This window comes from Sus scrofa, chromosome 1 (genome assembly GCF_054392235.1).
Source record: "Sus scrofa isolate SSC_HxYL_T2T_F1_AM1 chromosome 1, Sscrofa_HxYL_maternal_Yorkshire_Landrace_v2.0, whole genome shotgun sequence".
NCBI classification, from domain to species: Eukaryota; Metazoa; Chordata; class Mammalia; order Artiodactyla; family Suidae; genus Sus; species Sus scrofa.
The window spans coordinates 263320362-263464540 of record NC_139383.1 but is presented as its reverse complement, the minus strand read 5'-3'; the positions used below and the strand labels follow the sequence as shown (position 1 = coordinate 263464540).

Below are 144179 nucleotides of genomic sequence, written 5' to 3'. Positions count from 1 at the left end.
AAAACCATGTTTCACATATGGTCAGACAACACATAGTACACCAGTAAGACAATTCCTCCTTTTGATCTGGACCCTAAATTCAGTTCACGGTTTAATAATATGTTAGCCCTTTCAACAGCCGCTTCATGCTTTGGGATTATATTAAGCTAATATTCAGTTAAAATCCTTCCATCTAGTCCACATGAGCTAACCTAAGTCAGGACCTTAGTTTCTGAAAGTTTCCTTTAAATTAACCCATCAGACTTTAATCTGCCTGATTTAAATTTCAGCTTGTTGGTTTCACACAGCATTCCAGCCAATTGAGATCACTTTGGAAATTGTTTCTGTCATCTATGGTCTTAGCTACCCTTCCTGGCTTTGATCCACCTGCCGATTTGCTAATTCTGTCTATGTCTTCATACACATCCCTGTTGAAATTGCCAGACAGGGCAGGGCCAAGGACAAACAGGATCCTCCACACAAGAGACTTGTTCCTGAGTGACACAGACACCAGAGACAGTAATACCATTCCTCTAGGTATTGTTCTGTCAAGTATAGGAGTTTGTCAAAATAAGAGGAACTTTATTTGACATTCCTTGAGAAGCGAGCAGCCTGAAGAGTGATTTGAAGTATTTTTTAAGGGAAAGTGTAAGAAACCCAAGTAGTATCACTAGCAGAAAAATTTAGATGCATATAGAAATACTGATAGGCATAAGATGTAAACTGAGAAGGCAAAAAAGTAGGCAGACAAAAGAAAAAGAGAATGAGCAAAAAGGAAGGATGAGGATCAGAAGGAAGGATGGAGAGAGACAAAGAGGGAGCGGTGGTGAGAGACCCCAGTGATAGCAGTTCTAAAAGTCATGTGACCTTGTTTTAAGATTTATCACTTCCTGCCTCTGCAGGCAAAAATGAGGCTAATAGCCAGTCCTTAAATAACCTCTCTGGTGAGTATAATAATTGGACTTAGGAGACACATCAGATAAAAATCAGGATTTCCTGTGGCTTGAAAGTCTTTGAGGTTTGGATGCTATTTGATGCAACTGGTCATATTCCCCTATTATGAAAAATAGAATTAACATCCTTATGATTTGAATGAAATACTGCCAGGAAAATTAGTTGAGAAATTATTCCCCTGACTATTCCTATTAATAAACATTGCCTTCAGCAAACAGTAAGAGTACCTCTTTTATTATGGCCGCACCTGCAGCATATGGAAGTTTCCAGGCCAGGAATTTAACCCACTGCGGTACAGCGAGAACGCCAAGAGTAACTCTTTTTTTCTTTTTTTTTTTTTTTGTCTTTTGTCTTTTTTGTTGTTGTTGTTGTTGCTATTTCTTGGGCCGCTCCCGCGGCATATGGAGGTTCCCAGGCTAGGGGTTGAATCAGAGCTGTAGCCACCAGCCTACGCCAGAGCCACAGCAATGCGGGATCCGAGCCGCATCTGCAACCTACACCACAGCTCACGGCAACGCCGGATCGTTAATCCACTGAGCAAGGGCAGGGACCGAACCCGCAACCTCATGGTTCCTAGTCGGATTCGTTAACCACTGCGCCACGACGGGAACTCCAAACTCTTTATTTATTTTTAGGGCCACATCTGTGGCATATGGAAGTTCTTGGGCAAGGAGTGGAATCGGAGCTAAAGCTGCTGGCCTACACCACAGCCCCAGCAACACTGGATCCAAGCCATATCTGTGACCTATGCTACAGCTTGTGGCAATGTTGTGTTCTTTACCCAGAGTGACTCCAGGGATCAAACCTGCATCCCCATGGACACTATGTCAGGTTCTTAACCCACTGAGGCACAACGGGAACTCCACCAAGAGTAAATCTTAAAAGAATAGATGAAAACCTTCTCTTGAGTTTCCTCTCCCTGTATTTGGTAGTAAGGCACTTCCAATTAAATGATATGGAATCAAATTTTACTCTTTGTTTTGTTTTGTTTTTTGTCTTTTCTTGGGCCGCTCCCACAGCATATGGGGGTTCCCAGGCTAGGGGTCTAATCAGAGCTGTAGCCACCAGCCTACGCCAGAGCCACAGCAACACGGGATCCGAGCCATGTCTGCCACCCACACCACAGCTCACGGCAACGCCGGATCCTTAACCCACTGAGCAAGGGCAGGGACCGAACCTGCAACCTCTTGGTTCCTAGTCGGATTCGTCAACCACTGCGCCACGACAGGAACTCCTGTGATTTTTTTTTAAGGATTCTGCTAAAGAAGAGGATTAACATGAAGGGCTAATTTTATTTTTACTGGAATACCATCGTCAGAATAGGTGAGCAGGACTCTCCTTTATGCACATTCACGCATGCGCTCAGCCACACCACCCATTTACAACTTCATCATGGGCTCGCACACGTCCATGATGTGGATTTTGATAACTTTTCTGTTTGGAGCGGCTTTTCTCCCTTGCCTGCTTGGCTCATGGCTATTCATCCTTTGAATTCAAGTATCACCTCCCTAGGAATATTCCCCACTCAACTGAGTTAAAGAATATAGATGCCTTGTCTGTGCTCCTGGATATAGTACACAGTCTCTCTTTCCTCTACTAGACAGACTATTAAAGGCAGGAATTGATTATTGTTTAATCGCTAAATCCTCAGTAATGAATATAGGACCTGGAACATTGTGGGTGCTCAGTAAATGTCTGCACAAAGAGGAGGACAAGGAAAAAAAGGGGAGAGGAAGTAAATAAGGGGAGGAGATAGAAATAGATTATAAAATCTCATCCCGAAGTCCCCGTCATGGCTTAGTGGAAATGAATCTGACTAGGAACCATGAGGTTGTGGGTTCGATCCCTGGCCTCTCTCAGTGGGTTAAGGATCTGGCAATGCCCTGAGCTGTGGTGTAGATCACAGACATGGCTCGGATCTGGTGTGGCTGTGGCTGGTGTGGGATAAGCCAGCAGCTGTAGCTCCGATTCAACCCCTAGCCTGGGAACCTCCATATGCCTCGGATGCAGCCCTAAAAAGCAAAAAAAAAAAAAAAAAACCCCCAAAAAACCCACCTCATCCAGTGGAATGGCTTTTATAGTTTAGTACCTAGTACCTGAAAAGAGTAGGTGACCTTTAAAAGATCCTTCGAGTCTGCTTTTGTTGTTGTTTCACCTGTGGGCCAGGGTTAAAATCCAAGCCACAGCTGCAACTTATGGCACAGCCGTGGCAACGCCAGATCCTTAATCCACTGCACTGGGCCAGGTATTGAACCTGAACCTCAACAGTGACCCAAGCTGTTGCAGAGACAAGGTGGATCCTTAAACCACTGCACCACATTGGGAGCTCCTAGTCTGTCTTTTTATTTACAGGTTTTCATCTATCTGAATTCTGTGTAATGACCTATGATTCCAAGAGAAGACAGATGGCCATTTGGCAGAGCTGCACTGTTCAGGTACAGTGGCGGATGTGATCCCATTATTTCAAGGAAAGCTTCAAGTTTCTGATGAATGTTCACGTGTGCTTTGTGATATTTATAGCCAGTATATTATAATGACAGAAGAATGTGTGGATTATGGTAGTTCAAAACAATACGAGATAATTTAAAAATATGTAATGGGATAATTGAAATGGGCAGAACAACTATCCATCACAGAAATAAAGTTCAACGTATTAGAAGGAATTTGGAATATGATAAATTTTGGGGTAGTTTTTTTTTTTGTTTTTTTTTTTTGTTTTTTTTTTTGTCTTTTTGCCATTTCTTGGGCCGCTCCCGTGGCATATGGAGGTTCCCAGGCTAGGAGTCAAATCAGAGCTGTAGCCGCCAGCCTATGCCAGAGCCACAGCAACACGGGATCTGAGCCGCATCTGCAACCTACACCACAGCTCACGGCAACACCAGATCCTTAATCCACTGAGCAAGGCCAGGGATCGAACCCGAAACCTCATGGTTCCTAGTCGGATTTGTTAACCACTAGCCACGACAGGAACTCCTGGAGGAGTAGTTTTAACCAAAGGCCAGAGCATGCTACCCAAGAAGTTCATGAGCATTTCTCAGTCTCTGCCTCTTTCTACTCTAAATGTAGCATATACTCTGTTAGGAAGTGGTACTCAAAAGGGAAGGTTGGCACATCTGCAGACTAATGCACTTTGACTCCCGGAGAAACAGTAAAGTCATTTTCTAACAAGAGTTTTAGGAGCCTTTCTCCTAATAAATTTAGCTACACATTGTCTCTAAGTGATTCCTTAATTATACAAAAATACAAACATTTCTAATAAGGACTCAGAGTGACTGTCATTTCCTGCTCAGTCATAAAACTAGGTAATTTTTTCTGGATTCCACATCTGGAGATTTAGACGAAATTTGGAGTTGTAACATCTGGCTTTTCAACACCACTGAATATCTTTAAAATAAATGTATCAATGTGCCAAAAATTCAAAGGCTCTTTGGAGAAAAAAACACCAAGAAAAGAAATATTTAGGGACAACCCCCTCCATCCAAGTCCAGGCATAGTTCTATGCCTTTGATGTGTCAAAGTAAGGATGTATAGAATTGACCTCTGTCTTAAAGATACATGTTTGCCTCTCCAAATTGCCTACTTTACATTTATTTATTTTTTAGTCTTTTTAGGGCCGCACCCGAGGCACACGGAGGTTCCCAGGCTAGGGGTTGAATTGGAGCTACAGCTGCCGGCCTATGCCACAGCCAGAGCAACGCCGGATCCTTAACTCACTGAGCGAGGCCAGGGATGGAACCCGCGACCTCATGGTTCCTAGTTGGATTTGTTTCCACTGCGCCATGACAGGAACTCCTACTTCACATTTATACTGGAACGGTCCACCAACCTGTATTTTAAAAAAGGTAAAGTCTCAATTCCTAATTCCTGTTCCTAAAAATATTTCTGCTTTTCTGACTTACTACTGTCAATGGTGCCCCTGAAGAAATGCTCAAAGAGGATATTTCCCAAGTGAAGCGAAGGCCTAGTGAACAGGGTCCTCCCGGGTGTAGAAACTTCTAAGATGTGAGTCAAGAGAGAGACAATAATGATACCAGGGTTAACTGATGGAGTGAGGCTCACGAGGAGGTAGAGAGGGAGAGCATTCAGAGCACAGGTAGCTTTGGCTCCAGATTAGCTTTAGGTCAGGGAATTAGTTGAAGATTACGAGGAAGGAGGAAAGGGTATGAACAGATAAAGGCAATTTCGCGTACTGAAGGTGAGGAACAGAGACAACGTAATTACTCTTTAAATACTTGTAATTTTCCCTGTAAAGGATTAAATGAGAGCATCTTGTAAGAGTGACGAGGTAGGCGGGAACACAGAAGAGGTTGAAAGGAATAGAGAAGTTTGAAATAACTGCCACGGGGAAATAGAAGAGAGAGCTGACCAGTGATGTGTCACAGAAGGCCCGGCTGTTTTTCCAGGTAGGTTAGATAAGAGGTTAAGGCGATAAAAGAACAGATACTTTTGTCAATATATTAATGGATCTAAAGGGCTAAGAGTTTAGCCACTAAGAGTTTAGATTGAATAGGAAAGAGACAAATAGACTGGAAGAAAATGGAAGAACCAAGTACTGGAGATCTTCTGGGGATCAAAGAGCAGGTCTAGAAGGAGCAAGGAGTGAGAGAAATCCCAGATTGGAGCTAGAGGGTAAGGTACTAGAGTTTAAGATTCTAGAGGTGGAATAGTTTGGGATAATTGACAAGATCCAAGATTTGTCTCTGAATGGGGGGGGTGTGACTAAAGTTACATGAAGGTCATTGGGTTGAGACTGTCAACAAGTTGTTGGATGGGTCATCCATACGGACATCATGTTCACTGTGGTGACTGTGGGACCAGAGGTGGATCAGGGCCCCGAGATTAATGTGGGGAAGGGACCAGGAAGATCGCAGTTGGAGTCATCAAAGGGAGCTGTGGTATAGGGAGCCTGGAATTCAACAGAGGAAAAATTTCTACTCGAGGGTATAGGAGTAATGGTCTGTAAATGACATTGGGATGTAAGAATGCTGCTCTTTCTTCTAGATTTTGTGGTAAATGGAGTAGAGTGTCCTGTATGGGCAGGAGGAGAACCAGTCATTTATGATAGGAGGAAAAGGTCAAAGATGTAGAGGACTTTAGTTACTAGGGTCCAGGGGAGGGAGTCAAGGGCAAGTGGGAAGCGGGTCTTGAAAATGGGAGTAGAGTATGTGGACCGTATCTTCCAGGGAACTTTCCCCCACAATCCAGTTTGTATTTACCCCTCATTCTCTGAACTTCTAAAAATTAGTGTCTTCAAGTACAGAAACTGAAGGGCATCCCTCAGCATTCTGTCTGAGTCATTGTAGAAGGCTGCCTTCCAAGCATCCTCCTAGATTCTGAGGATGTTACACACCACCCTGGGTTCAGCCTTTGTGAAATCCCAGCTCTCCTCAGCTGGTCCAGCAAGTTGGGAACGATCAGCAGTGGGAGTTACTGCATGCTCTGACTGCCAAGAAGCCTTAGTAATCCCAACACATCTTGATTCTTGCCTTTTTTTTTCACGGCAGGGTAAATTGAAAGGCAGAGGAACCCTTACCAACAGATCCTCTGCTGTGCCCTTTTTTTTTTTTTTTTTCTTTTTACAGCCACACCAGCAGCATGTGGAAGTTGAATAGGAGCCACAGCTGAGGCCACAGACACGGCAACACTGGATCCAAACTGCATCAGTGACCTACACTGCAGTTGACAGTGTCTGGATCCTTAACTCACTGAGTGTGAGGCCAGGCATCAAACCATATCCTGAACACTATGTCGGTTTGGGTTTTTTTGTTTTGTTTTGTTTTGTTTTTTTTGTCTTTTGTCTTTTTGGGGCCGCACCCATGGCATATGGAGGTTCCCAGGGGTCGAACTGGAGCTGTAGCTGCTAGCCTATGCTACAGCCACAGCAATGCAGGATCCAAGCAGTGTCTGTGACCTACACCACAGCTCACGGCAACGCCAGATCCCCAACCCACTGAGCGAGGCCAGGGATCAAACCGATGTCTTCATGGATGCTAGTCAGGTTGGCTAACCACTGAGCCATGATGGGAACTCCTATGTTGGGTTCTTAACCTACTGAGCCACAATGGGAATGCCAGCTGTGTCCTTTTTAAGGACTCAGGTCTTCAGCACCAGAAATAAGCATATTTTTAGGATTTAGGCATGAGATCATCGCCAGGGGTAGCTCTTTTGCCTTTTTCTCCACCAAATCCTCTCCATCTGGTACTTAGTCCCGATGAAGCCATTTGGTCACTGGCACAAGTTGCATATACTGTTCACGGCAACAGACTGAGGTAAAGGCCATGGTCTAGAAGTTCCAGGGAATGGTTGGGCCATGACTATCAAACTAATAACGCCAAGATAGCTGGTGATTAGGAATTCACAGACATTCTGACCTTACTGTGCTGAGAGGCCCCACCTGGCAGACGGGGAGACTGGAGCTCTCTTTGATCCGCCAGGAGATCTACAGGCAGAAAACTGCCCTTCGCATTGAGTATCTTCCACCTGCTGTTTATGGTCTTTCCTCCCAGTTACAATGGTCTGTCTCAAAATAAGGTTTCTAGGACCCGAGGCTGGGTATATCCCAAACTAGATGGTTCAAGTTCTAGGTACCAGCTTCTCCCTACCTACCCAGTTAACTGGGCCCTTCTCAGCCTTGTTCTAGGATATGGAAACTTATCATGTGGAGAAGAGATTATTATCATTATTAATAATAATAGATATGTATGAGAACTTACTATGTACCAGATACTTTGTATGTGTGTGTGTGTGTGTGTATATATATATTAAATGAGTGTATGTATATATATATATACATACACATACACACATTCGTTTAATCACCTCAATCGCCTTATCAGGTTGGCCTCAGCTCCATTTTTTAAAGGAAACTGAGAAGTTGACTATACTCAAGATCACAAAGCTAGTAAGTAGTGGAGTCATTCTTCAAAATCAAACAGTCTAAATGTGTAGGCCTTTCTCTTTAACTAGGACATTATATTAGATTGCTTATTTTATAAAGACAGAGGCAACATACAGATGGCCAACAGGCTCAAGAAAAGATGCTCAATGTCAGAGAAATGCAAATCAAAACTACAGTAAGCTCTCACCTCCCATCTGTCAGAATGGCTATCATCAAAAACATCACAAATAACAAAGAGAGGATTTGGAGAAAAGGGAACCCGGCTGGTAGAAATGTAAATTGCTACATCCACTGTGGAGGCTCCACAAAAAAAACTAAAAATAGAACTATCATATGATCCAACAGTTCTACTGTTGGGTATATATTTGAATATGAAAACACTGATTCAAAAAGATACATGAACCCAATGTTCATAGCAACATTATTTACGATAGCCAAGAGAGGGAAGCAACCTAAATGTCCATTAACGGATGATGTGATTTTCTATTTATCTATCTGCCTAATCTATCTATGTACACAGTGGAATATTACTTAGCCATAAAAAGTGAAATTTTGCCATTTGCATCCACATGGATGGACTTAGAGGGTATTATAATTAGTGAAATAAGCCAGAGAAAGACAAATACTGAATGTTATCACTTACATGCAGACTCTAAAAAATAAAACAAACTAGTGAATATAACAAAAAAAGAAACAGACTCACAGATATAGAGAACAAATTAGTGATTACTAGTGGGGAGAGGGAAGGGTGGAGGGGCAAGATTGGGGTAGGGTATTAAGAGGTACAAACTACTATATATATTCTTATTTTTTTACTTAAAAAATGTTATTAATGTATAGTTGATTTACAATGCTGTGTCAGTTTCTGGGGTACAGCAAAGTGACCCAATCAAATACTCTTTTTCTCATATCATCTTTCATCAAATTACTATGAATAAGACTAAGGGTATACTGTACAGTACAGAGAATATAGCTAATATTTTACAGTAACTCAAAATGAGTATAATCTCTAAAAATTGTGAGTCATTATGTTTTACGCTTGAAACCTATGTAGTATTGTAAATCAACCATACCTGAAAAAAAGATAGGAACAGCATATGGGTGTTGCAGATTGCATGTTTCACTAAAAGAGAACTCTCTGCGAACAGAATGATGGGCTTCCTAAGTGAGGGGGTAACAGTCTTCAAGCCGTGGCTCTGCATCAGGGACAACACAATGGGGCGTCAGATCACAAATGGATGGTAGGAGACAGTCAATTTGCCAGAGAGCACTGAGGCTGAAGCTTTGGTGAACTTTCCAGTGCCATTTGAGTGGCCCAGTGGTGTGCTAAACTCTCTCTCACACACACACACACACACACACACACACACACACACACACACAGCGCATGTGTAGAGATGTCTCATTAGAATGCTAAAAGCATTAACTGGGGGTGGGGACACTCATCACTCCGGATGAAACTCATACTGAAAAAAATGGCAGAGGTGAGATTTCAAGTCACAGATAGTCAAGTGCATACTGTTTCATGCCTGAGCTTGTGTCACCAGCCAGTCAATACACTTCTGCGAGGTGCAACATTGTAATAATCTTCACTGACAAGTGCATACTGGTGGTGGGTGGGGAGGGTGGAGGGGCAGGAGAGGAAAGAAAGTTATCCTGTATGAGCCAGGTCCTGTGCCAGCTGCTTTTTGAACATTTCATCTTCACATTAACTCCATTACAGAAACAATGTTACCTCTACAGATTAAGAAACTGGGCATCAGTCACATAACGCATCAGGGGTGGAACCGGGGACTTCAAAGTTGCCGTAGCATCCTGCATACTCATGTACAGGTGGGAGGGATGGCAACTTCCGCAAGGGCTTAACGAAAAGAAGGAGAAGCTTAAGATGAAGTAAGTGCAGTAATGCTTGGTATGCCCAGGGCAATTACATCTTTGATTCACTTGGCACGAACTGACTACTGCGAGGAGCCCAGAGCTCTGTGCCTTCCGAACGTATCTTCCCTCTCATCCTAGGTGCAGGCTCCACAGGGCTTGCTGCCAAGTCACTTTTCTGCTTCCAACCTCTGGAAGCCAAACTGGCTATAAATCACAGCCTGATAGAACTAAATCAAGGCCAATCCTCTTATTGTATGGACCAAGAGACTAAATAAAGCCCAGAGAGAAATAAGGACTCAGGAGCAGGCAAGAGTTAGGATCAAAGCCCTCGCTGGAACCTGGACCTTTTTTTCAGACAGATTTTTTTTTTCTTAAGGTAACAACAAAGCTGCCTGAAAAATCAGCAGTTCTACGCCACATTTCCTCAAATCCTGTGTGCAAGTCTCATCGTTTCTTTCTGGGACTTTCCCATATGCAAATGTCAGTGATGATGAAGAGGATGTATTTCTGTTCAAGAGACATATTTATTTGGGAGATAAACTTCAGTAGGACTAACATGAGGAGCGAGTGGGTAGAAACCAAGGGACTCATGGGGAACTCCAAACTCCAAGTTAGAAATGTATCAGGATCTTTGGAAAAACGCTGCCCCTAGGCTGTTTGGATGAAGATATCCTTTGTACCTTGCTCTGCAAAGCCTGTGCTCCCACTTTGGTTTATAACTCCCTTTCCATCAGAGGATGACAATCAGAGCATATGGATCCGCTTCCTACTATATGGTACCTTTGTGAGAATGAGAATAAGGTGACCATCTTCTGGGCCCCTAGTCTTCTGGCTTAGATTTCTGTCCCGCCTAGATGTCTGACCTGACTCACCTCCTCCAGGCACTCCTCTACAGCCCAATTTACACAACCATTATGAATTGGCTCTTTCTGTTCCTCCTTCAAAGAGCCCAGATAAGTCAGGGGAGTCCTTCCAGCCCTGTACTTTTAATTGCCCACAGAACCTTACCAACCAAACGTGGGTGTAAGGGTGTCATTCAACTCTGATGGGAAGTACTAAGTTTTAATTGGAGTCTGTTCCATTTATTCCTGAGTTAGCGTCTGCCAAAATCCCACTTCAGCTCCTGATGTTGGGGTCTTTCAGACTTTCCTAAATTGGAAGTTGGCATATGATTCCCAGCTCCTTCTTACTGACGTAGCATCTGCCAAACCTAACTCAAACGATGTCTGGTGAGTGAAGGACAGAAAAAGGAGAGAAGGAAAAGGGGGGAGGGGAGAGAAGCGATGGAGAAGCCTCTGTGACCAAGACCGTGTCTATGTGATGAAAAACAGAGAAGTCCCGGATCAGTCTTTTCGTGCTGTATTCAGACAGCTGATGCATGACTAATTGGGCTAACTGGTATGGCTATGTGGCAATGACCTCCGTATATTTCTCCCCCACCACAACATCTGAGGGTCTGCAATTGCCAGACAAAGCTTGAGTGGATGAGTCTGGCACTTGAGAGACAACACATCACTTAATAATATGCTTTCTGTGCATGACGCTTTGCTCGACTAGTGAGCACTCATGGCTTTCTGAAAGGTAGGTTCCTCCCAGACACATGGGTCATACCCCCAAGCACAGCATCAACCATTGCACAGAGAGAATTTCTAGGGTCAGGGCTTCCAGATCTGATGATGAGATATCTGGAAAACCCACTTTGGGGACAAAAGGACATGCTGAGCGAGTACAGGGGAGATTCTCTTTATGGCAGGCAGAAGCCATGCCAAGGGCAGTACTCAGCCCTGAGGGGCACAAGCAGCAGCATTGTTGACATGCCATTCTGGGGAAATCAGGGTGTTGACTCTTCACAGAGCTCCAGTGCTTCATCTTGTGCGGTGACAAAATGAGTTCTTGCTCATCTCATTGGCCCTATCATGATCATTATCAACAATAACAACGCCCACATCAGCAAATTGTTATTAGGTGCCTTCTCTGTCAAACTGTTGGCAGGATCTCTGGGCTTGGCTCTGAAAGGCCTGCTCTTCTTAAAAACGCTTACAGAGAGCCTTAAAAATTGGTAATGCTGGAGTTCCCATTGTGGCTCAGCAGATGAAGTACTGGACTAGTATCCCTGGGGACTCACGTCTGATCCCTGGCCCCCCTCAGTAGGTTAAGGATCCGGCATCGCCATGAGCTGTGGTATAGGTTGCACACGTGGCCCGGATCCCACGCTGCTGTGGCATAGACCAGCAGCTGCAGCTCTAATTCGACCCCTGGCCTGGGAACATCCATATGCCCCTGGCGCAGCCCTAAAAAGAAAAGAAAAAAAAGTGATACTATCAAATTAAGATTTAGAGATTAAAGCAAGTGTGTTTCCAGGGACTCTTTGAACAAAAAAAGAAGAGTCATGTCCCAGGTTTGAAAGATACCAAAGTATAGACTGAGAAAAGTAAGTCTCCCTCCCACCTCTGTTAGCTAGCCTCCCTATCTCCTCGAGGTATTTACTCTGTGGGAAATTTTATCTGAGGAGAGAAGGGTTCTAGCTGGACAATGAAAACCTGGCCAAAATCTCTGCTATGCTACTCACGTGTTTTCTGGCCAGGAAAAATATCCTGATCACTGCTGACTGCTGCCCCCTGACAGAGTAGCAGTGATGCCAGGGAAGACAAGAAGGATACTGTTGACCTCAATGCTGGATGATGTGAGAACACGTGGTTATTACTGGCTGTGATAGAACCCAAATCCCAAGCATCCAAGCTAACACCAACAAAGCCTCAGAAATCCTATGGAGAACGAGCTCCTCTCAGGCCACGTACCCAGTGGCTCTAGTTTACACTCCCAGTAATTTGATTAAGTTGCACAGATTCTTCCCAATGGGAAAATACAGCTTGGCCCAGGCCCAAAGATTAAGAAGAGTTCTTTTGTAATACAGCTCCTGTATTTAAATTTTGGTTTAATTTTTACTTTTATTGAAGCCATTTATGGATACGGTAACATAGCAAATAGTTCTGCTTATGATGAAAAACAAACCCCCACTCTACCCCCAGTTCTGTTACCAGGAGGCTGCCTCTTATGAGAGTTTAGAACATTTATTGCTTACCTCCATCATGTTATATATATTCTTACGCCTCTATTTCTCTTGATTTATCTATTTTATTTTATTTATTTTTGTTATTTTATTTTTTTTATTTTTGTCTTTTTAGGGCCACTCCTGCAGCATATGGAGGTTCCCAGGCTAGGGGTCTAATCAGAGTTGTAGCTGTCGGCCTATGCCAGAGCCACAGCAACACCAGATCCAAGCTGCCTCTTCGACCTACACCACTGCTCATGGCAACACTGGATCCTTAGCCCACTGAGCAAGGCCAGGGATTGAACCCACAACCTCAAGTCAGATTTGTTTCTGCTGTGCTATGATGGGAACTCCAATTTATCCATTCTAAGCATTATCTATTGACTCCCATTTCTGGAAGTTGAAGATTTGGCCCACTATTCCTTTGGATAATTTTATATTATTATTTGTGGTTCTTTTATTGATTATATGTTTAAACAATGTGCTTAAACTTCCTTTCTCATTCCATCAACTTTTGACAGGTTCTCTTGACTCCTTACCTTATATGAGAATGTTAATTCTCGCACACCTTTTTCCTTTCCATGTACCACCACTGTCAGCGCATTTTCAATTTTACTTCATTAAGTTGTTAACATATGCCTTCTGCCTGCAATGACAACCAAGACTGCCTTAGTTTTTCCAAGATGAATCTAAAAGTAGCAAACAGTATGACAATGTAAATATTGTCCAATGCTGGGCCAGGTAGCATATTAGGATTACATTTTCTCCTCCAATGTCAGGATGCCTCAGCTATATAAAATAAATTATTCTGAACATCAAGGTCAATCCAAAGCATCTATTTTCTTATACTATCTATCAGTTAAAATTATGCCACATCTTAGTTTCCTATTTGCCTTAAATTGCATTTGTCTTAAATTAATATTGCTACTCCAACATGATGGAGGATAATGTGAGAAAAAGAAAAAAAAATATATATATATATATATGACTGGGTCACTCTGATGTACAATAGAGATTGACAGAACACTGCAAATCAACTACAATGGAAAAAATAATCATCATATAAACTTAAAAAAATATATTGCTACTCCAGTTTCTACAGGGTTAGTATTTAAATAACCTATTTCTATTTCCTTGTTTTCATCTTTTTGGGGGGAAGTTTAGTTTTATATGTGTAGAGCTAGATTTAGTTTTAGACATGTAGAGCTAGATTTTTTTTTAAACTCAATTTTTGTCTTATTTGGTTTTTAATTCATTGATATGTTTTGTGATTGGTGACATATTTTAATTTTACCATCTTGATCTGTATTTTCTATTTATGATTATTTTTCCTTTTTTTTCCTTTTCTCTATTTCCATGTCTTCACACAATTTCTGGTAGTCACTTATTTTGTTCCCTGTCTACTAACTTCTCCTCAATTAATTAAATATTATTATAGATAATATTTCTATCCTTAAATTTGAAATTTATTTGCATAATGAATTACAAATTTTTCTAAAAAAGTTTATAATAATTAAGTATTTCTTTGCTTTGCTTTGATTTTTTTAATGGCTTCACCTGCAGCATATGGAAGTTTCTGCACCAGGGACTGAATCTGAGCCACAGCTGTGACCTACGCCATAGCAGGGGGAAAGCTGGATCCTTTTAATATACCGCACCCAGCTGGGGATCAAACCAACACCTCTGCAGTGACCCAAGCCACAGAAGTCGGATACTTAACCCACCATGCCAAGGCAGGAACTCCCATAATTTAGTATTTCTATTATCCTCCTAACCAAAACACAGGAATTAGGATGCTAATCCATTGAATACCAGCCCCATCACCTCATCATTAGAGTTATAGTTTTAACTCTATTTAAAAACACACAGAAATTAGGAGTTCCCTATCAGCGGAAGCGAATCTGACTAGGAACCGTGAGAATGCAGGTTGGATCCCTGGCCTCACTCAGTGGGTTAAGGATCCACCGTTGCCATGAGCTGTGGTGTAGGCCAGCAGCTACAGCTCCAATTTGATTCCTAGCCTGGGAACCTCCATATACTGTGGGTACCGCCCTAAAAAAGGCAAAACAAAAACAAAAACAAAACCCAGAAATTAGAGTTGTGGGTTTTAAAAAAAACAAAACAAAACAGGAAATAGTTAAATTTACTGACGTATTTTATATTTTACTCATAATTTATCATACCCTATATGGTCTCTCTGTCCATATTGCTCCTTGCTAAATTACATCTTTAATAGTTCTTTCAATGGCGTACTATGGGTGATAAATTCTTTTGGTTTTATATAATTGAACATATCTTTCCCCTTTCATTAATGAATCATAGTTTGTCTGGATAAAAAATTCTGTGCGGCTGCATATTTTTTATAAGCAACATCGTTACTCTTTTCTGATCTACATTGTTGCTGATATTAAATCTGCTGTTGATCTGACTACTCTGTAGATAATAATTCATTTTACTCTGGAAGATTTTTAAGATCATGTCTTTATCCTTGATGTTCTCCAGTTTTATTATGATGTCGTTTGGTCTTTTTATTTATCTTGCTTGGTACTGAAAATACACATTGAATCTGAGTGAGGGCAGAGATTTTATCTTGTTCATTGCCGTATTCCTAGTGCCTGGCACAAAACAGGCAACTGATGAGTATTTCTTAAATGAATCAACGTCTTTTTTCAGTTTTTAGAAATTCTTAGCAACTCCTGCTTCAAGTATTTCTTCTTTAATCTACTTCCATCCCCCTTCTGGAACTTTTATTAGGCAATTGTTGGAGCCTCAAAATCTATCCTTTATGTCTTTTAATGCTCTTTCATATTTAATTTGTCTCTGCCTGGCATACTGAGTTCCCTGGTAATGACTTCATTCTTATATTTTCATTGTGTCCAGTTTGTGTGTGTGTGTGTGTGTGTGTGTGTCCAGTTTTGAAAGTATGCTTAATGGTAACACTTTTTTATTCCAATGATTACATTTTCAACAACTTCATTGAGGTATAATTTATATACAACAAACTTCACCCATTTTAAGTGTACAATTTGAAGATTTTTGGTAAATTTAGAGAGTTGTAGATCCAGCTCCACCATCCAGTTTTAGGACATTTCTATCATCCCAGAAAAATCCCTTCTATTCATTTACAGTCAATCCTCACGTCCACCCCCAGTGCCAGGTCATCACTAATCTACTTAGTATCTCTATAGATTTGGTTTTTGGTTGTTTGACATTTCATATAAATGGAGTCATACAGAGTGTGGTCTTTTGCATTTTACTGTATGAGCTTTCATTTAACATAATGTTTTTGAGGCTCATCCCTTTTGTCGTACATATCACGTCATTCCTTTCTCAAACGATTATAGTTTTTCTCTCCAAGATTTTGAACTGCTTCTTTCAGGTATCTAATGTTCTAGCTTCATTTCTATATGTTTTGTTTTTCATCTTATGATATTTTAAAGGGAAATTATGTCCTAATTTATATTTTTTAACATCCTCAACGTATTTATGATGAAGGCCTTATCATACTATTCTGCAAAACACTCATCTGGATTGAATTCTTGTTTCAATTGTAGAATTTATTGGCTTGTTTTTATTAGCAATAAATTCATGTCTTAAGATTTTTACTTCAATTTAAGTGAGAATTTGTTTTTTTATCTTATAGCTCCCCCCTCCCCCAACTTTCTCTGCGCTTTCTTTGCCTTTCAGGTTTTGAATTACCTCCCTAATTCAGAACATTTGGTCTTATGATTATGGATCAGAGGCAATATTGAGGATAGAGCACATCTAGTCATGTACCACTGGGTGTCTTGGCATATCTCCTGGTCGCAAGACCTTGACCCTGGCCTCCTTAGACATGAGGTTCACTAGAAGTTATGGTCTCAGGCAGCAATTAGCAGTAGTGTATTTTTCATTCCCTTTTGGCGGTGCCCCATGACCACTAAGGCTTTGAGCTATGTGTCTGGTTCTAGTCTCCTGTCTGCTTGAGCATTTAAAATCCTGTTCACTTTACAAAGGCCAAACTTCCAGCTGCCCCAGCTTTAGTCCTTTCTAGTGTTCTAAGTTTCTAGTCCTTTTGGGATTTTGAATATATCTGATACTTGAGCCTAGTTATACTTTTCGGTTTTCTTTGTTTATATTTTATTTTTGTTATTGCTGTGTATGGAGCAGAGTGAGTTTTCATGGTATAAATCCATTGCCCCATCTTGAAAATGTTTGCTTCATATTTAGGTCATGAATCTCTTCTGTATTTCTTAATTCTTTTCCTAGAATTTCTAGTGCCTTTTCGTTCTTCTTGATTTACTCCTATTTCTATTTTCCTCAAAATTTCCAAGTTGTCAAAAATACTTCCTTTAATATTAGGTTCCCTTTTTTTCTGTAAACTTCCCTCCAAGAGCACTTAATCTTCCAGCCTCAATCTGAAGAGTTTCTCCATAGACTTGTGAATTAGCTTCATCCTGGAATTTCCTTCCACTGCTTTTTTGAGTTAGGGTGGTATACTATTTTCCGGATCCCATGTCTCATCTTTGCGGTCTATTGTGTAATTTTGCTGGAGTACATCCACTCAAGTAAGTTCTAAGAACAAGTATTTGGAAGGTACATTTTTATTTTTATGCATGTCTGGAAAGATTTGTTTTCTTCCCATATTCTTTTTTTTTTTTTTTTTTTTAATAGCTACACCCGCAGCATATGAAGGTTCGCGGGCTAGGGGTGGAACTGTAGCTGCAGCTGCTGGCCTATGCCACAGCCACAGCAATGCCAGATCCAAACTGCATCAGCCACCTACGCAGTAGCTCACAGCAACGCCAGATCCTTAACCCACTGAGTGAGGCCAGGGATTGAATCCATGTCCTCATGGATACTAGTTGGGTGTGTTACCGCTGAGCCACAATGGGAATTCCTCTTCCCTTATTCTTGATTAACAGTTTGCTTTGTATTGGCTTATAGTTTGAAAATCATCTTTTTTCAGAACTTTAAAATTCTGTAAAGACTTTCATGTGGAGGAACATATTCTGGAAGATGTCGCAGGGATATTCAGGATCAGAAATTAGTGAGCTGTTCCTTAGGCCTTTGGAATTTTGTCTTTACATCTGGTTCTGGTGTCATGTCAGGCTAACAAATGTCTCTGTGAGGAGCTTTCGGGGTTTTGAATAGTCTGGTGAGGTTGGCTGGGTTTATTTTAGGACACAGACCAAACACCTGGAGATGGGCATCTCTAACCTGGATTTAATGTCTGTTCCTGGTTAGAAGAGTCCTCTCTGAATTCTTCATTTCTCAGGCCAGCTCTGGATGACTGGGGGTGGGGTGGGGTCATAACCAAGCTCAAGTGCAGAGCATCTGCATGCTTCCTGTACCAAACGGTGCCCAGTCATCCCTGGATCTAGACTGCTCAGATATCACAAGGCAGGGGAATGAGGAACGTGAAACTGTGTGTATTTTTATTTCCTTTGTTTATGAGAGAAGGCATTATCTACTTGTCTGTCCAGTGCCTACAGGACAGAAATAAAAAGCTGGACCATCTTATAAGAAATGAGGTAAGTTTCTTGGGCTATCTCACTTGTTCTAATTCACTTCCTGAGGTTTTGCCTTCATGCTTCTGAGGTATTCTTTAAAGCCACTAACTCTCACTCCCACGTAGGGTATTTGTGGAAGTCATAGTTAGCTTGCTCCTCTGTGAATAAGATAATCCTCTACAGAGGGATGGAAGTAAAGCTTCTGACAGCATAGACGTGGGAAAGGCTTGGGACAGTGAGAGTTTTTCATGGCTTAAAGACGCAGCCTGGTATCACACAATTTGTTCTCTTTTAGGAAATCATTTGGATAGAATTAGGGAGATGAACTGCCCATAAGACTACTAAAAGACATGCTGAATATTTTCCATAATTTTGAGAAAGTCCCATTTCAAAACCATTGTTAACCTACGAGGCATCACGTGGAAGCCTTGTTTGTGTATGTGGACCAGTAATCAACCTGGGAAGCCTCAAACACAGATTAACAGTTAGGCCAGTTCTTACTATATTGCATCCAGGAATACCCATGTCAGCGACCTCCGCAAAGCTAGTTTTTGGTGTAGATCAGGAGTTATCCCAATAACAGTAAGTGATGTAGTGTCATAATTAGCACTTGAGCTGTGAAGTCTGGTTTCCAGGGTCTTCCTGGCTCTGTGACCTGGAGCAAGTTACCTGCCTTTACTAACCTTCAGTTTCCTTTTCTGCAAAATGTGGTTAATTGCTCTTACCTCATGTTTTGCTGTGGGGCCTAAAATTAGACATCCTTTAAAGTACTCAATAGGGTGCCAGCATAGAATACGTATGTAACAGATTAGGTATTATTAAAGCTATTAGTTCAGGAGGCCCTTAGGGATCCTTTCCATTAGCCACTAGGAAGATGATGGTGGGAGTGTTATCCAATAGTCTAAATAGTATAAAGATGCTCTCAAAGGCCAAGGTGTAACATAGGACCTGGAGAGTCATGCTTGTTCATTGCTTTAATTGTAGGTGCCACAAAGATCCAGGTGAGTCTTAAGGTTGGCCATCAGTGAAACTGTGTGGCCAACTCAGATGGTGAACCCAGAGAAACTGCAATAATCCTGAGCCAGGCAGAACCCTCTGTTCCTCACAGAAGAGCTCCAGGGTGCCGAAGATTTGAGGAGTGTTCAGTTCAGGTTTGGAAAAGGTATTTCACAGTCATACACATTCACGTGTACACAATGGAAATGACTTCCTTATAACTCAACTTACTTTAGCTCTGGAGTCCTTATTTCACTAATGATGGACAACCTCACCCTGTAAACCAATGTCATCTCCATCTTTTTTGCATAAGGGTCAAGTTAGAATTTTCTCCTCTTTCTGTCTCTTCTTAGCAGTGATCTAAGTTCTGAATGATCCAAATCCTGGGTGGTCTATCAGGAGAAGAATATTGGTTGCCTTTTCCCACTATATCCATGCTGAAATACCTGTGTCCCCTTGGCTCATCAGTTCCCAGAATGTCACAAGTCACTCCATATCCACCTTGTCCTGAGTTCTCCAGGCCCACTGGCCTCACTTCCATTTTTGTCTTACTTCAGCCAGGGATTGAACCCACATTCTCATGGATACTAGTTGGGTTTGTTATTGCTGGACCACAATGGTAACTCCCTAGGCACGAGAACTTTTTCACTTTGATTTTTTTAAATTGTGGTAAAATACACATAACATAAAAATTTCCATTTCAACCATTTTTAAGGGTACCATTCAGTGACATTATTGTTCATATTCATTTTGCTGTGCAACTGTCACTGCTGTCCTTCTCCACAAAGTTTCGTCATCCCAAGCTGAAACCCATTCAACAATTACTCTCCATTCTCTCCTTCCCCAAGCCCCTGATAACCACTCTTCTACTTTCTATGAATTTGACTGTTGTAAATATTTCACGTAAGTAGCATCATACAGCCTATGTCCTTTTGCATCTGGCTTATTTCACTTAGCATCATGTTTTACAGGTTCATTCATTGCTATTGTAGCAAGCAAAGTATCAGAGTTTCCTCCCCCCACCCCCACCCCTTTATTTTTTCTTTTGCTTTGTAGGGCTGCATCTGCGGCATATGGAAGTTCCCAGGCCAAGGGTCTAATGGAGCTACAGCTCCACAGCCACAGCAAAGCCAGATCCAAGCCTCATCTGCAACCTACCCCACAACTGATGGCAATGCCAGATCCTTAACCCACTGACCGAGGCCAGGGATCAAACCTGCAACCTCATGGTTCCTAGTCAGATTCATTTCCACTGTGCCACAACAGGAACTCCGAAGTTTCCTCCTTTTTAAGGCTGAATAACTTTCCATTGTATGCATATACCACATTTTATTTATCTATTCATTTGTCAATGGATATTTGGGTTGTTTCTACCTTTTGACTATCATGAATGATGCTGTTAGAACATTGATATAAAAACATACGTTTGAGCTCCTGTTTTCATTTCTTTCTTCCTTCCTTTCTTTCTTTCTTTCTTTTTTTTTTTTTTTGTATGAATGGCCTTTATTGATTACAATGGGAGGTGGAAGATGAAGCACAGCTTTGGCTCCTTGGGCAGCTCCACAGACTCGGTCGCAGCCCTTCAAGAGCCTGTTTCAATTCTTTGGGGTATATAGCTAGAAGTGAAATTGCTGGATCATAAGGTAATTCTATGTTTAATTTCTTAAGGAACTGTTAAACTGTAGCATAGGAGGAGTTCCTGTTGTGGCTCAGTGGTTAACGAATCCGACTAGGAACCATGAGGTTGAGGGTTCGATCCCTGGCCCTGCTCAGTGGGTTAAGGATCCAGCGTTGCCACGAGCTGTGGTATAGGTTGAAGATGAGGCTTGGATCCTGCGTTGCTGTGGCTCTGGTGTAGGCAGGTGGCTACAGCTCCGATTCGACCCATATCCTGGGAACCTCCATATGCTGTGGGATGGGCCCTAGAAAAGGCAAAAAGACAAAAAAAAAATAAAAAATAAAAATAACCCAAAAAACTGCAGCATAGGAAATAAGCAGGTCTTCCCACACCACAGAGAGGTGTGCAGGACTCTGAGACGCTGCCTCAGGCCCATTTCCCTGGTGACTTCATTTAGCCATTGCTTCTCCTCAGCTCATATGATTTCCCCTTTACCAGAAGGTGTGCCATCTCATGAGGCAACACTCTGGGGAGTCTGATGATGGTTCTCCTGCTCTGAGATCCCCTAAACCTCAGCGGAAGGGCTGGTGTGTTTGTTTCATCAATATTGCTCTTGGGACGCCACCTGAAGAGTGTGAAGGATGGAAATCCCACCCAGGAAGCCAAGCTTCTTTCATAGCCTCTCCAGTTCTCTTTCTCCTGCCAAGTCCTGGAAATTTTACTTCCTTTTGGCTAGGAAAACCATTCTTACATCATCCTATATTGTTCCAAAGTTGAGAATTATGGTACAAACTTCATGTTGGGGTTTTGGCTTTTGATTTTCAAAGCCAAACTTCTGAACTTACAAATGCTTTCACTTTTAAACAGCCTAACTACTACAATTTAAAAGTCTCTGCTATGGAGTTCCCGTCGTGGCGCAGTGGTTAGCAGCCCTAAAGAAGGCAAAAAAAAAAAAAAAAGACAAAAAATTAAAAATAAAAAAAAATAAAAGTCTCTGCTTGCACTTGTTGTTTCTGCTATCCATTTCAAGAGCTTTCTTTAGAATTCTAAGTCAAGAATTTGACTTTTTTTTTTCCCATGGCTATATAGGCCCTCTCCTCCAGGGCCATATGTTTAGGGCAGTACTATTGCTGCCGCCCAACTAATGGGAAGAGGGCAGCTGTTCAAAAAAACACAAAGGTCAAAAAGAAAACATTTAATATCTTAAAATATGTTATACCTGTTTGCATGACTATACTACAAATCATGAACACAAAGTCTGTAACCTAAGAGTTTCTGGGGGTAGGAAACAAGTCAGCCAGAGAAAGGCCTAAGATAGTTTCTCAAAACCAGAGTATAATCTCAAAACCAGAGTATAACAGAACATCAGAGAGCTCAGGGAACTGACAATTCAGAGTAACAGGATTCTCATATACCCTGGGATGAGGATTCTAGGCAAATACCAGTGTTGAGGGCTGATACTGGTGGCTGACTTTCACATACTCTCTGAGGGCTGGTTAAATTGAAAGGGCCAGGAATACGGTAAACTTATGACGTGGAAGCGATCCACCTTACATCCTAAAGTGTTTCTGGTACCCACATGTATAGCATCTTAGTCTAAGTTCCCCCAAAGAGCAGGATTATGTACTTTTTTTTTTTTTTTTTGTCTTTTTGACTTTTCTAAGGCCCCACCCATGGCATATGGAGGTTCCCAGGCTAGGGGTCGAATCCGAGCTGTAGCTGCCAAGCCTACGCCAGATCCACAGCAACGCAGGATCCGAGCCGAGTCTGCAACCTACACCACAGCTCACAGCAACACCGAGTCCTTAACCCACTGAGCAAGGCCAGGGATCGAACCCTCAACCTCATGGTTCTTAGTCAGATTTGCTAACCACTGAGCCATGATGGGAACTCCAGGATCATTTACTTTTGATGCACATATCCTTTGATTATCTAAAAGTACTTATTAGTAGGTCATTATTTATTTTATTGTATTATTATTATAGTTGATTTACAATATTCTGTCAATTTCTGCTGTACAGTATATATATATATATATACACTCTTTTTCTCATATTATCTTCCATTGATAGGTCATTTTTTGGAAAAGAATTTTCTCAGTAGGTGTATGTGTGGCAGGACCAGTTAAATAGAATTTGTTTGACTTCTTAATTATATATATCAAGAAACAAGAACAACAAAGTCCACTTCTGAATCCCATAAACACAACCACAGAAAAGAACCATAAACATGTTAAGGGTTAACAAAGGCTGATTGAATAAGGCTTTGTGATTTGAGATTCAGGTTCACTGAATTCTGGGCTTTATCCTTGGCCTCGACTAGCTGTGGCTTTGGCTACGTTGTGTTGTTTCTTTCTGGGCCCACATTTCTCCCTTCACTTGCAAAATGAAATTAATTGTAGGGATCAGCCTCACTCCCAAAGTGGTTTGTGGTTGTTGACTATTTGTGTGTGTGTGTGTGTGTGTGTGTGTCTTTTTAGGGCTGCACATGCAGCATATGGCAGTTCCCAGGCTAGAGGTCGAATCGCAGCTGCAGCTGCCATCCTATGCCAGAGCCACAGCAATGTGGAATCTGAATGAGTCTGTGACCTACACCATAGCTCACAGCAATGCCAGACCCTTAACCCACTGAGCAAGGCTAGGGATTGAACCTGCATCCTTAGGGATACTAGTCAGGTTTGTTACTGCTGAGCCATGACAGGAACTCCTAGGTTGTTGACTATTTTAATTAGCAAGTCTTTTAGTATCGAGAATTATCAGCACTAAAAAAAAAAGAATTATCAGCATAAACCATCTACACTCTTTACTGATAATTGTATGGAAAGAGATACAAATATCATAATTGACAAAAGGAAACCACTGTAAGGGTCACCCTTTCAATATGTATCAATTCATAAGAAATAAATGTTTCTGATGTTGTGCATTTTGCTACCTCTCTGTGAATGACCTTCTGGGAAAATAAAATCTTAAATCTCAGGATGCTGAAAGGAAATGCAAATTAACTTCATCACCGGAGTTCCTGCCGTGGCTCAGCAGTAACAAACCAGAATAGTATCCATGAGGAGGCGGGTTCAATCTCTGTCCTCCCTCAGTGGGTTAAAAGATCCAGAGTTGCTGTGAGCTGTGGTGTAGGTCGCAGACATGGCTTGGATCCCACATTGCTATGGCTGTGGCACAGGCCAGCAGCTGCAGCTCGGATTCGCCCCTAGCCTGGAAACTTCCATATGCCTCAGATGCAGGCCTAAAAAACATACCAACAAACAAAAAAAACCTTCATCATCATCATAATCAATATTAAGTCTTTGCCATTCTTGTACTGTCTCCTTGGGCTTTGATGAATCCTACCAGGCTCTTTGCTTCCAAACTTCTCCATGTTTGCAGAACACAGATCATGGATGTGCGTGTGCGTGTGTGTTTCCCAAGTAGAAAGAGGCACACTTCTTAAAGTTACTGGGCAGTCACGTGACTGTCCCATAGCATGTGATAGCAGAACAGCTAATTACTCACTGGCCTTCAGACAGTGTTCTCCTAGCACTAATTTGGGTCGTCTGAAGGCTCACGGGGTAACCGACACAGGAGGAGCATTACGTGCCAGCACCCTGCTGGTGCTTGTCCATACCTGAGGTCATCTATTTCTATAACCCTAAGAGTATTTTACATTTGAAAAAACTTCATACCGGGGTCCAAGAACCTTCTTCCTATGAACCATATGGCTCTAGAGTGACAGAACCAGGACTCAGATTCAGACCAGTACAACACCACCAGGCCCAGGTTTTTCCTGAGACAACGTGTGAAAAGTATTCAGAACAGTCCCTGACTCATGGTAAGTTCTGCTTACTCTTGGCTATTCTTGAAGTCAGGATTGAGACATTAGAGTGTTTCTCAAAAGAGCACTCCCTCTTTCATCTGAAAATGATTCCCATGTGCCCGGACAAATGCAGATACTCTGCTTGAAGATGATTTCCTTCCCAGACCCCATTCATACCAGGAACTTGAGAACAAGTATTTGTCCAATTTATAAGGAAGGACATCCTGTTTCCCACGTTACAAGTCAGTTTTAAGAAGTTGTTTGAGATTCTGTCTTCCTTCCATATCTTGCCCTCCTTCTGACCTTTCTTTTAGATGTGAAGTTGCTGACATTTTCTTGAGGTCCCCAGAGGGCACTGGGCTGGCCATCATAGGTTTACCTCTGCCTGTAACCTTATGAAGACATGCTCATGTCTTGTGACTTGTGGGGTGTGTGCCTTTTAAAGCATTTAGCACAGATACACAGATTTATGAATAAGGCAGCCTTGTTCTCTCTTTGCTTGCGGGAGATTATGAAAAGCCATGTGAGTGCCATTTGGACAGAATCAAGAGTACTTTCACCACAAAAAAAGACATGATAATTATGGGACACGATAGCCGTGTTTGCTACCAACCCAGTGATATCACACTGCAGTCTATAAATGCATCAAATCAACATGTTGTGCACCTTAAACATACACAATGTTAGCGATTCGACCCCTAGCCTGGGAACCTCCATATGCTGCGGGAGCAGCCCAAAGAAATAGCAAAAAAAAGACAAAAAAAAAAAAAATACACAATGTTAGGTATCATTTATAGCTCAGTTTTAAAAAATGGAATTCCCTTGTGGCATGGCAGGTTAAGGATCTGGTGTTGTCACTGCAGCGGCCTGGGTCACTGTTGTGGTACGGGTTCAATCCCTGGCCCGGGAACTTCCATATGCAGCTGCAGCCAAAAAAGAAAAAAAAAAAAAATCAAGAGGATTTTAGTGATCTATGATCAACTCTGCATAAAACTTTTTTTTTGGCCATAACAATGTAGTGGCTTGATGTGGGATCTCAGTTCCCAGATCAGGGATGGAACTCAGGCCACAGCAGCAAAAGCACCAAATCTTAATCACTAGGCCGCCAGGGAACTCTCAAACTTCAATTTCTAATTAACATTCTAACATTGTTGATTTTTTTACACACCAGAAAGGGGGGCATACTGTTCCTTCTCTAAAGGAAAAGATGAAATACAGACTTAGCTTTTACATAAGTGGAGTATCTCTACAGCAGCCATACTGATAGCCATTCTGGAGCTCCCCCAAAACCACACCTGTTTGCTGCTAAGCATAGCTAGCCTCTGAAGTTGATGTATGTGTGAAATTAGTTGTTTTTTTTATGTCGAATTCAGCTCACGTTCTAGTGGAAAAGAATGAAAGAAAGTAGCTGGGGATATTGAAGGGGATGTTAGGAAACTGGGGAAATGAGGAAGGAAAATGGAGAAAGTAGATGCAGAGAGAAACTCTCCAGAACTCCTTTTTCCTCTACTTGCGAAATACTGAGTATGTTCACACAATATGCAGTTTATAATTAGGGTGACAATACTCGCTTGTTTGCCTAGGACAGCCTCTGTTTGTTCCTGTTGCCCTGGCATGATTATTTTTTTCTTTCATTCTTAAAAGTGTCAGGTTTAGCGAATAAATTATATGGCCACTTTATAATCTAATCTCAAAAATTCTGGTTTCTTGCCAACAGAGTATTTTTCGACTATCAAGGATTAGGTTTCAGCAAGTCAAACACTGTATGTATGTCTGACTTTCCTCACACACAGGTGAGTATTGAAATGTTGGCACCACTCTAAGAAGGTTTGACAGTCATTCTGGAATTAGTTGAACTAACGGAAGTTCAACAGCTTCAGCAGAACTTTTGCGATCATGTGCTGTCCTTTCATACAAAATGCTCTGTTTTCTTAGATTGCCATATGAAACCCAAAGTTGGATTCTGTAGAGGGTTATTTAGAACTGTCTTCTTTTCTTTTTTGATCATGCCTTCTGCCTTCATATCTGATTGGTTGAGGTAGGATGGTATGAGTTGGGAATAGTCTTTTTCTGTAAGATAGATATGCCTGCTGGGATAGAGTGGTATTGAATCGAAGCCCAGCTCGGTGACATAGCTTAGCAACAAAAAAAGGCAAGTAGTAGTAGACAGACTTCTTCAACATCCTTAACTGGGCAAGGCCTACCTGCCTGGAGTCAGCGCCTTATTGTTGGTAGACCTCACAAGGCAGTTAGTTAAGCTGCCACACTTCAACTTAAGGAACTTTTACCAAGATCGAATTACTTTGTGCTAAGAGGAACCTTGGCACATGTCAATACTCATGGGGTGATTAAATTACGATATTTTTTCAACTCTCTCAATTTTGGATGTAATGGAAGTTTCTACAAGCATAGGAAATCAGAAACAGGCCACCTAAAGCTTGTAGTAGTATGTTTTCATAGCTTTTCCAAAGCAGGGTTTTTGACTATTTACTTAGAACTTTCTCAAAGGCTGAGCGTGCCTGTAAGATTCTACACCTAATTCTGATGTGGGGTTTTTTTTTCCCACACCAAGAAATTTTCTGATACCAGATGAGTGTCCTACAATTCAATTCAATTTTGACACTATCTATCCAGAAAGAGCATCAGATCTCATGGGTTAAGGACTCAGTCCTACAAGATTGCTTTCCACTACCACCACTTTAAGATGCCAATTGCAAACCAAGGCTGTCACCATTGCTTCCGATCAATTGGCTATGGATTGGAGAAAGGGTCTAATGATCTCCTTGGGTTTGATCGGCTTGCTAGATAGACTCATAGAATTCACAGAAAAATATTACTTACTGGCTTACCAGTTTATTACAAAAGGATATAACTTAGGAACAGCCAGATGGAAGAGATGCATAGGGCAAAATACAGGGAAAGGGATGCTAAGCTTTCAAGCCTGCTCCCACACCACCACTCTTCGGGAATCTCCATATGTTCGCCAAGGTGGAAGTACTCCAAATTTTATACCTTTGGGTTTTTATGGAGGCCTCACTACAAAGGAATGATTGATTAAGTAATTGGCTACTGCACCCAACTGGTGATTGAACCCAATCTCCAGCCCCTCCCTTCTCCCAGGAGGCTTGGGGAGGGTAGGTTGCTGAGACTGAAAGTTTCAACCCGAAGATCACGTGGTTGGCTCTAGGTAGTGCTTTCCAAGTTAACTCATTAACATAATAAAAGACCTCTATCTCTCTCATTAGAGGAAATTCCAAGGATTTGGGGAGTCTTGTGCCAGGACCAAGATGAAAATTAAATGCCTATTTCTTATAATCAATCAAAATGTCACAGCCACATTCCTTTTGGGATATTTCCCAGGGATATTTGGTATACCTTTCCTTTGGGAAAAGCTATATATACTCTTCCCAACTTCCTTTCATCTCAAGCATCATTACATGCATTGTCGATCTAATTAAATTTTTTTTTTGTCTTTTGTCCTTTTTTAGGGCCACACCCGCGGCATATGGAGGTTCCCTGGCTAGGGGTCTAATTGGAGCTGGACCTGCTGGCCTACACCAGAGCCACAGCAACACCAGATTGAGCCACGTCTGCAACCTACACCATAGCTCACGGCAACACCAGATCCTTAGCCCACTGAGCGAGGCCAGAGATTGAACCCACAACCTCATGGTTCCTAGTCAGATTCATTTCTGCTGTGCCATGACGGGAACTCCCCAATTAATTTTTTCATTGCATATTTTTCAATACTCTCCCTAGACAGCTGTACCCTGGTACCGTAGATAGTTTACCTAAGGCTGTATTTGTCTATATTTTCTCTTTGCTGCTTTTATTAGAAACAGTCTATCATTTGTGTTACATAAATATAAGAAAAGAAGGGATGACATGATTATGAGGGGAGAAAGTCAAAAGAAGGAAGATGGGAAACAGAAGTAAAAAAGAAAAAAAATTAAGAAAAAGGGAAATAAGAAACAAAGCACGGGTATAGAAGGGATATGCAAGAAAAGAAGATGGGAAATAAGAGTCCCAATAAGATTTGAGAGCTTAAGAAAGTTGCTCTCCAAAGCAGAAGTCAAAGCAATCTTGAGTTAGAATAAAGGTGAAGGCATCACACTTTCTGATTTATTACAAAGCTACAATACTCAAGACAGTATGGTACTGACATAAAAACAACATACAGATCAACAGAACAGAATAGAGAGCCCAGAAGTGAACCCACACTTATAGGGGTAATTAATCTATAATAAAGGAGATGAGAATATGCAATGGAGAAAAGACAGCTTCTTCAATAAGTGGTGTTGCGAAAACTGGACAGCTACATGCAAAAGAATCAAACTGGACTACTCCCTCACGCCATGCACAAAAATAAATTTAAACTGGATTAAAGACCTAAACAAAGACCTGAAATCATAACACTTCTAGAAGAAAACACAGGCGTGATTAGTAATATTTTTTGGATATGTCTCCTCGGGTATGAGAAACAAAAGCAAAAATAAACAAATGGGACTATATCAAACTAAAAAGCTTTTGCATGGTGAAGGAAACTATCAATAAAGTGAAAAGGCCACCTAATGAATGGGAGAAGATGTTTGCAAATGATATATCCAATAAGGGGTTAATATTCAAAATATTCAAAGAATTCACACTGCTCAACAGCAAAACAAATCAACAAATGGATTTAAAAATAGGCAGAGGATTTAAACAGACCTTTTTCCAAAGAAGACATACAGAAGATCAACATCACTAAAGATGCCCAGCATGACTAATCGTCAGGGAAATGCAAATCAAAATCATAATGAGATATCACCTCACACCTATCAGAATGACTATTATCAAAAAGACAAGAAATAACATCTGTTGGTATGTGGAGAAAAGGAATCCTTGTGCACTGTGTGGGAGTATAAATTGGTACAGCCACTATGGAAAATAGTATGGTGGTTCCTCAAAAAAAATTAAAAATAGAACTAAAAAATAGAACTATATCACTTCTAGGTATTTATCCAAAGGAAAAAAACACTAATTCAAAAAGATATATGCACCCCCATCCTCAAATATTTCCACATTATTTATGATAACCAGGGCACGGAAACAACTTAAGTGTCTATAGATGGATGAATGGATAAAGAAATAAAGAAATACACACACACAAATGGAATACTATTCAGCTATAATAAAAGGTAATCTTGCCATTTGCAACAACATGATGGACCTAGAGGGCACGAAGCTAAGTGAAATAAATTAGAGAAAGACATGTGATTGCACTTTTGTGTGAAATCTAAAAAACAAAATAAAGAAAAAAACTGAATTCATAAATGCAGAGGAACAGATTGGTGGTTGCCAGAGGCAGAGGCCTGGGGGTTGGGGATGGGCAAAAATGGACAGAAGTAGTCAAAAGGTACAAACTTCCAGTTATAAAATAAGTAAGTCCTGGGGATGTAAAGTACAGCATGGTGCTATAGGTATCATACTGTACTGAATCTTTGAACATTGCTAAAAGAATAGCTCTTAAAAGTTCTATCACAAGGAAAAATAATTTGTAACTCTGTGGCAGTGGATGTTAACTAGACTTATGGATCTGATTATTTCACAATATATATAAATATTAAAATATTATGTTACATATTTGAAACTAATATAAGGTTATTTGTCAACTATATCTCAATAAAAAATGATGTACACACAAACCAAAGACCCAGTCATTCACTCCTAGGTATACGCCCAAGAGAACTGAAAACACATCCATACAAAGACTTGTACATAACCACGCATAGCCGCTTTATTTGGAATTGCCAAAAACTAGAAATAATTTAAATGTCTACCAATGGGTACAAGCAAATAATGATATATCTTTTTATTTTATTTTTTTACTAAGATAAAATTAACATACAACATTGTCTAAGTTTAAGGTGTACAGTATGTTGATTTGATACATTTCTATATTGCAACATGATTCACGTAATTGTCACTTCATTTTTTCTAGTGAGAACATTTGAGATCTAGTCTCTTAGCACATCTGAAGTATGTAATACAGCATTGCTGACAATAATCACTATGCTGTGCACTAGATCTCCAGAATTTATTTACCTCCCGGTTGTGTTAGTAGCAGAGAAAAAAGCAAATGCTAAGTGAATGGACACATATTCCAATAACGTCCTCATGCTCTGGCTTTTGCCAGCCCTCCCTCTCTCTGCCAGCTTCAGCAGAGCATGTCAGAATGACGACTGTCAAAAAGATAGGACATGTTATTAGGAAGAATAGATCCAGCTTACATGGAGATGACAATTCCTTCTTTTTCAGTCTCATGAGGCTACACAACAGTTCACTTGGTTAAGAGCACTTTGAAAGCAATCTTTGGTACATTAACTAGAAAAAAGTACACAGAACATCACAGGATGCAAATACAGTTGTGAGAAATGTCCAAAGAAGACATACAGAAGGCCAATAGGCACATGAAAAGATACTTGATGTTATTAATCAAAATGCAAAATGCAAATTATAACCTACAATAAGATATCATCTCACACTTCTCAGAACAGCTATTACCAAAAAGACTACAAATAATAAGTGTTGGCAAGGATGTGGAGAAAAGAGAACCCTCATGTACTGTTGGTGGGAATGTAAATTAGTGCATACTTTCTGGAAGATTGTATGGAGATTCTTCAAAAAATTAAAAATAGAACTACCATATGATCCATCAATTCCTCTCCTGTGTATTCATCTGAAGAAAATAAAAACACGAATTCGAAAAGATATGTTCACAGCAGCATTTACAATACCAAGATATGGAAGCAACCTAAGAGAGTGTGTGCATGTGTATACACATGCGTGCGTGCGTGTGCATGCGCGCGCGCGCACACACACACACACAACACACAGGAATATTATTCAGCCATAAAAAGAATGAAATCTTGCTGTTTGCAACACCTTGGATGGACCTAGAGGGCATTATGCTAAATGAAATGTCATACAGAAAAAGACAAATACTGTATGATTTCACTTATACGTTGAATCTAAAAAATAAAATGAACAAAAATAACAAAAGAGAAACAGAGCTACAAATACAGAGAATGAACAGGAGGTTGTCCGAGGGGAGGGGTGTGGGGCAGAAGGAAGGAAGTGAGGGAGATTAAGAGGTACCTACTTCTAGCTGCAAAGTAAATGAGTCACAGTTACAGAATGTACAGTGTGGGGAATATGGTCAGTAAGTACGTAGTATATTTTATGGTGACATACAGTAAGAAGTCTTATTGCAGTCATCATTTTGAAATGTATAAACACATTGAATCACTATATTGTGTAACAGAAACTAACACAGTGTTGTGGGTTAATTATACTTCAAAAACAAACAAACAAACAAACAAACTCAGAAAAAGAGATCAGATCTGGTTACCAGAGGAAGGGGGCAGGTGGAGTGGGAAATGGATGAAGGCAGTCGAAAGGTACAACCTTCCAGTTAGAAGATAAATAAGAACTAGGGATGTAATGTACAACATGATACATATATTAACACTGCTGTAGGTTACCTGTGAAAGTTGTTAGGAGAGAAAATCCTAAGAGTTCTCATCACAAGGAAAAATGCTTTTTTTCTATTTAATGTCTACATGAGATGGTGGGTATTCACTAAAGTTATTGTGAAAGTCATTTCTCGATGTATGTAAGTCAAAGCATTGCTCTGTACACCTTAAACTTTTTTTTTTTTTTTTTTTTTTTTGTCTTTTAGGGCTGCACCAGCAGGACATGGAGGTTCCCAGGCTAGGGGTCGAATCAGAACTGCAGCCGCACGCCTACGCCACAGCCACAGCAACACTGGATCCAAGCCGCATCTGGAACCTACACCACAGCTCACGGCAATGCCAGATCCTTAACCCAGTGAGCGAGGCCAGGGATCAAACCTACATCCTCATGGATGCTAGTCAGGTTCGCCAATCACTGAGCTGTGACGGGAACTGCTGTACACCTTAAACTTAAAACAGAAACAAAGGAAGGAAGGGAGGGAGGGAAATGACAGTAATTTACAGAAAAGGGGAGCCCTCTGGAGGCTGAAATTTCAGTTTAGTGTTTTATTGAGATTATATTCTACAATTAATTAATAAAATAAAAACCAATAGGAAGATAATAGGAAGAAAGATCCCATTTGTAATATCAGTATATAAAACCTTGCAATTTGGAGTTCCCGTTGTGGCGCAGTGGTTAACGAATCCGACTAGGAACCATGAGGTTGCGGGTTCGATTCCTGGCCTTTCTCAGTGGGTTAAGGATCCAGCTTTGCCATGAGCTGTGGTGTAGGTCGCAGACGCGGCTCGGATCCTGCGTTGCTGAGACTCTGGTGTAGGCCGGCAGCTACAGGTCCGATTCGACCCCTAGCCTGGGAACCTCCATATGCCACCAGTGCGGCCCTAGAAAAAGGCAAAAAGACAAAAAACAACAAAAAAAAAACCTTACAATTAAATTTAATATGTAGCATAAATGCATATAGATATATAATAGTAAGTAGTACTTATGGTACTTAGTCTGAGCCATATGTTATTTTAAGCACTTTATAAATATTAACCCGTTTAATCTTCCCAAAAACTCTGAGAGGCGCTATTATTATTGCACCCATATTACAAGAGGGGAAAATAAACACACAGGTGAACGAGCAGGTTACATGGTTAGTAAATGGCACAGCTAAGTTCGGAACCTAGGCAATCTGATTCTTGCACATGTGTGAACTCTACAGCACTATGCTTTGTTAAAGTGTGCAAGCATATACACACAAACACATGGGAATTGCAAAATTACAAAAGTACTAGGAGAAATGAAAGAAGACTTGAGTAGACTTCAGTTCTCCGATTCTGAACTCTCTGTATTAAAACATGTTATTTCTCCAAATTAATCTGTAACTTTTATTCCATCTCAGTCAGAATCCCAGATTAAAAAAAATATATATGCGATCTTGCCAAAATATTTCTTATGCCAATTTTTTAGGAATAAGCCTTAGAGGGTAGCCAGGAATATTTTTTTGTAAAAGTAAAGTAGTGAATGAGAATGTCAGCCAGAAATTAGAAACCTTAATAATTAAAACAATATAAATAAGCAAAAACAGCCCAGAGGTAAATTATCAATAGAACATATGACAAATCTAGAGAATTTATAGATTTATACATATGTGAGAATTTAGCATATGCGAGTATGTAATTTAAAATCACGAGGGAAAAATCAGTTTAAAAAACTCACAAAACTGGAGTTCCCGTCGTGGTGCAGTGGTTAACGAATCCGACTAGGAACCATGAGGTTGTGGGTTCGGTCCCTGCCCTTGCTCAGTGGGTTAACGATCCGGCGTTGCCTTGAGCTGTGGTGTAGGTCGCAGACGCGGCTCGGATCCCGCGTTGCTGTGGCTCTGGCGTAGGCTGGAGGCTACAGCTCCGATTCGACCCCTAGCCTGGGAACCTCCATAGGCCGAGGGAGCGGCTCTAGAAATGGCAAAAAGACAAAAAAAAAAAAAAACCCACAAAACTATATAAGAAAAAATTAAATTATAAAGCTATTTCATACCTTACACACGCACACACACACACACACACAATCCCAGAGATCCTAAATGTAAAGAATGACATGATAAAAACAGTAGAAGAAAATACACTCAAATCTTTGGAATGGAGGTGGCCTTTCTAAACAGTACCCTAAAAGCAGAAAGAGTAAAAAGAGAATGATAAATTCTGCTGCATAAAAATGAAAAACAAAAATTGAAAAATTATTCCCTCAATTTTCTTCCTACCTACTGATTTTAAATAACAACAACAAAAAAACCCTTATTTGTTAAAGGTGTGTGGCACTGGTGTTTTGAGGAGGATAATACAGACTTCAACCTATGTTGCCTAACATATTTTATCAGAATGGGAAGGTTTGTTTTCCTTCTGCCTAAACAAACAATAAATACCACATATGAGGATGAGTCACATCCTAAAGTGCTCTTACTCCTGGTAGCCAATAAATCTCTCATGACTCTCAAACTGAAAGAATATGTTCTTAACAGACATTTCCTCATTAATGTAGCACATATTCAATAATACTAAGACCAAGGTATAGTGCTAGAATATAGGAGGGACCAAACTCTGAAGCCATAGGTAATGGAATAGAAAGAACCCTTAACTGGAGACACCTGGGCTAGAGCATGGACCACTTTGGCCCTTTGGCAGGTTTCTTGATTTCTCTGAGCCCCGGTTCCCTTGTCTTTTGTAAAGTATAATCACATCTGGGAGAAGAGCTATGCAGATTAGAATCAAACAAACATTTTTTGAGGTCCTACTTTTTGCCAGGTTCTTAGCACATAATATGTTGCTATCACATAACAAGTTCCCTGCTTTAATGGACATAAGCACAGAGGAGGACAAAAAGCATATGTGTGTGTGTGTGTGTGTGCATTTATATGTGTGTGTGTGTGTTTATACTTGATAATAACAAAGTTTGAAAGTGAGGAAAGCTCCACCAGGGGAAAGAAGATGAGGGAATTCATTTGGGAAGCTTGAGTTGGGCTTGAAAGGTGGGTGGTTATTTGGAGTTAGATAGATAGACAGACAGAAGGACAGATAGATAAGGATAGAAAATGAAGGGAAATAATGAGAAAGATAACAAACAGGGTATGATATGAATGGGAACCAACAGAAGACAGCAAAGAGAATATGAAGAAACAAACCGTACTTTAACAAGAGTGTGGGGTAGATGAAGATCAGCAGTCACTGGAAAAAATGTGGAGCCAGATCACAAAGAATCCTAAAGGCCCAGCTAAGGAATTTGGATTTGGTTCCTTAGGGAATGAAGAGTTCAGTAAAATGTAGACTTTGGGATAATACTGCCATAGATTTGAATCCTGGCTCCTCACTTCCTACCTGTGTATTTTGACAAGGTAGTTAACCTCTCTAAGCTTCAGTTTCTCCTCTATATGATGGAAATACTAATGCTAAGTCAAGTTCCAAGCATAGCACCTTGTAAATAAAAGATGCTTGATATGGTATAGTTATTATGTTTATGCATGGGTTGACTACTGAAGGACTGTGATGACAATAGCGGATATAATCTAAATTCTACAGCGCTACGCAGACTAAATTAGAGGTTAGGAGAACTGTTAGGAGAAAATCACAGCAGTCTAGGAGTCCCAGGGGATACAGAAAAGTTAAAAAGCAAAAGGATCAAAATAAGTATTAAAGAATATTTTAGGACAGAATATAACTCAGCAGACTTTGGATACATAGAGAAAATCCAATATAGCAGAGAGAATGAAGATGTACATGAGAAGAAATAATTGATGAACTAAATTCTGGAGGAGGTGAGTGGAGACGAGAAATAACTGATGAACTCAATTCTGGAGGAGGTGAGGTAGTACTTTGCCTGATTTCTTATCTGTTTTTGTTTTTTGTTTTTTGTTTTTGTTTTTGTTTTTTGTCCTTTTGCCATTTCTTGGGCCGTTCCCGAGGCATATGGAGGTTCCAAGGCTAGGGGTCAAATCAGAGCTGTAGCCACCTGCCTATGCCAGAGCCACAGCAACGTGGGATCCGAGCCGCGTCTGCGACCTACACCACAGCTCACGGCAACGCCGGATCGTTAACCCACTGAGCAAGGGCAGGGATCGAACCTGCAACCTCATGGTTCCCAGTCAGATTCATTAACCACTGCGCCATAACGGGAACTCCTCTTATCTGTTTTTATTCTGTGATACAGAATACACTTTTGTATATAGGATAATTTGGGAAATAAGGTAGGGCATAAATACTGGATGAAAATAGCCTTGAAAAGAAAGAGAAATACTTATCCACAGAAAGAAGTGAGAAAGAAAATGTCAAATGAAGCTCCACAGACATTTTCAGACAAAAAGAGTGAAGAAACACTTCTCATTCAAGAAGAATGTGAAGTCTTCTGCAAGGAATGTGGTGGGTTATATACATACGACTAGAAGGTTATGGAAATTGGTCTTTAGTTAGTTTAGATCAGGATTTGTCAGCCTTGGCCCTATTGATGTTTTGGACTGGAAATTCATTCTTTTTTGGTGGTGGTGGGGGGGGGGGTTGCATCTTTCCTCTCCTTTCTAGAATGCTTAGCAGCATCCTGGCCTCTACTATTAGATGGCAGTGACACCCTTTCCCCCAGCGATGACAACCAAAAATGTCTCCAGACATGCCTATATGCCCCCTGGGAGACAAAAACACAGGTCTAGGTGGTTTGGGAATATGATAGGGGGCCTAAAGATAGGGACATTGTCTTGTATGAGACTATTTCTCACATCTAGAACATTGCTGGTACATAGTGACTCATAGACAGATGATAGATAGATAGATAGATAGATAGATAGATAGATAGATAATAGATCAGATAGAAAATGAAGGGAAATAATGATTGATGATTGGCATTGAAGAACTAGATGAAGTTTCACAGCATATATTATAGTGAAACCAAGTAGGCTGATTTTATGGTTTTAATATTTTCTCCCCAAATTATGGAGAGTCCAAGTGCAAAACAGGTGAGAGAAACCAAGAAGCTAGAAGCCAAAAGAGGAACATATCTAAAAGAAGGCAGTCAATATTATTTGTGGTTATTTCTTCTAGCTATTTTTCTTTTAGTTTTTGTTTTCCTGTAAGAGACAATACAAATTGTTTAACTTGGTACATACTGAGCACATAGTAGGTGACTGAAAAAAAAAACTGTTAATTTGTAGTCTAAGGTAAAAGACTGGGTCTCAAATTTTTTGGGGGGGAGCTTTTGTTTTGTTTTTTTAGGGCCACACCCATGGCATATGGAGCTTCCCTGGCTAGGGGTCCAGTCAGAGCTACAGCTCCATATGCCAGTGAAAAACATGTGCCCTAACACCTTTCATATCATTACTGAACCAACTTGGGTCCATTTCCCAGTAGGCAGCCAATCTACAACATCAGGTTGTGGAGAAGGAAAGTGCAATGTTTATTGCAGGGTGCCAAGAAAGGGGTTCAGGACAACTAGTGCTCAAAAAAGCCTGAACTCCTCGATGGTTTCAGCAAGGCTTTATTTATCTATTTATTTATTTAGGCCACACCTGTGGCATGTGGAAATTCCCAGGCCAGGGATTGAACCTGTACCACAGCAGTGACCCAAGCTGCTGCAGTGACAATGCTGGATCCTTAACCCACTACAGCACCAGAGAAATCCTAAGCTACTTCATATTTTAAATTTAGACCCACTCAGAGTTCCCCGTCATGGCGCAGCAGAAACAAATCTGACTAGGAATCATGAGGTTGCAGGTTTGATCCCTGGCCTCAATCAGTGGGTTAAGGATCCGGCGTTGCCATGAACTGTGGTGTAGGTTGCAGACGTGGCTCAGATGTGGTGTTGCTGTGGCTGTGGTGTAGGCCAGCAGCTACAGCTCTGATTAGACCCCTAGCCTGGGAACCTCCGTATGCTGTGGGTGCAGCCTTTAAAAGACAAAAAACTAAACTAAACTAAGCTAAACTAAATATACCAATCCACATCGCAAACGTTATGCTTCATCTCTTTCAGGGACTGTCCATTAAGGATGGCTCTGATGAGAGAGGAGCGGTCGTTGGTCTTTTGGTGTGGCCCTTAAAAAAAAAAAAAAAGGTGTTAGGGCAAATGTTACCCCGGGAAACATTAAAATTTAGGGTTAGCGTTTTCATTTTTCCCAAGGAAATGGGCACTCAACCATAACTGTTTATTCCAGCCTATGTCTTCCTTGGAGGGTAGAGAGACAAGTATAAGCATGGATATTTTTCATTCTGACCAGAAACTTAGCTTAAGTGAATTTTCAACGCAAGAGATCCAATAAACATGTAAGCATATAAGGTGTGAGATGACTCGTAATCAGAAAAAGGTTGAGCGGTTGAACATGTGGAACAGAGAAAAAGTGATGGTATTTATAGAGACAAATGTTGCAAAAATAGGCTATAATAATATTTGGCTTCTTAATGTGGGGGAAAAAAAGGAAACTACATGAATATAGAACGCTGGGTTTCTCTTGAGTCTTGTGAAAATTTCTTTACATGCTGATGCCAGGGCAGCTCTTTTCTGGCACCATTGTATCTAGTTTAATTAGATTAAATATGTTGTGCTAAAATGTTTGCTCTCAGTCTACTTATGCAAAACAGTCCCCTACTGATCAAAAGATTAGTATGTGGGGCTACACCCATAAATTAGCAACCATAAGACAATTTACTTATGCAACACATTTATGCAATATTATTTCATTTCATATATCCAGATTTTCTGCACGATCAGGTTCAGACTAATCTGCAGTTCTGTTTTGAGCTGATTATCTGCCATATTCATGCCATGTTCATTTTGACTGATGTGTGTCTCTGTGTGTGTAATTTTTCATATACATTAGTGCTCCCACAAAAACAATGAAAACCTAAAAATGCAAAAAAAAAAAAAAAACCAAATTTGTGATAGCTATTATTTCAAAATGATCTAGTGCCAGATTTTAAGTGAATTAAATATTCATTTTAGAGCTTACTCTAGATAAAGCACTATTATGGTAAAAAAGGATATAATTAGGACATGGTCTATGGTCTACCATCTCGAGAAAAATGCAGGGAGTTCCCATTGTGGCAACTCGAATAGTATTCCATGAGGATGCAGGTTTGATCCCTGGCCTTGCTCACTGGGTTATGGATCCAGCGCTGCTGAAGCTGTGGTGTAGGTCACAGATGTATATCTGGCATTGCTGTGGCCGTGGTGTAGGCCTACAGCTGCAGCTCTGATTCAACCCCTAGACTGGGAACTTCCATGAGGTAGTTCCCTTAAAAAAAAAGAAGACTGGAAAAGATAGCAGGCTGGTGGGGGAAGCAGACACAAATAAAACAATTACAATGCAAAGCATAAAAACTTCCCAAAGATGGATAATGAGAAAAACTATAACACTGCCAAAAAGGCAACAACTAATTCTAAGAGTATCAGTGGGAGTAAGAAACATTTGAACTGAACCTTACAGAATAAATAGGATTTTAACATCTGATCAGAAAAAATAAAACACCAGGAAGACTTGAAAATGGGAGAATCAGAGATTTTCAGAGAATGGCCAATGGTTCAGGGTTCCAAAGTAAATGAGGTTGAGTGAGTAGTTGTTCCATGCTGAGGATTTCAGATTTTATCCTGTATGTGATATAAAGATAAAAGAATTTGCAGTTGAATGATATTCTCAGATTTTTTTAGAAATAGCACCCTGGCAGCAGTGTATAGAATTGTCTGAAAAGATGAAAATTAACTTCAGACAAGGATGTGTGAGCTTCCTAAGAGCAAAGATTTCTTTACCTCATTTTGGCATCTTCAGTGCCTCATATTATTCCTGGCACAAAGCATGTTCTCTGAAACGTTAAACATTATTGCTATGGCCTCAACAGCACAGCGTGGGAGTACAACAATGAAGCTTGGTAGCATTACAAGAGATTTCCACGAATGTGTAGAATTAATCTGGATAGAGAAAGTTTTCCCCCTTCCTTTATGGCTTCTCGACATAGTGTATAGTCAAGTATTTTATTTCAACCTAGATTCAAAATAATAATGGTGCAAAAAATGGTGAATTAAAACTTATAGGGGAGGATGTCCCATTGTGGCTCAGTGGTAACGAACATGACTAGTATTCATGAAGAAGCAGGTTTGATCCTTGGCCTCACTCAGTGGGTTAAGGATCCGGCGTTGCTGTGAGCTGTGGTGTAGATTGCAGATGCAGCTTGGATTTGGCGTTGCTGTGGCTGTGGTGTAGGCCGGCGGCTACAGCTCCAATTAGACCCCTAGCCTGAGAACTTCCATATGCCATAGGTACAGCCCTAAAAAATGAAACAAAACAAAACAAAACAACACTTTATAGGGGAAAGTAATTATTCTAAGATTCTCTATAAGCATAATTTTGGTTTTTTTTTTTAGCTGTGTCCAAGGCATACAGAGGTTCCCAGGCCAGGGATTGAACCCTAGCCACAACAGTGACCCAAGCTACAGCAGTGACAACAAAAGGATCCTTAGCCTACTGTGCCACAACTGCATTTTACTTTATTTTGCTTTTTTTTTTTTTTTTTAGGGCCACACCTGTGGCATATGGAAGTTCTCAGGCTAGGGGTCGAATCAGAGCTGCAGCTGATGGCCTACACCGCAGCCACAGCAATGCAGGATCTGAGCCACATCTTTAACTGATACCACAGCTCACGGCTGAGCAAGGCCAGGGATCAAAGCCACATCCCTATTGATACTAGACAGGTTCATAGCCTGCTGAGCTACAATGGGAACTCCCTACATGCATAATTTTAGAAATGATGCTGAGACAGTAACTACTGACAAAAACTATAGATGATGTAGATATGGTCGAATTCACTATAGGTATATAATGAAAAGTTTTAGAAATTTTCAAAGATAAGCAGGGTGAAATATTTGTAAAACATGGGCAGACCAAGAACAAATGTTCCTTATAAAGAGAGTTTGGCCAGAGTTCCCATTGTGGCTCAATGGTTAACGAATCTGACTAGCAATCCATGAGGATGCAGGTTCGATCCCCGGCCTTGCTCAGTGGGTTAAGGATCTAGTGTTGCCATGAGCTCTGGTGTAGGTCGCAGACATGGCTCAGATCTGGCATTGCTCTGGCTGTGGCATAGGCTGGCAGCTACAGCTCAGATTTGACCCCTAGGCTAGAAACCTCCACATGCTGTGGGTGTGGCCCTAAAAAAAAAAAAAAAAAAAAAGTGTATGGCCTCACTAAAAGCATGGATTCTGAACCAGACTGCTTAGGTTTGCAATTCTATCTCATACTTTTAGCTGTTTAATCTTAGGTACTTAAGCTCTCAATGTCCCAGTTTTCTTATTTGTAACCTGGGGTTTGCAATATAGTATCTAGTTTATAAGTAGTGGTAGAGCATTTATTTATAATAGTGTTTGGGACACAGTAAGTGCTCAATAAAAGCTGGCTATTTAAAAATCAATATTCTTAATGCGGCAGAGACTACTATATATGTCCCTAAATCTGTTCTCTCCTTATTTCAATAACAAACTCTCCAAGCTGTAACTATGCACAGGACTGTCCAGAATAAACCCTGAATCTTCTAGCCCTTATTCCATAGAGGACTGACCATGTGATTGGGGCCTGGCCAATGAGATGTAAGCAGAAGTGTACCATGGCAGCTTTTGAACCTTCTTTAAGAGACAGCTAGATATATCTGGGAAACTCAAAATTAAATAGTATGAAATTAATAAGGGTCAATGAGGATATAGAGCAATAGGAACTCTCAAACCTTGCTAGTAGGAACATAACTTGGTACGATCATTTTGGAAAATAGTTTGACATTATTATTATTATTATTATTATTATTATTATTATTGTCTTCTCTCTTTTTAGGGCTGCACCCATGGCATATGGAGGTTCCCAGGCTAAGGGTCCAATCAGAGCTGTAGCCACCAGCCTGCGCCACAGCCTACGCCACAGCAATGCAGGATCCAAGCCATGTCTGCAACCTACACCACAGCTCACAGCAATGCCAGATCCTTAACCCACTGAGTGAGGCCAGGGATAGAACCTGCATCCTCATGGGTGCCAGTCAGGTTTGTTAACCGCTGAGCCACAACGAGAACTCCTAGTTTGACATTATTGAATAAATGGAAAGATACACACAATCCATAATCAAGAAATTCATTCCTAAATTTATGTTCTAGAGAAAGGCGTATGTGTACTAAGATACATTTACAAGGATGTTGACTGCAACATTATTTGTTAATTGCCCAAAATTAATAATCCAAAGGTCGATCAATAGTAAAATGGAAAAAAACTTGAGTTATATTTATATGATGGTATACTATTCAGCAATGAAATTGAATTAACATATATATATATATATATATATATATATATATACCACAACATCCACTGAAGAGAACAAGAACCAAACTAACAAACAGTAAAATTCAAAAATAGGCAAAACTCTATCATTTAGAAATGCATACTTTGGTGAAACTCTAAAGAGAAGCAAGGCAATGATTACCATAAAGTCAGGATTATAGTAATCTCTAGGTCTAGGAGGAGACTTCCTCTAGGGAGAGTTGTGATTAGAAAAGCAAAGAGAGAGCTTCTGAAATTCTTGTAATGCTCTGTTTCTTAACTTGAGCAGAGTTTGCACGGATGTTTCTTTAAAATACTTTTTAAGCTACACATTGTCTCATGCACTTTTCTATATGAACATCATATTTCACAATTTTAATTACAGAGATAAAAAGAAACTCTGTACCCTTGGCCTCTCTTCTTTTTCATTCCTTCCTGCATCCTGCTGTCTGAAACATAGATACTGTCACCTGAGACCATGAGAACAAAGATCACAGCCTAGGAATATCAGAGTAAGGAGCTGGAAGGTAGGTCCCTGAGGACTTCGCAGGGACAGCTACAATATAAGTTCTGAACCTTTCACCTCTATACTTCATTTACATGAAAGAGAAATAAATTTTATATTATTTTGGAATTTTCTGTTATTTACATAGCTAAACTTGACATTAGCTACAAAAACTATACAGGAGATCTTCAAAAAGACCACCTACTCAGTAGAAAAATTGCCTGATCTCTCTCACACACATATATACAATTCTTAGGTAATTCGTCCTTGGAAGAAGAAATCTAAAGGACTCATAAACTTCTAAAAAGTGTTTAATCTCAGCAGCAATCAGTGAAATGCAAATTAAAACAACATAGTCTTTTTCATATGTCAGATCAGCAAATATTTTTAAAAAGTAATATATTCATTTCTGTTTAGTATTCAGGAAAATGATTTTTCTCAGGCATTGTTAAAATGCCATAAATTTTTGGAAGGTAAATTGGCAATACCTATTAAATCTGAAATGTGCTTACTATATGAGCCAGTGAAACAACACAAATCCATACCATAGAAATGACGGCAATAATATTCAAGACCATATGTCCAAGAATTCTTACTGTGGCATTATTTTCAAAGTAAAAAACTGGAAATAATCTGTTAAAATCCATCGGTAACATCTTTACTAAGAAATATGTAGCTGTTTAAAAATGAGTTTATACGTTTTCATCTGGAAGATTGTTCATGATGTATTGTTTAGTGAGGAAAATAAGTTACACATTTTTATATAATTGGTCAACCTATTTTATGTATTTATGTCTGTATAAATTTTTATAAACATGCTAGAAAGTGTGAAAAGATACAATTCCTAGATTGTTAACATCAGCTACCTGGGAGTTGAGGTTTTAACAAGAGATTACTTTTTCTGTATCTATCTTCAGATGGTTTTACTGGTTACAGTTAGTCTATGTTTAACTTTTGTTAATTTTTTAAAAATTGCTTAATTTAAGTAGGTTTTAATAAAAGGCATACATCCAAGAACGTAGAATGATTAATGTACCTCAATGCCGGATGAACATCTTTACAACTGATTCTTACCAAACATTAAATCCATATCGCTTGTAGCGAACCGCACAAACCTGTACAAAATAGAATGAAGTAGGTAATTTAGGAAAATAATGTGGCTTATCCACTGACATTTCATAATTAGTAGTGCGTTAATAATTAACTTGAAAGAAACCCATGTGTTAGTAAAATAAATAAATGTATGTTACTTGTCTCAATTTTCTGGGAAGGAATCTAATGCCAAGTTAAGCCATGAAAGGAAGATGGCAGCTAAGAAATAGGGATAATTCTCCTTCCTTATTGGATAGATTTAGTGACTTCCTTAAAGAGTGTTCATGAAGGGGTGGCGGCCAATTACGGTTTAAAATTTGCAAGCCCCAGAGTTCCCCTCCTGGCACAGTGGCAAGGAATCCAACTAGGAACCATGAGGTTGCGGGTTCCATCCCTGGCCTCGCTCAGTGGCTCAGATCCCACCTTGCCGTGGTGCAGTTGCTGTGGTGCAAGCCGGCAGCTGTAACTCAGATTTGACTCCTAGCCTGGGAATCTCCATATGCCACTAATGCAGCCCTAAAAAGCAAAATAAAACACAATAAAATTTGCAAGTCCCAGTTCTAATCATCTTCCTTCTCCTCCTCACATGTTCTTCGCCATCAAAGCATGGCCAACACCTAGCCGGACCCGAGTCAAGTTTGCTTCCTCCTTTTTGCTTTCTTTTTTCCCTGAATCTGTTTGGTTGTTAAATCCTCTCAATTTTCTTTCTGGAATGTTTCAGGCCTTGCGCTCCTTCTGTCCCCACCGCTCTTGAGTCAGGATTAGCTAACAATCTTGGAGATGCCATCACCAAAGAACTCCAGGCTCTTCTGACTGGTCGTCGCCACCTTTCACACCAGCTCTTTTGGTCTTGTGGGAAGAGCCTGTCACCCTCCACCCTGCTGGGCAAATGTTTTGCTCACCCGTGAGGACCTTGGCACTAACCACGCCGGACGCTCGGGTCCTTGCGCGTGGGAGATCACAGCCTGAAGCGCAGCGACCACGAGGGGCGGGATGAGAGGGGTAGGGGCGTGGCCTGGCCTGACCGGCCAATGGAAGTGCTGAACCCGGGGTCAGAGGTCACGTGTACAGGAGGCCGGAATTTTCTCTTGCTGAGAAGGGCGATTTCACCTCTGGTAAAGAACCGAGAGGTTGGAGAGCTGTGGGAGGCAAGGTGTTTTGAGCTGAGGGGCGGGGGTAAGATTGGACTAGGGACAGGGTGTGGCAGCTCCGAAATCTCTGGAAAACAGATATGTGAGACCTGGCTGAAGTGGCCCTGTGGGGACAAGACTTGAGAACCAGCCGTCACCTAACCTAATTGGGCGAGAATAGAGGGTGTGAAGGGCACAGATAGGCCATTGGGGTTTCTAGCCACTAATAAGAGGTTCCATATATTAAACAATTTGAAAACATATATGAACCTTACTTCCTCTAATTTGACGTGGTGACAGGGTGGTTTTTATGCAGGGGAGTCAGGAGGGGGAGAAATCTCGCCATGCCTGAGGCTGTGGGAGGAGATGGGAAGCCAGCCTCAAATTCACACTCACCTGTGTGTGATCTTAAATAATCTTGGGAATAATATTCTATTGTATATTTGTACACCGTAAATATATCCATTTTTACTTGTCAACTCTACTTCAGTAAAGCTGGTTGGGAAAATTCTTGGGAAACCTAATTTCTCTAGCATAGGAGCCTGAACTAATGATTTGTATGCATTTCCATTTTAGGCCAATAGATTCCTGTCAGGAGGTAGTACAGGAGAAATAAAATTTTAGGAACAGGTAAGAAAAGCTATCTCAAAAATTGCTGCAATTCAGAAGTTGATTATTTTCTCTCTAGCCATGATTTTGCTTGTTTTCCCCCTTGTCTTGGATTTTAGAAGGCCAGTTTCTCTCTCTTACTAACCGTCCACGACTGTAAGGTAGATTCAGATATCTGCAATGTGATGAACTACATCTGACAGATAAAAGAAATTTTATGCATGTGTATGATGTATGGTATCTAAATACTATATATTTAGCATGAATTTAAATGATTAACTTCAGTATAACAGTAATTATTGTTTAAGGTAGCTGAAGAAAGAAACATTTAAGATAAATGCTGACAATAAACTGAATGGGTAGAATGGGTAAAACTGGTTGATGGTTATCTTTTTAAAATGACTTCTGATATCAGGCACAATCAGATAATTTTTTTCTGAAAGTGCAATATCAAGAAGTAGAAATTCTAGAATCAATATTTGTTTCAAAGTTCAGTGATGCACTGTATAGAAAAGTTATGGAAGTATACTGATTGGAAATATTTCCAGAGAAGTAATCACCATAGAAAGTGCTATGTTGGCATTGTTTAAGTAAGCGTGAAAGAGGGCAGCAACATTATGTATTCCCCACATTTGTTGATATCACAGAATCTAATAGTATTAAAAATAATTCAGAAAAGTTATTGGGTTTGTATTCATTGGAACCCTAATTATAATATTCAGAATGTCTTCTGAAAGAAAATGGCTGCACCTGCAGCATGCAGAAGATCCCTGGTCAGGGATCACACCTGAGCCACCACAGTGACAACACCAGATCCTTAACCCACTAGGCCACCAAGGAATTCCCTGCTCTTAGGTTTTTGATCCAGCTGTTAACTAGCTAAGAATGTTCACTTGATGATAACTAAAAATAGGAATATATTTATAACTAATTAGTGGAGATGAGATCTTCAGTTCTTATGGTAAGCACCTTTACCACTTGGAAATAGGTAAACCTCAAACAAATTTAAAATGATAGTGTAACTAAGGCAAGACCACTTGGATTAAAATGTATATTTTATTCACTGAAAGCATATTGGCAAGCTAATACTGTATGAAAACTAGTTTATATCTAAATTCACCACAACATTTTAAGTGATCAAAATGCTAGGAACTTTCCAATAAACTAGACTTTGTCTTAGAGTAAATTTTCTAAGCTGGAATTCCTCTGATTCTCATAAATAAGAACTATCTCAGACTCATTCAGTGTTCTAGATTTTACTTATTGCTTCATTAGATGAATTTGTTGATTTACAGTAATGACCCAATGACCTAAAAATAATATTCAACAGTTGCTTTATTCCAAATGAGCTAGCTATTAAGGGAATTCTAACTTCAGGTTTTTTATTTTTTAAGCGAGTGGAATTTTCCAAATGCTACTGCACTGCTTCAGCGCAGTTTTTCCCAATGTTATTTGATTTTGAGACCACTTTTGAAATATGGTTATACTGAGAAAACCGCTCTTTTTTTTTTTTTTTTTTTTTTTGTCTTTTTGCCTTTTCTTGGGCCGCTCCCGCAGCATATGAAGGTTCCCAGGCTAGGGGTCGAATCAGACCTGTAGCCACTGGCCTACGGCAGAGCCATAGCAACACAGGATCCGAGCGGTGTCTGCGACCCACACCATAGCTCACGGCAATGCCGGATCCTTAACCCACTGAGCAAGGGCAGGAATCGAACCTGCAACCTCATGGTTCCCAGTTGGATTCATTAACCACTGCACCACGACGGGAACTCCTCTACCTATCTTGTGAATTCTAGTCTCTTTTGCAACAAAATGATCACATTAGATATATTGCAGTCCACCAACTAGGAGTTGTATTGGTAAAATAGTATGAAAAATATTTGGCCAATTTTATACCAATGTATATTATTTTCATATTAGACTTAGGTCATAGTAATAAATATTACTGTCATAGTTACATTTTTATCATTCAGAGCTTCTTTTAAAATGAATGAGTCAGGAGTTCCCTGGTGGCAGCAGGTTAAGGACCCAATGTCACTGCTGTGGCTTGGGTTGCAGCTGTGGTGCAGGTTTGATCCCTGGCCCTGGAACTTCTGCATGCCATGGCTGTGGCCAAAATAAAATAAAATAAAATCAATGAACCCATATTTTGTGGTTAAGAATGGTTTCCTACTCCTGGCTTTGCTATTTTACCAACATTGACTTTTAGTATTTATATTTCCAGATGTTGAAATTTGTACTGCTTTCAAAGAAAGAAGATATGTTTCCAACATTCAAATATTGTGCAATTGACTATTTATATGAGGTACAGTGTTACTGGATCACTACCTGTTTACTAAGAATCATAATATAAAAAGTGTTATCTGTGTTCACTATGATTATAATTTTTTAGTAGTCCTTAGAGTAGTCCTTAAGTCTAATTATGTTGAAATTCCTTGAAAATTACTTCATCCCACTTTTAATATACTTTAAAAATGCTACTTTGGGGAATTTCCCATCGTGGCGTGGGAATCCGACTAGGAACCATGAGGTTGTGGGCTCGATCCCTGGCTAGGGAATTTCCCATCGTGGCGTGGGAATCCAACTAGGAACCATGAGGTTGTGGGCTCGATCCCTGGCGTGGCTCAGTGGGTTAAGGATCCGGCATTGCCGTGAGCTGTGGTATAGGTCGCAGACATGGCTTGGATCTAATTTTGCTCTGGCTGTGGATTAGACCCCTAGCCTGGGAACCTCCATATGCTGTGGGTGTGGCCCTAGAAAAGACAAAAAAAAAAAAAAATTGCTACTTTGGAAATTTTTGACAATTTAACATGAATTTGAAGGTGTCAGCAGAAAAAAAACAGCCACGATTGGCAAATTTGGGCTGCTATTGTGAATAATCTTGAGTGTTTTTCTTGAAAGGAGTGAAAAAGAAGCAATCCCAGTTTTCTTTATGATAAAATGAGAGTAATAGCATGTATTGCCCACTTACTATGGGCAAGATATTTTGCTCTTTTGATGGATTATATCATTTGATCAATTGCTCCTTTGAGGGATTATGTCATTTTGATGATCATAACTTCCCCATGAGGATGATACTATTATTACACGGGTTTTACAGTTTTACAGGTTAGAAAAATGATTTCTAGAGAAGTTCAATAACTTGTACAAAGCTGAAATTCAAGCCAGGCACATTGTTTGTTTTTTTTTTTTTTTTTTTTTTTTTTTTTTGGTCTTTTTGTTGTTGCTATTTCTTGGGCCGCTCCCGCGGCATATGGAGGTTCCCAGGCTAGGGGTTGAATCGGAGCTGTAGCCACCGGCCTACGCCAGAGCCACAGCAACGCGGGATCCGAGCCGTGCCTGCAACCTACACCACAGCTCACGGCAACGCCGGATCCTTAACCCACTGAGCAAGGGCAGGGACCAAACCCGCAACCTCATGGTTCCTAGTCGGATTCGTTAACCACTGCGCCACGACGGGAACTCCGCCAGGCACATTGTTAAGAAACTAATTAGAGGGAGTTCCCGTTGTGGCTCAGCAGGCAACAAACCCAGCCTTACTCAGTGGGTTAAGGATCTGGTGTTGCTGTGAGCTGTGGTGTACGTCGCAGATGTGGTTTGGATCCAGCACTACTGTGGCTGTGGCTGCGGCTGGCATCTGCAGCTCCAATATCACCTCTAGCCTGGGAACTTCCATATGTGACAGGTGTGGCCCTAAAAAGCAAAAAAAAAAAAAAAAAAAAGAAAGAAAGAAAAAAAAGAAAAGAAAGAAGGAATCTAATTAGCATAGTTGTTATACAACAATTCATAGTTCTTATTATCTTAATTAACAAATTAAATTTTGGTTTTCTTTATAAGCTTGGGTGTCTTCTACCAGGAAAAAAATTACTCCACTATAGCTACAGCTGTGTTAGTTATAGTCTAAACTCACATATTCTCAAACTTTTATCCTGGCCCATGATATCTTAGTTTCTTTGTGTCATTCCACACCCCATGATACAGTGCAAACACACTAATCAATGACAAATCTTGCAAAAGATTTGTAAAGGTTTTGTAAATTTCATGAAAACTGTGTTGAAGAACCATTCAAATAACAGGTAAACCTATTTGCAGATGAAGATCTTACAAAACAGATCAGTTAAAAGATAAGAGGAAGAGAATGTTTTGAATATCAAAGGAGTTACGGATGCTTTGAGAAATTTTGATTAAATCTTCAAATATTTTCTCGAAATATATTTATGATCAAAGGTGAAGTAATAACTAATATGCATATAATACAGTTTTAGGAGAAATTATGACAAAAGAGCAGTTATAATTATAAGCTAATTATAAAGAAAACTTTATTAACAATGAAATTAATATTTGTAATTTTATTTCTTAGATAAAGTTCTAGTCAAGCTTTCTTCCCCCCTTTTTATTATGAACCTTTGGTCCTCATTTTTTTTTTTTTTTTAATTTTCCCACTGTACAGCAAGGGGATCAAGTTATCCTTACATGTATACATTACAATTACATTTTTTTCCCCCACCCTTTGTTCTGTTGCAACATGAGTATCTAGACAAAGTTCTCAATGCTACTCAGCAGGATCTCCTTGTAAATCTATTCTAAGTTGTGTCTGATAAGCCCAAGCTCCCGATCCCTCCCACTCCCTCCCCCTGGTCCTCATTTTATATAAATTACTTCAACTGATCTTTGTACCATTTATTCTTGGATAATGAGGACCTCTTATTTAATATGTTATTAGCACCTTCAGCAAATGAAACTCTTGGGAAATAATATGAGAAACAATCATTTGTCCAATGAATTCTGTGGGAAGTGGAGAGTCCCTGAGGGGGAGGATTCATAGAAGAAATTTTTCTTAAGATGGTCTTTGAAAAATGAATAGAATTTTGATAGCTAGAAAAGAGTTGCGGGGCATTTTTCAGAGGCACAGAGTAGACCATGGTGTTGAGGAAGTGACCACTATTTAAGGGATAGCAACTATTCTGTTTAAAGAAAACAGGTAGTATTAAAGAGTAATGGGAGATAAAGCTGGAAAGTAATATCAGAACCAATATACAGAGAATTTTGATTTACAACTTACTTAATTGATTCAACATCCTTTTAAAGTTTAATTAGATTTTTTAAAAAAATAATGACGTGATTGCTAGTTGTCACAAGTGAAACAGTGCAAAGACATAGGAAACAAAGTTAAGACAGATATTATACTGTTAAGTGAAAAAAAGCACATTACTAAATGGTATGTAAGTGGTATGATATCACACACACACACACACACACACACACACAGAGTTTAGCCTACCCTAGAAAGTATGTAGAAAATATACCAAAATATTGCTATGACTAGGGACCTTGACTTTCTCAGTTATGTGGTTCTGTGTTAGATATTTTATAATAAATATGTATTTACCTTTAAGTTAAAATAATATAAATTTGAAAGAATAGAGAATTTTAATATTCTGAATATTGACAGATATTTCAAATCTAATATATGTATTAAAAGATTTTACAATCTTTCTTACATAGGAAGTAGTTAGAAAGAAGTTTTGCAGAGATGCTTTATTGCTTCGAATCCCTTCATGTTTATATCAAGATGAAAATTATCATGCAAGAAATATTAATAATAAATTTAGGAGGCCATGGACAAGAGGTATGTTTTATTTTTTTGTAAAATCTATTTTGAAAAGTATTTAGAATTTAGCACAATAAATTATGGAGAAAATGCAGTGTTTTTCTCATTATGTAAAAATTCATTCATGTCAGAATGCCAAGAAATTTACAAATTAATACTTTTATAACCAAATTTAGGTGACAAAGTAAGGAATTAGAAAGCTTATGCTCGATGTCAATAGGGTAAAATAAAAGATATGTAGATGATGAAGACTTAAAATGAGATTATTTTAGAGGTCCAGCCAATAGTAAGGGGTTTTAAAAATAGAAGAATGAAAAATTTCTTCTAGGAGTTCCATTGTGGCTCAGTGGATTAAGGACCATACATAGTGTCCGTGAGTATACAGGTTCAATCCCTGGCCTCGCTCAGTGGGTTAAAGATCTGGCTTAAGCTACTGCATAGGTTGTAGGTGTGGCTCAGATCCAGCATTGCTGTGGCTGTGGTGCAGCCCTGCAAGTCTGATTTGACCCCTTAGCCTGGGAACTTCCATATGGCATAAGTACAGCCCTAAAAAGAAAAAGAAAAAAAAAAAAAAAAAGAGTTTCTTCAAGGTTTTTGATCTGAGCAACTGGGTGGATGGCAGTGCTATTTCCTGATAGGGAAAGGCTGGTGGAGAAGCCAGTTTGTAGCTGGAGTCAATAGCTCTGCTTTGGCCAAGTTAAAATGCCTCTTAGGCATCTAAGGAGAAACATTAAGAGGGCAATTGATTATATTAATCTTGAGCACAGCTAGAATTTCAAATTGGGGTCATTTGAAGTTAGGAGATTGCATGCTAATGGAACTGGATAAAGTCACTGAGTACATGAGTATGGATAGAACAGAGCTCCCAGGACAGAGCCCTACAACACCCCAGCCATTAAAAGGCTGATATAGAAGGAGAAACCAGCTAAGAAGGCAAGTGAGATAGGATACCAGATGAGTGTGGTTTTAGAGATTCTAAAGAAGTAATTGTTTCAAGAAGGAAGACGTAGTCAAAAGTATTGGTCCCTGTTAAAATGTCAGGTAAGATGAGAAGGTGAAATGACCATTAGCTTAATTAAACATGGATCATCACTGGAACCCACACCACTGCAGAGATAATGCTGGATCCTTAACCTGCTGTGCCAGAGTGAACTCCAGAAAGTCAATTTTATTAAGAAGGATATTAAGATGAATTACTGTTGTCATCTGTCAATGTTGGATGCCCATTTAAAATTTACAGTCAATGGAGTTCCCGTCATGGTGCAGTGGAAATGAATCTGACTAAGAACCATGAGGTTGCGGGTTCAATCCCTGGCCTCACTCAGTGGGTTAAGGATCTGGCATTGCCCTGAGCTGTGGTGTAGGTGACAGGCAGCTTGGTATAGGCCAGCAGCTACAGCTCTGATTGGACCCCCAGCCTGGGGCCTCCGTATGCCATGGGTGCAGCCCTAGAAAAGACAAAAACAAAAAACAAAACAAAAACAAAATTTGAAGTGAGTTCATTCAGCAAGGCTGGGTGTTCCCCCCGCCAAATAATTTTCAACTCTTCTAGTATACATACGCAAAGGAAGAGTAGGGGTTTTCCTAAGTCAATATAAGGGAAAGAGACAAGGGAATTAAGAGTTGTTTCTTCAGACACAAGCATATGGCCTTGTTCCTCTTCTTAAGGAACCAAAGTCGAATTTGGGAGGCAAGCTATAGATATACATACAGTTTTGAAGTATAAGAGCTCCCTGGTGTCCTAGCAGTTAAGAACTTAGCGTTGTCAATGCTGTGGCTTAGGTCACTGCTACAGCACGTGTTCATTCCCTGGCCTGGGAACATCCACATGCCGTGGGCACAGCCAAAAGATAAATAAATATTATTGTATGTGATTAAGTACTGGAGCGAGTGCTACTGGCAATATTATGGCCCTTCAAGGGGAGTGTATCGGAGTGAGTTGGCATGGTAAATAAAGGCTTTATGAGCAGTCACATGAACTGTTGAACAGGATTATCTGGGATGGTAGTGCTGTATAAGCAAAAGAGAAGCTGTACCAGTGAGGACAGTATGTTCAGGTGATACTGTTCTGATTGTAGTTGAGGATTCAGGGTTTTTTTGGGGGGGGTATAATAATGAAATGTATTTGAGTATTTGGAATCTGGTATAACTTAGGGAAAAATCATATTTGTGAACAAGTAACACCGTAATGTAAAAGGTGACTGTTTGATTTCTGTATATTAAGTGTAAAAGAAAATTCCAGAAGCTAATGTTTACCATTTTCCCTTTTAGTCTCAGCCGTTTCAGTCTGGGGAACAACAGATACAGCTATCTCAGTCTTGGATCAATGGAAAGCCAGTCTCTTTGTGGAGGAGTTCCTTGAGAAGTATGTGTCCTTAACCTCAAATCTCCCCTTTATTTAGAAGATAAACAGTAAGTTTTCCAGAACCTAAGGAGAGAGGATTCTTGCCTTTATATCCTCACAGGTTTTTTTCTTTTATGTGAAGAAATAGCCTTAATATGCACTATAAAGGCGAGGTTAATCGAAGTGATTTACATCCTTTTTTTTTTTTATCTTTCCCTTGTATATCACACATTAACAGTTCTGTATGTATGCATTTGTATTACAAAAGACAGAAATAAAGCAAAGATGCTGTTATGCTTTTAACAATAATTAAACTTTTGGTAGAAAGTGTCTACAGGGAGTTCCTGTCGTTGTCGTGACACAGTGGAAATGAATCCCACCAGGAACCATGAGGCTGTGGGTTTGATCCCTGTCCTTGCTCAGTGGATTAAGGATCTGGTGTTGCCGTGAGCTGTGGTATAGGTTGCAGATGCAGCTTGGATCCACATAGGCTGGTGGCTACAGCTCTGATTCACCCTAGCCTGGGAACCTCTATATGCCTCGGGTGTGGCCCTAAAAAGACAAAAAAAAAAAAAAAAGGAAGTGTCTACAGAAAATTCTTTTTATTAAAATCATCTCTTCCCCTGTAATATAAATGCAGATTTAAGGCTATTATCTAACATACTTTGTCAAGCTTTATTTATCATTAGTTCAGTCATTCATCATGTATTTATTGGGTACTATTCTGTGTGTTGGATACAGGATAAAAAAATGAGTAAAATAATCTCTGTTCTCAAAGAACACAAGAAAATAGGCAATAGAGATTTATAAATAAATAATTACAATAGAATGTGGGCATTCTGTGTCATCTCCAATGACAGAGATAGGAACACAGAGCATAATATGAGGAAGAACCCTTAACCCGTTCTGTGTTGTTCAGGTCGGCATAAAGTAGAGATTTCAGTGCAAACGTAAATAATTTACTCTGCTGCTTCACTTCATGCGGAGAGTGCTGATCAGACCCAGGAGGGATTTAGTAACTGTTCACATTTTGAAGTTTTAGTAATTTAAGTTTTCCTTAGTTGCACTTGAAAGAAACAAACGACCAACTTAAATGTGTCCAAACTCCAAATACAGAGAAGCCCAATATACTATTTCTGTCATCTAGAAGTTTAAAAGGAAGATAATATATAAAAAGAAAAAATTAACCATGTTAAGAATTAAATGATAATATAAAATGACTATCATAAGGTCTATCACAAGGGATAAAGCCAATGCAAAGTACCTATCACATGACTAAACTCTAGAGAAGTATGGAAATAGGTGTAGTGAAAAGAACTCTGCACTGTGAATTAAACAATTTAGGTTTTGTCTTGATTTGAAAAGTCAAGTCCTAACTACTCGATAAGTGATTTCATCTGATCCTTGCTTTCTTTATCAGTATGATGATGGGTCAGTGCTTCTCAAACTTCATTGTACATGTGAACCACCTGAGGATCTTAGTAAAAATGGAGATTCTGATTCATTCAGTGTTGGGGCCTGAGAGTTTGCACTTCTAATACACTTCTAAGCCTGCTGATGCTGCAGGTTCAAGAGCCTCCTTTGAGTAACAAGATATGAGATGCTTTCTAAAATCTCTTTGCACCCTATGAATTAGATTGGTGGAGCTTAGTGTGACAAGAAGTAGGAATTGAGCTTGAGCTAGACAAAGAAGGAGAAACTAACGAGAGAAAAGATTTTAGGCAAAGAAAACAGCAGTTTGAAAGCATAGCACCAAGTCCATGCAGTAAATACTCAACAAAGGCAATGAGCAGGCCACTCTGGCTCAAGCAGAAGATTCCTGAATGAGAGAAATGTGAGGCCCTGAAGAAATGGGCCCCAGCATACTTGACCTTCCATTCATTTTGCAGTAACAAGATAGAGTCCATGGCAAAGAAAGTGGAATCCGTGGTACCACCTAGAATAAAATTTATATTTCTCAGCCTCCCTGTAGCCAAATGTAGCCATGTGACTAAGCTCTTCCCAAGGCATATGAGCAAAAGAGGCTTTTGCAATTTCTGGGGAATGTCCTTAAAAGGAAGCTGCATGTTTTTCTCCTTCACTTTTCTCCTTCCTGATGTTAGACACAGATTTAGTGATTGGCTCCAGCAACCACCTTGGAGTGTATTGACAAGAACTAATCTAGGAATTGCAGAGTAAAACAAAAGAAGCCTCAGGCCCTGATGGACTGTGAAATTGCCTTATTAGCCATGACCTTCTAACCTCCAGACTTTTTGTGTGTTTTAGCCATCATTCATTTTAAGTTTGTCTCATGACAATAGATTTTATTTTTTAGAGCAGTTTTTTAGTTCACAGCAAAGCTGAGCAGAAGATTTAGAGATTTCCGATATTAAATTTTAATTTTAGGAGTTCCCGTCATGGCTCAATGGCAACAAACCTGACTAGGTATCCATGAGGATGCAGGTTCGATTCCTGGCCTTGCTCAGTGGGTTAAGGATCCAGAGTTGCCATGAGCTATGGTGTAGGTCACAGACAAGGCTCAGATCCCTCTTTGCTGTAGCTGTGGCATAGGCCAGCAGCTGTAGCTCTGATTCCACCCGTAGCCTGGGAACTTCTGTATGCTGCAAATGTGGCCCTAAAAAAGAAAAAAAAAAATTAATTTTAAATTCAGGACCCACTACAGTTTTGTTACCTATGGAACTTTATTGTTATTATTATGATGATGTCTTTTTTTCTAGGGCCACACCCACGGCATATGGAGGTTCCCAGGCTAGGGGTCCAATCAAAGCTGTAGCTGCTGGCCTACGCCAGAACCACAGCGACACGGGATCCGAGCTGCGTCTGTGACCTATGCCACAGCTCACAGAAATGCCGGATCCTTAACCGACTGAGTGAGGCCAGGGATCGAACCTGCAACCTCATAGTTTGTAGTCGGATTTGTTAACCACTGAGCCACGACAGGAACTCCCCTATGGAACTTTAGAGTAAACATTCTGATCGTTAGCACTACCCAGATTTCCTAAATTTTGCCTTTCCTTTCTCTCTTCTCACCTCTGTTTGTTGTTCCTATTGATTCTAAGGTCTCAGTTGTTTGTTTTTTTACTTTTGCTAATTTTTTGGTGTCTGGTGCTTTTAAAAAAGCAATGCTCTAACACCAGCTAACAATTCAACTCAGTTCTGACACTGTCTGCCTGGGGATGGCATCAGATCCCACAGGTTAAAAGTTTAGTCCTGTAAGACTGCCCCCATACCCCTCACGTCAGATGCCATTTGCAAATCCAGGTTGTCACCTGTGCTTCTGACTAACCAGCTATATTTTGGAGATTTCAATGTCACCCTCTTTGGGTTCAATCAATTTGCTAGATAGACACAGAATTCACAGAAATATTTTTCTCATGGATTACTGGCTTATTATAAAAGAATATAACTCAGGAATAGTCAGATGGAACAGAAACATCAGGCAAGGCATGGGAAAAGATCATGCATCTCCATGCTTTCTCCCATCACCCCACTCTCCCAGCACCTCCACGTGTTCACCAACCTGGAAGTCCTCTTAACCCCATGCTTTTGGGTTTTTATGAAGGCTTCATTACATAGGTATGTTTGATTACATATTGGTCATTGGTAGTTGCTTCAATTGATAGCCCCTCTCCCCTTCCTGGAGGTCAGAGGGATAGACTGAAACTTCCAATCTTCTAATCACGGGGTTGGTTCTCCTTGCAACCAGTCCCCATCCTTAGGAGCTTTCCAAAAGTCACTTCACTAACATAACCAAAGACAACTTTATCACTGTCATCATTTAGGACATTCCAATAGCTTTAGGAACTCTGTGCCAGAAATAGATATGAAGACTGAATATATATTTCTTATTATAAATCACACTGTGTGATCTTTTATAATGGGCTTCTTCCACTTAGCATAATGTTTTCAAGGTTCATCTAGTTTGTGGCATGTATCAGCACTTCATTTTTTATGATCAAATAATATTCCATTATATGGATATACCACATCTTATTTATCCATTCATCAGCTGATGAACATTTGTTTCTGCTTTTTGGCTATTATGAGTAACGCCGCTATAAACATTTGTGGACAAATTTTTGTGATATGATTTTATTTTTCCCTGGTAGTGGATCATACAGTAACCATGTGTTTGAGGAATTGCCAGAGTATTTTTCAAGGAGCTGTAACATTTTATATTCCTACCAGCAGAGTACAAAGGTTACAATATATTTATATCTTGTCAACATTTGTTATCATCTGCTTTTTGATTATAGTCATTCCAGTAGGTGACTCACTGTGTGTCATTATAGTTTTGTGTGCATTTCCTTGATGGCTAATTATGTTGAACATCTTTTCTTGTAATTATTGGCCTTTAGTATATCTTTCTTAGAGAAATGTCTATTCAAGTCCTTTGCCATTTTAAAAATTGTGTTAGGTATCTTTTTATCATGGAGTTTTAATGATATTCTAGATACAGATTTTATGTATTGTAGATATAGTTCCCTTATTAGATATGTGATTTGCAAGTATTTTCTCCTGTGGATTGTCTTTTCACTTCTTTGATGGTATCTTTTAAAGCATACAATTTTTGAATTTCAATGAAGTTCAATTTATCTACCTTTTCTTTGTTACTTGTGCTTTTGGTGTCATATATAAGAAGGCTTTATCTAAACCAAAATCACAGGTATTTATTCCTGTATTTTCTTCAGAGAGTTTGCCTGTGATTTTTTTTTTTTAAGACATAAATCAGATGGTATAATGGCTCTGTCACTGGTGGGTTATCCATTTCATCGGGGGTATCGTATTTCATACAGCATAAAATCCAAAGTTCTTAGCAAATGCTGTAAGATCCAGCACGGTCTGGTCCTTGCTCACCTATCTAACCTTACTCAGTTCCAGTCATCCTGACCTTTCTGCTTTTCTTAGACTATGCCAACCTTGCTCCTCTATTTTAAGTCTTTGTATAGCTTACTCTCTACCATTATTCTCTACCTTAGATGGCCGTTCACTAAGTATGCCCTCTAAAATTGCCTTTTAGTCAACCTTCTGACTGTTACTTGATGTCCTAATATCTCATTTTATTCCATCATGACAGTTTTTCACTACTTGATGTTATATTGTTTGTCTTTCTGTCATCCCATTAACAGGTAAACTTCATGAGAGCAAAAACTTTGTTTTGTTTACTACTCCACCCCCAGTGCCTAAAATGATGTTAGCACTTTATAGACACTCAATAAGTATTTAAGGAATTAGTGAATAGGAATGGATGAATTTACCCAAAAAGAGTGGTATAGAAAGAAAGCCAAGACTATATAGATTGGAAGCTCGGGAAACAACAGTATCTACAGGTTGGACAGAGGAGGAGGCACTACTGAACAAAGAATAGATAATATTGGACAAGGAGGAGTTCCAGGAAATACTGGTCTTTTTTTGCTTTTTAGGGCCGTACCTGCGGCATATGGGGGTTCCCAGGCTAGGGGTCGAATCGGAGTCACAGCTGCTGGCCTACACCACAGCCACAGCAACGCCAGATCCAAGCTGTGTCTGCAACCTACACCACAGTTCACAGCAATGCCGGATCCTTAACCCACTGAGTGAGGCCAAGGATCAAACCTGCAACTTCATGGTTCCTAGTTGGATTCATTTCTGCTGCTCTACGATGGAAACTCTTTTTTTTTTTTTTTTTTTTTTTTTTTTTTGCTAATTCTGGTCTTTATATATCACTTATATCTAGGGAAAGAGAATTGATGGGGAAACTATAGCACCAAGAATTATTATAAAGTATTGACTCTGTCAGTAATATTTATTTCTTTAAAAAAAAGTAGCTGTCTAAGCACTAAATTTAGAAACCTATAAAGATCCACATAGGAATCAGTGTTCTTAAGAGTAATATGGATGTGGGTGAATTGAAATGTTTTTTCTTGTAGCTTTTATTTTCTTAAAGAGTAAATCAAGAACTCTAGAGACTTCTCTACATATGATTTTAAGATACGGCATATTCATTATTTTCTCCAATTATTCTGGGAGATTATATTTATTTTTGTTCTTTAAGTCTGTCTAGGGAATTATTAAGGCTAAAAAAGTATTTTAGGATATCAGGGGGAAAAAGTATATTAGAATGTGTAGCTGAATTTCCATTAATATCTTTATTTGTTGAACAATTCAGTAGAAAGTTCTCTTGTAAGTCTAAATATCCCAATGGTATAGACAATGGCAGATTACCTGGATCAATCAGGAAACAGACAAGGGAAGGCAAGATCAAGGGAGCCAAAAAAGTCCCCAGGAATAGCAACAGCTGGAAATTGTTACCACCCTAAGCTTGAAAGAGCAAAGGGACTGAGTAGTAACCAACATAGTAAGAACTGCAGCTATAGGAGAGAGGCTTTCTGATAAAAGATGTGTAATTGCTGGTAGAAGGATTCAGTAGTAAGCCACTTCTCCAGACTGTGGCCTAGGAGGGGAAGATTTGTAAAGAATAGTATTTCAACCTATTTTCTCACCCTTGATTTCCTGCCAGTGCTTCCCAATGTCTTCTGGTTGGGTTCAGCCAATGTGTTCGGCCAGAAGACAGGGCAAGGGAGCTTAGTTGGTTTGTAGAGATCAGATTCCAGGTTGCAGAACAGAATATAAAGGGTTGGATAATGACATGAAAAAGCAGATATTAAATATTCAGCACAAGGTCAAATTGGCAATGCATGGCAAAGTCTAAAATTCTATATATCGTTAACCTCATCATTTCTACTTTTAGGAAACATTTTGAAAAAATGATTAGACAGGTATGCAAAGATATTCCTTGTTCATAATAACAAACAATTACAGCAAATTTAAATTTCCAAACAATAGGAAACTGTTTGAATAAATTATTATTTACAAATACAATCCTGTTTGTCCACTCAGAAATGAAATGAATGTACATTGATTAATGTATAAAACTGCTCATGTTTCATTGTTTAGTGGAAAACAGGTTACAGAATACTATGTACATGAATCCACTTTTGTTTTAAAGTATTCAGAAATAATTGAGAGCATAAATAATTTTTAACTATCTCTTGAATGATGGGGCTATAGGTAATTTTCCTCTGTATCTGTTGGAATCTGATAATTTTTCTACAATGAGTATATGCTATTTGTTAATAAAAATGTTTCAAAACAGGACATACATAAAAATCAGTAATTTTATAATGTCATAGAAGAACAGCTACAGGAATGTTGACCCAGATTAACTGTGAATTTGAGGAAGTTGTTCCAAGTTCAAACCCAAATTCCCAAACTGAAGTAGAGGAATCCAGCTTATATACTCATAAAGACAGCGATGAAGTCTTTACACCTGTCAACTGTTTAGGAAAACATCCAGCACTTCAAGCGCAGAACCAAGGTAAAACATTTCTTACTAATATACAGATATTCATCTCAGTGAGTTTTTTTATTTTAAAATTTTTCATTTTGCTAAGGATATCCACTTACATAATTATAATTCTGAGCCTTGCCACATTAGTGAAATATTTTCTTTTATACTAATCCTGTTTTTGTAAATTTGATTGTTTCTGAATTTTAAGTGTGCGGGGCCTCAAAATAGCCTCAAAGTTTTGATCAGAGTGCTTATAACATATCCTAAAATGATATTAGCATCTGTGTACAGATCTGATAACAGAGCAGTCTGGTGTAACATTATATTAGTAGATTATTAAGTGGTGATTTTGTTTTCCAAAATATGCTAAAGGTTTTCAGTCATCTAATTTACGTGAAACCATAATTCAAAGTAGAGATGGAATAATTGCATTTGGTATTAGGTCAGGAAATTCAGTCAGTTTTTACAAATATACAGTAAGTAATAGTTGAAGATGCATTTTATCCAAACTATATTCCAAACATCTCGTCTTACTAGAGGGTACTAAATTTTTCCAACTGTATAAAAATTTGCTAGAACTACCTTTCTTGTATGTATAATTACCTAATTTCTTTTTATTTTATTTTATTTTTTGTTTGGTCTTTCTGTCTTTTTAGGGCCATACCCGCGGCATATGGAGGGTCCTAGGCAAAGGGTGAATCGGAGCTGTAGCCACTGGCCTACACCACAGCCGCAGCAGCACAGGATCCGAGCAACATCTGCAACCTACACCACAGCTCATGGCAGTGCCTCACAGCAGTGTCAGATCCTTAACCCACTGAGCGAGGCCAGGGATCAAACCCGTGTCCTCTTGAATACTAGTTGAGTTTGCTAACTGCTGAGCCACGACAGGAACTCCTCCCTAATTTCTTTTTAAATCAAGAAATTTAAGGCTCTATTATATAATCGCTATAATCATTTAAGATAGGCTATAGCTCGAGCATGTATTTATATAGATAAATATAGCTGTTTTTATGCAGATACATAAATTGGGTATAAAATTTTTATAGTTGGCAAATATGTATGTGATGATATATAAAGTCCCTCATATAGTTTGAAAAGATAGAGATTGCATTAAAGACTAAACTTGGGAGTTCCTGTCGTGGCACAGCAGAAAAGAATCCGACTAGGAACCATGAGGTTGCGGGTTCGATCCCTGCCCTTGCCCAGTGAGTGGGTTAAGGATCCAGCGTTGCCAGGACCTGTGGTGTAGGTAGCAGACACAACTTGGATCTAGTGTTGCTGTACCCCTGGGGTAGGCTGGTGGCTACAGCTCCGATTCAATCCCTAGCCTGGAAACCTCCATATGCCACAGGTACAGCCCTAAAAAGACAAAAAAATAAATAAATAAAATAATAAAAAATAAAAAAGACTAAATTTGAAGGCATCTTTTAGTAGGAAGAACCTGAGTTTGGAATCAGAAAATTTGATCATAGTCCAAATCTACTCATAAAAAGTGGTACAGGAGTTTCTGTTGTGGCTCAGCAGTAAGGAATCCAACTACGGTCCGTAATGACTCAGGTTTGATCCCTGGCCCTGCTCAGTGTGTTAAGGATCCTACATTGCTGTGAGCTGTGGTGTAGGTCACAGACACAGCTCAGATCCCACGTTGCTGTGGCTCTGGCCTAGGCTGGCCGCTGAAGCTCCAATTTAACCCCTAGCCTGGGAACTTCCATATGCCGTGGGTGCGGCCCTAAAAAAAGAAGTGGTACAATTTGGGGGCAGTGGTGCAATTTGAAAATTTTATGGTTTTTAGTTTTCTTCTATATTTCTTTTAATGCTAATTTCTTATTAACAATTTTATAAGGATCAAAAAAATGTATATGTACATATAAAGAGATAGTTTGTAAAAAGAAAAACAGGAGTTCCCGTCGTGGCTCAGTGGTTAATGAATCCGACTAGGAACCATGAGGTTGCAGGTTTGATCCCTGGCCTTGCTCAGTGGGTTAACGATCCGGCATTGCCATGAGCTGTGGTGTAGGTCCCAGATGCGGCTCGGATCCTGCGTTGCTGTGGCTCTGGTGTAGGCCGGCAGCTACAGCTCCAATTAGACCCCTAGCCTGGGAACCTCCATATGCCGCGAGAGAAGCCCAAGAAATGGCAAAAAGACAAAAAAAAAAAAAAGGAAAACAAGTTACTCAAACATAACTATCATTATATTTATGTGGCAAGCTAAAATCATCTATTGGCAAATTTCATAATATCTATTGTTAGCTAGAATCAGAAGTTTCTTTAACTACTATTTACTGAATGAAAACATGCTTGAATTTCCCAATACATTTCACAATACAATATTATGCTTGAATATTGGGAAATTCAAGCATATTTTCATTCAGTAAATAGTAGTTAAAGAAACTTCTGATTCTAGCTAACAATAGATATTATGAAATTTGCATATCTTATATTTTCCATATCTTATATTTCCTGCAATTTCATTTATTTTCTTTGTGGCAGTAATTATTGTTGACAGATGTATAGATACTTTGGTCTCACTGCCAAAATCAAAAGGAATGTATTATACTTTGAGATTCAATTGTACTGTAAATTTGCTGTGTCTAAGAAATATAATTAATTACTAAATTATAATTTAATTCCAAGCATATATTTCTTTACGATGTAAAAACAGTGGGTAATTTTCTTTTATTGTTTGTTGGTTTGTTGATATGTACTAATTTTTCTGCAATATTCACATATTATTTGTCAATAAATGTAACCGTTTTTATGAATATCCTTTTAGACATCCCAGGAATATATAAGCAAATGCAAATGTAGCTTTATTTTTTAATTTTAAAAAGTTGTACACGTACATAGTTTAGAGAGTCCAGTAGTTAGTTGATCAAGGTTTATAATAAAAAGCAGAAGCCCCTGGCTTCATCATCCACCTACGTATTTTTTAGCTTTATAGAGTTATAGATGATAAATAAAATTACAATGTACTTAAAGTATACAATGTAATGATTTGATACACATATGCAGCATGAGAGGATTCTCACCATCAAGTTAATTAGCAAATCTATCACCTACATGTTTACTTTTTCTTTTTTTTTTTGGTCTTTTGTCTTTTTAGGGCTACACTTGTGGCACATGGAGGTTCCCAAACTAGGGGTCACATCAGAGCTGCAGCTGCTGGCTTATGCCACAATCACAGAAACGCAGGATCCGAGGCTTGTCTGTGACCTATACCACAGCTCATGGCAATGCCAGATCCTTAGCCACTAAGCAAGGTCGAGGGTCAAACCCACAATCTCATGGTTACTAGTCCGATTGGTTTCCACCATGCCACAACAGGAACTCCCATGGTTAGATTTATTTGATGAGAACACTTAAGTTCTACTCTTTTAGCAAATTTAAACACTACAGTATTATTAGCTATAATCACTCCTTTGTATGTTAGATCCTCAGACCTTACTAATCTTACAAATGGAAGCTTATACCCTTTTAACTTCTCCCTATTTCTCCTCTACCTCAAAGTCAGCCCTTGGCAACAACCATTCCACTCTCTATTTCCATAAGTTTGACTTTTTTTTTTTAAGAGTCTGTATATAAGTCCATGCAATTTCGGTTGTTCTTTATCTGGCTTATTTCCTTTAGAATAATACCCTCCAGTTTCTTCCATGTTGCAAATGGCAGGATTTCCTTTTTCAAGGCTGAATAATATTCCACGAGTGTGTGTATGTATATCACATTTTCTTTATCCATTCATCCAGATACAGACATTTAGATTGTTACTATACCTTGACTATTGTGAATAACACTGCAGTGAACATGGGAATACAGGTATTTCTTTGAGATAGTGATTTTATTGGACATCTGTTTCTTCCTTGACCATATTTATATCTCTTTGTCTTACTGTTCTGACTAGGATCTCCAGTACATTGATAATTGAAGCAGTAATAGTTGCCATCCTTGTCTTGTTTTGACAGCAAAGAAAATATGTTGTTGTTTCATCACTAATAGTGATATAAATACTGTTTCAGTGTTTACATTATTTTTAATGTTCACATAATTTTCAAGGATGAGATGTTAGAAAAATTTACATACTTCACTGGGCTGTGGAAACTTTTGTTCTGAGTTCACTAAGAACTTTTGATCATGAACAAGGAATGGATTTTATAAGTTAGCAAAAATTTTTATTAACTTTGTTTTCCCACGTCTTAAATATATAGACTGTCACTTTATGAAAAACATATAATCCTATAATCTATATATAAATCCTTTTATTATTGTGATCACACCAGGTATGCCTTACAGTATTTTTATTTTTTTTTTCTTAACAGTATTTTTAAATGTTAACAGTATTCGGGTAACATTTCACCGTATCCTTATTTTCTTCCAATGCATGGCGCAGCTTTTAATCTTATTTATGTATCATAAATTTCCCAGTTAATACTGTTTTTTATTTAAAGCACACTCATAAATGTGTTGTTGATCTGAAATACACTGCTAGGTATTTCTCCAGCAAAGATGAGTTTATTTGGGATCAACAGAGAATTGCAGTTCTGGGTTAGCAGCCATGGTGAGTCGTGTGCAAGTCCTCCCCTGGCAAGGGAAGGATAACTCTTTTATAGAGGGGGAAGGAAACTAGGAAGGTAAAGTACACAGAGGCCCTGGCTTTTTATTGGTTGAGTTCTTACCTAGAAAGAAGAGGTGTCTTTCTTCTTCTGATGGGCTCTGCTGTCATAGCAGAGCATGAGAGCTTCTCCTGCTGGTCTCCCAACCCTTATGATAAGGTTTTTATATATATTTCAAAACTATTGATTTTCCAATTTTTACCAGACACCTTAGTGAACTCCTTAATTGTTTTCATTTATTTATGTTGGGTTTTCTAAGACAAAAGTATCTTGTGCAAAGAACACATCTATCTACTTTCTTGTCAGTAGACCTTTTTTCTTCTTCTTTTCATAGTTAACTAGCCAGAATTTTGTTTCTTCATGACAATTTAACACTCCTTTACAATAGAGGAAAACAGTCTCCTTATATCTGTGTTGGCACATACACTAGTGGTAAGAGTGTAAAAATCCAGGACAAGTTGTATAGCTATAAGAAGGTAAGTAGGTAGCATCCTTGGTAAAACAACCTTTGTGTAGTTATAAAGAACATTGGTTATGGTGTGATGCTGCCCTCAAGTGGCTCCATCAAAAAAGGGTAGTTGGAAAACAAGACCTCATAAGTGATAAATGCCCTCCTGGATTCCCAGAAGTACTAGGATGAGCCTGTAGAAAGGAAAGATGACTAGGTCTGTTTTGGAAGTGGGAGGTGAAGATGGAAATATAAATGAATGCCCTTTGGGTTTTTACTGTTAATATGACTTTATTAATACCTACAGATTGGATATATGAATGAACCATCTTTAAATTGTCTCAAGTAAACCCTGCTTAGTTATGGAACAGATTGGCTAGCTTTCTTTGGTGTATCATGGGAAGTTCTTGGCCCGTGATGGTTGGGAATTTAACAGATTCCCATAAATAGTCTCTCAGGAGGTTAGTTTTTATAACAAGTTCTTTTTTGGCATTTTAAGTTATCCCCAGGCAAAGGGATGGCCCTGCCTGCCTGCTCTACACCACAGATTTATTAAGCACACACATATACCAATGACGTATTTGGTCATTAGAGACATCACTTCATGTTATTCCTCCCTCATGGCATTCTAAAGTTGCTTAACTGAGAGGCCATTGCCCAGAACAAGAGACTATTACTTCCCCTTCAAGGTGACTTTTGCTTTGGGGAACTTGGCTTTCTGAGCAGTTTGTCATTTTCCTTTTTCTCTTTCCACTCAGAGACTATTGAGGAATGGAGGTAGGTTTTACCTTCCCTCCCTGAGCCCAGAAACTGTTAAAGCACTGACACTATTAGCTGAGCTTCTAAAGTAACTCAAACATGGTAGGGTGGGGGTAGAGAGGAAAAACCTTTTCCAGCAACTTACTGTTAGGAGTATGTTTCCTAATAGGTCCGATATATCACATTTCTGTGGTAGCTATTTTGCTATATTAGTTGTCATTGTAATTAGTTTTTTGGTTTTGGTTTGTTTTGTTTGTTTGTTTGTTTGTTTTTTGCTTTTTAGGGCCATGCTTGCAGCATATGGAAGCTCCCAGGCTACAGGTTGAATCAGAGCTACAACTGCCAGCTTACACTACAGCCACAGCAACCTAGGATCCAGGCCACCTCTGTGACCTATACCACAACTCATGGCAATGCTGGATCCCCACTGGCCTACAGAGCAAGGCCAGGGATTGAACCCTCATCCTCATGGATACTAGTTGGATTCATTTCCTCTGCCTCACAAAGGGAACTCCCTGTAATTAGTTTTAAATCAAACATGTTTGAACAAACTTTAGAGTGCTAGAATCAGAATTGGTCTCACTTGTAAGCTTTGTAGACCACCTCCATTCCCTACATGTCTGTCTCAGGATGAACTGGAGAATTTAAAAGGTAAAATCGGAGTTCCTGTGGTGGTGCAGTGGTTAACGAATCCGACTAGGAACCATGAGGTTGCGGGTTCAATCCCTGCCCTTGCTCAGTGGGTTAACAACCCGGCGTTGCCGTGAGCTGTGGTGTAGGTTGCAGACGCGGCTCGGATCCCGTGTTGTTGTGGCTCTGGCGTAGGCTGGTGGCTACGGCTCCGATTAGACCCCTAGCCTGGGAACCTCCATATGCCGCGAGAGAAGCCCAAGAAATGGCAAAAAGACAAAAAACAACAACAACAACAACAACAAAAGGTAAAATCATGCAGAGGAGAAAGGACTAGGTGGGCAAAAGTCGAATGCTTTTTTTTTCTTTACAATTTTGCTGAGGCTCTCCAGCTATTTGAGGCATGAGGCCATAAGAGATTTTTCCTCCATTGATTACATTAATTTTGTTGGAAAAAAATACGAGCCATTACAACTATTTCAGGATATTTGGTTACTACTCAGTATACTAAATAATACTAAGTTTTATTGAGCTTCTTTCCACCTATGTACCCAAGTACTATGCTACATACTTTATTTGCACAATAAAATGACGAACTAAAAAATGTAAAATATGTTTGAAAACCCAACTGTATCTGATGGCTGACTATAGTAACTACCTGGATCCTTTTGTATAACTTTTAGATTTTTTTTTTGATGCCTTTATATTTCTTATTTATTTCAGATTTGTCTATTGATGAAGAAATAATTTTTGTAAATAATTTGATGGCCTATAAAAGTCAGCTACCAACTTTGCAGACTCTGTTGAGTAGGCTAAAACTATTTTTAGTAAAGGACCCTCTCTTAGATTTCAAAGGACAGATCTTCACTGCAACTAATTTTTTCAGGTACCTAATTGCCCAGTGTTGTAAATATTTTTAAGAGGAGAAAATATTTTTTGTATGCTCATGAGTCTAGATGTTATTAATCATAATATTTTATGATTGCTTTACTGCAGCCCTAGTTTTTGTCACTATGAATTTTGATTGACTGCATTTAATATGTACCTTGTTTTTAGTAAACCCTAATTTAATGTTTTATTTTTTGTTAGGGAGTGTTTCTCTTTTCAAGGAGATTTGAAAGATTTTTTGAAAGAAGATTTTTACATGGATAAAGAGAACTTCTCTCAGAAGAAGTTAGAAGATTCAGTAGGTTTAAAAAAGGCTGTAATATTCGTTTTCCGTAATTTTTAAATGAAAGTCCGTAAATCACACTTATATAAATTGTAGTAATATATACTTATCATCTATTATTGTCAAGTTTAAAAGACTTGATAATGGATTTTACATGTATCAATTAAGGAGTAAATTTTCTTCAAAGATAGAAGGATACACATCGGAATTACTTGGGGAATTTTAATAAAATTCTGCATCCTGGATCCTACTCCAATATATTCTGATTTAATTGGGCTGGTGTGCAGCCCAGGTATAGGGAATTTAAAAACCACTCCCAATTATTTTAATCGATATACCTGGTATAGGACATTAAATCATTTTATATATATATATATATATATATATATATATATATACACACACACACATATATATACATATATATGTATATACACACACACACACATATATATACACACACATATATATATATATAAATGGCCTTAAGGCATTTAAATGTTTTTTTTAACAATCAAAAAACTTACCACCCATGGTAAAATATTAATTCACCAATTAGCACCTTTCTGCAGTCCCCCTGCTTCCTCCCCTGTTAATTCCAAGAGTTATCACACAGTCTCACTCGTTGAAGAATCCAATTCTGTAGGAATGAAAAAGAAATATATCCCCTGGGATGCAGTAAAGATCCACTGCATTCCATCTACTCTTTTTTACTTATCCCCATTCACCAGTTCTTATTTGATGCAGTGATTGTTTTTAATTTAGAATTTTTAAAATTTGTTATTAGCCCAAAAGAAGCTATTTCTGTGTTTAGGGATATTGTACATCACCAATGTAATCAGTGGCCATAAGGACATTACTCACAACACTGCTTGAAATATATTTTTGGCTACTACACTTATATTCTAAATAAAATGTCTGCAGAGAGTTAAAATTTTTGCGTTGGAGTTCCTGTTGTGGTACAGTGGGTTAGGAATCTGACTGCAGCAGCTTGGGTGACTGTGGAGATGTGAGTTCGATCCCCAGCCCCTCACAGTGAGTTAAAGGAACCGGCATTGCCACAGCTGAGGCTCAGATTCAATCCCAGGCCCAGAAACTTCCATGTGCTGCAGGCATGGCCATAAAAAAATAAAGTATACAATTTTTTTAAAATAAAAAAATAAAATTTTTAAATGTAGGTTTAGTTTAAAATTTGGTACACCAATTAGGCAAATATAGCTATGAATTCAGAAATATTTATTTGGAAAACATCACTAAAAACTTGTTTTACTTATATATTGTTTTAGCCATCAATTTTGCCTGAATGTGAATTCTTAATATCTACAAGTCTCAAACAAGAAGTTGATATTCCATCCCTCTCAGAACTGAAGGAGTCATTAAACTTAATGCCAGAAATAATAAATTATGTAGATGACAATGAAAAGCTTTTCAAAAGAGGTGAGAGTTAATTTAAAAGTCTGTTGTTAAAACTACTTAATAATGTTTGTTATAAAAATTCTTGTTCTCAGAGTTCCTGATGTGGCTCAGAGGATTAAGAATTTGACTAGTATTCATGAGAATATGGGTTCGATCCCTGGCCTTGCTCAAGGAGTTAAAGGATCTGGCATTGCCATGAGCTGCGGTGTAGGTCGGAGATACAGCTTGGATCTGGTGTTACTGTGGCTGTGGTGTAGGCCGGCAGCCATAGCTCTGATTAGACCCCTAGTCTGGGAACTTCCATGTGCCATGGGTGCGGCCCTAAAAAAAAAAAAAAAAAAAAAAAAAAAATTATTATTCAGGAGTTCCTGTTGTGGCTCAGCAGGATAAGAACCTGACTAGTGTCCATGAGGATATAAGTTTGATTCCTGGCCTCACTTGGTGAGTTAAAAGTCTAGCCATGAGCTTCGGTGTAGGTTGTAGATGAGGCTCAGATCTGACATTGAAAAGCCAACCTGAGTAAGTGGATCAAATTTATACCAGAACTTGAAAATCAGGCAGAGCTCAGAATTGCAGGTGGCCTATGGACTTGGTAGCAGGACACAAATCTATGAATGCTGATGGAAAGAGCAGGTGACTACTTTTCTGAATGACTGTGGTATTACACTCCCAGCCTTCTCTTGGCTCTGATGGTTACTAAATGAAACAGAGACATTGCCACAGAAGAATGAACAAGATTACAGAAAAACTAATATCACAGTACTTTTGCTGATAGTAGACTTCTTCCTTTTCTTTTCAGATCTTACTACCATGTATGGAATTGACATTGAGGATATAAAATGTAGCTCCACAGAAATTTTGGCCATTCAAAGTCAGTGTGAACCAGAGTATGGGGAACCAGGTAGAAATTTTGAATGAATCATTAAGCTTAAAGGAACCTATATATGATGTAAAAGTACAATACAAATATAAAGTCTACTATGAAACTTTATGTTTAAAATTTGATTATTGCAGTTCAAGTTTTTTTGTTTTTTTTTTAACTCTATCTCTTTTCATTTGTTACTGTCATTAAATCCTTCCAGCATCAAAACTGAATAATGCCAGAGTTCCCACTGTAGAGCTCAATGTGTTAAAGATCCAGTGTTATTTCTTCAGTGGCTCTGGTCACTGCTGAGACGTGAGTTTAATCCCTAGCTGGGTGCAGTGGGTTAAGTTGCTGCAGCCATGGTGTAGGTTGCAACTGCAGTTCAGATTCAACCCCTGGCCAGGAAACTTCCATGTGCCATGGGTGCATCCGAAAGAGAAAAAAAGACAAAACTGAATAACATATAGAGGAGAGTTACAAAGATTGAAGAAGAATGAAAGAAATAGCATTAATGTTAAAAATAGAAATCTTGTCATTTTATAGCTCAGTAAATAAAATTTTGTATTTTACCTCAGTATTAGCAATCTTACTGACCATTGTTACACTTTTGTACATTTAATGTTTTAATCGCCAAGGCAATTTATCATTGTTAATATCACTATCCTACCAAATTTGGAACCTCAGAATTATCTTTTGTTCCGTATTAATACCAGATTGTATTGCTCCCTGACTATGTTGATGATGCTATTATTTAGTTACAGTTATAATTGGATCATGTTAATCATCTATTTGGAAGTATACTGCTTTACTGAGGAAAGTGATAGAAACACAGACTGCTTATGATAAATAAGAATTAGTTTTTTTAACCCCATCCTATAAAAACATAATTCTGTGCTAGGCCACCTAGACTGCAGACTTATAAAGGCAAATAATTACCCTCTATTAATATTATTTGCTTAATATCACCAGTATTTAGCATGGATTTCAAAATATTACTATTTCCTAAGTACTGACAACATAAATTGTCAGAATTAAAAACATTATTACACATAGTCTTAGAATTTATCTTATATGGTAAACTTAGTAAAGCTTAGTTGTCAATGTATTTTTTTAAAACACCAATATAATAGGTAAGATACCATGTGATAAACATGTAATCCTTTTTTTATAATCCTTTATATAGATGGAAATTAAACTATAATTCTATATTTCCAATAATCCAGATTTCTTTTGATTGAAAATTTTTGTTGTAACAGAATGATCAAACATAATAGTTGCTTACAGAAAGTTATGAATTTCTTGGTTTTATTCAATGTTTATGAAAAATGATTTTTAAATTTTTAGGTATCCTAGTAGAGTTAGAAATGCCACTAACTCATCTACACCTAACAGATCGACATTCTTTAGCGAACTCATTATGTACAGGACTTCAGACATTTCCATCTTCTCCTGTTTGTAAAATGTAAGTAAAGATTATATTTAGAATTCAAATTGCAATTCAGAACAAGCAATCTTTAATTAAATCTCTCCATATAAAGTCAATTTCTAAGATTCTCTGTGGGAAAAAAGTAAGATAAAACTGTCTATAGTAAGCAACTGAAGGAAATATGTGAGTATGTATGTACATAATTGTTTTATATGCATAAAATATCTTTAGAAAGGCACCCAAAAATCAGTAACATTTGTTGAGTCCAGAAGGGAACTGGGTAAACTGTGGGAACTAGTAAGTGATGTAGCCAGGCTCTTTTATACTTTTAGTATCTTGAATGAGACTATAATACCATTAAGCTTGAGTTCCTTCTGTGGCTGTATTTTCCTCTACAAAATTGATAGGTAACCAAATAAGACAGTATTCATTAATTATGATGGTGTACTATAGGGAGAGGCATAGAAATTGACATAAACTCTATGGAAAACTATCCCTATGTAATATAATTCTAGGTTTGAATCAGAAAGGAATAGTGCCAGATATATAACATTATTTTAGCTAATTAGGATATATACATCTTTGCCGAAGTTATGAAATCAATAACTTACTTGGAGTCTAGCAACTGAAGTATTTCTGGAGTATTAAGAAGTCCTTCCAATGTAAAAAAAAAAAAAAAAAAAAAAAAAAAAAAAAAAAAAAAAAACACATATGGAATCTGAATTCCCAAAGTAAAACCACCAAAACTATCCAGCAAGATGCTTCCTAAATATGAAAAAAAATTATAAATATTTCTCTTTTTTCTCATCCCTTAGTTCTTTTTTTAAAAAAACTAAACATAATAACAGATGTGGGAGTTCCCATTGTGGCTCAGTGGGTTAAGAACTCAACTAGTATCTGGGGACACAGGTTCTATCCCTGGCCCTGCTCAGTGGTTTAATGATCCAGCATTGCTGTGAATTGTGGTGTAGGTCTCAGACACAGCTTGGATCTGGTGTTGCTGTGGCTGTGGTGTAGGCCCTCAGCTGCAGCTCTGATTCAGCCCCTACCTTGGAATCTTCCATATGCCATAGGGGTGGCCCTAAAAAGCAAAAAAAAGAATAGCTCATATGTTCAAGGAGTACTATAAAAGTAAAACATATTCATTGTAGAAATATTAACTCAGAATAAAGAAAGGTCTGAAGAATAAAGAACAGATGCTATCCTACTAATGAAAAATAAAACAGTTAATAGAATTTATTTAAACTACTGTAGACTTAAAAAAGGAGTTTCCTGGTGGCCTGGTGAGGTAAGGATCCAACATTACCTCTGCAGCAGCTTGGGTTGCTACTGAGTCTCAGGTCAATCCCCAGGCTAGGAACTTCCATATGCCTCAGGTAGGGCCAAAAAATAAATAAGCAACTTGAAAATTTTAATTTAAAATTCAAACTGCCTGCTTAGGACATTGCCAGTGGATGCTTGCCAATGGCACTGCTTCTATTGGCACTCTGCTATGAAATACATGTATTTCGTGTATTGGTTTTCTAGGGCTGCCATAACAAATATTGTAGACTGGGTGACTTAAGCAATAGAAATTTATTTCTTCATAGTCTGGAGACTAGAAGTCCAAGATCAAGCTCTCAGCACAGCTGGAATCTTTCTGAGGCCTCTCTCCTTGACCTGTAGCTAGCTGTCTTCTCCCTTGTCTTCAGATGGTCTTTCCACCATGCAGGTCTATGTCCTAATGGCCTCTTTTTAAAAAGATATCAGTTATATTGGATTAGATTCCACCCTAATCACCCCCATTTTCACTCAATTACCTCTTTAAAAGCGCTAGCTCCAAATACAATCATTCTAAGGTACTGAGAGTAAGGGCTTCAACATATGAATCTTGGGGAGGATACAGTTGAGCCCATACTTAACCATCAGTAGTTAAGAGCCCTGAAGAAGAGCCATATCGCCGAACTCTGTCATTTATTAGCTCTGTAACCTTAATTGCCCTGTGCCTCAGTTTCCTTACCTATAATATTAGGATAATAATAGTACACACCACACAGGGTTGTTTTGAGGTCTTCTAAAAGATTTGTCATAGCTCTCTGATCAGGAATAGCCAAGGACCACAGAGCAGTGTGTGAGATGGTTGATCAAGAGATTTGGTTATCAACTTACTCCCCTAGGAGTACCAGGGGTAACATCCCATCTTTTAACGGAGGATATCCACTGACCTTGTTTACCTCTGTCACTGTGGTATTGGTGTTGGGAAAACCAGACATGTAGAACCCAACATCGATCCACAAATCTGTTCAGTACCCTATTGTTACTGCACAGAATGGTCATTAATCCCCTCAAAATTGATATTACAAGGTTGGATCATCATATTCTAGTTTGAGCCAAATTGCATAGCTTAGTAGCCCAGCATCTTTGTCCTGGATAGTTTTGATTGCTGTCTTATATAACATGGCATACCTGTAACTTAATTTTTTTTTTTTTTTTTTGTCTTTTTGCTTTCTTGGGCCGCTCCCACGGCATATGGAGGTTCCCAGGCTAGGGGTCCAATCGGAGCTGTAGCCACCAGCCTACGCCAGAGCCACAGCAACGCGGGATCCGAGCCGTGCCTGCAACCTACACCACAGCTCACGGCAACGCCGGGTTGTTAACCCACTGAGCAAGGGCAGGGACCGAACCCGCAACCTCATGGTTCCTAGTCGGATTCGTTAACCACTGCGCCACGACAGGAACTCCTTAATGTTTTTTAATGTTAGGTTAGTCTGCCGTCCTGGAATAAAGTAACCACATTCCTCTACTTCGTATGCTATTTACACAACTAAGAACATAACCAGTAAAGCCCCCTTCTTCCTCACTGTAATCCTGGAAATTAATGTGTCCTAAAATAACACATTTTAAGGAAAATTACAGGAAAGTCTACAAGTCCCTAATAAATTATTCTCAGAGTGGACCCTGGGAGTTCTCTGTGCTGGGTTTCGAGTTCTTAGCTATAATTGGCTGATCTGCCAAGAGGAGAGTGCTGTTAGATTATTGGAAGCACTTGGAGCATCTCATCGCCAGATGCTCTGACTTCCATTAGTGGTCTCAAGAAGGTGTGACAGCATAAGATGGAGGAGCTTGGCATTGAGGGCCCCAGTTATCTTCATTTTCTAGCCAAGGCGTATTTCCTTTGGGGGGTAACTTTGTGCTGTACGGAACTCTACCGTGAACTAGAACTGCCTATACCAGATATGAGCTCTTAAAAAAATAGCATGAGATGAGTACGGAAACTACCTACAATTTGTTTAAATATTTTTAGTCCCTTTGCTAAGTTGCGATATGTTTATTTGCAGGCCCTATAGTTCTTTGTGTGCGTGCTCTTTTACTCTTTTACCAACTCCATATACTCTAATCCATCTGATGAGGCAGATTGCAATTAGAAACAAAAACTAGCTGAAATTAGTATAATCTCGAATTTCAATCTGATATTGAAAGTATTTACTTAAACCATAGTAAACTCCTTTTAATCACACAAGTTATATATCTGCTTATTATTATAATTCAAATATCTAATGAGAATTTGTGAAACTTAAGTCTTACCTGTTTTTTTCTGATTTGCCAAAGTTTGAACAAAAAGGCTTTTAAATTAGCCAAAGATCCCACGGCCATTTGAAATACTTTAAAGGAATTGTCTCAGCACTAGCAAAATATAAATCATTTCCATTGGTTCATGAATATAAAAACTTAAAAATTCCTATTTAAAAAAGAGATTTACACTTCAACTGCGAAACTAAAAACAAAGAGGTAAAGTGTTTAAAAAAAAACAGAAAAGTAATATGTAATGTTTCTGTACCTTTAACTTGCTTTTACTGCTTTTTTTTTTTTTTCTGGTCATTTTTTAATTGGTCTCTTTTTTTTTTTTTTTTTTTTCCCCACTGTACAGCAAGGGGGTCAGGTTATCCTTAGATGTATACATTGCTGCTTTTTATTTTTATTTCAGAACACAGCATTTTAGCTTGAGATATATACCCAGTTAACAAATACTTTTAGTGCCTACCACATATAAAACTCTACGCTAGATTTTATGGTGCTAAAAAGAAAAGTCTGTATAGCATAAGCCTTTAGTTGCATACTAACTGATTACTGAATTGTGAATATACTTTTATATATGACCAAAGAATATATCAAATTCAGACATGTCCTCAGAAATTAAGCATGAGAATTTTGTCTATATAATGGTTTCCTAGTGGACCTGGCTTGCCTGAATAGTTCCCCTTCCTTTCAGGTTAAAATAATTGCCTCTAATTTGAGGTGTTTAATTATCAAAGAGACTTTGGTAAGGTTCAAGAATTTTCTAAATTCACAAATATTGCTACCTCATGCCAGATTTTTGGATTTTGTGGGTAACTTGGATGGTTTAGACATAAGACCTAGCTATCTGTTACTGACCAGAACTATCAATTTAGCAGTACCTGTAATTAGCATGCTCATGTATGTTTCATATAAACAGAGAAGCAGAACACTATCAGTTCTCACTGAGGAGGGGAGCGGAAGGTTTGGGGCATAGATTAAAGGGTTTGTGAATTAATGGTCTCTAGTAACTTCATGGCTACTAATGAGCTGTATTTACTGATACACTCTGCTTGTCGTACATATTTTCTCTCCTCTCTCCTTACGTCCCCAAATACACAAACAGACACACATCACTCACTCACACACCCACCAAGATCGAAAGACTTGAACTAAACTTTAGGACCTGTCACTTCCTGAGAAGGTAGAGCAAGCAGAACTTTTTCCTACTTCTGATTCTCAGCCAGTAGAAGTAATTCTCTTAAGAATGGACTTGGGGACAGCAATTTTGTAAAAATTTGTGTTGAAGCTGCCATTTTGTATGGTAAGCACAGTAAATTTATGTAAATTGCAGTTTTATTTTGGGTGGTTTACACAGTTGGTGCTGGCACAGTTTATGGAAGGAAGTGCTAAAACCCTCCCAAGTCAGCCCCCTCTGCCTCCAGATTCCATCGAAGGAAATAGAGGTAAGAGAAGGTTTAGTGGCAAGCAGGAGTGATTCAGGAGCTGACAAACTGCCAAACTTTCTCAGGGGAGGAGGAAAGAAGCACTTAAGTAATTCAGTCTATGAAACGATCTATTTCAGTTTACGTTTTTATAAAAGAGATTTAATTTTTGACATGCTTTTGAATATTAAAAGTACTTAGAAAAATATTTTAACATTTTATTGCACAAAAAGACAACATATTAATGTATTAAACTTTAACTCTTCGTTTTCAGGAGTTTGCTTACTGCTGAAGAATCAGCCCACAAATACTATATGGTTTGGCAATCAGAAAGCTGTAGAAGCTCTTTGAACTCATTTTTGCTTAGAGGTAAAAACTAATTGATTTTGATGCTAAATAGCGCAGATGAAAAGAAAATCGGTAGAAATGTATTCATCAGTATTATTGTCATTACCGAAAGCACTGTCATAAAAAGCACAGTTCCAAAAAGGATTTCAAAATTTATACTCCTCATTTTGGGTAGATACTTTTAATGCAAATAATAACATTGATTAGCTGTGCTACTTTAGTTCCTCTATTCAATATTCTCTGACCCTACTTAGACTAAAAAGTAATGAAATGGAAAGCTCTGTGCCACAATATCTGAAATGATCATCATAAACCTGATCAAATATATCTTCTTATTTAGGCTCACTATAATGAATTAGAATTTCTGATTTGATACATCTTACATTAATTCTTCAAAATATTATCAAATATATTAATTTAGTAATTATTAAAATGGTCAAACAAAATAATAGTTTTATCTCCTAATTAGTAGAAAAGTTTTAACATCATGATGTTTCCATTGATTGAAATAAACCTTAATGTGACTTTTCTTGCTATAATATTTTGGACTTTTACAAATATTAGTATCTTGAAGATGAAATACTAGATACATCTTTTACTTTTTTTTCTAATTTGTAAAACAAAGTTATATCCATTTTATAAGAAATTTCCAGTGTGGTTCTGTTTATTGTGATTTTTCATCTTTTTTACCGAGCGGTCTGTTTCTCACTGTTTGTTTTTTGGTTTGTTATGGTTTTTTAAGTGCCAAGAACTGAAGAGCCCAACAGTCAATGTGCAGTTACAGATTTGAAGAAGATACTTTCTATTAAAGAAGAAAGCCTTGAAGTTAATCCTGTGAACACAGAGGAGTGGAAACAAGCAGGACTAAACCTGATAGTGACAGAAACTTTGGAACATCTAAGTACATATTTGTATCATAGTAATCTATATTCTGATGATACTAAACTGGAGATATTTTTGCCTGCAAATGTGCTTCAGTTAGAATGTAAGTACATATAGTTCTATGCAAGACTTCACAAAAAAAATAATGTGTCATTGTGTAGCATATATGATGTGGTAACATCACCCATGTACCTTTCTCTAAATTTGGGAGAAGTAAGCTATGGAAATGTATTTGTGTCATTTGTAAACAATGAAATTATATTTTAAAAAAATACATTGCTATTTTCTATCCAAAAAAAAAAAGAATGTAAGTACATAATAGTAAATATCACTTGTGTAAACATTTTCAGAATGAGAAATGTTTGATACTTGCTTTCCACTAGGTGACTGGGAAAATGTAATTAAATTCCAATATTCAGTACAACTTTGGCGCTGCCAGAATTTACAGCTTTGACCATCACTAAGCCCCATTTTCTTCCTTGAAAAAAATATGAGGAAATTTGACTAGCTAATCCTTAAATCTTTTTTTTTTTTTTTTTTTTTTTTTTTTTTTTTTTTTTTTTTAAGGGCCATACCCATGGCATATGGAAGTTCCCAGAATCAGAGCTGCAGCTGCCTGCCTTTGCCGCAGCCACAGCAACGCGGGATACCTGACTGAGTGAGGCCAGGGAGCCAACCTGCATCCTCATGAATATTAGTCAGATTCGTTTCCACTGCGCCACAGTGGGAACTCACTTAAATCTTTTTCTGTCCTAAAAATTCTGCAGTGTCAGCTTTAAATTTCTAGCCATTTTCAATTAAAATTATTTTGTTTCCTTTTGTAAATGATTAACGTCTAGCCCATTTTCTATTTATATCAGCCTAGATACAAACCAGCATGGTTATTGTTCGACCTGCCAGTTGAGTTTTAAGTGTTCAATATTATCTAGTAATCTCTCCCAAGGTTTACACCTCCCCCCAAAATGAAAAAAAAAATTCCAATAATAATAAAGTTTATACCTGTCTGTGAATATACTAAAAACCACTGAATCCGTGGTTTTTACTATATTCGCAGAGAGGTATAATCACCACAATCAATTTTAGAACATTTGAATCATCCCCCCAAAGACATCTTGTACGCACTAGCAGCCACTCCTATTCTCTCTCTTTATAGATTTGTCTATTCTGGATGTTCCGTAGAAATGGAATCATACAATATGTGGTCTTTTGTGACTGGCTTCTTTCATTTAGTTCATTTTCACGAATCATCCATATTGCAGCATGTGCATATATGAAGTATTGATCAAACATTTTGTCAAGTTTTTAATTGGCTTTCCTCTAACCTTATATTATAAGAGTTCCTCATACATTTTGGATACTGTCTCTTTTCGAGTATATTTTCTTCTGGTTTGTGGCTTTTGTGTTATGTAAGTTTTGACCCTTTGAATAACTGTCACCTCCAAGGCTGTGACTTGTTGTAAGCCTGTTGGCAATAGGCTGGAATTATTTCTTTGCCCAGTAACTTAGCTTCAGTAGTCGAAAAAAAAGAGGTGCTGAATTTTTGTCCTTTAAAAAATTATTTTATTCAGGCCAAAAATTGATTTTAAAAGCAGTTAAAATACTCCTAATCAAATTAGATTAATAAGAACCCATAACTAAAAGCTACTTTAATAGCCTAATGGAACACTCATTTAGTCATGAAAGTCATTGGATATTTTTATTTCCTGTTTTCAGCTTGGTTAGAACATAAAAGTTGTTCCTCACCTGTTACACTTATTAATGAGAAATCTACAAGTGATCATTTATCACCTTCACAAAAGACTCTATCTCTGGCAAATGAAGTGCCAGATCTGTGTTTTTCTGATGAGCGTGTCTCTGCTAAAAGACCAAGAAAAGAAGAAAAACCAAAGAAAGACTTAGAAGTAGCTTATGGAATAATCCAAAATAAAGAAAATGAAGATAATTTGGAACTTGACTGCACAGTGCCAGAATCATCTTCCTCTTTAAAAATTGAAAAAGCATCTTTTTTTAAACATGTTAAAAAGCGGGAGAATAACTTGGACCTTTTGAATGACTTTATTATGCTGCGGAATAAGACTCCAAAGACTGAGGTCACAGACAGTGATGGAAAAGATGGTGGGTAATTTAGTAATATTTTGGTGTAGATATGATAGTTTCAAGGACTAAATGTACAATTTATTATAGAAGGTAAAGAAATAAAGCTCTTTCAGAGAGATTATGTCAAAGAAGATGTTATTGATTCATGATACTGTGTAGGGAAATAGATATGAAATATAGATAGATGTAGATAAGTATTTTCTAAAAATTTAAAAGTGCATTTGAACTTACAAGAAAAGCCACTATTTGTAAAAACTCACTTTCTACAACTTGGCCATATAGATTTATAGTATTTCAACTTTTGCTGATCATTCTGCCATTCTTTTTTCTCTTTTAGCTCACTTTTCTATCTCAGTATTTAATATATATGTTTTAACCTGTATTTAAGAACATTTTGCCCATCTGATTGCTTATTTTTCTTTTGAACTTTACCAAAGAGATTCTGTTTGAGTTATAACTATTTTACATTCATTGCTTATAAACCTATCAAAGATAGTATAATATATCATATCATTTCACTTCTGATATAAAAGAAATTCTAGAATTCTAATATTCTAGAATGTTTGATATAGGTTACCCAGATGAAATAAGTACAAAAATACTCATTTGCGAGAGTTAGCATATACTTAGGTCTTACTGTCCTATATCCTATTAAGGTACACAAGATCTTGCCCCTGAATCAACTACGAAATAAGAAGTAAAATACATACCAAAAATTACTTTGAGCGTCCAATGAACTTGCTAACTAAACTCCAGAATTGGGCAGAGTTATCCATCCATCCCAGACTACACTGTACTAGGTCAGGGTTCCCCATGGTGGGGCAGCTGATTGGGACAGATTTATGACAGAAAAGCAGAAAAGAATGCTTATTCTTTGTGGGTGGAATGATATGACAGCCTTTTATAGCTCTATTTAAAGTTATATTTTATTGGTCAGTGCATTTTCACAATGAAAAATTTGACAAAAATGCAGAAAGGAGTTTAAAGTTCTCAGAATTTTGTGACCTTTTATGTTTATATATTTGCCATAAATTTCTTTTTATGTAATAGTTTTATATACATTGTAACTTACCTTACAGGTGACAATTCTGTATGTAACTGAGCTTTTTCTAACAATTTGTACCATAATTCAGAGCATAATTTCTACATGAAAGAATGAGCAAATATATGGAATCATCTTATGAATGTGATATATAACTAGGAATTTTTTTTAAAGATTTGTTGTTTTTAGGTTTGTGAATATTTTTAGATTCTAATCATATTTGGACCAAAAAAAATAAAAAAAGGAAACCACTCCAAAATTAGAAATAACATCCTTTTCTGATTGTTACACTTTTGATATAATAAGGTATATTAGCAACAGAAAATGAGAGAAAGCAAGAGAAAGGAGAAAAAGATAAAAAGAATGATTTCTTATTTAAAAAAAAAACAGCCATTAATTAAACAAAGGAATATTAATGTTAGGTGGGACTGCTTCTCTTTTTCCTCAATTAGAATTATGTTTCTGTAAAAAAATAAAAGAATTACGCTTCTGGCCTCTTTGCCCCTTAATGCATTCTTCCCAGGGGAGTTAAAATGAATTATCTGTATTGTAAATTTGAAAAAGAATAAATTGGGCATAAGCTTGCAGGAATGAGCTACCCATAAGTAAATGGCCTTCTCCTCGGCTTCTCTATATCACGGATCTTTCCCAAACAGCTCCGCAACTATGCAGAATCCTAGCCCAGTACAGTATAGTCTGGAGCTGAGTAAGTTACCCTGCCTAATTCTGGTATTTAATTAATAAGCTTATTTGACTCTCAAACTAAGCTCCTTTCTCCACCTTAGCTTTTATTAATAACAAAGGTAATATTTTGGTACATAGTTTACTTCTTATTTTATAGTTGATTCAGAGCAGGAAAGAATGGTACAACTTATTAGGCCCCCTCAAAAACTTCAATAATTAGTATTATTTAATCATAGTTATTTTAATTATTTATAGTTAATTAAAAATGTACTCAAAAATAATAACAATCTGGTTTAGGGTATTTATTTTTTTTACTGTGTTTATAAAACTTACGTTAAAATGTTTTAAGATGGTAATGTGTTTCTAAAATCATCTTGTAATCATTATTAATGGCAGTATTGCTATCTAGTTTATATAACTCTAATTTTAAATAAATTACATATACATTTTAATCCTCTATAATGCTTACAAAAGAAGGAAGAAAATTACATTTGTTGAAACTCTGTGCCAGGCACTAAATCACGTATTGGAGGTAAATATGATACTGTCGCTGACCTTGAGAAGCTTACAGTGTAATAGAGTAGGCCGGGCATGCAGATAATTTCAATACAATGTGGTCAGTGCCAGGAAAGTATTCACATTGTGCTGAGGAAACAAAAATGAGAAGCATTTTACTGGCCTGAAAGTAGACTGGGCAGTTATAAGGGTTCTTACAGAAAATGCCTGAGAGCTAAAGGGTAAATAGGAAGAAATACCTTTATTAACACAGGATGGAGGGAGTTCCCATTTGTGTGGCTCAGTGGAAATGAATCTAACTAGTATCCATGAGGATGCGGGTTTGATCCCTGACCTTGCTCAGTGGGTTGGGGATCCGGCATTGCTGTGAGTTGTGGTGTAGGTCACAAGACGTGGCTCAGATCACACGTTGCTGTGGCTGTGGCGTAGGCCAGCAGCTGCAGCTCCGATTAGACCCCTAGCCTGGGAATTTCCACGTGCCATGGGTGCAACCCTAAAAAGCAAAAGGAAAAAAAAAAAAGAAAGAAAACAAAGGATGGAGACAGATAGGGCCTGGGGCATAGGAAAGAATTTGTAGCAGAAGGAAGGGTATATGCAGTCACAGAGAAATGAAGTAGAGCAGCGTCAGGAATCATCCTTGGTGTTTAGAACATGCTGTAACAATATTCAAAGTAGATATATTAATCCACATTTTACATATGAGGAAACTGAGGCTAGTGTCAGAAGTGGGACTGAAACACTGATCTGATGTCAAAGTTCCTTTTTTTCTTTTTTGTCTTTTTGCCATTTCTTGGGCCGCTATCGCAGCATATGGAGGTTCCCAGGCTAGGGGTCTAATTAGGCCGGCCTAAGCCACAGCAACACAGGATCCGAGCCTCATCTGCAACCTACACCACAGCTCACGGCAACGCTGGATCCTCAACCCACTGAGCAAGGCCAGGGATTGAACCCGCAACCTCATGGTTCCTAGTCGGATTCGTTAACCACTGTGCCACAACGGGAACTCCCTCAAAGTTCTTTATTACTAGTCTGCTTCCTACCCAGCAACATGTTAAGTTCATTGACCTAAATAGCTGTTCAATTTAATACTGATGCACTTCAAAAAACTTTTAACAATTATAATCGTACTTGTAAGAAAGCATTTTAATCAACACCAAGTTTTCCTGAACAATGCAAAATTAATGTTCCTAATAGAACTTCAAGATAAAGAGGAACATCCTTTGACTCTCCAAGAAGACAGTCCTATTGTTTGTACTAACAAAATTCTGGAGAAAACAGATCAGGAGTGGAAAGCAGATGATGTCATTGAAATTCAAGCATCAGGTATGCAATATGCTTTTTAAATGAATTCAAATTAGGTAAATTTGAAAGCCCTTTCCTAGGTATCTAGGATATACCTCATTTTTCATATAATTTTCTTCACTTGTTTTAGATATTTCTTCATTCCATTCCTACTTTCAAGTTATTTCCAAACCTGGAATGCCTCATTCACTGCCTCTGCCCCTCCCCACTGCCCTATTCCAGTCCATTAGGTGTTATTTGCTCCTTCATTTAAACTGCTGCTTCCTTACATTCATCAGACAAGAGCAAACTGCAACTCCTCAGACTCAGACTCTTCTGCCCAGTCTGGAAAAATGAACTGCTAGTGGCCGTGCTCTCTGCTCTCTTACCCACTACCGGTGTGATGTAAACAAGTTACTATTGATTCCTATATTGCTTAAAATTATTTTATTTGTTCTGCTATAAAGAAAAAATATTCTTTGACTCTCTAAAGAACAACCTGCTTGACATCATCATGCTCATTGTTAAAATCCATAAGGAAATGTGACATTAGTCCTTGAATATCATTTCATTCTTTTGGTTAAATTTTATTTATGACCTTTAGATGATAATGCAAATCTTTAAATATCGATATTCTAGTGGAAACTAGAAACAAGTTGTCATTGTTATAAATGTGTTCAGCTTAAGTTTGTAAGCTAATAGTGGAGGGAAAAGAAAAAAGTTGATTCTCTTTATATGGCTCCTCATACTTACCCTGATGAATTACTAACTAAATAAATCCTTTCTAATAAATAGGATGGCCATAAAATTATACTAATTCTACGGAGGGATAATTTGGGTTTTTTACTAACTTGTTTAGAATAACTGTCCTAAAATAAGCCGCTATACAATCTCATGAATAGAGTTCAGGTTTGCATGAAGAAAACGAAGAAATATGTATAATTGGCTTGTCAAAAAGAGGATACCAGCCTTATAAAAACACTGCCTTTAGTTCTTTTGTTTTTGCAGATAGCCAATGCCAAGCATACTGCCTCCTAGAAGCAGCAGCTTCTCCTATCTTAAAAAAACTTGTATGCTTCTGTACTCTCCCTGATGCTAATTGGAAATTTGCCACTGTCATTTTTGACCAAACAAGGTTCCTCTTAAAAGAACAAGAAAAAATAATAAGTGATGCTATTTACCAAGGTGAGTGCAAATAAAAGTCACATTATTTAGAAGTTCCCGTTGTGGCTCAGTGGGTTAAGAACCCAATATAGTATCCGTGAAGATTCTGGTTCTATTCCCATCATTGCTGCAAACTGAGACATAGGTCACAGATGTGGCTCAGATCCTGTGTTGCCATGGCTGTGGCATAGGCCTGCACCTGCAGCTCCAGTTCTACCTCTGGCCTGGGTGCTTCCATATGCTGCAGGCTATAAAAAGCTATAAAAAGAAAACAAGAAAAAAATAGTCACATTATTTAAGAGGATATTAATTTATGGATTATTGTATTAAATTACTGAAAATAAACATAGAAAATGCAGAAGTTGGGGTTCCCATTGTGGTTCAGCAATTTGTGAACCCAACTAGCATCCATGAGGATGTGGGTTCAATCCCTGGCCTTGCTCATTGGGTTAAGGATCCGGCATTGCTGTGAGCTGTGGTGTAGGTCGCAGACATAGTTCTAATCCTGCGTTGCTGTGGCTGTGGTATAGGCTGGTGGCTTCAGCTTTGATTGAACCCCTAGCCTGGGAACCTCCATTTGCTAGTCATGGATGGAGGCATAACTGTAATTCAGCATATGGCACCCACAAACCAATGCTGGAGGATCAGCTAAGCAAGGAAAAAAGACAAGAAATACAGGCAGCTCTTGCTTTTTATGTTTGCTTTATGTCACTTTGATTTTTATGAAAGGCCTACATTAGTATCTGTTTTCACTAACTGAGAGAAATCAAAACAGATTTTCATTTTTATGAAAAAAGTAGTTGGTTCTTCATTTTACTCTGTTTCAGCTCACAAAAAGTTTCACAGGTACACTTTGTTTTCAGATAGTAGGGGAAACCTGTATGATCTGGCATTGCTTCTCAGTCAAGCTATATATATATATATTATTTGGCGGACTCCTATTGCAGAAACCAGATTAAGTCTATTATTTTCAGCATCTGAACCACTTTGTTCCCTTCCAAGAGGAGGTAGGGTGTATCGAAAAGTAAATATTAAAGTCAGTCCTGGACTTTTTCTTCTGGCTAAGATGGAGTAACAGGGATTGGATTTACCCTCCTTCCAGAAATAGCAACAAACAAACAAAAGGACAAAAAATAAATGAAACCAGTTTTGAAAACCCCAGAATCAGTCAGTGAAGCAAGGTGATTCCTGAGAGACAGGAAACAAGTGAAGTGAGCCCCTACCATTGCTCTAGCTGATTGCCTTGAAAGAATTGCCAGAGGCAGAGCCCAGTGGACAATCTGAGCTGAAGAAACAGAGCTAAGAATCCAGGGAAACTAAGACAGCTAGGGTTCAAAGGACTAGACTATTAGCAGAGAGCTTCACACGCATTATTCCGGAAATCTGTAGTGATTTTCCCTCAAGTATTCAGCAGAGTACTGATCAGAGTAGATGTGAGGAAACTACCTGAGGTTGGGGAAACAAACCATCTGAAAGGATTAGAGGGAATAGTATTCTACATTCACACAGGGGCAGGAAATAATGCCTGTCTCCACCAGCCAGACTAGAAAAAGTCATAATTTGGGGCATATTGATTACAGTACTTAGAGAAGTCTTGCCTCAGTAGTGAGGAATAATTATACCTAGATTTAGCACTGTTCTGGATCTGCCTTAAAAAATTATAAAAGCAAGACCCAAAGGATCAAATTATTTCCAAGGAACGTAACTGCATCCCAGAACAAAGCTTATGAGGATTTATATGCATACAAAAATATCTAGCACGAACAAGGTGAAATTCACAATGTTTGACATCTGATCAAAGATTATCAAGCATAACAAGAGGCAGAAAGACAAAACCCATTAGGAGAATAATCGATCAAAACAAACTCAGAACTGAAAAAACTGTCAGCATTATCAGAGAGGGACACTGAAACTTATTATGACTGTATTCCATACGTTCAGTAAACTAGAGACATAAAAAAAGATGCAATTGTACTTCTGGAGATTAAACTACAATGCATGAGATGAAAAATGCACTGGATGGAGTTATTGGCAGATTAAATATTGCAGAAGAAAAGTTTGGCTAACTTGAAAGCATAGCAATAGAAACTATCTAAAATAAAGCCCAGGTAGGTAAAAGAATAAAAAAGAAAGAAAAGAGCATCAGTGTGCTGTGAAACAGCTTCCAATAGCATACATACTAGCATTAGAATTCTCAAAGGAGAGGCAAAAATGGGGTAAACAAAAAATATTTGAAGAAATAATGACTGAAAGTTTTCCAAATTTGGTGAAAAGTATAAACTGACAAATCTAAGAAACTCAATGAACCCTGAGCACGAGAAGCATCATAAAGCTACACCTAGGCATGTTATAATCAAATTGCTCAAAGCCAGTAATAAAGAGAAAATTGTAGGAGCAATCAGAGGAAAAAAATACATGCTGCAGAAAAAGCAATGACAAGGATGACATCAGATTTCTTGTCAAGAATAGTGCAAGTGAAAAACAGTGGAGCAACATCTTTAAGACTCTGAAAGAAAAAATCGTCAACCTATTTTTCTAGACTAGGCAAAAATATATTACAAAAACAAAAGTGAAATAGGGATGTTTTAAGACATACAAAAGCTGAAGGAATTCATCAGTTGTAGACCTGCACTATAGGAAATATTGAAGGAATATTCGCCGAAAAATGAGAAAAATGGTACCAAATCTGTTTCCCTGCTCTCTTTCCTTCCTGGTCATGATTGACTTGTTTCTATGAGTCTTTCCAGGAGCTGGATGTATTACCTATAACTGGTTCTCCTGTTGCTTCTTGATTCTCAGTGACCACTGATTATTCGCTTTTGATATTCATTGATTTTATATCAATAGTTTCAAATTTCTTAGCAGAACTTTTTTTGGCCACCCGTGGCATATGGAAGTTCCTGGGCCAAGGAAAGAATCCCAGCCACAGCTGCAACCTATGCCGGATCCTTTTAACTCACTGTGCCAGGCCAGGGATCAAACCCATGCTGCCACAGAGACACTGCTGGGTCCTTAACCTGATGCGCCGTGATGGGAACTCCTGAAATTCTTTATTCAAATAAATATTTAATGGCATCCCAACATATAAAACAAAAAAGTAGGGCTTCTCTGGTTAAATTGGGCCTAGAAGCCCGTCTTTTTGGCCCTACTCTTGCACGCAGTAAAATCTAACCCATCATCTTCAATAAACTCTGAAACTCCACGGAACATATCAGTTAGATAATCAGCCTGTCCCTATGAGTACCTCTCTTGTTTGAGTCATATCTTTGGGCAAATATTCCCAGATGTCCACCTCCAGTTCAAGTATTGCTTTATGATATGATCCTCCACCTTTATCTAAATCAGTTGGCAAGTTATGCGTTTAATGTTCTTTTGGTTCATAACTGGGAATCATTGACCTTTTCCCCACAAAGAGTAGAAATAATTGAACAGTCTTTGGAAGCAGCAAGAGTACAAGCTCTAAGGTTAGCTGTCTGGGTTGGAATGCCAGCTTCACCATTTATTCACAAATTGACCTTGGGCAGTTACTTAATCTCGTTAAGACCATTTTCTCATTCATGAGATGAAGATAATAATAAATTTGTCTGATAGGATTATTGTTATAGATTCCAGCTTATATACAGCCTGGCACATAGTAAGCACTCAGTAATAAATGTGAGCTATTATTATTAAGCGTTCTGATATATATTCTAAAATTCTAATATATATCCTGTTTTTACATATATTTTTGTTTACCTAGGTAAAAATGATGAAAGAGAAATGATATTCAAGGATGCTGCCCTCTTACATCTTTTGGTAACAGTTAGAGATGTTCTTTTAACATGTAGCTTGGACACAGCATTGGGTTGGTGTGAAAAATTTTTATTTCCCCTTTTCTTCCTATTGAAATATTTCATTTGAAATAATGTTTACTTTTCTAATTTCCTTTTTACTTTTTCTAATTACTAATGGACTGATTCCTAATGGCCTTATATTTGATTGTATGATTGTTATCACGCATTGCTTTTTAATGTAAGATGACTCATTTTAGGTCCTCATTGAATATTTGCAGCTTTGCTAGATGAAATATAGCTAAATTTTTAGTAGTAGAATCTTTTGCAATTTCTTTTCGTTTTTTTGGTTTTTTTTTTCCTTTTTAAGGCCACACCCGTAGCATATGGAGGTTCCCAGGCTAGGGGTCCAATCAAAGCTGTAGCCACCGGCCTACACCAGAGCCACAGCAACGTGGGGTCCAAGCCATGTCTGCAACCTACACTACAGCTCATGGCAATGCTGGACCCTTAACCCACTGAGTGAGGCCAGGGATTGAACCCTCATCTTCATGGATGCTAGTTGGGTTCACTAACCACTGAGCCATGATGGGAACTCCTGCAATTTCTTTTTTAGTTGTGCATGTAAATTAGGGTATGAATTAAAAATCAAAACAATTTTGAATGTATTGAAAATTTTTTTAATTTTGGGAAAAATTTTAAATTATTAAAGTATCTGTCTTACTACATTACTGCTTTAGGCCCCTTATTGCAGAATTATTTAGACTTCTATAGTAATGGTACATTGATAGGATTATGCTTTATAATTTAAAGTTTCTAGAACCCATTTAAAATATAAAGTGAAAATAATTTTTCTCTGACCTATGACCCAGATGTTTTCTCTTATCTCTGACCACCAGACAAATGTTATTTCTCTAATCCAAGGTTTTGATAAAGATTGGCAGCAGTGAGTTACAATTATACTCCCTCTGCATCACTGGGAGTTATAATCCTTGGCCATTTATTATATTAGTATTATCTGGCCAGGTGTTGTAACTAAGTTATAGCTGCTTTTAGAAAGCCCAACATGATGCTTTCCCTTTCTTTTCTAATTAAAGTGTTCGAGTGTTGATGCTGGATCAAATTGTCTTATCTCCAGTTCCAGACCAGTAAGGATTGGAGGCTATAGTCCTAGTGTACAGTACTCAGAACTAGTTTAATGTTGTGTTGTCGCATGGCCTTCTGTTTGTCACCTGTCTTCATTATACTTTTTGGCTTCCATAGAAGATTGTCAATCCTACCAACCAGACTATTAAAGCATAGTAGTGAGGCTGAATATCAGAATCTAGAATATCTGGGCTCCTGGGGAAAGTACAGTATGCTTCACTCTTGCACAGTACTTATCAATACCTTGAATTAGAGGGATAATAATATTTATGGAGGATTGCTTGTAGTGTATTCAACTTTAAGTACTCTTCATTTTACAGTAGTGTTAAGTGAGACCATTGGGAGCTATATACTTAAACTGAATTGTTTTCGTTCCTCAAAGAAATGCATTTGCTAAATCATACTTTGGCATTACTATTTGGCTACCTTGAAGAATACTTATAAAAGTAAAATCCTTGCTGGAAAACGTAACTTCTTAAGCCCTAGGTCTCAGGGCATAGTGAATAACCTCGCTTGGACATTTTTTTGTGGAAGGGTTTTTCACTCCTCTAAACCCCTGGAAATCAAAGAGCAAATTAGGTTGTCTTCCTTTCTTTCTTTGTGAATAGTGGCAGAGGAAGAAAGGTCCATAGGGGTCTGGCTGCCTTCCCTGGACCCAGAATTCTGTATTTTCTCCCAGCATCCAGTTTGCTTCCTCTCCCAAGTTAGCAAGGTAACAAGTTTTAAGGTTAAAGGCATAGAGTTTCACTTCTGGGCTTTAACCCAGAAATAAATTCAGTATTGTGTCATGGGAACTGTAGTGGATGGAGATACATAGTAATGGGATAAAGGATGGTGACTGTTACCCTTTCAAGCTGAATTATTTTTAAATAAGTAAGCATTTGCCAAGTAAATGAAGTATGAAAGGGTATTGTAGGCAGAATTAAAAGCCCAGAAGAATGACTCAGTGGGTGTGTTGCAAACAGTTCCATGTGGCTAAATTGAAGAGTACAAGGAGGAAAACAATGAGAGCTAAGCCTGAAGACGTAAGAAAGAGCCAAATCATGAAAAGCCTTTTAAGCTACACAAAAGAAGTCCGTCCCTGTTCTGTAAATGATAGGGAACCATGAAACAGGCAAGCTATTGGATCAGGTTTGTCTTTCAGAAAGTTACATCTAATGGCAGTATGAAGAAGCAGTGGGAAGTTTGGAGATAAGGAAGCAGAAAGAACATAAGTCAGTCTCTAAATTGCCCATCATTCTAGTTGTATTAATATAATATAGAATCAAGGTGCACACAAGATAAAAATATGTACATGAGCATAAAAAAGGTTGATTACTGATTTCAGGATACATACACATGTGCCCCTCAATAAATTACAAAGAAGAGGAATAATAAAGATTTATGATAATATCTAAGACAAGTAGAAACTATACAGAAAAGTTATAAAGTTTTCTCTGCCAAGAAATTTTTTTAAACAGTTACCAAAAATACCTTGGGGAAAGTAAAGCAAAATTATAAAATTATTTGAAAAAAAATATTTATTTGGTAGATTTTAAATGCCGTATTTTCAGTCTTACTATTGTCCATTTCATGTGTCTTGGATTGAGCCAAGTCTGTTAGATACTGCTAGGAGTTTCTATTCTTTCTTGCATCTCCTATCATTTCTATGTTTTGTTTTTGCTGTTGTTTTGGATGCAGGAATATAAATAATGACTATCTTCATTGTGTTTTATAGAACTTAACATTATAAATATCTTTCTTTGTCTCCTTTAAATATCGTTGGTCTAAATTGAGACTCTACACTTATAGAACTAGCATGTAAGTGTTTAGGAAGAAGACAAAAACATTTAACAAACCAGAAGGCAGGAAAGGATGGGAAATATTCAGAGACTATGTAGAATAGGTCCGGTTATATTAGCATTATGTGGCTTAAGAGACATTTGGTATATATTTCTCAGCTTCACTTAATTTTAAGGTTTTTGTTAGTTGATATCTTTAATCAAAATCAGAAAAGTAGTTCTCGTTGCGGCTCAGTGGTAATGAACCCAACTAGTAACCTTTAGGATGTGGGTTTGATCCCTGGCCCTGCTCAGTGAATGCGGCCTTGCCATAAGCTGTGGTGTAGGCTGCAGACGCCGCTTGGATCTGGTGTTGCTATGGCTGCTGTGTTGGCCAGCAGCTGCAGCTGCAGCTGCAGCTCCGATTTGACCCCTAGCCTAGAAACTTCCATACACTGTAGGTGCGGCCGTAAAAAGACCAAAAATAAAAAATAAAAATAAAAAGATCAGAAAAGTAGTGAAGGAAAACTTAACTGCCTCTGCTTTGACTTTTATTTCCTTTTAGGTTTTACCATGGCGTTTCTAAAAGAATAAAAAGACACGCTTTTCTCTTTTTTCCTACTTTTTTTTTTTAAACAGGATATTTGTCAAATGCAAAAGATATCTACAAAAGCATTTTAGGCTCCTATTTGGATGACATTTGGCGACAACTGGAGATTGTACGGTTTATTAGGGAAAAAAAGCCTGATACCAACTACAGGTTACAAGAATTGCAAAGTCAGATACTAAATTGGATGCAAAGTGAACAGCAAATTAAGGTTAGTACTGAAATAAAGCAGATAACAACAATCAGCTTAAATAAGAATTGGATAGAAGATAAAATTTTGTATTTAACTTGAAATTATGAAATAGTTTTTATTTCAGTATACTATTTGGTCCTTTGAGAAGTTTTCACCTTAAGTAAGTTAACAGGACAGAATCAGACCCAGAGAAAGTATCATTTGTATCATTATTCATATGTCTTGAGTTTTAAAAATACTTTAATTTTATTATACACAGTGTTCTATGGATTAGTCCTTCAAATCTCAAAAATTTTGTATTCTACTTAAAAGTTCATGAACATATACCCACAATAAAACTATAATAATTAATTTTTAGATATTGAGCCAGAATCTGATACAATTCTTTTTTTAAAAAAGCAGTTCATTCATTCCTTGGATTATATTGGAAATTTTTGCCCACTCTCCCTCAAGCATTGAAAGAAGTTTGCATGGGAGTTCTCTTGTAGTATAGTGGGTTAAGGATCCAGTGTTGTCACTGCAGTGGCTTGGGTTTGATCCCTGGCCCAGGAACTTCCATGTGCTGCAGGCATGGCAAAAAAAAAAAAAAAAAAAAAAAAAAAAAAAAAAAAAAAAAAAATTTCATAAATAAAGATTTAAGAGAAAATACTTTTTAAAATCTTTTAAAGCAGAAAAGCATCTGAAATGCTTTACACTAAATATGCAAATAAATTTGGCCTTTTTCTTCGTTTTTCTCTCTCTCCCTCCTACTCTATGGTTACTTGGGTAACTTGCTTAAGTCTTTAAAGTGTATTAAACCAATTAGTAAGAAATTTAGAAGTGGGGAGTTATGTCGGCATCATGACAGGATGAGATGCTCTCTTTGTCTCTCCCCTTCAATCTACAACCAGTAAAACATCCACAACTCAACAAAAGTGCCTCTGCCCAACACACCAGAACACTGGAGCATTCTACACATCTATACATCTCAAGGTGGGTGGAATGGAATACATAGAAGAGGTAGAACTTGGGGATCAGCATAGTCAGTCACTGCAGTTCTAGCCCCTGGGCTGTGGCAGCTGAGCCCACAGACCCAGAGAACCCAATAGCAGCAAGGGTGGTAGCACACATGACCCCAGCCTCCCACTTGCAATGGAGCCAGCAGCCACAAATAACTGGGCAGTAGTGGCAACAAAAGCCTGTTACACACTCCAGCTGCAGAGGGGCCCGCAACTCTGGCTACCCACCCTCCAGCTGCAGTAGGCGAGCCCAGAAACCTGACAAGACCAGACCAGGCAGAGGTGCACGTGATCCTACGTCCTACCCCCTGCTGTCCTCCCCACCACAGTGACAGAGCCTGTGACTAAGGGGATCCCAGATGAGGCCACCAACTTGGTACCTCAGGCAGTGACACCAGTGATTCCAGCAACAGCAAGGCACCAACAACCCTGGAGGCACAAGCAGTGATAACTTATGCCCTGGGTGACAGTTCTGACAGAGACTTTGCGGGGCAGAAAGTGCCAATACAACCAGAGGCAGCCCAGGTAACAGGAACCAAAAACTTGTTCTATGGTGCCACCTACTGGAAAATAAAAGAAAGGCCTCTAATTTGTGAATTGTTCATTAGAATCAAGTAAAAACAATTATTTTTACCTAAAGAAGAAAGTTGTTCACTACTTCAAATGTGCCAGCTGAGGAACAACTTATCAAGCATCATGAAGAACTACAGTAACACTGAATCACAAAAACGAAATGACAGTTCACCAGAAACCAAACTTAAAGTCATGGAATATTGCAGTCTGACTGATAGAGAATTCAACATAGCTGTCATGAAGAAATTCAACAAGGCACAAGAAAACTCAAAGAGGAAGTTATATGAGCTCAGGAATAAAATTAATGAACAGAAGAACAAAGAGCCTGAAACTAAAAAAGAACCAAATTCTGGAGCTGAGGAACTCAATAAATGAGATGAAGATAGCATTAGAAAGCATTGAAAATAGAGCATATCATATAGAAGAGAGAATTAGTGAGCTCAAAGATAAAAATCTAGAAATGATACAGGTAGAAAAGAGAAAAGAATTAAGACCTTAAAAAAAGGGAGTTCCTGGAGTTCCCATCGTGGTGCAGCGGAAACAAATCCAACTAGGGACCATGAGGTTACAGGTTCAATCCCTGGCCTCACTCAGTGGGTTAAAGATCCGGCTTTGCCTTGAGCTGTGGTGCAGGTTGCAGACATGGCTCGGATCTGATGCGGCTGTGGCTGTAGCTGTGGTGTAGGCCAGCAGCTATAGCTTCAATTTGACTGCTAGCCTGGGAACCTCCACATGCCGCAAGTGCAGTCCTAAAAAAGCAAAAAAAAAAAAAAAAAAAAAAAAAAGATCTTAAAAAAGAGAAAATTCTATGAAAGCTATCTGACTCTTTTAGGAAGAGCAACATTAGAGTAAAGGTTATCCCAGAAGGAGATGAAACAGAGAAGGTATCATAGAGTTTATTTAAAGAAATCATAGTTGAAAACTTCCCAAATCTGGAAAGGGAACAGGATATACAAGTCTTTGAAGCTAAGGAGAACACCAAATTACCTCAATGCAAAAAGATCTTCTCCATGACACTGTCAAAAGTCAATAAAAAAAGAATTTTAAATGCAGCCAGTGAAAAAAGGTTGGCAACCTACAAAGGAATATCTTTTAAGCTCTCAGCAGATTTCTCAGCAGAAATCTCATAGGCCAGGAGGAAGTAGAATGACATTCTCAAAATACTGAAAGACAAAAATGGTCATGCAAGAACACTAACAAAATGATAATTCAGACATGAAGGAAAAATATGGGTTTTCCTAGACAAACAAAAGCTGAGGAATTTTATCAGTGCTAGCCCTGCTTTATAAGAAATGTTGAAAAGGAGCTCTTCTACCAGAAACAAAAAGGCAAAAGTACATACAACTTCAAGTAAGGTAATAAATAGACAAGGAGAAGCAGAAAATTGCAACTCTATCAAAAAAGGTTTTTAAGCACTTTATTGTATCAGGAAAGAAACTATGGCAACTTCAACTTGGTAATGAACACAATATAAAAAGGGATAATTCGGAGTTCCCGTCGTGGCGCAGTGGTTAACGAATCCGACTAGGAACCATGAGGTTGCGGGTTCGGTCCCTGCCCTTGCTCAGTGGGTTAAGGATCCGGCGTTGTTGTGAGCTGTGGTGTAAGTTGCAGACACGGCTCGGATCCCGCGTTGCTGTGGCTCTGGCGTAGGCCAGGGGCTGCAGCTCCGATTCGACCCCTAGCCTGGGAACCTCCATATGCCACGGGGAGCGGCCCAAAGAAATAGCAAGAAAGACCAAAAAAAAAAAAAAAAAAAAAAAGGGACAATTTGAGACAACAAAAACCTAAAAAGGGAAGAGGAAAAGAGAACCTGTGTAGAAAATGAAGATAAAATTGTATCAGCAGAAAAGGACTATTTAACCTATGAAACATTTTACACAAATTTCATGGTAACTACCACGCATAAATCTAGCACAGAGACATAAAGCATAAAAAAAAAAAAAAAAGAACTGAGAAAAATGTCATAGAAAGCTACCAAACCAAAATGCCAAACAGAAACAAGGAAAAAGAAACAATGGAGATATGGAGCAACCAGAAAACAAAAGATAGAATGGCAATACCAAGTTCTCATCTATCAATAACCCCCCCAAATGTAAATGGGTTGAATTCACCAATCAAAAGAAACAAAGTGGCAGGATGGATCGAAAACCAAGAGCTAGAGAGGATCAAGTGGCAGCAGAGTAAGATGTAAAACAATTCACATAGAACATCGACTGAATGCTGGCGGAAGAACATAAACCTCCAAAAAGGGCAAGAAACTCTTGACTTGATTGGGCAAAACAAAAGAAAAAGAGAGAAAAAAAGAATCAAGACAGGACTAGCATTCCTGAGTGGGAGCTGTGAAGGAGAAAAGGAACCCATACCCTGGGAAGCTGCCTAACCAGCGGGGAGATCAGCCAAGACAGAGGGACCTCAAAGTCGCAGAGAAAAGCGCAGTAGCTAGACTGAGGAAGGCAAAGTAGAGTGGGGGCCGCAAGATCATCTGTACCACCTCCTTGGACACCACAGCCTGAGACACTTGGGCGGGGGCTGCGTGCTGAGACAGGTTCCTGAGGTCAGTTCTGGGAAGAGGACTAGGGTTGTATGTGTAGGGACAGCCTGAGGGGCTAAGGAGCTGTGTGTAACGGGCTGGAGAGTGGTGTGCTATAGGACGGAGAGTGGAAAGTCACGGTAGAGAGAACCCAGGAGGGGGTCGGGGCCCACCAGCGAAGCAAGGCTCCGTTGTTGGGGAGGTGAGAGGAGGAGGGGCGGGCCACTACAGGCATCTCCCTGTGCATGCCCAGGCTCTCAGAGAGCAGGGCGCCTCTGATGCAGGCTACAGGTGGCAAGAAGCCACATGCTCTGGGCTACGGGAGACTGGGTGCTTCTTGCACAGGCTGCAGGTGGCCAGGCACCTCTTGTGTGGGCTAAGGGCAGCAGGAGGCTAAGTGCGTCCCTGATCTACAGGTGGCAGGAATGGACCTTGGCAGTCATCTTGGAGGCCAGAGGGAAGCGTGGTCTTCCACCACTGGGGTCCTGTGAGTGGGCTCCACCTGTGGCCCCAGTCATCTCAGGGGTCAGCAAAAGAAAAAGAAAAAAAAAAATAAAAGAGGGCACTGCAACTGAGCACTATCCGTTGTGGGCTTCACCCCCCTGGGAAAACACCCGCCCTCCTGCTGTATACTAACAGTGAAACATTAGAAAAGGAATACAAAAACACAATGCCATTTAAAATTGCACCCCAAAAAATCAAATACCTGGGAATACACCTGACCAAGGAGGTGAAAGACTTACATGCTGAGAACTATAAAACATTAATCAAGGAAATTAAAGAGGATTCAAAGAAATGGAAAGATATTCCATGCTTCCTGGGTTGGAAAAATTAATATTGTAAAAATGGCCATACTACCCAAAGCAATCTATACATTCAGTGCAATCCCTATCAAATTACCCATGACATTTTTCACGGAACTGGAACAAACAATCCAAAAATTTATATGGAACCACAAAAGACCCAGAATTGCCAGAGCAATCCTGAGGGAACAAAAACCAAGCAGGAGGCCTAAATCTCCCAGACTTCAGACAATATTATAAAACTACAGTAATCAAGGCAGTGTGGTACTGGTACCAAGTCAGACATACAAACTAATGGAACAGAATAGAGAGCCCAGAAATGAACCCAGACACCTACAGTCAATTAATCTTCAGCAAAGGAGGCAAGAATATAAAATGGGAAAAAGAGACTCTTTCAGCAAATGGTGCTGGGAAAACTGGACAGCCCCATGTAAATTAGTGAAACTGGAACACACCCTCACACCATGCACAAAGATAAACTCAGATTGGCTTAAAGACTTAAACACACACACACACACACAGACACACACACACACACACACACACACAAAAGACTTAAACATAAGACAAGACACCATAAAACTCCTAGAAGAGAACATAGGCAAAACATTCTCTGACATCAACCTTATGAATGTTTTCTCAGGTCAGTCTCCCAAGGCAATAGAAATAAAAGCAAAAATAAACCAATGGGAACTAACCAAACTGACAAGATTTTGCGCAACAAAGGAAACCATAAAAAAAACCAGAAAGACAACTTACAGAATGGGAGAAAATAGTTTCAAATGATGCAACTGACAAGGGCTTAATCGCTGCAATATACAAACAACTTATACAACTCAACAGCAAAAAAGCCAACAACCCAATTGAAAAATGGCAAAAGACCTATGTAGACATTTCTCCAAAGATGGTATGCAGATGGCCAACAAGCACATGAAAAAATACTCAACATCACTGATTATTACAGAAATGCAAGTCAAAACTTATATGAGGTACCACCTCACACCAGTCAGAATGGCCATCATTAATAAGTCCACAAATAAATGCTGGAGAGGATGTGGAGAAAAGGGAACCTTACTGCACTATTGGTGGCAGTGTAAATTGGTACAACCACTGCTGAGACCAACGCATTAAGTCCTCATTCAGCTGACCCTACGAATAACTTATGCCTTTAGGTCTTTGTTCTTAAGCTTAAGTCATTCACCGTCACTGTGACAGTTTTTCAAGCTGGAAGATGGGGTAAAGTAAAGCAGGACAAGATAGAGTTTTCAGCAAAGAGGCTAATAAGAAAATATTGTAGAAACATGTCTCGAGACATCTCCCCCTTTTTGTTTTTGTGGGAGGACAAAAGTAGATCTTGCAATTTCTTTCTTCATTACTTCTTGGATTGCTTGCTTTGTGTATCTATAGACTAAATAGAAAATTATTAAGAATCCTAGAAATGCAATTAATGATCAGATTATTCTTCCACAAAAATCTTTAAACCATTTTGAAGGATTAATTATTTCTAAATCTTCTAGAATATTATCCAGTACCTCTTTATGAGGTATATTTTGTAGAGAGGCCTTTTGAATACTCAGGACTCTAGTCTGCAGTTTTTTATATATCCAGAGTTAACTTAACCAAGTGATCTCATAAATGTCTCTTAACTTGTTTCCATGATGTTACTCTAGAATTGTACTCATAGGGAGTAACACAATAAGAAGTAAAAGATTAATTGATTTTCCTTTTTGACTTTTTATAAGTATAATTTCCATCCCAGTTTGAGTATTTTTAAAAGTTAAGAGTAATCTTCCACAAGTCAATTTGAGATTTGCTATTATCAAATTGAGGATAGGGAGGCACAAGGCCAGAATCTTTTCAATGTATGGGGCTTTTGGCTTTAATTATTATTTTTTGTTGGCTTGATTGGCTGGAGACCATCCAAGAGAGTAATTCATTAGCAGAACACAGAGGTTGATGGCCCAAACAGACAGGAATTGGCCTCCCCTTAGGGGACCAATCCCATACAGTTCCACAGGAACCATTAACCAGTATGATCCCCTCCATTGCCCTGCATGTATTCCAATGAATTTGATTTTTCATTCTCTTGAAGGTATCTGTCCTTTTTAAGGGACATAAAGTCCTGTCAGGCATCTCCATATTAACTGGTTTCACCTGACGGTAAGCGAAACTCCAGCCTGTAACTAAATGTAAATCTTCACTGGTGGGCATATTTAAATTTCCTGAAAGCCACATTTGAGGTTCAGGAGTTAAACATAAGGTTTTTTGTTTTTTTTTTTCCCAATACCAATCAGCCAATTTTTAAACTTTAAAATTTGATTAAAAGGTATCCCTTCTTTTTTTTTTTGAACAGGGCAGTTTGTCATCTTCCAGCCCAGGGACCCAGGAGAAATCACTAATAGATAAATATATGCACTGGAGTCTCAACCCATTCCACAGGTCTCAATAAAGGATTGGGGACATAGGCCCATTAGGTGTAATTAGTTTCTCCAGATGCTGCTAAGGGAATACTCACTGTGATAGAAACTAAAGTAAAGACAGCTAGGACCAAATTATTTGGAGTGAGAGGCTTTCCTTCTCTTCTTAGTAGATTTTCAGCTTCTTGGGTTAGATGTTTGATCTGACCCCAAGTGGGAAGATGAGCCCTTCGGGTCTGTGGCAGTGACACACGAGTTGGTGTCACGGACATCGCTGCTATATCCATGGTGGGCAGCTCTGGATCCCAAATCATGAATCTGGGTCTCTTCAGTATGTTCTCGTCCATCATCCTTCTTCTGGGGTCCAGGGTCGAGGGATGCTTCATGGGCTCGTTCATGATATGGTTTGATTCTTCTCGGTGTAATCCAAACAGGTTGTAATCCATGACCTGGTGAAATACAAGCATATCCCCTACCCCACGTAATAAGTTTTCCCTGGGACCAGACGTTTGTTAAGGGATCCTACCACCAAATCAAGGGCTGTTCAGCCTGAGGAAAGTTAATTTTATTTTCTTCTGTATTAAAATGTTTTTTTGCAGCCATTTTTTTCATCAGAGGCCAAATTTAAAAAATTTAAAGTGAATAAGCTTTTGTTTAAAAGTGTTTGTTGTGACTTAACTATTTCTGTGTCTCCCCCTTTTTGTTTTTGAAGAGCCTGTTTTACATATAAATTGGCTTGTTCCACAATAGCCTGTCCTTGGGGGTTGTAAGGGAGGCCAGTGGAGTGAGCAATATACCGGGTATCCAGGAATATTTTAAGTTGAGAACCAATATAAACTGGCCCATTATCAGTTTTAATTGCTTGTGGCAGGCCCATGACTGCAAAACAGGCATATAAATGACGAATAACATGTTTAGCAGATTCACCAGATTGAGCAGTAGCCCAAATAAATTTATTAGAGTGTCAATACACACATGAATAAATGACAATTTTCCAAAAGATGAATAATGAGTGGCATCCATTTGCCAGAGAGCATTTGGGACAAGTGCCCTAGGGTTAACTCCAGGTTTGGATTGAGAAGGATTGTTAATAATTTGACATGCAGGACATTGACATACAATTGTCTTAGCTTTAGCCCATGTTATTCCAAATCTCTTTTTAAGGCCTCGAACATTTACATGTGTTAAATCTTGAAAATGTTGAGCGTCCTGTAACACAGGTGTCACCAAGCGGTCAGTTTCTTTATTTCCTGTAACTAGAGGCCTGGGTAAATTAGTATGTGCTCTGAATTGAGTAATAGAAAATGGATATCTTCTTTCCCTTACAACAGTTTGTAATTCTGTAAACAAGTCAAATAACAAGATAGGTAAATTTTGTTTAATGGCAGCAGTTTCAGTCATTTTGGCAGCATGAACTACGTATGCCGAATCAGAAAGAATATTGATTGGCTCAGGATAGTCCCTCAAGGCATGGATTACAGCAGTTAGTTCAGCCTGTTGGGCAGAAAGGCCAGGCATTTATATAATTTTAGATTGATTAGCCACATATCCGGCCTTCCCTTTACTAGTCCCATCAGTAAAGATCACAGGGGCTTTAATGATGGGTGAATCCTTCACTTTTTTGGGGAGAATCCATTGAGTTCGCTTTATAAATTGTAAAATAGGGTTTTTTGGATAATGATGATCTATTGATCCTACATAATCTGCAAAGGCAATTTGCCAACCTATATGGTTTTGAAAACAATTTTGGATTTCCTTAACAGTTAAACTAACAATTACATGATTTAAATCTTTTCCAGACATTTGTACACAATGAGTATGACCTTTTAGAATAAGTTGTGCCATCAGGTCCAGGTATGGAGACAAAGATTTTGTGACATTATTGGGAAAAAAAGCCATTCGAGAATATTTTCTAATCGCATCAATATTCCCGTGGGAAGGGGGTCGGGCTCCTGGAGGAGCACGGCATTATTTTTTAGTATGTCCTGTCTTGTCACAATTAAAACATTTTTTTGAAAATTTGTCTTTAACCTTTAAATTAGCCATTGCTTGGGCTAGCATTGAGGCCTTAAAGGACTCAGTCCCCACTCCCTAACAGGCTTTAATATATTCAGCAGTGTTGGCTTTTCCTTTTAAAAATCCTATGGCCTTTTCACAATCAGTATTTGCATTTTTATATACTAACAATTGAAAATAGTATCAGACACTTCAGAGTTAGCAATTTGTAGTTTTAATGCCTCTTGTAAATGAGCTAGAAATTCAGTATAAGTTTCCTTAGGGCCTTGTAGGATCTTTTGAAAAGAAGTATTTATTTGACCCTTAGATTCAATTTTATCCCATGCTGTTAAGCAACATTGTCTAATATGTTCAATAGCCAAATCATTCATTCTCATTTGATCTTGAAGATTACTCCAAGGACCAATCCCTAACAATTGTTCCATTGTGATTGGAAGATTTTGAGCCTGATTACAATTAGCAGTAATTTGCACATGATCTTGCCACCAAGACTTAAATTGCAAATATTCGCTAGGCAATAGCACAGCATAGGTTAAGTTATGCCAATCAGCAGGAATCATACAATTTCCTTCAGCTACTCCCTGCATGATTCCTTTTGGAAGGGGAGAATTAACACAATAGTTTTGAACGACTTGTTTTAATTCTTTAAGAATTTTAAAAGGAAGGGGCTCATGAATGAACTCTTAAACTCTATCAGGGTTGGCAGGATCAATGCCTGGAGCCACTGTCTCCCTGACAGTTACTGGAAAGGCTAAATGTATGGCATCCAAATCACCTTCCCTTCGAGCCTGTAAAGTTCCCTGTTGAATGGATGATAGGTGGTGTTCAGGGATAGCGCTCATTTTCTTTACAACCCTAGAAGTAGAGGCTTGATGAGTCCTTGTCACCTCACTCCTAATAGGAGGTGATAGAGGAATATCAAAATCAAAATTTGATGCAGAGGCTCAGGAGCCAAATATTCCCTCTGATAATTTTGTTCAGGGGCTGTATATTTAGGTTCCTCCAACAAAGGTGTAAACTACCCTTCTTCTTTCTCCTCTAAGTCCTCCGTGGTCTGTAGAGGTTCTAAAACTGACTTAATCAATCTCCAAGTACTCCAAATGGACACAGGAATTGGAACGCCCTCATCATGTAATATCCTAAGTTCCATTCCTACCGGTTCCCATATCCTTAAATCTAACGTTTCTAATGTAAGAAACCAATCACAATGTTTCTCAACAGTCTGAAAAAGTTCCAAAAGCTTTCTTTCACTTGTTTTTGCACCCCCTTTTTTAAAGAGTTGTCCTAACAAACAAATGTAAGGACTATAGTTTCCTGCAATTACATTATTTACCATGTTACCCCGTAAATACCTGAGAGAGGGAACGTATCCCCAGGATTTCTTTAGGGTGGCCACGCAAAATTCCTCCCTTCTTCTCAGGGCTCCACAGCACTTCCAGTGAATAAAAATTCCTCTGTAGTCGTGGGTCCTTCATTCTTCGTGCCTGCCTGTCTGCCCCACGTTGGGCACCATTTGCCAAGACCAACTCATTAAGTCCTCATTCAGCTGACCCTATGAATAACTTATGCCCTTAGGTCTTTGTTCTTAAGCTTAAGACATTCACCGTCACTGTGACAGTTTTTCAAGCCGGAAGATGGGGTAAAGTAAAGCAGGACAAGATAAGAGTTTTCAGCAAAGAGGCTAAGAAAATATTGTAGAAACATGTCTTGCGACAAACTGCTGTGGAAAACAGTATGGAGGTAACTTAGAAAACTATATATAGAACTACCATATGACCCAGCAGTCCCACTCCTGGGCATATATCCAGACAAAACTTTCCTTGAGAAAGACACATGCACCTGTATGTTCATTACAGCACTGTTCACAATAGCCAAGACATGGAAACAACCTAAATGTCAATCAACAGATGAATGGATTAAGAAGATGTAGTATATATGCATAATGGAATACTACTCAGCCATAAAAAAGAACAAAATAATGCCATTTGCAGCAACATGGATGGAACTGGAGACTCTCCTACTAAGTGAACTAAGTCAGAAAGAGAAAGACAAATACCATATGATATCACTGACATTTGGAGTCTAATATATGGCACAAATGAACCTTTCCACAGAAGGAAAATCATGGACATGGAAAACAGACTTGTGGTTGCCAAGGGGGAGGGGGAGGGAGTGGGATGGACTGGGAATTTGGGGTTAATAGATGCAAACTGTTGCCTTTTGAATGGATAAGTAATGAGATCCTGCTGTATAGCACTGGGAGCTTATCTAGTCACTTATGATGGAGCATGATAATGTGAGAAAAAAGAATTTATATATGTATGTGTGACTGGGTCACCTTGCTGTACAGTAGAAATTGGTGGAACACTGTAAACCAGCTATAATGGAAAAAAATCATTCATTAAAAAAACAAAACAAAACAAGAGCTAACTCTCTGCTGCCTCCAGGAGACTCCCTTTAGTTCTAAAGACAAACACAGGTTCAAAATGGTGGTGAAAGATGATACTACAAGCAAATGGCAGCCAAAAGAAAGCAGATGTAGCCATACTTACAACACACAAAATAGACTTCAAGCCAAAAAAAAAAGGTAATGAGTGATAAAGATGGACATTATATTATGATAAAGGGGACAATTCAACAAAAAGACATAATAGTTAGTCATATATATACTCCTAACATAGGAGCACCAAAATACATAAAGCAATTATTAACAGACCTAAAGGGAGAAACTGATGCAGCGCAATGATAGGAGAGGACTTTAACACCCCCCTTACATCAATAGATAAATCATCCAGACAGAAAATCAACAAGGAAACAATGGTCTTACATGAAACATTATTCCAGATGGCTTCGATAGGTTGGTACAGAACATTCCATTCAAATGCAGGAAAATACACACTCTTCTCAAGTGTGCATGAAATTTTCTCAGAGACCTAAAACAAATCTCAATAAATTTAAGAAGACAAATCATATCAGGAATCTTTTCTTACCACAATGCTATGAGAGTATAAGGAGAAAGCTGAAAACATCACAGATATGTGGAGACTGAAAACATGCTTCTGAACAACTACTAGATCAATGAAGAAATCAAAGGAGAATTCAAAGAAAACCTGAAGACAAATTAAAATTAAAATATGATATCCAAAATCTATGGGATGAAGCAAAAGCAGTACCAGAAGGGAAATTTATAGCAATACAAACCTGTTTCAAGAAATAAGAAAAGTCTCAATATAAACTTACACCTAAGGGAACTAGAAAAAGAACAAATGAAGCCCAAAGTTAGTAGAAGGAAGGAAATAATAAAGATTAGAGGAAAAGTAAATAAATTAGAAACTAAAACGACAATAGAAAAGATCAGTGAAACTTAAGAGCTGGTTCTTCAAAAAGATAAACAAAAATGACAAACTTTTAGCTGGACTCACTAAAAAAAGAGAGAAGGCTCTGATAAAATTAGAATAGAAAGGAGAAAAATAACAACAGCTACCACAAAAATACAATTATAAGAGAATATTATAAACAGTTATTCACCAACAAATTGAACAACCTAGAAGAAATGGAAAAATTCTTAGAATCAGGCAATCTTCCAAGACTGAATTATGAAGAAATAGAAAATTGAATAGATTCATCTCTAGTAAAGAGATTGAAAGAAAAATCAAAAACCTCCTAAAACACAAAAGTCCAGGATCAGATGGCTTTATGGTAAATTTGACCAAACATTCGAAGAAGAATTAATACTCATCCTTTTCAAACTCTTCCAAAAAATTTAAGAGGAGGGAATACTTTCTAACTCATACTACAAGGCCAACATTAGCCTAATATCAAAATCAGACAAAGACAATACAAAAAACATATATATATATATATATATATATATATATATATATATATATATAATGACCATAGATGCAAAAAATCCTTAACAAAATATAGCAAATCAAATACAACAATACATCAAAAGTTTCACATACCATTATCAAGTGGGATTTATTCCAGGAGTACGACAATAGTTAAACATTTTCAAATCGATCAATGTAATACACCTTAGCAAACTGAAGTATAAAAAAAAAATATGATTATCTCAGTGGACAGAAAAAGCATTTGAAAAAATTCAACATCTATTTATGATTAAAAAAAAAATCTCAAAAAATGGTGTAGAGGGAATATACCTCAACTTGATAAAGGTTATATATGACAAACCCACAGCTAACATCATACTCCATGGTGAAAGGCCAAAAGCTAGCTCTCTAAAATCAGGAACAAGACAAGGATGCCCACTCTCACCACTTACTCAACATAGTATTGGAAATTCTAGCCAAAGCAATTAGGTATAAAAAGAAATAAAATGCATTCAAAATGGAAAGGAAGAAGTAAAACTATCACTATTGCAGATGATATGATTTCATATTTAAAAAAACCCAAAGACCACCAAAGAACTATTAGAAATAACAAACAAATACAGTATATAGTAAAGCAACAGGGTACAAAATGAACATACAAATGTCCGTTACACTTAAATGTCCACTGAAAGATGAATGGATTAAGATGCGGTATATATATATACAATGGACTACTACTCAGCCATAAAAAAGAACAAAATAATGCCATTTGTAGCAACATGGATGGGACTGGAGACTCTCCTACTAAGTGAACTAAGTCAGAAAGAGAAAGACAAATACCATATGATATCACTGATATCTAGAATCTAATATATGGCACAAATGAACCTTTCCACAGAAAAAAAACTCACGAACTTGGAGAATAGACTTGTGGTTGCCAAGGGGAAGGGGGAGGAAGTGGGGTGGATTAGGAGTCTGGGGTTAATAGTTGCAAACTATTGCATTTGGAGTTGGATAAGCAATGAAATCCTGCTGTATAGCACAGGGAACTATTTCTAGTCACTTGTGATGGAACATGATGGAGGATACTGTGAGAAAAGGAATATATATGTATGTATGACTGGGTCACCTTGCTTACAGTAGAAATTGACAGAACACTGTAAACCAACTATAATGGAAGAAATAAAAATCATTAAAAAAAATAAATGTCTGTTACATTTCTATGCTAGCAATGAGCTAGTGCAAGAGAAATTAAGAAAACAATCCCATTTATAATCACAACAAAAAGAAAGAAATAACTGGGAATAAATTTAACCAAAGAGGTGAAAGATCTATATACCAGAAACTATAAGACATTGTTGAAAGACATTAAAGAAGACAAAAATAAGTGGAAAGATATTCTATGTTCATGGATTAGAAGAATTAACATTGTTGAAATGTCCGTATTATCTAAAATAATCTATACATTCAATGCAATCCCTATCAAAATCCCAAGGGCATTTTTCACAGAAATGAGAACAAAAATTCTAAAATTTATGTGGAACCATAAAAGACCCTAACTAGCCAATGCAATCCTAAGAAAAAATAACAAACTTAGAAATACCACCTTCTCTGATTTCAAGAGAAATTACAAAGTATAGTAATAAAAACAGCATGGTATTGGCAGAAAAACAGATACATAGATCAATGGAACAGAATTGAGACCAGAAATAAACCCATGCATATATGGAAAATTAATTTGCAACTAAGAAGCAAAGAATATACAATAGAGAAAGGATAGTCTCTTCAATAAATGGTGTTGGGAAAACTGGACAGCCACTTGAGAGATGGAGAGAGAATAGACCACTATCTCACACCATACACAAAAATCCACTCAAAATGAAATAAGGACTTGAATGTAAGACCTGAAACCATAAAACTCCTAGAAGAAAATACAGGCAGTGCACTCTGACATTAGTTTTAGCAATATATTTCTAGATAGGTCCCTTCAGGCAAGGGAAACAAAAGCAAAAATAAACAAATGGGACTATATCAAATTAAAAAGCTTCTGCACACAAAACAAAGAAACCCATCACAAAAATGAAAAGGAAAGCTAATGAATGGGAGAAGATATTTTCAAATCATATATTCAGTAAGAGCTTAATATCCTAAATATGTAAAGAATTCATACAACTCAACAACAAAAACTTAAAAATAGGCAGAGGAGCTAAGCAGACATTTTCCAAAGAGTACATACAGGTGGCCAACAGGCACATAAAGAGATGTCCAGCATCACTAATTATAAGGGAAATGCAAATCAAAACTACAATAAGGAGTTCCTGCCGTGGCTCAGAGATTTAAGAACCACTAGTATCCATGAGGGTTAGGGTTCGATCCCTGGCCTCGCTCAGTGGGTTAAGGATCTGGTATTGCTGTGGCTGTGGTGTAGGCTGGTGGCTATAGCTCCAATTCAACCCCTACCCTGGGAACTTCTGTATGCTGCAGGTGCTTCCCTGAAAAGACCAAAAAAAAAAAAGAAAAAAGAAGAAGAAGGCGGGGGGGACATTCACATACTGATGGTGGGAAGGTAAATTGGTGCAGCCATTATGGAAAACAATATGGAGATACCTCAAAAAATTAAGAATAGAACTACCATATGATCCACCTATCCCAGTTGACCAAAGACTACAAAAGTATTAATTTGAAAAGATATACTCTTATGTTCATTGCAGCATTTTTTAAAATAGCCAAGATATGGGAACAACCTATGGATAAGCTGTTATCCCCACCCCAAACCCACTCCATTAAAAAAAAATAAAAACAAACAAACAAACAAACAAAACTATAATGGTAAGTAGGAAAGTATAGCAGCAAATCATGCTTTTCTCCAGGAATTCAAACCTGTCTGTGTTCATGTAAACTGGTGCAGCCACTATGGAAAACAGTATGGAGGTTCCTCAGAAAACTAAAAATGGGAGTTCCCTTGTGGTGCAGCAGGTTAAGGACCCAGTGTTGTCATTGCAGTGCCTCAGGTTGCTGCTCTGGCTCAGGTCCAGTCTCTGGCCTGGAAATTTCCTCGTGCCACAGTGTGGCTAAAAAAAAAAAACTAACTAGAAATAGAGTTGGCATATGATCCAGCAATCCCACTCCTGAGCATATATCTGGATAAACTTTAATTCAAAGAGATATATACACCCTAGTGTTCATAGCAGCACTATGCACAGTAGCCAAGACATGGAAACAACCTGAATGTTCATTGACAGATGAATGGATAGTTGTGGTACATATATACAATGGAATACTATTCAGCCATAAAAAAGAATGAAATAATACCATTTACAGCAACGTGGATGGGACCTAGAGATCATCATACTAAGTGAAGTAAGTCAGAAAGAGAAAGACAAATACAATATGATATCACTTATATGTGGAATCTAAAATATGACAGGAGTTCCTGTCATGGCACAGCAGAAATGAATCCAACTAGGAACCATGAGCTTGTGGGTTCGATCCCTGGCCTTGTTCAGTGGGTTAAGGATCTGGCGTTTCTGTGAGCTGTGGTGTAGTTCGCAGATGCAGCTGGGATCCTGTGCTGCTGTGGTGTAGGCTGGCAGCTGTAGCTCCGATTAGACCCCCAGCCTGGGAACCTCCATATGCCACGAGTGCAGCTCTAAAAAGACAAAAGACAAAATAAAATAATGAAATGAAATACAAATGAACTTATCTATGAAACAGAAACAAACTCACAGATATAGAGAACAGGTTTGTGGTTGCCGGGGGAAGGGAGGGAGGAATTGGAAGTTTGATGTTAGCAGATGCAAACTATTATATATAGAATGGATAAACAACAAGGTCCTACTTGTAGAATATAGCACAGGAAACTATATTCAGTATCCTATGATACACCATAATGGAAAGGAATATTTTTTAAAAAAAACGTATATATATGTGTAATTGACTCACTGTGCTGTACAGAAGAAATTAACACAATATTGTAAATCAACTATACTTCAATAAAATAAATTTAAAAGGAAACCGTCTTGGTTAACACTAATAGTACGGGCAGAGACTGTTTATGTATAGAGTCACCTATACAGGAATACTTGAGGAATGCTCAAAATGCCCCACCCCAAAATATTTTCTTCATCAATGGTACTTATTTGCTTGTTTGTTTTTGTTTTTTTTGTGTTTGTTTTGTCTTTTCAGGGCTGCACCCATGGCATATGGAAGTTCCCAGGCTGGAGGTCAAATCCAAGCTGCAGCTGCCAGCCTGTGTCACAGTCACAGCAGCGCCAGATCCGAGCCATGTCTATGACCTTCACCACAGCTCGTGGCAATGGGGGATTCTTTATCCCACTGAGCAAGGTCAGGGATGGAACCCACATCCTCATGGAAGTTCCCAGGCTAGGGGTCAAATTGGAGCTACAGCTGCTGGGCTACACCACAGCCAGAGTATTTCAGAATCCGAGCCGCATCTGCAACCTACACCACAGCTCACGGCAATGCCGGATCCTTAACCCACTGAGCGAGGCCAGGGATCAAACCCGCATGCTCATGGATACTAGTCAGATTCGCTTCCCCTGAGCCACAACAGGAACTCCACTAGTGGGGTTCTTAACCCCCTGAGCCACAACGGAATCTCCCTCTTCACTGATGTTTGATCTTAACAGAATTTATTCCTTTGTGTTTAAACACTGACATCTTTTCCAACACAATATTTACTTTGTTATCTTATTTGTCTCATGTAAGCAGTTAAGTTTGTATTTTGTCACTGTGTAAGAGTATGAAAAAGAATAATCATTCAGATATTACATATATATGAAATTCTTATTTTTAATCAGGTGCTGATTATAATAAGAATGGACTCAGATGCTGAAAAACATTTACTCATTAAAATCCTTAACAAAATAGAAGGTAGGAGTTCTAAATTATGCTTCATTTGATAAGAAATGCTTGAACACATAAAAATACATTGATCTAACCAAGTTTCTAATTAAGATATGATTAAAATACCATAAAATCATATTTTATAAGTATATAGCTCAATGGGATCTAGTCAGTTTTTAAAGCAATCCTGACTGTTTGCAATATAAATATATTACAATGTATATATAAGTACATTGTAATATAAATATAATTATATTGTGTTTTTTCTTGTTGCTAATAATACTACTTACAACTTTATGAATTATATTTTATTATAAATATAATAAAATTGTATTTATATTTTATTTTATTGTTTTCTTGTTGCTAATAATATTGACTACTTACAACTTTATGACTAAGTTTTATAAATGCAGTTTTTACAAATGAAGAAGCTAAAATTCATAAAGGCTATGTATTATGCCAAAAGTCGCAGCTGGTAAGTAAGGGAATCAGGACATGAATCTAGGTCTCTCTTGTTCCAGGGTCATTCTTCAACTGTTCTACCCACTGCTGCCCTCTCTGCCAACCCTTTCCACCTTGTGCTGTGGAACCCAATTGTTCATATGTAAACTCTTCTTCTTCATCTCCTTGATAATGCTTTCCCTGTATCCCTTTCATACAGAAGCTGCTAATTTTCTCTCTCTTTGTATCAGTACCTCATAGGGATGAGAAGGCCATTTCTTGGTTTCCATTATTTTTTCCAAAACTTTATTCCTCCATCCTTTGAGGCTATGACATATTGCCATGTCACTCTCTACTACTCCACCATCATCAGTTTTGTACCTGGCTCATGGTATTCTCTTTACTCCTAGTCTTGCCATTATCATAGGTGTCGTTAAGGGGAATGATTCATTCATTCAACCCTCCGACCTTATATAGTTTCATTGGTCTTCACAACAGATATAATATTAACTCCTTGGCTTTGCTGTCGACCTTGGGATAATGCAGAAATGTCCTACGTCTGAACTTTAAACTCTGATACATTATTTTGCCACCTCTAGCTCTTTCATGATCTTCAGCATTCTAGAGATCTATAAACTGTCAACTCCTTTTTGTTTCATTTTTTCTCCTTCCATATTTGGTGATGTGACCATCACTTTAATCCGTCTTGTCCTTCTAATGTACCTTCCACTTAATCTCCAACTCTGAATCAATCAAGATATTTAATCTCTCTGTCTTTACACCTGAGCTGCTGAGAATTATTGGACAAAATCATATAGATTTAGTACCAGTACAAAATCATTTTCTCCGAACTTATATGTGCTTTTAATATCTCTGAACAATCTTTCTATATGTTCTTAGTTCTCATTCCTATCATGCTAATGGCTGTACCACAAACCCCCTAACATGCCTCTCATCTCCTCATTTTTAGAAGGGAATAATGCCGTCTAATGTCCTTTAATTAAGAATCCTCCTCGGTTGGCTCTTCCCTACCATCTCCAAACTGCTCTTCATTTCTCCTATTCTTTTATCTTCCCTCCTTTCTCCATGGAAGAGGTCAGCCTCCTCCCTTCAAAAGCCAGTCTTTCGCTTTTAGCTGTGGATCCCATCTCTTCCTAAATTTCAAACACTTCGTTCCATCAGTTCTTTTCTAGCCAGGCTTCCTCTCTAATGACTCTCCCTTAATCTTCAAGCCTTTCAGTCTTAAAAATAAAATACCACCTTCACTCTGTGTCATTCTTTGTTTACTATTTATCTTCCTTCGATAAACTGCATCTTTTGCCATCCATCTCCCAAAATATTTCTTTGCTCTAACCCTACAAACTATTTATCATGGTGTTTCCTGTCTCCTGTTCCTGGCTATCATAACGCTTTTCTCTCTTCTTTAGGATGCTAATTCTTACACATCCTTTAAAAATTAGTTAAAACTTTTGTTTAGGAAACCTTGATGTAAATGCCTTTCCTCTGTGCTCTCAGGGTTTTATGTGCATCCTTCTGCGGCACTACTTACTATCCTGGCTATAATAACTGATTGTCTTGTCTGTTTTCCTTACTAAAATTTCAGCTTCTGGAGGATAATGAATGACCATGCCCTGAAGTGTATTTTCAGTACCCACAAAAATGCCTAGAAGGGAGTTCCCTGATGGTCTAGTGGTTAGGATTCAGTGCTTTCACCACTGTGGCCCAGATTCCATCCCTGGTCTGAGAACTGAGATCTCACATCAAGCTGCTGCACACTGCGGCCCAAAAAACTGAAAAGAAAAGAAAAGCCTGAAACATGGAAGGCACTTAATAAAAATTTATTGAATAAGCAAATGAGCTAATGAATACCTCTCTATATACCTTATATAGACTGAGATTAGTGAAAAAGATGGAACTGAAAACTGTCACAATATTTGCATATTGCGCTTCTCAGTGTGGTTAGTAAACTATTAAATTATAGTAATATGTGAATGGAAAGCTCTTTTAAGCAGAGTCTTATACAATATCATTTTTTTTTTTTTTTGTCTTTTTAGGGCTGCAGCCATGGCATATGGAGGTTCCCAGGCTAGGGGTCCAATTGGAGCTGTGGCCGCCAGCCTATGCGACAGCCATGGCAACATCAGATCCGAGCCACATCTGCAACCTACACCACAGCTCATGGCAACAATGGATCCTTAACCCACTGAGCGAGGCCAGGGATCGAACCTGCAATCTCATGGTTCCTAGTCAGATTCATTTCCGCTGCACCATGGCAGGAACTCCCAATGTCATTTCTTGATGATGTTATGTTATCATGTATTAGAGTCCAAATTTTCAAGCTTGAATCTTATTATTTCATTCAGTTTTCCAGTCCTGGGACTATGAGTTCATATTCACTATATTCACAAGGTCCTTACTAGGACCAAAAAACTAGAACAATACTAACAGTTGTGGAGCTGAAACTGCCCCAATTGTCTGGACAATTAGGGTAACTGGAAATATTTTTTAAAGTGAAGAAGGTGTTAGCATTATAAAACAAAAGGATTTGGATAACCAAAGGAATATTTTTGTGAATAAACTGAACAAATATTACTGACGCACAGAAAAAAAATACATACTTAAACCTACTTAAGGAGACACCTTTCCCCATGATGTCACTTAAGATATATTGACAAATTATTACTATATGTCTGTCAGTTCTTATCTAGGCTTCATGATGAGCTTCCCGATTTCTTTTGATATTGGGATCATATTATTACTACTCTTGCTGTTTTATTTCAACAAGGTCTACTGACACAAAAATACCGACTCTATAAACTGAAAAATGTTTTTACTCTCTTTTTTTAAACTGTTTTTACTCCTTATAACTTAAGAAATATCCAAATTAATTCTCTTTGATTTCTATTCCTTGTTTGAATTATGTGGATAATTTGTTTTTCTAAGTTGGCCCTTATTTGGGAGAGAAAGGAATCTGGAGTTCTAACAGAAATTCTTAGACTAGAAATTTCTGGGTAATATACTCTAAGAAGAGAAATGGCCTTAAATCATATTTCAAAATATTGATTTTTATTCTACCTATTTAGAATTTCAGCAGCTGGAACTCAGTTTTAAATTTTAAAATGTATGTATTCACGAACCATGTATTATTCCCTTTTTTCTCTTTTTTAAAAAAAATTCTCATAACCTGAGTTGGTGCCTGCCACATGGAATAAATATGTTGGTAAATTAGTAAAATCACAATATCAGCAGAACCAATAGATACTTGTAAATAAACAAGTAAATACAAATAAAATTGAAATCAAAGCTTTTTAAAAAACCTATCCTCTGTTTCTAGGACTCAGGTATTATTTTCTGTCTAGTGCTAGAAAATAAAGATGTGTTTCCATCTCCGTAAAGATTCTAGTAATGTGCTCAGCAAATAATCTGCTTTGGGATCATAACTAGTACAAATTACTTAAGGAGATTAGATTTTAAATAATAAGATTTTATGAATTGTAAAAGAAAAATAGTACTCACTCCCTTCTTATTGCCACCAAAACTGTTGTCATATCAAGTCAGGTAAACATGAAATTACTCTATCATTATTACATCACAGTTAAAACTTTACAGTTAACAAAAGTACACTAATAGAATATAGAATTTATTTTAACTACAATAAGCTCTTCTTAAATTAATTATGTCTACCAAAAATAAACTGTATAGGGGTAAAGAATTTTTTTGTAATGTATTATATTTTGTTAAAAATTAGGTATATAAGTAATTCAAATTATAATTGAGAAGGAGGAGTGATTCTATAGAAAAGGTGCTATCCAATAAATCTTTTTCTTGTGTAGCCAGTAGAAAGGAAAAAAAAAATCCTACCACACTGAAATATAGTCTCTTGCTATTTAGTTACATAATTAAATTTTTGTCTAGAAAAAAAGAAGGTAAGATCTATCATAAATTTTAGCAAAATAAAATGACCCGAACAGAATTGGCAAATGTTTAATTTAGTTATTTTAAACTAAATTTTTTATCTATTTTATTATTTTATATAATAAATTCATAATTTTATGTTTATATACACATGACTTAAATACACACTGGAAATAGTGCCCACAGCTCAAACTTTCTGATTCCCTAGACTTAGATAAATAATCCAGCAGATTGTATTTTAAGCAATTTCCTTGTTCACAGACCTTTAAATCATTTCTATGTAGTGAAATATATGACACACCTAAAAATATATGTGAACAAAATACTGAAAAAAAAATTTTTGTATTACTCTTTTTTCCAACAGGTTTGACAGTGACAGTCCTACATTCAAATGAAAGAAAAGGTTTTCTAGAATCCGAAGGTGTCTTCAATGGGTAAAAATGTATTTGTTCATCTCTGGGGAGCAGACATAAAAGTGCCACAAGAAAAGCACAATTTCTCCTAGTACTTAACTTAAAAAAAAATTTAATAAAATCTGAAATTAGTCAGTGTCTCTACCCTCTTCCCGAAAAACACTTTACATGGAACACTTCAGCTTGGTTTATTGTCTTGTGTATTATATAATATTGTCCAGAATTTTAATTCAGTCCTGTTTTAATATCTTCAAATTATCATTATTATTGTTAGTGTCAGTATAAGAAGTACCTATTTAGACTTACCCTTGTTTTTACCAGTGTGTTTGCTCAATATTTTTCTTTCTTTCTTTTTTTTGCTTTTTAGGGTCGCATATGGAAGTTCCCAGGCTAGGGGTCGAATCAGAAGTACAGCTGCCAGCCTACACCTCAGCCACAGCAACGCCAGATCCAGGCTGCATCTGTGACCTACACCACAGCTCACAGCAACGCTGGATTCTTAACTCACTGAGCAAGACTAGGGATCGAACCTGCATCCTCATGGGTGCTAGTTGGATTTGTTACCACTGAGCCACAATGAGAACTCCCTATATTCTGTTTGTTTGTTGTTGTTGTTTTAAGTATAATCATCAAAAAGAAAGGTAAAAAGAAATTAGCACAATGGGAGAACAACCGAAAATACACCAGTGTCTTTCGAAGATAAATAGGCATAGATTAAAGAATAAAATAGCCAAAACAGTCATCTTTTAGCATTCCAAGTGTATAGTGACACAAGTCTAATTCTATTTTCTTGGCTCTCTTTTGTTATCAGCACAAGTTTCTGTGTAGTTGTACACAATCAATATATTGGAGCAGATTTCCCCTGGAGTAATTTCTCACTTGTGGTGGAATACAATTTTGTAGAAAACTCCTGTTGGACTGAACATTGCAAAAAATTGAATATTCCTTACATGGCCTTTAAAGTGATTCTTCCAGACACAGTTTTAAAGAGTAAGGATATAAACTAATATTCTTTTTTTGCTTCATTATCTTGAAAAATTTTCTGTTTTCCGTTTCTAATCTACAGAAAGAGAACAAGCTATAGCATCAGAAGACTTGAGTTCAAGCTCTAATCTCACCACCTTCTGTGTGACCTTGATTAAGACCTTTAAATATCTCTTACCTCTTACTCCTCATTTGTGAAGTAGCCGTTACAAATTTTATGTCCTTTTCTCTTTAATTTCTAACTTTGACTTATAGCAGCACAATTCAATTTTTAAAAAATTTTTATGGCTGTGTCTACAGCATATAGAAGTTCCCAGTCCAGGGACTGAATCCAAGCCACAGCTACAACTTGCGGCGCAGATGCAGCAACACCAGATCCTTTAACCCACTGCATCCAGCTGGGGTTGAACCCAGATCTCCACAGCCAGTCAAGTCACTGCAGTCGATTTTTAACCCACTCCGCCGCAGGAACTCTTAACACAATTTAATTATATCTAATCTTGATCTCATATTTTTACGCAAAAGAATTTAGGAAGTTTGAATTCTGAAACATTACAACTCAATTCTAAAAAGAGTCACCATAATTATTACTTTGGAATCTCTGCTATACAGAATTAAATGTTAAATTGTTTAAATAATTAAAACATGGGCCCAAGAAAGGATAAAAGGATCTTTTCCCTCATATTTTTACTATGAGAGGTATTATTAACCTTTTAAATATTTAAAAGGATGAGAGGCAGATATTTTATACTTGTGTTAACTTGCATATCTTTGATTACCCATATCATTTCATAAGTGAATTGATCTTGTATAGCCATTCTTTTGTAAAATGCCTGTTTATGTCCTTTGTCTATTTATCTGTTGAGGTATATGATATTTTCCTAGTGATCTGTAGCATTCCCTATGGATTATTATGCATAATTTTAAATTTCGATGTAAATCAGTATATATTTACACAACAAGTATCCAATCTAAGTGAGTGAGCAGATATTAACGTTCAGGTGGAGCATGATCCTATTTTTTCAAGTGCCGTGTACATGTGTGAATATAGACAAACAAATATATAGGAAAAGGTGTGGAAGTATGCATTAAACTCTGTTTTTAGTTTATAGTAGTTTTTTTGTTTGTTTGCTTTGTTTTGTTTTGTTTTTTAGTGGTGCCTGCAGCAGGTGGAAGTTCCCGGGCCAGGAATCCAACCTGCACCACAGCAGCAACCCAAGCCGCAAGGCCAGATCCTTAACCCACTAGGCCACCAGAAAATTTCTTTTTTAAGTATTTAGTAGTTTAAATAAATTCTATTAACTCTTTTATTTCTAGGCAGTAGGATAACATATGGTTTTTATTTTATTCTTCAAACTATTTTGAGTTCATATTTCTCCATTGAGTATATTTTTATTTTTATATACTCCTTGGACATACATCTGTTATTCTTGTGTTTAGTTAAAAAAAACAAAAACAAAAACTATGGGATGAGAAAAAAGAAATATTTACAATTTTTTTCATATTTAGGAAGCACCCTGCTGGATAGTTTTGGTCGTTTTCCTTTGGAAATTCAGATTCCGTATGTGTTTTTTGCATCTGAAGGACTTCTTAATACTCCAGAAATACTTCAGTTGCTAGAATCCAAGTAAGTTGTTGATTTCATAACTTTAACAAAGATACATATATATATGCTAATTGGCTAAATATAATGTTTATCTGGCACTCTTTCTGATTCATGCCTGGAATTATATCACATAGGAATAGTTTTTCATAGAATTTATGTCAATTTATACTTCTCTCCCTGTAGTACACCATCATAATTAATGAATATTTTCTTTTCTGATTATATATCAATTTTGTGGAGAAGAATATTTAATTGTGGTTTCCATTTATATCTTAATTGCATTTCTTTTGTTACCAGCAAATATAAACATTTTATGTAGGGTTTTTTCCTGTGAATTATATGGTTATATCTTTGGGCCATTGAAATTACTGAGAATGAGTGCTCTCAGTACTGTCTGGGAAATAAGATTATGAAGTTCTAAACGAATTTTCAAGTATTTAGACCTTTAGTTCTAATTTCATACCAACACTGAGTATTGTAAAATCATATAAAACCCTTTATCATGACACACAAGTTGTCAAAGGGAGGTTGGAAGGATAATTATTAGGCTGTGACTTTAGTTAAAATGCAGATCTATTTTCCACGCTTTCGTTTTTATATCTTAAGGCAGTGGGGCATTCACAGAAAACTATGAGCTTATAAAAGATAGTTAAAATCTAGGCCACTTTTCAGGAGAAAGAAAAGAAAATCCTGATAAGTGTAGAATGTTTTAGTCTCATAATACAATGTTTTGATTTCATGAATAATTAATTAAGGAGCTAGAATAAATTGGTCAAGACATTTATAATAGTATTATGTACAGTAATATTTAACAAATTACTTAACCAGCACATAACAAATTTGTCATAAACTGAACAATTCATAATTTCATTCCTCAAACTCACAAAGTAGAATAAATTAATGTATGAAATTTGCACAGTAGTCAAAATAATTTAATATGCAGAAGTACAATACAGTTTTTCTTAAAGAATTTTTCTTAGCCATATATAACCCCCAAATATTATATTTTACAGCTATAATATCACACTAGTGGAGAGATGCTGTAGCGAGTCATTGAAACTCTTTGGAGGTACAGAGCATTATGTGGTGGTGACAATTGATGAACGCACTACTATAATTTTGCAGGTAAAACTATACAGCAAAAGCTATAAATCCAATATATTAAAATATATATGTGATTTATTGTTAAGCTTTGCTATAGAGAGCTTAACTATAATCTATTCATGATTTCTTCCAAAACTTTGCATATGAGCCATAGGTGCTAAAAGCATCACTGTAGAAAATAGCTTATTACCAAGACTCTTAAATGCCTTATAATTTTTAACGTACTTTAAGAAGATAGAGCAAATATAGAATCTTTAATATTATGTATTGACCTGTTGTAAAATACATTTATAGAATAATTATAGCATTGAAAATTTAAAAAGTCAAATCTTTTCTTTGTTTCTTTTTGTTTGTTTCAGTGTTTTTTGGGTCACACCTGTGGCACATGAAGTTCCCAGGCCAGGGATCAAACCCACGCCACAGCAGTTACAATGCTGTATCCTTAACATGCTGAGCCATCAAGGAACTCTGCCACTGTGTTTTTTAAAAGAGGGTAACATAATCTAAAATTGGTAATATGGAATTTCCTCTAAGGTAAGTCAGGATTGCTAGTAGATAAGTCAGTTTTTAAAGACAGAAAATCGCTTCAAGAATCCACATATTGGGGAGTTCCCATCATGGCCCAGTGGTTAACGAATCCGACTAGGAACCATGAGGTTGCGGGTTCGGTCCCTGCCCTTGCACAGTGGGTTAACGATCCGGCGTTGCCGTGAGCTGTGGTGTAGGTTGCAGACGCGGCTCGGATCCCGCGTTGCTGTGGCTCTGGTGTAGGCCTGTGGCTACCGCTCCGATTCAACCCCTAGCCTGGGAACCTCCATATGCCGCGGGAGCGGCCCAAGAAATAGCAACAACAACAACAAAAGACAAAAAGACAACAAGACAAAAAAAAAAAAAAAAAAAAGAAAAGTTCTTAGAAAAGAACTGCGAAATAAGTAAAAAAAAAAGAATCCACATATTGGACTTCCCATTGTGGCACATTGGGTTGAGAATCCACCTACAGTGGCTCGGGTAGCTTCAGAGGTGCAGGTTTGATTCCTAGCTGGGCGCAATGGAGTTAAAGGATCTGGTGTTGCTGCAGCTGTGGCGTAGTTTGCAGCTGCAACTTCACATTCAGTCCCTGGCCTGGGAACTCCCATATGCTTCGGGTGCAGCCATAAGTATATGGGTTTTTTTAGAATTTAAAATGTGTGAATCTCCCTGATATGTTTGCTTGATTGGAGTTCACATTACAAAGAAATTCATATTGTGGGAGTGTGGAGCAGAAACCAGGTTTCATGGTACGGAGTATAAATTAATGGCACATATTATGGTAAGGTAGAAGTCTAATTTTATAAGCAAAAATGTTAAAAATATAAGACATATGTCAGAAACAAAAAGCTCCCATTTGAAAGGTTCTTAAGGGATATTGTGTTTTGCATGTGTAAGGTTCTTAAGAAACAACTACTTGAGGAGAGGGTTCTTTTTGGGGAAACTGTTTTAATCCATGCTTAGGTAGTTTACTGTTAGAATAAAATACTTCTTGAATTATTCTCTCTTTCAAAAATTAACTTTGTAGAGGAGAAAAAGGATTCTAGATCATTAGAGAGGGATTCCTGGAAGGCCACTGACTGCTGCTTTTTCATTTTCCTTAAATAAACAGTCAGTGCAGACCATCCACAGGTTTTTATCCCTAAAAGTAGCCAGAAGCCTGTCTGCAAAGGACTTTTTCTGACTAGGAGCACTCTGTAGACTGCTTTCTTCATGTCTAGGACTTTGGGAGACTCATGAAAACTCTTTACTAAAGCTTTTCCCCTACTACTTCCAGAGTGACTTTCTGCTCCTGTTATAATTTGTATATCATAGATTCTTAAACTATGGTAGCAATAATTTCATAACAACTGGTCAACCTGGTGACTCTTTTTATTTTCTGGTAGGACCTAGAAGAATTAAACTGTGAGAAGGCATCAGACAATATCATTATGAGACTAATGGCATTATCATTCCAGTACAGTTATTGTTGGATGATTTTATATGCCAAAAAGCCACTAAACTCAGAGTAAGTAAATACTTCTTCATCCAAAGTCACATATATTGTCTTTTAAGCCCTTCTGTTTTCTTCTTTGAAGAAAAGTGGTTATGTAAATTTTCCTCTTGCTCATCTAATTTACTTTGAGTGAGGGATTCTCAAGGTGGAGGCACGCCCACAGGAAAACAAATTGGAATTTTGGAGATGATATTTCCCTCGACATTCACTGCAAACCATCCTCTTCTCCTCTACTGCACTCAGAGCTGCTCTAGGAGTTCCCGTTGCGGTGCAGTGGAAATGAATCCAACTAGGAAGCATAATGTTTTGGGTTCGATCCCTGGCCTTGCTCAGTGGGTTAAGGATCTGGCGTTGCCGTGAGCTGTGATGTAGGTCGCAGATGTGGCTTGAATCTGGCACTGCTGTGGCTGTGGTGTAGGCCGGGAGCTTCAGCTCTGATTCAACCCCTAGCCTGGGACCCTCCATATGCCATGAGTGCGGCCCTAAAAAGACAAAATACCACAAAAAAAAAAAAATCGCTGCTTTAAGTGTTTTTTTTTTTTTTTAGTTTTTATTTTTTTAGTTTTAATTCTGGACTGGTCAGTTAAAAGATGCATCCTTAGAGTCCTCTGGTGGTTCAGCGGGTTAAGGATCTGGCATTGTCATTGCTGCAGGGCAAGTTAGATCCCTGGCCTGGGAACTTTTACATCCTGCAGGCCCAGCCAAAAAAAAAAAGTCACTCTTAAATCACTTCTCTCTAAAATCTTATTAGATACACCAACTAAATAGCATCTTACTATGCTTTCTTTCAGTGATGTGCTTAACTGAACAATTACCCAAAAAATTCATGCCAAGACACTGGCTCAGTTTATCACTATTATGTCGCTCTTTTCCCTAATTTAAAATTGTATGAACCTATTGCTTCCACTTTCTCCCTTTATTCTTTGCAATCTGGCTTTTCTCTCTACCTGTATACTGATCTCTGTCTCTCAAAGGTCATTCGTCATTTGTGACTTTCTTATAATCATCTCCAAAAATATTTTTATCTTTCACTACTCTGAAGTATTTAAGACTGTTGTCAGTGCTTCCTGTCATGAAACTCCTCAGTCCCATGGCACTTCAGTGTTTTTTGTTTGTTTTGTTTTGTTTTTGTTTTTGTTTTTGTGTTTTGCTTTTTAGGGCTGCACCTGCAGCAGATAGAGGTTCCCAGGCTACAGTTGCCAGCCTATGCCACGGCCACAGCAGCACAGGATCCAAGCCACATCTGCTATCTACACCACAGCTCATGGCAACACTGGATCCCCTACCCACTGAGTGAGGCCAGGAATCGAACCCACATCCCCATGAATATTAGTTAGATTTGTTTCCACTGTGCCATGACGGGAACTCCCTTTTTTAAAAATTTTTTTTTTACTTCAGTGTTTTTGATCTTCTACCTCTCTATGCTTTCTCTATCTTTATTTTTATTTTATTTTATTTATTTATTTATTTATTTATTTATTTATTGTCTTTTTTGCTATTTCTTTGGGCCGCTCCCACGGCATATGGAGGTTCCCAGGCTAGGGGTCAAATCGGAGCTGTGCCGGCCTACGCCAGAGCCACAGCAATGCGGGATCCGAGCCGCGTCTGCGACCTAGACCACAGCTCACGGCAACGCCGGATCCTTAACCCACTGAGCAAGGGCAGGGACCGAATCCACAACCTCATGGTTCCTAGTCGGATTCGTTAACCACTGCGCCACACGGGAACTCCCCTTTATCTCTTCTTCCTTGTCTCAGTCTCCAAATAGATCTGAATTCTCTTTTTTTTTCTTCCATTCTGTCCATTGGGAATCTTATCCACTCCCATAGCTTCAGTCATCATCTTTCTGCATGTAATTATTGTTTCTATTTGCAGCTGCAGTCTCTCTTTGAAATTCCTGACATGTGTCTCTAATTTTCTATGGATTTCCAACCTGATATCCCACAGGGTCCCAACAAAGTATGAATTTATTATATTCCCCATTCCCTCCAAAAACTGTATCTCCTCTTTTCTGCCATTTAGCTTTTTATAGCCATCGCCTTTCTTTTAGTCACCAAGACTGGAAAACGAATCCTATAGATTCAGCCACTGAACTTTCTCTTTCATCTGTCCCCTCACTCCATTTATATTAACCAGCATTTTAGGTGCGATTCCATTATTTTATGCGGACTATTATATCAAACTACCAGCAGTTTTCTAGATGGCTCTCAACATCACTCTCCATAATCTGTCATACTTTCAGTTGATATTCCTAAAACAAGGCTCTTAGAATTTCACTCTGGTAACGAACCTTCACTGACCATTATTTACTGAATACATACGGACTACTCACCCTAATATTCAAAATCTTCAGAATATAATCCCAACAGATATTTTCAGGCTCAATTTTCATTGCTTTCCATTTCAACCAAAAGGACTATTCATTGGCTTGCAAACATGCTCCTTGTTTTTCTACTTGTAATTTTGCTCATACACTTCTCTCTTCCTATGATGTTCTCTGCCTCCTCCAACTATTTCATCTGATAAAACTGTGCCCACTTTTCAGGACCTATCTACTTTTTCTCTATGTGACCCTTCCCCAATAACCCCCACTCGTGCATGCAAACAGATACTTAGTTGTAACATTTCTATCCTTTGAACTTCTTAGCTCCTTGTTTTTTCATCTTTGATATTTATCATATTTTGTTTTATACTATCATTTTGGATTAGTTGCCTACCCGCACTGACCACATTGCTTTCATAAGGTGGATGCTTGGTAAATACTCCTTGATTGAATGAATGAATCTTTCCAACTAAACTACAAACTGGTCTTATTCTTTTTTTATTTTTTTATGTTTTTTATTTTTTTTTAAATCTCTAAAATACTCCATAACACATACCACATCACTCATAGTAGAAGTTTCAAAACTATTCTTTAATTTAATTATTAGATATGGTAGAGATGTCTTATTTAACATTACATTATTTGTGTGATTTTTTTTCTTTGTTGACTTTTTTGTTTGATTCCATTTTTCTTTATCTTACTGTACCAAGGTCTTTGTGTACAGTTATTACTATCATGTGGGGATATCTGTCAGTTAGAATATAAGAATGCAAGCAACTTAATTCTTATTCCTTCTTCTATTATCGATAACCTCTAGCAGTCACTCAACCAAGTTTTTCCTTTCTACCAGAACTGAAAAATAAAAATAATAATTATTCAAGTCTAAAATAATCATTTTGAATATTAATCAAAGCTGTAAAGAATTTTAAGCTTTATCAAAAACATGGAAGTATTCTGCATAAAAAATAATTAATTTGAAATTTTTTGATTTTTGCTTTTCCTTTTACAGTTACAGCTGTGTCGTATGGAAGTTCCAGGGCTAGTGGTCAAATCAGAACTGCACCTGAGGCCTGTGCCACAGCCCCAGCAACAGCAGATCCGAGCCTCAGCTACAACCTATACCACAGCTTGTGGCAATGCTGGATCCTTAATCCACTGAGTAAGGCCAGGGATTGAACCCACACCCTCACAGACACTATGTTGGGTTCTTAACCAGCTGAGCCACAACAGGAACTCCTGATTCAGAATTTTTTTTTTTTTTTTTTTTTTTGTCTTTTTGCTATTTCTTGGGCCGCTCCTGCGGCATATGGAGGTTCCCAGGCTAGGGGTCTAATCGGAGCTGTAGCCGCCGGCCTGTGCCAGAGCCACAGCAACGCAGGATCGCAGGATCCGAGCCGAGTCTGCGACCTACACCACAGCTCATGGCAACGCCGGATCGTTAACCCACTGAGCAAGGGCGGGGACCGAACCCACAACCTCATGGTTCCTGGTTGGATTCATTAACCACTGCGCCACGACGGGAACTCCCTGATTCAGAATTTTTAAGAGTTGTTTTTATATCGGTATCCACCTGGAAATTCAACTGAAGTACAAGGAGAATTAGAAGGGATTTACACTTATTTTTACCCAGGTTTTCATGGAAATAATTAATTATGTAATACTCTGAGATAGTTTTGTGTTCAGAATGTGAAGAATTACCATTTACTCATTACTATAAAATGTAATTCTTTTCAGGCTTTTAGATGTCTCAGCTTTTATATTTTTAGATCACTGGAATATTTAAAAATTATCTTAATCAACTGACCAAATAAGGAAAATTGAAAATACAAAGTAAATTGTTCACGTTACCTCAGTAGTTTATGCCATTAGTTCCTATTTGAGAAAATGTGTCAGGAGTGCCCGAGACCATCCCCTGCTTTGATGATTTGTTAGGAGTATTCACCACACTAAGCACATCCTTGGATTCATGGCTGTGATTTATTACAATGAGCAGTTACAAAGCAAATTCATCAAAGGGAAAAATCTCATGGTGCAAAGTCATGGCAGGCCAGGAAGAAGCTTCCAAGAGTCCTCTCCTTATAGAATCACACAGAATGTGCTTCATTTCCCCAGCATTGTGACAACACTTATAAGATGTTGTCTACCAGGAAAACTCACCAGACACTCAGTGCCTTCAACTTGTGGTCACAAATCAAAACTCTAGACTCCAGGGAAACCAAGTGTTCAGCAGAAACCACATGATACAAACAGTTTAGGCACAGTGGACTGCTCTTATCAGCCACTCATGAAAAGAACTTGCCTGAGAAAGAAACCAACAGAGGAAAGAAGAGACAAGAAATTAAGAGAACCATTGTCTCAATGACATCGTTTAAGTCCCTAGAATAAATAGCCCTTGATCAACATCTTATTCTGTATTTAGTACTATGAGCTAATAAACTTCTTTTTTGTTGCTTAGAGTACTTAAAGTGGATAAAGGTAGTAGAAATACCTACCCACAGCTCAAGAGTCACATCTGACCGACTTAATAACTATAGAAGAGAGGAAGGGATTTTTTTTAATTACAGAGATATAACTGATGTATAAGATTATGTGAGTGTAAGGAGTACAAGGTGTTGATTTGGTACATTTATATATTGCAGTGTAATTACCATTGTAATGTTAGTTAACACCTCTATCAACTCACATAATGATCATTTAAGAGTGTTTCTCCTAACTCTTCAGGGAAAAGACCCAGGAGGATTCTAGCTATCCTAGCTCTGGCCATGTATTCACATCTGAACCTGATCCTTTGGCCAGAAGAATAGAATATTCTAATTGGCTATGCTTCAGTCACATGGCCATCCCTGGAGCCAGCAAGGGGAGGAGGTAAAGCTTCCCACGCACACACATACTCTCTCAGCATCCCCTGCATTTAACAGTACTGAAGAATGGGGGTGGATCCCTTTTTACAAAACAGTGCTGAATAAACAAACAAACAACAACAAAAAAAAACCATAAGCCTGCCACCAAGCACTGTTTTAGCCAGGTTATTCTAATAACATTATGAACTGTGGAAAATAAAATGAATTTGACACCAAGTGAGTAAGACATAGTAATATAATTTTTTTTAGGTACCATCTTACAGAAAAGACACTTCATCACCTCGCACTGATTTATGCAGCTTTGGTTTCATTTGGGCTAAAGTCAGAAGAACTGGATGTAAAGGTATTCTTTTCCTATATCTTTGTTTATAAGTATTTTTCATAAACCAAAATTATACTGAAACTCAAGTACCCAGTAGAAGAAACATTAAATGGGTAAACTAAAAAACATTTAAAAGCCACATAAAGAACAGTTTTCCGTTGTGGCACAGTGGTTAGCGAATCCGACTAGGAACCATGAGGTTGAGGGTTCGATTCCTGCCCTTGCTCAGTGAGTTAACGATCCGGCGTTGCCGTGAGCTGTGGTATAGGTTGCAGACGCGGCTCAGTTCCTGCGTTGCTGTGGCTCTGGCGTAGGCTGGCAGCTACAGCTCCGATTGGACCCCTAGCCTGGGAACTTCCATATACCATGGGAGCGGCCCAAGAAATGGCAAAAAGATAAAAAAAAAAAAAAAGAACAGTTTTCAAATTAACAGATATTCTTTCCACTTAAACTTCTGTTCTAAAAGCCTTTAATGAATTTAAATTCGTATTTTATCTCTTTATTAATACTTAGAATTTTTTGAAATATGGTAGGATATGAATAAAAATAAATATCCCTTGATCAGAAATGTTCACTTATGAAAGATATACTGGGTTTGTTTGTTTGTTTGTTTTCTTTCTTAGGGCTGCATCTTCTGCATGTGGAGGTTCCCAGGCTAGGGATTGAAATGCAACTACAGCTGCTAGCCGACACCACAGCAGCAGAGGATGAAAGCCACATCTGTGACCTACACCATAGCTCATGGCAATGCTGATCCTTATCCCATTAACTGGGGCCAGGGATCAAACCCGCATCCTCATGGATGCTAGCTGGGTTCGTTACCACTGAGCCATGATGGAAACGCCAAGAAATACTGTTTTTATCTGCTGTTAAGTGGAAATCTTAGGACTATGAATAGAGCAATATCTTGGTGATCTCTAATCAGTCTTCTTTCTTGGCTTTTTTTCACTGTCCTACTCTGAAGTTTAGACATCTCACCCAAATACAGGGCTCAGTCCTCTGCTGTTATCACTTTATAATCTTTCCTTAATAAACTCAGACATTCCTGCAAATTTAGCTTTCATTTCTGAAGAAATCCTTAAAATTTTCCTAACGTTTCTTAAGTTCTGCACTTGTATTCTAGAGTTCTACTAGAAATCTCCACATGAATATCTCACAAGTACCTCAAAACACAAATTCTCATCTTCCCCCAAACTTATGTTGACCTATAACAAATAGCCAGTTATTTCTGCAGCAAAAAATGGGTAGGTACTGGAATCAACAAAAAAAAAAATTGCAGTTCTGGAGCCATAAGGAGCCACATGCAAGTGCTTGCACAACAAGTGAACTCTTTGAAAGAGGGGGAAAAGGAGGCGTTCCTTTCGTGGCTCAGCGGTTAGGGAAGCTGACTAGGATCCATGAGGATGCTGATTCAATCCCTGGCCTCGCTCAGTGGGTTACGGATATGGCATTGCCATGAGCTGTGTAGGTTGCAGATGCAGCTCGGTCCCCTCATTGCTGTGGCTGTGGCTGGCAGCCTTAGCTCTAATTTGACCCCTAACCTGGGAACTTCCATATGCCGTGTGGGTGCGGCCCTAAAAAAAATTTTTTTTAAATAAAAAAAGAGGAGAGAAGGAAGTTGGGAGGGCTTTCGTAAACAAAAAGAGTCTGTTACAGGAATTGAGAGTTCAAAATATAGTGGCTTTTCATTGTCTGAGTTGTGACAGTCTCTCATTAACAGGAAAAGAAGAGGAAGTCTTTCTTCTGGTTGGACTCTGGCTATCATGATAGGGCATGAGAGCTCCCCCTTCTGGTCTCCTGATTCTATTTTAATTGAAGTCTGCTAATTTTTCACACTTGGTTATGGCATTACTATTCTAACTTAATCAGTAGCTAACTCCTCCTTTTAACTCTGTAGTGTCTCTAAAACATACCCCTCCTTTCTGCTCCCGCTGGAATTTCCCTAAATTAAATCCTTTCACCTCTTACTTGGAGTATTAAGGTAGCTTCCTAACTAATCTCCTATTTGTACTCTTTTCCCACTCCCTTGCATCACATATTTGACACCAATTACACTTCTGAAATATAGCTGTGAATATTTCACTCCCCAGACTGTAAGCTTCTGAAGGAAAAAAGAACTTGTTTAGTCATTTTTGTCTTCCTAGCACCTAGCCCAGAGCCTACATAGTAAGCTCTTAAATATTTGTTGTTGAGTTGAATTTTCTTGCTCAAAAGACTTTCTATAGCTTCCTAGTTCACCAAAATAAATTCAGCTGGATTCAGACTCCACGATTTCGCCCCTCGTAATCCTTCCTTTAACATCTTACTACTCACCATTTCCTGAATATGGCTCCACACTCTCACCTTTCAGTCATGTGATTCTGGCTTGTTTACACCCAGAAATACTACTCCCATCCCTTTACTGCCAGCCTTCAGAGTTCTGACTTTTTCTACCCAGCTCTAACACTACCTCCTTTAAAAAATGTGCCCCAATTATATTCTCTCAAGATAAATGTCTCCTCCCATTCTCCAGTTTTTATACCTTTCTTATATATGAGGTGTTTATTCATATATCTTCCACCCTGGACAATGAGAACTAGGCTCTTTGTTTTTGTAAAACTATAGCATCTGGCACAGAGTTTTGTACAGAATAAAAATATTCAACAAACCTCTTAGTAAACAGAATTCAGTGAGAGCAGAACCTGTAAAGAAAATCAACAAATGATCTATTTGAAATAAAATCCAGCCAATTCTGCTCCTGTGATGCATATTACACATTGAAATAAAATTCTTAGAAGTTATCTAAAAAATTGTAAATTTGGAGTTCCCGTCGTGGCGCAGTGGTTAACGAATCCGACTAGGAACCATGAGGTTGCAGGTTCGGTCCCTGCCCTTGCTCAGTGGGTTAACGATCCGGCGTTGCTGTGAGCTGTGGTGTAGGTCGCAGACTCGGCTCGGATCCCGAGTTGCTGTGGCTCTGGCGTAGGCCGGTGGCTACAGCTCCGATTGGACCCCTAGCCTGGGAACCTCCATATGCTGCAGGAGCGGCCCAAGAAATAGCAACAACAACCACAACAAAAATAAATTTTAAAAAAAATTGTAAATTTGTCTCATTCATTCATTCAAATGAGGTTTCTCCACTTAATCAGCCTCTTTTCTTCTCAGCTTGTAGTAAGCCATCATATGTGAAATATGCTTTAGAGAATCATTTTATTCCTCTGCGTGGGGCATCTGATATCAGCAGATGACTGTATTCAGGTGCAGTGACATGGCCCACAGAGGACACGTTCCAAGGAAGGTATTTAGGATGAAACCAGAGGTACTGCCCAGACACAATCCATTCCAAAAGTCGGCTCCCACCTGGATCAAAGTCCTCTAAAACCTTTCAGGTTTACATGATAATCTTACAATTAGGTCTGTTTTTCCATGGAATTTGAGAAACAAGTATGATCAATTTGCTCTTGTTTGTTTGTTTGTTGGGTTTGTTTTGTTTTGTGTTGTTGGGGGAGGGGGTTGGCCTCACCCATGGTGCGTGGAAGTTGCCAGGCCAGGGACCCAACCTGGACCACAGCAGCTACCTGGGCTGCTGCAGTGACAACACCAGATCTTTAAACTGCTGCACCCCAAGGGAACACTTTTTTTTTTTTTTTTTTTTTTGCTATTTCTTTGGGCTGCTCCCGCGGCATATGGAGGTTCCCAGGCTAGGGGTTGAATTGGAGCTGTAGCCCCTGGCCTACGCCAGAGCCACAGCAACGCGGGATCCGAGCCGCGTCTGCAACCTACACCACAGCTCACGGCAACGCCGGATCGTTAACCCACTGAGCAAGGGCAGGGACCGAACCCACAACATCATGGTTCCTAGTCGGATTCGTTAACCACTGCGCCATGACGGGCACTCCCAAGGGAACTCTTGATCAATTTGCTCTTATTCTGTTATCAACATAGCACCAATTCTCAGACCTCCCAGTCTTCTAACTTGACGACATTATTACATTAAAAGGGGTTCCCTAAAGTCATATGATTTTACAATATATTTAGTAATATGGCTTTTGTCCTTTTAGGCCCAAAAAATCCATCAGCTTGGATTTTTTTTTTTTTTTAAGCATCTGAAAAGCCTAGCCATAAAGTGAGTATTAGGAAATTTAAATACATTTTCTTAAACTAAAAGAAAATACTGTTATTAGTATCATGTTGTATTTTAATTCTCATCTCAAAAGAAAGTTCTATAACTTTCTTGTGAGTTCTCTTTGCAAAAAAATGCATAAACATACACATATGAAAAATTTATAAAGAATGTTGGGGTTGAGGGTTCTTGAATCTCCCAAAGTCTAGCCATAAGCACCAGAATTCTTGCCCTAATAAATTGAGGTAATATTCAATAGCATTATAAAAGTATGCCCCTTAAAATAAAATTTATGTATAAACAAAAGTGTCAAATCTTCTCAAAAATCCAAAACATTTAATAAAATAAATTTGGACCCAGTGCATTTCTGTGCACTCCACATATTTAATATAAAAAAACCTCCTTTAGCATGCATATACCTCCCAGGTCTGTGCAAGCAGTTTTGTATTTGTTATTCTTGTGAAAGAAAAAAGTCATAATTATTTCCTGAGGTTTATATAGTCCTTGTTTCTTAAATTTCTACTACAGGACAAACTGTAATTTTAAGATACTGTATTTTTTAAGATTTATATTTTTAAGCTATTTTAAAGATCTGATTTAGGGCAGTAGTCTGTGTCCACATTAAACTGCTCACCCCTGAACTATAATTCCTTCAACCAAATCTAAAAGATGAAGAAGATAAAAATAGAAATGAAAGAGGAAGGAAAAGGCTTGCATTTCAGAAGAGAGAAGACCATGGAAGAAAACACAAGTGAGAGACAGGAAGTAGGGGATATGAAGAAATTCTTTTTACAGTTGAGTTTAACACACACACATTTATGTTTTTGATAAGCTAGTGTTGGATGAACAATTCCAAAATTTTTCTTTTTGAATACAGCATCAAATTAATCTGTAAATACTCTTATTTTTCAACTTTGTTTTTGAAAAATCTTGCACTGTATTTTTTTTTTTTTTTTGTCTTTTGTCTTTTGTCTTTTTAGGGCCCCACCTGTGGCATATGGAGGTTCCCAGGCTAAGGGTTGAATCCTAGCTGTAGCTACCGGCCACAGCCACAGCCACAGCAATGCAGGATCCGAGCCATGTCTTCAACCTACACCACAGCTCATGACAACGCTGGATCCTTAACCCACTAAGCAGGGCCAGGGATTGAACCCAAGTCCTCATGGATACCAATCAGGTTCATTAATCACTAAGCCACAATGGGAACTCCCTGCACTGTATATTTTTAATTCTCACTTTTATTTGAGCACCGTTAGGTTTAATCTAGAAAAATCAAAATATTAAATATTACCAGTGACCTCCAAGTTGCTTTTTCTTCTAATATAAATGAAATATAACACCAAATAGGTTTAAAAGATTTTAGCAATAAATGCTAATTGGAAGTGAAGAAAAACAATTTCATTCCAAAAATTGGAAACTACAAGGCTATATTTAAAGAAGGAAAGAAAATTGTCTATCCTCAGATAGCTACATTGATACATTATATACAAAATAGTGTTCAAAGATTAGAATCTGCTGGGGGGGGGTTTCCTTCTAATTACAAATAATTTTGGGGGGGGTTACAAGATAATATTTATTTGATCAAAGAATGTCACCAACAACTGATGGGCAATTGTGTTGTACATTGGTGGGCAAAGGCAAGAGGAGTTTGGTCACCCTCTGTCTTTGAAAGCGTATAAACCCTTAAGGTTAGGAGAGGGTGGCCCTTATGGTGCCCACACTGCCTGTGAGTATGCCTGGAACTTGAGGACACTCCCAAAGAAGGCCTGAGAGAAGCTCGAGCCTTGGGGGAGGAAGGGTCTCCTTCCTCTTCTTAAGGACAAGGACCTTGGGATCTCAGCAGCATGTCGAGGCGGGCCTGGAATTCTTCCTCGCTGTGGGGTGATTCCGGGCCTCCCAGGGGAAGCTCTTCCTATACATCCGAATCTGGAAGAGGCCCTGCTTCTGGCAGAATGCCTGCAGCGACCCTAATTTCCTCGAGGAGGCTTGACGAGCCCTGGAATGCTGAGGGCTGGTTCTGCTGCTGGTCAAGGGGAGGGGACCGCTCTTCAGTTGAGGGTGCCTGCTGAGGCGGCCAGATGAGTGTGTTGGCCTGTGCAGGCTGCCTGTGGCGCCTGGCCCGGGCTGCTCACTGTTGATCACAGCTGGGGATGCGTGGGCCCACTCTGGCCTGGCATGGGAAGTGCAGGTCTTAAATGGGTCCAGCGGTGGCAGGGTTTGTGCAGGACTGGCAAGGGGCCGCTGAGGGACTTGTGGGAGGCTTTGTGCTGCTGTCCTAGTGTGCAAGTTAGATTCCCACCATGGTTCTTCTTGCGACCTTGGCCAGAGCACTGTGAGAATGGGCGTGAGACTCCCTGCAGGAACGGGCATCGGCCCTAGAGTGGAGTGAGTAGGAGGAAGGTACAAAGCGTGGGAAGGTTCTCTCTTGCCTGCAGAACTGGCCTGGGCTGGGTCACGATAAAGATCATGGGAAGGCCCCGGCCTGTGCAGCCCAAAGAGGGAGCCCTAAGAACCATGACTTTGGTGATCGCAGGAGCGGCCACCATGGAGGCGAAGGAGAGCGTGTTCTCTCTCGGTGGGTTAGAGGGAGGAGAAGGAGCACCATGAGCAGAACTGCTGTGGGCAGGGGTTGGGGGCCCTGGTCCAACGGAAGAGGTAGGCCTGGTGCAGCATTGGGGTCTACTATGGGCACAGGGGTAGGCCTACCTCCGCTCTGCTTTGGGTGCTGAGTTCTTCGGTTCTGAGACCACACCTGAAACTGAGGTTCTGGAATCCCTGTTTGACTTGCCAGTTCCTCTCTGGCAGCAATGCCTGGGAATCGTTCCCGCCCAAATGCTTGCGGGAGGATGCCAGTTTGTGAGGAGAGATGAGTGTCCGCTTCTCCCGGCCTCTTTTGGGATTCCACGTGATGGAGAAGCCTGAGGCTGTTGCTCCTGATATGGTGGCCCTGATTACAAATAATTTTTGAATGATATATTTTGCTTCCTAATATTTCCTATAATCTAACATATCACAAATATATTTTAGCTTATAATTGCCCCAGGAGTGGAAGAGACTGCATTGATAATTCGACAAATTGCTGACCACAATTTAATGACCTCGAAGAGAGAGCCTCGTGAATGGTTGGATAAATCCTGGCTTGACATTTCACCATCTGAGGTTTATTTCTTAATGTACAAATTAGATATTTGCAAAGCAAATATAATTACACATATTTATATTCTCTTTCTGGTGCATTTTCTTATTCAATCATGCTTGCATGGACATATATAACAATAACCATAATGTACAATATTTATTTAGACAATTTTCCAGAATCATGAGTATTTTTCAATTTCATAGAACTCTTATTTTTTTATTTTTTTACTTTTTTCTTTTTACAGCTGCACCTGCAACATATGGAAGTTCCTGAGGCTAGAGGTCAAATCGGAGCTGCAGCTGCTGGCTGACGCCACAGATACAGCAACACCAGATCCAAACTGTGTCTGCAACTTACACCTCAGCTCATAGCATCCCTGGATCCTCAACCCACTGAGTGAGGCCAGAGGTCAAACCCACATCCTCATGGATACTAGTCAGATTCTTAACCTGCAGAGCCACAAGGGGAACTCCTCATAGAACTATTTTAATGGGATGTTTTTATAATGCACTTTCAGATCTAACTTATCATAGGGTGATCTAATGGCTTCAATGTCTAATATTTTTAAAAACATTTTTCTCATTCCTAAATTTAAACATTTAAGAATAGTACATATAGTAAGAAAATAGCAAAATTCTATCATTCCATGATTTGTCAGTAATTCAATATGTAATTGAAAGTGAGAGTTATGAAATAGTTATAAGGTTAAATAGCTAATTTTTAGAAATTCTTTTTGTTTAAGCATAAATATTTGCAAGTTCTCATACCAACCTAGTGTTTCTGTTACCTTTATTTTTAAATATATTCAAATCCTGAAGACATGAAAAAATGATTAAGATCTTTATGGACTGACACAGAATGATCTTCAAGATTCATTGTGTGGTTTTTGTTTATTTGTTTTTTCTCCATGCCTGGGGCATGTGAAAGTTCTTGGGCCAGAGACTGAATCTATGCCACAGCAGCGACTTGACCCACTGCAGTGACACCATATTCTTAATCTGCTGTGTCACAAGGGAACTCCAAGATATATTGCTAAGCGAAACATGAAAGTTGCAGCACAGAGCATGCAGTACACTACCAATTGTGTAAAACAAGGGGAAATTAATATTCATACGCATTTGTTTGTAAATGAATAAAATATCTCTGGAAGGATACCAACAAATGATAACATTGATTTTTCTCCAGAAAGAACTGAGGTAATGGAATAGGAGTGGGACTTTTCACTGTATATCTTTTAGTGCCTTTTGAATTTTGAATCATATGACTATTTTAACTACTCAAAAAATAAAATCATAAAACAAATAAAATGTTCATATATAATAAATCACAGAAATTTTACACGCCTAAATAGTTCGTAGTACTATTAGCAAGTATGGGTATAATTAATTGTGACACATGTATGTATGCATACCTCCTTCCTATCAATGGCATGTACAATCCACTCACATGTCTGTGATTTGATAAAATCAAAGAGGGTGCAAAAAGCCAGTGTAACTCAGAAAAAAAAATTAATTTGGCAATTAAGATGGCTGCTACATTTCTAGACATTTATGAGACCTCTCCGAAAACATAGTTTTAGACTGTCAAGGTCAGTTCTGGTGATAGAAGTTCTTTCTGTATTCTTTATAATAAGCCTTTCCTGAAATTATGACATCTGTTAGCTATCATAAACATGGTTCATCTTAACCAAACTGTGATAGTGTACAGTCTCTATAAAGGGACAGCTAAAGAAATCTTAAGGTGTATAGCTAAGTTCTCTGAAAGGTTTCTCATTAAAAGAAATCTTTCATTAGATAAAACAATTGTCATTTGAAAGAAATGAACTGGAATGAATCTGTCTGGATGAGGGATTAGACTGAAAGAACTTTAAGATGCTTCCCAAATCTGGGTATATGAATCTTCACTGCCAAACAAGTTTCTTTCCCTCCTGGTCATATTTTTTTTCCCAGGCATCTCATATTGAGCAGTAGGTGCAACAAAAATTTTAATCTGCCGAAATGAGTAGAGAAAAAAGACCACTGGTTGATTATTCCTTAAATGCTTTTCTAGGAAGAAATGTACTTACTTGATTTTCCAAGTGTTAATCCATTGGTGGCTCAGCTCATGTTACATAAAGGACCTTCACTGCACTGGATATTATTAGCAACTCTTTATCAACTTCAGGAACTCTTACCTGAAGTTCCAGAAAAAGTGTTAAAGGTTAGTTATTTGAGATCCATATTTCCTTCATTTCCTTTCCATTTGAGTGTCTTATTTTCACCATAAGGGTTTTCAAAATGGAGGTATCCAAGTTTATTTTGGACTTCACAGAGCAAAGAAATAATTTACTTTAAATTTCACACAGAATTCTCATTGGCTGTCAATTACATTGTACACATTAAAGCTATCTTATATAGATAATTCAGTACAGATCATTTATCACACTTCAGATCATTTTGAAGTGTTATACCGTCCACAGATATTCAATGTGTTTACATTATCTCTTTCAAACATTCCTATATCCTTCATTATAGTAGCTAAAGAGAACTTTAGCCTTATTGGTAATTTTCTGTAGCTTTTACGAGGTAAATGGTATTCACATATAACGTGTAACTAAAAATTCTAGTTTTAAGTGATTAGAAAATACATGCAAATTACAGTAAGTTTTTCTTTTAATGGAGCCTAATTATGTATGTTTTTATTCCATGGATCAGTATAACACCTTTGAATGCACTACTTATTTATATTTTTCTTCTTTCCACTTAGATAAGCATCATTATTTATATTTACTTGACTGATGTTTATGTTGTATTTGTATTATATCAATTAATTTTATGAATTTTTTTTAGCATTTTTGTGGCATCACTTCCTTGTTCAAGATTAGTCCTTCCATAACAAAATCACCTCAAATGTCATCACCTCAGGAACTTGGGAATCAGACTAATACCTCTACTTCTCAGAGTTCAGCTTCTGGCTCTTCAGATTCTGTCATTCAAGAACATAGTGAATATTGCCAATATTCAGACTTAGGAGAGACAGTGCATGAAGACACAGACACCACTTCAAATTATAACTCTTTCCTTATGGAACTAAAAGAAAGGCCATGTGTTTTATCACCTGACACTTCTTACAATCAGACCAGCTACTGGAAAGAATCCAACTGTAACCCTAACATAGTGCAAAATAATTCTTTCCTGACTAATATAGAAGCAAGGAATGTGTCTGGTAATTCCTTTCTAAACCAGAATGATTCAGAAGCAGATGTCTTTTCTTTGGGTCTAACAGAAATGAATTGTGAAACTGTCGTATCACCAGTTGACACTCAGGAGAGAACCGCCCCTAATTTTATAAATTATGAGAAAAAAAGAGCACATGAAGCAAAAGGACCTATAAATAAAGAACTACCTGCCCCTTTGTTTTCATTAGAGGGTTCTCAATTTCCTCTTCATGAGAACCTTAAGAAAAATGTGTGGAAACAAAAGAATTACTCATTCAACTTACAGTATGACACAGAGCAGATGGCATGGGACGAATGGTCCTCTCAGAAAGATAATTTATTCACTAGTCAGCAAAGATGTCTATCGGATGAGTTCGAAGGCTTCATATGTGAAAGCTCAGATGCTGGGTCTAAGAAGGCTTTCTGGAGAGAATTACCGTCTGTCCCCAGCTTGGATTTATTTTGTACTTCTGATTCTAATGTAAATCAAACAGAATTCAACAGTCTTTACTTCTCCCAAAGAGCTGGAAAATGTTTAGGACAAAAAAGGCATTCTGAATCTTCATCTAACTCAGGAGACAAGAAATCATTAACAGGTAACACTATCCAAGAGTTGACAAAACTATCCTCTAATTTTAAAAGATAGAACCGTCACCAAACTTTAAAAAATTTTTTGTTTTAATTACTACACTTAAGAATTTTCAGGAGTTCCTTTGTTGTGCAGTGGGTTAAAGATCTGATGTCGTTGCTGCAGCCGCTTGGGTTGCTCCTGTGGCACAGGTTTGATCCCTGGCCTGGAAAATTCCACATGCTGAAGGTGCGGCCATTAAATAAATAAATAAATAAATAAATAGAATTTTCAATGACTTTGGGGTTAAAGAAATATCAAAATTCTAATTTTAGAACTTTAAGAAAATAAAAGCAAAGAAAATATGTCAAATTCTTATAGATAAAAATAAAAACAACAAATCTAAATCAAGCAGAAGACTAAAATTAGCAAATACTAAATAGAGAAATTAGTTGGAAAATTAGCCTCTGTCAGGCAGAGATATTTAATGAGCTAACATTTATTAAGAGCTTATTATATTCCCTTTATGTGGACTATTTAATTCTGAAAATCCTATTAAATAGATACTACTATTGGCTCTCTATTTTACAACTGATGTTTCTGAACATTTAATCATATCAGTTTTTTTAAGAGGATAATTTTATTTTCTCCTTTCAGGGAATTATACCTTTTATTCCTCTGTCATTTCTTATTGCATTGGCCTGAGCATCTAGAACAAAATGTTAAGTTCTAATGGCCATACGAAAGTGTCCTTACCATGTTGGGGTAGGGTGGGAGGAGAAAGAGAGGAGAATCTTATGCTTCAAAACTCCTTTTTTGCATAGGCTATTTTGTGAGGCCTGAAAGGGGCCCGGAAAATCTTATATTCTCTTTTTTATTAAAACAGGACCTCCCGGAGTTCCCGTCATGGCTCAGTGGTTAACGAATCCAACTAGGAACCATGAGGTTGTGGGTTCGATCCCTACCCTTGCTCAGTGGATTAAGGATCTGGTGTTGCCGTGAGCTGTGCTGTAGGTTGCAGACGCGGCTCGGATCCTGCGTTGCTGTGGCTCTAGCATAGGCCAGTGGCTACAGCTTCGATTCGACCCCTAGCCTGGGAACCTCCATATGCTGCGGGAGTGGCCCTAGAAAAGGCAAAAAGACAAACAAACAAACAACAACAACAACAAAAAAAAACAGGACCTCCCAAATTGTATAAGTCCCAGTACTCACAAAGCTTGGATTCAGCCCCATTTAACAGTCATAATTTGCTTTGTTCCTGATTTAAATGGGAAATATTCTATCCCTAGTTTTGTAAGAATTTTTGTGAGGAATAGATGCTGAATTTTATCTAAACAATTTTTGGTCCCTATTGGGGAAAATTATATACATCTCCATTGACATTGATGCCAATATTTACAGGCTTTAAAAAAAAAAGCATGTAAATTACTATATCTTTGAACATAGAGCATCTCATTGTAACAGGTAATCCATTTTCTCAATGAGAGGATCTCAGAAATTATTTTTTAATAAAATTTGACATTTAAGCCTTTAGAGATATAGATGGAATAGTCAATGTCTACCTATTTTTAATTCATTAATTTAGTCATAAATATATTTTAAAATCAGTAAATAATGTTGGTTTAGAAAAATGGCTTTTTTCCACTTTCCCATTATTTTCATGAAATAATTTCATTCAAAAAGCTCACAAGGAGTTCCCGTCGTGGCGCAGTGGTTAACGAATCTGACTAGGAACCATGAGGTTGCGGGTTCGGTCTCTGCCCTTGCTCAGTGGGTTAACGATCCGGCGTTGCCGTGAGCTGTGGTGTAGGTTGCAGACGCGGCTCGGATCCCTCGTTGCTGTGGCTCTGGCGTAGGCCGGTGGCTACAGCTCCGATTAAACCCCTAGCCTGGGAACCTCCATATGCCGCGGGAGCGGCCCAAGAAATAGCAACAACAACAACAACAACAACAAAAAAAAAAGACAAAAGACAAAAAAAAAAAAAAAAAAGTTCACAAGAACTTTTGATGCTAGTTTCTTCATTATCACCGTGGCAATTTTTGACTTTTTGGTTTGTTTTGTCATTGTTTTAGGGTAACACCTATGGCATATGGAAGTTCCCAGGCTAGGGGTCAAATTGGAGCTGCAGCTGCTGGCCTACGCCACAGCCACAGCAACGCCAGATCTGAGCCACGTTTGTGACCTACACCACAGCTTACGACGCTGGATCCTTAAGCCACTGAGCGAGGCCAGGAATTGAACCGCATCCTCTTAGATACTAGTCATATTCTCAACCCACTGAGCCACAACAGGAACTCCCTGCATTGCCTTTTAAATTTGCTTAATGGCATCCATCTCTTGCAATTATGAGATTATACCACCAGGAATGATTACTAAAACCATTTAAAATATTTTAGCTTCCCCTTTTACTGATTTAATCAATCAACCTCTATAAGCATCCGTATCTAGACTATGTCAGACTGAAGTGTCATATATAATACAATCATAAAAGGTAAGTCTGTATATGGTCACCACCTGTCATATATCAGAGCTCAGGATAATTTCCACAACATTACAGATATGTATTAAGGAAGAGGCTTTTTTAAAAAACTTTTTTTGGCCACGCCTGCAACATAGGGAAGTTCTGTGGCCAGGGATCAAATCCGAGCCAGAGTGGCGACCTACATCACAGCTGCAGCAATGCTGGATCCTTCACCCAATGTGCTGGGCTGGGGGGTCAAACCGGTGCCACCATGGAGACAAGCTAGATCGTTAACCCACTGCGCCACAGTGGGAACTCCCAAGGAAGAGGCTTAATGAAGCTTAAAAGCAAGAGTCTTAAATCCAGAGAGATTTGTTTGTGCAAGGTATGAGAATACACATATGTGTATCTAATGCTAATCAGTATGTGTATCTAACGCTAATCAGTATCGCGCCATTAGGAACAGATGCATTTATACTAAGTGTAATTTTTAATAGTCATTATTTTATCTCATTTGGAAATTTTGACACTATATGCAGATAGATGATGAAGAGACAGATCCACTTGGACAGCTGGGGAAAAAATAGCAACATTTATTATTATCAACAATAAAATGGTTTTCCTTTTTGTCCTTTTAACAGATCTCATGTGTTCACAACTACCACAACTCAAAAAACGACGTCTAATATATGAAAAAGTCCCTGGTAGACTTGATGGACAAACTCGTCTGAGGTTTTTTTGAAAGAAAGAATAGTGCTGCATGCCACACTCCATTGCTTTTTATGATAAACTAGTAACAAAATGCTTAAGATTTGCACATATATCAAAGAAAATGCAGTACTTCCTAGATGTTCTCAGTGTTTCTGTATTAAATTTTCATAATATATATTCTGCCTTATAGTTTGTCTTCGTAAATAAAATATTCTAATTAGTATAATATTGTTTTACATATTATATCACAAGCCTTTATTTTTAAGAGAATTAGAAAACCTTACTGTATGTATATCAAAGTGTTATTTTGTTGTCTCCTGAAGGGCCTGCTGCCTCCGCCTTTCCTCCAGCAAGCCTCTTAAATGAGCCTCCATGTCAGTCAGACTCTTTGAGTCCACAAGTGAAGATCACAACACTCAACCTCCACTGCCAAGAAAGTTAAAACCGAGGGCAAAATGGAAGTTAGAGAACTTCCAATTTTTTTTTTCTTTTTAGGGCTGCATATGGAAATTTCCAGGCTAGAGGTCAAATTGGAGCTGTAGCTGCCAGCCTACGCTACAACCATAGCAATACCGGATGCAAGCCACGTCTGCGGACTCCACCACAGCTCATGGCTGGATCCTTAACCTACTGAGCGAAGCCAGGGATTGAATCCAAATCCTCATGGATAATAGTTGGATTCATTTCCACTGAGCCATGACAGGAACTCCAGGAACTTCCAATTTAAATGTTGTCTTCATAAACAAAAATTTCAAACAAATCACTAAGAGAAAATATTTGCAACCCACATGACAGAAAAGGGCTTACATTCCTAAAAGAATTATTACAGGGAGTTCCCGTCGTGGCGCAGTGGTTAACGAATCCGACTAGGAACCATGAGGTTGCGGGTTCAGTCCCTGCCCTTGCTCAGTGGGTTAACGATCCGGCGTTGCCGTGAGCTGTGGTGTAGGTTGCAGACATGGCTCGGATCCCGCATTGCTGTGGCTCTGGCATAGGCCAGTGGCTACGGCTCCGATTCAACCCCTGGCCTGGGAACCTCCATATACCGCAGGAGCGGCCCAAGACATAGCAAAAAGACCAAAAAAAAAAAAAAAGAATTATTACAAATTGACAACCTAATAGAAGAATGGGCAAAATATATGAATAGGTATTTCACAGAAGAAACAAAATTTGCCAATAAACATTTGAGACAATATGCAGCCTCATTATTTATTAGGCAAATGCAAATTAAAATAAGTTACTGTTTTTTCATCTATCAGATAAGCAAAAGTTTTGAGAATTCATCGTATCCGTTATCTGTATAGGGAAAAAGAGTGCTTTCCTGTATTGTGTGTACAATGTTTTGGGAGGATAGTTAAATACATTTTTAAATTATTTTAGGTTTCTAATTACTTTAGTATGTGTATTCCATTGGGTGTATATTAAAACAAAGATACAGTAATTTCATTTTAAAATATCAAGATTTCTAATAAAATGTTATTCAAAGTTACAATGAAACCTTTATATGTCAGCTCTAAAATGGAGGTACATGGAGTTTGGGCATTATTTTGGCAAAAAGATTCGAAGACCAGAGGCATCCTCTCTCTCTTCCCTGGCTTCTGAAATGATCACGCTGTTACTACCAAAACCGACCTCTACCTTCTTAGATCCAAGGACCTTGAGACATCACCTCACTTGACTCCTTGTCAACCTTTATACTGTTAATCATGTCCTCCTTCCTAAGACGGGCGTGACTTGACTTTACACCAACTCTCTTACTCTCCTCTTTGTACTATACTTTTATTTATAGGATGTTTGGTTTTGCTTTGGAATGTAGAGGGTGCAGACTTCCAAGAGAGACTATTTCTGGAAATCGTATTGGAATTTCTGTTGTATTTTCTTAAAGTTCCAGCAGAGTTGCTTCCCAGCTTGCAGATCTCCTTGATCCCATCTTTAATCAGACTGCAGAGGACAAGAGTCTCTTTACAGAACCTAGACTTGGGCAACCTTAGGCCAAGCTCTCAATCCCCACCCCCCTGCTTCCTCACCAAACGGAGTGAAAGCATCTGAGTCCTCCTGCCTGCATTTCTCAATGGTGCTCGGTGTTTAAGGACACATTCACTCTGCCTGGGCCTGGAGCAGCCTCTCGTGCTGCTGTCCATCCAAGGTATTATGGGGAGGCAAGTCTTGTGTTGGTAGCCTGGGAACAGTGCACAAGGTACATGAACTCAGTTCCAGCAGAGCACTCCCGGGGAGGAGGTTGGGTTGGTCCAGAGGAGAAGCCTGAAGGGTCTGGATAGGACCTTGTTAGGGGCCAAAAGTGTCAGTCCAGCCTCCAAGGTCCTCTCCCAAACACACCATCACATGAAATTATTTAGAAGAGCCTCAACTTCCCAGGTTGGCTCTTGCCATGGGAACTTCAGTTCTTTCTGAGACCATTTCCCCTTGATGATTTTCCATGTTCTGAGGGGGAGTTACTTGCCTTTAGATCCATGGCTGATGATAGCGAAGCTCACCTTTGAGGGCTTCTGAGCAGCCTTACCCCAGGTTTCTAGGCCCAGCCCAAACTTTGTAGGACTCACCAGAACATCAGCTGTCCCTTCCCAATGCGGATAGACATAAGACGCTCCTTCCCTGGAGTCACTGAGACTCAGAGTACAATTGGGGATCCACACCAGGGTGTCCCACCCCTTGCCTCGCACAGTAAGAGCCTGGTTATTCTCCCCAAATAATAAGCCTGTCCTAAAACAAAGAATCCAACAATTTTAATAAACGGAGTAGCCTGGGTTGGAGGGGGTGGGGGGTATAAACTGTAGCAATGCAAAATGAGGGCTGAAAAAATTCGTTTTTCTTTTTGCCTTTTTATTTGGTTTGCTAAAATTTTTATGAGTTTTAAATTCAATACTTCAATCATATAGTTTAATTTGATCAAATATACCCAGCTTTTTGGTTTTGATTTTGGATTTCCTGCCTTGCTTAGGAAGACCTCTTTTATTTTTTAAATTTTTTGGTCTTTTGTCTTTTTAGGGCTGCACCGAGGCATATGGAGGTTCCCAGGCTAGGGGTTGAATCGTAGCTACA

The 144179-nt window shown here is 38.3% G+C and overlaps 1 protein-coding gene across 9 annotated transcripts; it reads left to right on the top strand.

Annotated features, from left to right (window-relative positions):
* Positions 1-44810: 44810 nt before the first annotated feature.
* Positions 44811-141345, top strand: SHOC1 (shortage in chiasmata 1). 9 transcript variants are annotated; one of them, XM_084991917.1, is made up of 32 exons: positions 45201-45265; positions 45796-45849; positions 48053-48133; positions 51334-51457; positions 53711-53804; positions 60956-61140; positions 65430-65468; positions 65600-65668; positions 68284-68446; positions 68650-68746; positions 70018-70168; positions 70947-71048; positions 72357-72474; positions 77692-77786; positions 78508-78750; positions 80361-80762; positions 84181-84309; positions 85276-85452; positions 89171-89275; positions 92747-92925; positions 110904-110976; positions 115670-115739; positions 116530-116708; positions 118212-118329; positions 119322-119433; positions 121326-121447; positions 126480-126623; positions 126869-126962; positions 134071-134202; positions 136232-136381; positions 137011-137974; positions 141050-141345. In XM_084991917.1, the coding sequence occupies exons 3-32, from the start codon at positions 48053-48055 to the stop codon at positions 141148-141150; spliced, it is 4812 nt and encodes a 1603-aa protein (XP_084848043.1). In that variant the 5' UTR covers positions 45201-45265; positions 45796-45849; the 3' UTR covers positions 141151-141345. The 9 variants fall into 9 exon arrangements, with proteins under 9 accessions (XP_084848080.1, XP_084848067.1, XP_084848088.1 ...); XM_084991936.1 differs by lacking the exon at positions 126480-126623 and having other exon boundaries at positions 45144-45204; XM_084991926.1 differs by lacking the exons at positions 65430-65468; positions 65600-65668 and having other exon boundaries at positions 45138-45204.
* Positions 141346-144179: the final 2834 nt, after the last annotated feature.

Coding starts and splice junctions, on each gene's coding strand:
- SHOC1 (XM_084991917.1), top strand. CDS start 48,053: ATGTTGAAATTTGTACTGCTTTCAAAGAAAGAAGATATGTTTCCAACA. Junction 48,134..51,333: donor CAATTGACTATTTATATGAG/GTACAGTGTTAC, acceptor TTTCTTACATAG/GAAGTAGTTAGAAAGAAGTT. Junction 136,382..137,010: donor TTCCAGAAAAAGTGTTAAAG/GTTAGTTATTTG, acceptor AATTTTTTTTAG/CATTTTTGTGGCATCACTTC.